Source organism: Bubalus bubalis, chromosome 1 (genome assembly GCF_019923935.1).
Source record: "Bubalus bubalis isolate 160015118507 breed Murrah chromosome 1, NDDB_SH_1, whole genome shotgun sequence".
Taxonomy (NCBI): Eukaryota; Metazoa; Chordata; class Mammalia; order Artiodactyla; family Bovidae; genus Bubalus; species Bubalus bubalis.
The window spans coordinates 142000262-142144440 of record NC_059157.1 but is presented as its reverse complement, the minus strand read 5'-3'; the positions used below and the strand labels follow the sequence as shown (position 1 = coordinate 142144440).

At 42.5% G+C, this 144179-nt stretch overlaps 2 protein-coding genes across 2 annotated transcripts in view; one reads left to right on the top strand and one right to left on the bottom strand.

Moving 5' to 3' along the window:
• The window catches only part of CLDN11 (claudin 11), a 14940-nt gene extending 9035 nt beyond the window's left edge, over nucleotides 1–5905 (top strand). Inside the window, exon 3 of the mRNA XM_006055308.4 lies at nucleotides 4607–5905. Within this exon, the coding sequence (XP_006055370.1) occupies nucleotides 4607–4839 (233 nt within the window). The 3' untranslated portion in view covers nucleotides 4840–5905. The remainder of the gene's footprint in view (nucleotides 1–4606) is intronic.
• Nucleotides 5906–32564: 26659 nt separating this feature from the next.
• SLC7A14 (solute carrier family 7 member 14) lies at nucleotides 32565–143027 on the bottom strand. Its single transcript, XM_006055309.4, has 8 exons — nucleotides 142741–143027; nucleotides 83639–84093; nucleotides 63204–63440; nucleotides 61441–61658; nucleotides 50998–51144; nucleotides 48803–49011; nucleotides 46106–46983; nucleotides 32565–33007 (listed from the first exon to the last, which is right to left on the bottom strand). Exons 2-8 carry the CDS (start codon nucleotides 83940–83942, stop codon nucleotides 32685–32687), a joined length of 2316 nt encoding a protein of 771 aa, XP_006055371.2. The 5' UTR covers nucleotides 83943–84093; nucleotides 142741–143027; the 3' UTR covers nucleotides 32565–32684.
• Nucleotides 143028–144179: the final 1152 nt, after the last annotated feature.

Here is a 144179-nt window from a genome sequence, read left to right as displayed (position 1 = left end):
GTATATTAAATGATTTGAAATTTATCAAAAGAGACAAACTATTTTCTTTTATGAAGAGCAAGGAATTTTGCTTGTGAGAGGACTGAGTCCAGATGAATCTCTATCTACAAAGTGAAGCTTTGTTCTCCCCTTGTCCTTCTTTTGATTTTTAAGATGATGATATCTCTGATTTTCCCTTTCTACTCCCCCTCAAGTGGCAGAATTTTTTCCTCTTGTGCAGTTAGCTATTACATCTTCTGAAGGTAGAAGGGGAGAAACAGAAAAATGTGAGTGTTAAAATTCTCCTGTCTTATTTTTAGAGACTTAAATTCTGATGACATAAAAAGAAATGACAATTCCCTTCCATGTTCTTTACTTTATAGGTAATTGTGGGTTTTTAAGAAAAACATTGTATTTTCCTCAAATATGGAGGGAATCATTACAAGGTCGCATGCACGTGTGTGTGTGTATGTGTCTGCAAGTAGAAATAAGTCTTAGCAGGCCTTCTATGTCTTTAAGAAAGCCAAAAATTACTGCCAGTTCTATTAACACTTCACATCTTTTAGTTGAGTATGATATGACTTGCATTTTTAACTTTACGATTAAAACATATTCTTCTTTCCCTTCAAGCCATGCTCAAATTGAGTAAACTCTCCCTTTTTTAGTTTTTTTTTTAAATTTTATTTTATTTTTAAACTTTACAAAATTGTATTAGTTTTGCCAAATATCAAAATGAATCCGCCACAGGTATACATGTGTTCCCCATCCTGAACCCTCCTCCTTCCTCCCTCCCCATACCATCCCTCTGGGTCGTCCCAGTGCACTAGCCCCAAGCATCCAGAATCCTGCATCGAACCTGGACTGGCAACTCGTTTCATACATGATATTTTACATGTTTCAATGCCATTCTCCCAAATCTTCCCACCCTCTCCCTCTCCCACAGAGTCCATAAGACTGTTTTAAGCGTTCTTCATTGTGAGTTCAACTGCAGGTCACTCTTCCCAGTGAACCTCTCATTCCCTTCATGTTGTGTGGTGGTCTGTCATCTTCTAGCGGTTTTTGATGTGGTTGGTCTCTGAGAGCCACAGGAATTCCACCCAGAGTTCAGTTATCAATGAGGAAATAAAGGGTCTGCTGGAGCTCATTTGCCTTGTTTTGCATGGATTGTAAAAGAAGGAAATCTCTAATAAGGTAAATCATGCGTTTGTAGCTTTGAGTGTGTTAAAGTTACATTAAAGTTTAATAATTTTAGAAGTCAATTTTGGTGTGAATGAAGTGGAGAATAGACTAGAAATGGGTCTACCTCTCATCTATCCATTTGTCCGTCCGTCCACCCACTCACTCATCCAGTCCTGTAAGTCCATATTTAAATCTTTAGACATTTTTCTGATTTTTCCCTTTCCTAGTGAAGTCTATAGGAATAAAGTCTAACAAAATCTAACACTCAAAATCAAGACTGATGGTTACTTTTGGTATGTTGAGCCTGATTATTTCCCTATATGAAAATAACCTAGTTTTATTACTTTGCTTAGTAAAAGAGGAAGAATTCAGTGAAATTAGAGGCAATATTTAAATCTCACTCTGTAAAATCTAAACCAAACCTGGAAGTTAAGTGAGATTAAAATAAATGTGAAGAATGCCCGTGTGTGTATGTGTGTGTGTGTGTATGTGTGATGTGTGTAAATAATTGGAAAATATAAAACTTTACTTGAACCATAACCTGTTTTGAATCCAGTTAATTGTTTATAGGAAAGATCAATTGGATTGAGCCACATAAACTGGGAATCAAATCTGTTTTTTTTTTCCTATGGAATTCAGCTTTTCCCTCTAATCAAGCATGGGTGTTTGGAAGCCCTTGCTAGACTGCTGTTTTTGCCCATCTCAGAACAAATGCCCCCTTTTGGTATTTAAGTGTGTGTAGCTGGATTGTATTTTTGATGTGGAGAATCTAGAGCAATTCCTTCTGGCTCAGACACTCTAGATTATAACGATGACAATAGCCAAGCAGTTCTCCAAGAGTGCCAGATTTGGATTCTGTGGCCAGAGAAAGAGAAAAAAATGCATCATAGATCTTTAAAGCCCTGTGCTGGAAAGGGAAGGTTTGGTCAATCAGATCAGCTGGTCTATTTGAATATACTCTATTCACGGAAGGAAAATACATGTTCTCAATCTCATATAAAAATATTACAGTGGCTGGCATGATGGGGCTTTGCTCTTTAAGTAAAGTGAAGTTATTAACATATGGATAGATTTTAGCATCTTAGATAATCTATATAAACTCCTTAAATATGTGAGCAGTTCACAACTAATGGAGTGAATTTAGGCTGTTAGAAAGCCAGTTGGAGCAATTCAGAGCCTCCAAATTCACTTCTTTACTCTGACTTCCACTTAGGATCTATACATTTTTAGGACATGAATCACGTCTATTTATGTATATCTATACACACCTTGTGGGGATGGGCTTAGTGTGTTGTCAACAAAACCTTATTGTACAAGCTACACAAGTGCAATGAAATAGTCTAAGAGGTCTTTCAAATGGGTAAGACTTAAAAATCTTTTCTTTAGATCGAATGTACAAGGCTGTAAGATTTGAGTGCTATTAAAGAAAAATTACATTTTTTCTCTGTGGGCATAGAGGTCAGTTAGAAAATTACTCAGTATGAGCAGAAATCAGAAAAAGTGTGCTAAGCTGAAGTGACAAGAGTTCCCTGGGTAGCAAACAGTGCAACAACTGCCTTAAATTTATCAAAGTGTTTATGACTAACAATTAGAAACATTTTTATTTTGGTCTGTTAACTTTAATGTGACATCCCAACTTAAAGTTTAAAAAAATATATTTATTTTAATATTTGTTTTAAAAAATGTTTATTTATTTGGCTGCCTCAGGTCTTAGTTGCAGCAGGCAGGTGGGCTTCTCTCTAATTGTGCCAGGCAGGCCTTAGTTCCCCCGCAACATGTGAGATCTTAGTTCCCCAACAAGGGATGGAACTTGAGTTCTTTGCCTTGAGGGGTGGATTCTTAACCACTGGGCCACCAGGGAAGTCCCCCAACTCAAAGCTTTACCTAAAATTTCTGTCTACTTGTAGTCGTGAGAAATCAGATGATACCAAAGTAAGAATGAAGTTACTTTCTAGAGCTTTGTTGCTTAGTACATTAGCCGCTAGCTACGTGTTCACTTAAATTTAATGAAAACTCAGAATTTGGTTTTCAGTCTCACTAGCCTCATAAGATGGAGAAGGCAATGGCACCCCACTCCAGTACTCTTGCCTGGAAAATCCCATGGACGGAGGAGCCTGGTAGGTTGCAGTCCATGGGGTCGCTAGGAGTCGGACATGACTGAGCGACTTCACTTTCAGTTTTCACTTTCATGCACTGGAGAAGGAAATGGCAACCCACTCCAGTGTTCTTGCCTGGAGAATCCCAGGGACGGGGAGCCTGGTGGGCTGCCGTTTATGGGGTCACACAGAGTTGGACACGACTGAAGTGACTTAGCATAGCCTCATAAGAAATGTTCAATAGCCCATGTAGCTTGTTAGCTACCCTATTTGACAGTGCTCATGTAGAGGTTTAAAACCTTCTAAAAAATCTTTATAGGCTCCTGCCTGTCCTGTTTTGTTACTTTGCTTAGGAGGAGGGGAAAAGCTAACTGGTGAAGAGGCTATTTCTTATGATGATGAAATTTGTTGTGATGGGTCACAGTCCTTGAGTGGGTAATTTCTTTTACTCTGGGAACTGTTCATGTGTGTGTGTATGTAGAGGTTTCGTGACTGTGAGCAGCACAATACAAACTCAGACTCCTAGCTGATACTCCACTGATGTCTGGCAGTATTCTCTACAGCAAGAGAATTTGTATAGCTTCTTCAGGTCTTTGTACTGTGAATTGACCAAATAGAAAACAAGAGTGGACATTGAAGTGGCACCATCTTGTCTCTCATTTCTGAATGGCTCAGGTCATCCAGTCATTCACCTGGTATACATTGAGCACACACTCTGTACTCTGTGCTGAGCTAAACACTGACTTTACAAACATAAGACATGGGCCCTGCCTTCAAGGATCTTCAGAACTTGGCATGGGAAATAGAGTTGTAAAGAGATAATTACAATACATTTAAGTAAGTGTAAGAATAGAAATATAAGTATATAGAGTCAAGATATATAAATAAATACAGATGCATATTTTTTGGACTTAAATGATTTATTTCTAGGTTTTTACATTGGACTTTTTTTTTGTTTGTTTCTGGGGAAGATCCTCTGGAGAAGGGCATGGCAATCCACTCCAGTATTCTTACCTGGAGGACTCCATGGACAGGAGCCTGGCAGGCTACAGTCCACAGGGTCTCACAGAGTTGAACACGAATGAAGCAACTTAGCCTGAGCAGCCCTCTTTTGTCTCTGCCACCTGTTGAAAAAATAAGGACCTAGCAGTTTGGCACATGATTTCGATCTGTTTATTCAATAGATGTCAACCGTTAAGTTCAGATTGGAACCTAAAGGGAGCAGAGCTGGGTGTACTGAGTTTTGGAGTTGGTTGGAAGCCAGAGGGGTGCGTGTGTGGACTGAAGGGGAGCCTGGTCTTGTTGGTGTGTGATGGGGCTCCTCATTCACAGCTCTCTCCTTGTCTCCCCAGCTCTCTGCGCCATGGTCGCCACCATCTGGTTCCCCGTGTGCGCCCACCGTGAGACCACCATCGTGAGCTTTGGCTACTCCCTGTACGCGGGCTGGATTGGTGCCGTGCTGTGCCTCGTGGGGGGCTGTGTCATCGTCTGCTGCGCTGGAGATGCCCAGGCGTTCGGGGAAAATCGTTTCTACTACTCTTCAGGCTCCAGTTCCCCTACTCACGCCAAGAGTGCCCATGTATAAGAGAGCTGCCAGCCTGCCCACGGAGGTGCTGTAAATGCCGGGCCCACGGCCCTAGGTTCGCTTGCCACTGTGAGGGGCTGGGAAGCCCACTCCTCTGCCAGGCTCCAAAGCCAAAGTTCTAGAAGAGCATCCTGTCTGGCACTCTGTAGTCTTAACATCTCCTTCTCCTTCTGTTGCCTTAAAAGAAATGTTTAGCTCAGATAATGCCGCACATTTTTCCCCATGGTTTTGCCCACTACTAGCTCTTTTCTTGGGCGTTCTTTTGTCATACATATATATATGTATATATATATGTATATATACACACACACACACATATATATGAAGAAATTTTTCCTCTTTCTTTAAATTTCAAATACCTTGCAAACATTGCCATGTTGGGTGTGGGGAGAGAAAGAAAAGACACTTTCAAGCTGTTACAGATGACAATGGGAGCCTCATAGAGATGCCTCTCTGTTCCCTCTCTCCTCTCAGCTCCAAGGTCACTTAGTTATAACCAATAGAAAAAGATAGAATTGGGAATGCGGGGTGGGGTAGGGAAGGGCATTGTGGACCTTGCCCTCCATGGGGAAGTTTCCCTCTTGTAAGGTGAGGGCAAGGGGTGGGGATATTTTTTAGTTTGTGATATTACATTTATCTGTACATACTTTTTAAGGTTGCTCATTTTTATAACCACGGTTTTCCTGAAATTCTCAATGCATCAGTATGAAGGAAATGAACCAAACAGACCTTAATGTTACCGTAAATAACAGTACAAGTGAGTATAACTAACTGACATGCCACAAAACATTCTTGATTTCCAGGTTTGTAGGATATAGTTTTTAATCCTACACTTTCATATGCTTCAATTTAACATATTTTAAAAACTTTCTCCCTTTTCTATTTTCATTCTGTTAGCTGTCTTGAAGTGATACTGTTTAGCATAAATTGTACTGTTGAATTTGGCTTTACGGGTGCAAACACTGATGGTGTACCGGTATCCAAGACCCTAAACTCTCCAAACTTGATGGTGCATTTTGTTCTTTAAATGAAATCTGTGCAATAAAATAACAGACTGTCTGCAAAACTGGCCTGTAATATTCTGTTGTATCCAGAGGTATCATCCATCAATTTAAACTTTTTCATTGATCTCTACTAGTAATTTACAGGGAATCTGGTCAGGGATTCAAGAGTAAGTCTTTCTGCCTTATGCTGAAAATTTTAAAAAATATTTTATTCACTGTATCGTGATGGTTACATGTGGTCATAAGGGGAACCTAGATGCTCTCTAGGTCTCTTAAGGAGGGACATTATGGCTTCTTTAAGTCATATAAATAGGCAACCATCAGATACCAAGTGCCAAGTATCACACAAACTCCTTTATCTATTCTAGGCATAGTAAAGGAATTGGCTCAGTATAAGGGGAACTATAAAACAATCTCATTTTTATTGGATCTTCAGGTAATAATATCTAAGTGCATTTTGTTTGAACATATATATGTAGATGTTTAGAAATTTTGAACAAAATTGGATATAGCAAATTGATTTTTGTTTGTTTTCTATTCCAGAAAGTCTGTCAAGTTATGAGTCTGCTGTTAGAAAAAACAGATTGTAATCTACTTTGGTAGTATTTTTCCAAAAATACTAATTTCATTAGTTGATAGCATAATGGTTGGCAAACATTTCCTTTTTGGAAATATCCACTTGGACTAATCATTTTTATAGAGATTTGTGTACATTAGGAGATTATAACCTAGTGGAAAGTATTTCCAAATTAACTTGTGGAGAAAAGATAATCTTCATGTTGACCAAAATATTTGCTCAGTTATGGCAGCTTTGTAAGAATGCAAGTTTTGTGATTATATTGCCGGACCCTCTCTACCTCATGAAAACTTGCCAGAGTGTAATGACTGTGAACATGAATGGAGCAAGAGGGCCTCAGGGGGTGTGGACACGGAAGACTGTAGGTCTCACACCCCTTGTCTCCTCTTAGAATCAGAAGTGTCCTCTTATGGCTGTGCTCACTCACACACCTCTTTCCCTGAGGCTGCTGCGTGCTTTCTCACATGAGGGGCTGTGCTGCAGGAGCCCCATTTTCCCCTGCAGCAGGAGAAGAGACACCCTCAATGTCTCCTGGATGATCATTGCTTCATTAGGGAATCCCATTTTGTAGGTCATAACTCCAGTGTTGGGTTATATTATCAGTGTGAAGGAGGAGGGGAGGGGTCACTGTTCCCCCTGAACAGCACTGTCCAGTAGAAATATAACCTGAGCCACATATATAATTTAAAATGTCCTAGGAGCCACATTAAAAAGCTAAATGTAAACAAGTGAAATTAATTTTTAATATATTCTATTTTATTCCAGTGCATTCAAAGTATTATCGTTTCAATATGTAATCAATTACATTTTTACGCTCTTCCTTTTGTGTTAAGTCTTTGGACTCCAGTGTGGATTCTACACTTACAGCATCTCTCCATTAGTCCTGGCCACACTGTAAGTGTTCAGTGGCCACATATGGCTGATGGCTCTTGGACTGGAGAGCACAGCTATAGAATAACAGGTTCCGCCTTAGTGACAAAACCAAGGGACGTTTAAAGGGATGACTCTTGATCTTAGCTGCCCTCATTAGAGCTCCATGAGAACCTGGCACCTACAGTGACAGTAGATTGCCACCCAGGGGAAGACAACAGCCCCCCAGTCACAGGTGAAATGGCAGACCTGAAGTGCTCTGCCTGAGTAATAGGGAAAAGGGAAGACCTGCTCTTGAGACCTGTTTGTTCCAGTGAACTTCGCACACGTAATCCTTCTCACAGTCCCTGTTGTATAGATAAGGAAAAGGAGGTGTAGAGAGTTCAGGTTATTTGTCAAGGTCAGCTTGCCCTTATACAGAACTAAAATAGGATTCAAGTCTAACTCTAAAGCCTTTGTTCTCCAAGATAACAGTCAATATAGAAAGTCAGGTAAGTTTCAGATTCACTTCGGACACCAACTCAGTGGATGTGGGTTGGTACCCAAGAAACTGCACTTCTATTGTGCACCAGTGATTCTGAAGAGGTGACCCCCATGCCACACTTTGATAGAGTGAAGGCAAGAGCCCCTTTCTCATGTCTTTTGGTAGTGCAGCTGATCCCCTCCCTCATCCCTTTTAGATGGTCCTTAGAGACAAGATGACTTTGTTATACCCAGCTTCCATCCAACTCCTCGGTCCATTCTGAAGGGACCACATGCAGAGAGTCTTTAGTTTGAAATGAACCAGTTCTGCTCACACTTTCCAAGAATTTGGTAGAAACCAAATTAGAGAAAGAATATTTCAAGAAATCTCTGCATCTACAGATGCTAGTTACAACAGCAAAAAAAAAAAAAAAGAGAGAGAGAGAAGATTGTAAGATTGTGTACTTTAACAATACAAGTTACATATTTGTGTTGAACTGGTGGTTAGGGATAACAATAGAACAAAGTTTGGTTGTATCTTGTCCTGTGGTTCTCTCTCTCTCTCTTTTTTTTTAATTTCAAATCTGCACGTCAGTGTTTCTCTATACAATGTACACAATGTGAACTGCAACATCTTAAATGTTTGGCAGGACATTCATGCTCATGACATCACATGCTGGGAAGACAGGGAGGCCACTGTAGGGCTGGCCTCGGGCAGAGGCCGCATCAGTGCGGCCATTGAGATGTCCCCACAAAAGAGTGTGTGACAGCCAGCTGTGCAGCCTAAAGGAGACTGAACCAGAATTGTGGGTGGAACTTTGGCACATGCTGCTTATGGCTTGAATAGCAGCTCTTGAGGAATCTATATTATTCTACCTCACGCAGAATCTCAGAGCTCAGGCTTTGTGGCTCCGGGACAGCGGGAGGGAGTGGAGATGGAGGAACTTGTCACTGCTCCATGCCCCATTGTTGAAATGAAAAATGTGGACACCATAAGATTGTAGGGTTGTAGAAGGTAAGAACTGCTTATGCTTTACAACAAAATGACCTTCTAAATGGCAAAGAGCACCTAGTTGTCACAGTCTGGTACTTTCTTTAATTAAAATGTTATTTTGAGTTATATTCGACTTTGCTTTTCAAACTGTAAGGTGCACATGGATCACATGAGGGTCTTATTAAAATGCAGTCTCTGATCCAGCAGGTCTAGGGTGGGGCCTGGGACTCTGTCATCTAACCAGCTCTCAGGGAACGCTGATTCTATTGGTCTAGACTCAAACCCGGAGTCACAGACACTCATTAAAAAAAATCTGAACACTGTAGAAAAAGGCAGTTCACAAACTCTTAGAACTTGGGTTATCCTAAAATGGATTTTAAGAGCAGCTGCTAAAATTTATTTCTTTATTCATTCGTTGATTCATTTGTTAACTAATTAAACAAGCATTTGATGAGCCCTAGTTATGTGCCAGCCATGCGTTAGCCACCAGATATAAAAAAGAATCACAAAGTCAATCCCAGTCCTCAATTAACTTGTAGCCTAGTGATGTAGTTAGGAGCATCATGAATAGTGATGCTGTTAGCTTCTTATCATTGTCATCTTTAATTGACTTTGGAAACTTACACCCTGACTGAGGGGAAAATAAAATACCGACAGAAGCATATTAGTGCACAGATGGAAGATGAGAATTTATAGAATATTTGATATATAAAGGCATGTTGACCAGATCTTCTCCCAACTTGATACATTTTTAAAATGGGAGTCGAAAGTCAGCCAACTCCCAAACTCCTTAAAGGCTATCAATTTGATTATATGCAGAAGAGTGAAGAATGGGCAGAGAAGGTCTTGTCCAGGCTTCTGCCAAGTCTTGCTGAGACCTTCCGCAAAGAAGCTCGCTAATTTTTAGGGCTGGAATTTAGTTGAAGGTGTCAATCTTCTCTGGTTTGAATATTTTACAAACTTCCTCTCCAAGGACTTCCCTGGCTGTCCAGTGGTTAACATTCAATGTTTCCAGTGCAAGGTGTATGGGTTCAATTCCTGGTCTAGGAACTAGGATCCCACATGCTGTGCAGTGTGACCAAATTAAAAAATAATAGTGAAAAGAAACAAAAACTTCCTGTCCTGGTGACAGAGCTCAGTTTTTATTGTGATAAGTACAACAGGGGCAGCAGAATCTGCTGGCACTGATTCGTACTTAAAAGGCTCAACCAGGTACAGTGAGCAAAGTGGAGACCTGAAGCAGAGATCCCCAAGCTGGGCCTTGTAGGTGGTCAGAAGGTGCTGAACTGTTTCGAAGAAAAATATGAAGAATAATATATCTTTTCCTAGTTGACTAAAAACAAACAAAAATAAAAATCTAGCCATTTGTTGAGTGACTAACATAGACATATACTATCACACGAATCATTTCATGAAATCCATTCCACACACTGTAAAAGTTTAGCAATCCACAGTCTTGGCTAACTAGGTGCTTCTTTACAAAGCCCTCAGGGATCCTGGATCCTTCCAACTCACTGCTTCACCAAACCCAGGGGTCCAAGATGGTAACATCTACATTTCAGGTGGAGAAAGGATCAAAGGGAAAGGGCAAAGGTTCATGCCCACCATCTCCTAAGATAGTTCCCTGAAGCTGCTGCAGGAATCTGCTTGCAATAAGTCACATGGCCACATGTTGCTGCAAGAGACACTGGGAAGTTTTTTTTTTTTCTAATCAAGATTGGCTATGTAATTTGTAGAGCCCAGTATAAAATAAAAACAGCTCCTTTTTCAAAAAAACAGGGAAAAAGTGTTGTTACTTAAAACAGCTTTTTCCTTTTTTTGTGGTCTCTCTCTTGACTGTCATGGTGGTTTTTTTTCCCCTATTTAATGTTGTCCTAAGTGAAAAAAAAAATGAAATTTTTCTAAGTAAATTTTTTAAGAAAAACTAAATTACAAGCATGAATTTTACCATTTTTTAAATTGTGCAATCTGTTTTAAGTGCAAATAAAAGACAGTTTCACTTTTTTTGTGGAAACACCAAAATCCCACAATTTGTATTTGGCAGCATGTACACATTTCAGTATTACTCATTAGAATAGTGGAAACATTGCACAAAACTAATTCACTTTTATATTTTTTTTACTCCTTGATATGCACCCATTCTGCCAACACACTCTGCTTCAGCTTAGTGAAGAGTAAGAAGGAATGAAATGAATGGGACCGAAATGAATGGGACCTATCTTTCCCTTTCTATCTATGTCATCATTTTCAGTGTAAAATGGTTGGTGAATACAGGGAATTATTAATACAAGGTTAAGGTCATTCATGTTTCTTAGAACCCACTGTCTTCTTTCTACATTTGAAGAGAGCTGTGGTTTGAATGGGAAGTGTGTCCTCCGGGGACTTCAGTGCACCTCTTTACTCAGTTTTAGTCTGTTCAGGCTGCTATAACAAAATACCACAGGTTGGGAGCTTATAAATGACAGGAATTTATTTCTCACAGTTCTAGGAAGTCCAAGACCAAGGGACCAACATGGTCGCTTTCTGATGAGGACCTTCTTCCTGGTTCGGAGCTGGCGTCTTTCCCTGCGTCCTCATGTGGCAGAAGGAGTGAGGTGGTTCCGTGGGGCCACCTTTATAAAAGCCCTAATCCTGTTATAAGGGCTTCACCCTCATGAGCTAAACACCTTCCAAAGGCCCCACCTCCTAATAGCATCGCTTGTGGTTGGGATTTCAGCATATGGATTCTGGGCAGATACAAACATTCAGACCATGGCACTCAGCCACACGCATAACACACACTCACCTCTGAACTTCTGAGTCCTGCTGGACTTCCACACATGTGGGTCCATGCGAAATCTGTGCTCATGGGGTATCATGGGCACTATGTGCAGATATAGTGGCAAGAAGTGATGGACATGTATACTGCATGTATTTTCTCTCCTCACACACATGCTCCATGGTCTCCTTAGACTTCACTTACAAAACACAAGTTCAATGAAAAAATTATTGAGAATGCCAACAGCACAGAATTAAACCAGGGTTTAATAATCCTTCTGCTTGTGGGGCCTGTGAGGCTACGCAGCTGACCCTGGCCTTTCTTCCATCTGGCCATGTACCTGGTTAAATTTTTTGAGTAAGTCTCTAAAAAGAAAAAGAGTAGATTTTGAGGGAAACTTGTAGCCTGTGTTATACCTTCTGACACTCTTAGGAGGGCATCTGTCTTAGTCAGTTGAGACTGCTACAACAAAATACTATAGACTGGGGGGCTTAAACAATCCACATTTATTTCTCATGGTTCTGGAGGCGGGAAAACACAAGATCAAGGTGTTGGCAGATCTGGTGTCTGCAGAGGACTCTCTTCCTGGCTTGTAGACAGCTGCCTTCTTGCTGTGTCGTCGCTTGGTGGGGAGAGAGGAAGGGGGAAGAAAGAGAGAGAGAGGTTCTAGTCTTTCTTCTTATTACAAGGACCCAAATTCTATCATGGGGGCTCCATCTTCCTGACCTCATCTAAACTTATTACTTCCTAAGGGACCCACCTCCAAATATCACACCAGGGATTAGGGCTTCAGCACATGAATTTTGCAGAGCACACATTCAGTCCACTCAGCAATCAGTATCATCCCTCTTATCTACATGACAAAACTGGAGGTTAAGGAGGTGAAGTAATGAGTCCAGGCCACAGAGCTAGTAAGTATCAAGGTCAGGATTGAACTCATGTCTTCCAATGCTAAGGCCAGTTCTCATACTGCTACAGCATATTTGGAATTTACAAAATGAAACTAAATTATGTTTAATGAAATACAGTAGAATGAAAATGTCAAGAGTATGTGTCTTTCTCATAAGATATTAAAAACAAGAATACATTTCAGTTAAAATAGTAACTAAGTGCACCATACGTATATTGTTCATTCAATTCTTATAACAATTTCATGAATTGAGGGCTATCATATACCTATTTTATAGATGAGAAAGCAGAGACCCAGAGAGGTTAAGTAGATTGCCTAAGGTTCCACAGCCTTGCAAGCCTGATTCTAAAGCCCCAAGTACTGACCACTGCTCCAGCCTTCAAGTGGAATTTGTTCCTTAAGGGAATGAATTACTATAGAAAGCCATTTAATGAAAGGACAGATTCAAAATTAGCTTAGGATTCTTTTTTTCTTTTGGTCATGCTGCTCAGCTTGTAGTATTTTAAATCCTTGACCAGGGATCAAACCCTGGGCCCCCTGTAATGAAAACAGAGTCCTAACCACTGGACCTCCAGAAAATTCCCTTAAGATTTATTAACATAAATATTCTCCCAACTGAGAATGTTAGTTTAGGAGTAAGGTTAAATTCTGGACCTGGTTCTTAGAAATGGTTCCTTTAATCTGTGGTAGCTGGAAAATTGAGGGAATTCAAGCTTCTCTATAGGGAAGCCCCACACACTCAAGCTTCTCTATAGTAAAAGGGCTAGTCAATATTCATATCTTTGGAAAGAGGAAATGTGGACTCAAAGTCTCCACAAACAGATTTTCAGGAAATAAGGGGAATTAGCTACTAAAGGGAGTTTACTCTCTTGTAGCCTTTGAAGTTATAATGAATGACAGAGATGATAATCTGTGCATAAAAAGCAAAGTCACAGGGGAGCACATTTTGCTAGGAACAGACCACTGTGTTCTCTATGTGTTAGCAATTCCAGTGTCAAGGGCGAGGGATGAGGTGGGGGATGATAAACAGAGTTCAAACCATGGGTTTGGTTTGCAAACAAATGCCAAGATGAGTGAGTACACTTTTTTTTTTTTAGCAAAGAAATCACTGGGCTGGAAAACCCTCAAAATATCAATCACTCAATAAGGCCTCCTTAGGAAAACAATGCTGTGATTTTTGTACAGAGACCTTTGAAGTCAACCAGTTTTGGCTTAGAATTTGAAAATAAAATTAAAAAAAGACCACTGTAGGTCAAGAGGTCTTTCTGAACTACTTTCAATTCCAAAAGGCCCCTCAAAGGGAAGTAGGGCCTTGATTTTGTTAAAAAAGTATATTTAGCTTCAGAATGGGAAAGAAAGAGCCAGGATTCTGATTTCTTAGTCACATACTTTCCTCCCTAGCCCAGGGAGGGTTGGCGGGGCCAAGACTTGTTGTTCAGCTCTTGGTTGTGTTCATCTCTTTGCGACCCCTGGACTGCAGCACGCCAGGCTTCCCTGTCCATCACCAGTTCCCGGAGCTTGCTCAAACTCATGTCCCTCAAGACAGTGATGCCATCCAACCATCTCATCCCCTGTCGTCCCCTTCTCCTCCTGCCTTAAGTCTTTCCCAGCATCAGGGTCTTTTCCAATGAGTCCGTTCTTCGCATCAGTATTGGCCAAAGTATTGGGGTTTCAGCTTCAGCATCAGTCCTTCCAATGAATATTCAGGACTGATTTCCTTTACAATTGACTGGTGTGATATCCTTACAGTCTAAAGGACTTTCAAGAGTCTTTTACAACACCACAGTTCAAAAGCATCAATTCTTCAGTGCTCAGCCTTCTTTATGGTCCAACTGTCACATTCATATATGATTATTGGAAAAGCCATAGCTTTGACTAGACAGACCTTTGTTGACAAAGCAATGCCTCTGCTTTTTAATATGCTGTCTAGGTTGGTCATAGCTTTTCTTCCAAGGAGCAAGTGTCTTTTAATTTCATGGCTGCAGTCACCATCTGCAATGATTTTGGAGCCCAAGAGAGTAAAGTCTGTCACTGTTTCCATTGTTGCCCCATCTATTTCCCATAAAATGATGGGACCGGATGCCATGATCTTTGTTTTTTGAATGCTGAGTTTTAAGGCAGCTTTTTCGCTCTCCTCTTTCACCTTCATCTAGAGGCTCTTTAGTTCCTCTGCTTTCTGTCATAAGGGTGGTGTCATCTGCATATCTGAGGTTGTTGATATTTCTCCCAGCAATCTTGATTCCAGCTTGTGCTTCATCCAGCCCTGCATTTCTCATGTTGTACTCTAAGTTAAATAAGAAGGGTGACAGTATATTGCCTTGATGATATACAGCCAAGACCTGGGAGGCTATCAAAGATGCCCTCTGTGTAATAGGATCTGGAATTTATTTCTGATGTCATGGTAAGAACAAAATAACTTTGCTCTGTGTCAGGCTGGAGTGGCTGCGGTGCTTTTAATGGCTAGAAGAGTGGGATTCAGGTTCCCCTTGAGGGCCATTTCCAGGGCATGGAGTTTTCCCCAACACACCTAATTTCCATTTAATAACCCTTTAGAGAGTTTTTCTCTCTGAATATATCTGAACCTTCCGTGAACCCATTTATGCTTCAGTTAGCACTGTCACTCGGATTTAACAAGTTCTGTATGTTTGCCACCCATAGTGAAAGTAGTTTTGCCTTTTATTTGTCCTCAGATTGTCTCTGGTGACTGGTTGCTTTTGTCTCAATAAGAGTTCGTTTGGTTGTCACTTAGTTTGCCCACCTCCTTTCCTAGGTCAGTAAGCTGATCTCAGCAACTGAGCAGCTTTTTTTTTTTCCCCTTTCTCAAGATACTTTATTTATTGGAAAATATTCATGTCAATGATTACCATGGATTTTTAAAACTTGGACTATAGTTGTTTTACAATGTTGTGTTAATTTCTGCTGTACAACAAAGTGAATCAGCTGTATGTATACATATATCCCCTCCCTTTTGAGCCTCCTTCCCAGCTCCCCGCCTCAATTACCGCCCCCCCCCCCCACCCCCGCCCCACCCCCAGCTTGCCCCAGTGCACCCAACCCAGTCCTTGAGCAGCTTTTGAGATGCAAGTGTGCGGAGGAAGATTGGGTAAATATTCTGTAGCAATTAAAGATCTGGGCATAGTAACAAGTGAAGCAGCTTCAAATGCATCCATCTTCTAATTTGTTAAATGGAAACAATAGCTCCACAGAATTTAAGAGAAGAAAACACAAAACATGCTTGAATCCATTTTCAAAGCACTATATTGCTTTATAATGATAAGTGATAAAAACGCCTCATTTCCCTCTGAACATTTTCTGGAAACAGAATTTCATTATATTCATGAATTCAAATCAAGGTCCTCTTAGGAAAGATACTAGAATGTGCCTTTGTTTGGTCAAGTGAATTTATTTAATGATGAGATCTTGAGACTTTGTCAGAAAATGCCAATAAATTTCAATATTTAATTCTTCTCTGAGAGCTGAATGTATGGTTTCACGTTTTTATCTTACACAGTGCTATAATTTACATTCTGATCTTCTATTCAGTGCTATAGTTTAAATCCTAGGACACCAAAACTTTTAGAGAGAGTTTCTCTCCTCTTAATTACTACAGAATAAGCAAACAATAGCCTACCTAAAAGTATTCCCCACCTCCAAGTTTTAAATTTTTTCACATTCTGTGCAGAGGATCCACGGAGGAAATATTTTTATATTTCTGCTATTAAATTTTGTAAGAAGATTTTCATTCTGCAAACTTTTATTAATTATTTCTTCTGTCCCTAGATAAACCTATGTATGTTTATTTTCTTATCTCTATAGATGAACAACTGTATTAACATATTATGTACAGTACAAAATGTACAGAAAGTTGGGAGAATGGGGAAAAATGGCATAATATTTTAATTTTATTTCATATTATTTATATTAATGACACAAGCTATTTTTCTTTTTACTAGTAATAATATTTTAATGAGAGCAATGCTCTTGAACCTACTTCATTATTTAATACTGAGATAAAAACGTTCAGAAGTCTGATTCTTAGTTCAGTTAATTTTACTGCTTGGTTTTAATAGCTGCTTTAACTGAAAAAAGATACTTCGTGTGTATACACAGAACCAGACAGAAGAAGTACATCATTGACAATATTCCTCCATCGTTATACTCTTGTGTCAACCTCCTCCACCAATTTTGCAAAGATTTGTATTAAAATTTGGCAGTTCTCCATATTCCTTGATGCCTTTCAATTGTTTTTTCAAACTAATCAGGTAAGTTGCATGTTTTTATTTCTAAATAAATTATTTGAAAGCCTATAGATACTCTGTAAAATTTCTTAATCAGGCTATAAAATTTTGTACATGTACAGAACTGTTTTCATAGTTGATACATATTATTTTCAGTAAGAAAATCACATACATGTCCAAACATCTTTTTACAAAATGATCTCTCCTTTGCACTAATTTCAAAATGCAACTGCTGTCTCATGAATTATATAAGATCATTGATTAACAAGGATTATTTTGTTTTAAATTCTTGTCAGATAGCAAACTTTTGTACTTGTAGCTTCACTGTTTTTGCTGCTATAAATGGGCTATTTTATGGTTTCTTTGCAGGAATCTTTTTAATTGACTAGCTCTTTTTGTGAGGTTAGTTTGGTAAAAAGAGATAATACAATCTATGTACCTGTGTGCTAAGTCACTTCAGTCATGTCCGACTCTGTGACCCCCTGGACTGTAGCCTTCCAGGCTCCTCTGCCCATGGGATTCTCCAGGCAAGAATACTGAGGGGGTTACCATTTCCTTCTCCAGGGGATCTTCCTGGTCCGGGGATCAAACCCAAGTCTCTTAAGTCTCCTGCACTGGCAGGTCGGCTCCTAACCACTAGTGCCACCTGGGAATGCAATCTATAAATCTACTTAAATGGATATGTGTATTATACAAAATATCATAACTTGAATGAGATAGTAAAGGTGGTGAGGGTGGTGCTGTATACCCCTCCTCACTGAAGACGAACCTCTGGCATCAGGAACTCTTCAAGACCCAGATGACCATTAGACCCTCACAGGGATAGTCTGATGAATATGTGCCTCAATAGGATCCATAATAATAATAATAAATACAAATCAAATTATGCCTTATATTTAACACTGAATATATTATTATAACAATATGTTAATATATGTTATAATCAACATATTATATTGTTACTTTAATATATATTGTAATCAATACACTGTAATGTATTGCTATTATATTATTATACTAATTTAAGGCTTAATTTTGTTCTTAATTTTTAGATGAAAATTATTTTAGAAAAACAGTTCTAATTTTTTTTCATATTCTTTGGAGGCTTATGATCTATAGCAGAAGAGAGACATATAGACAAATACCTGTATTCAACATGTAAAATGCTATATACATGGGAAAAAAATGCTATGGAATCATGTGATCAGGGAAGGACAAGGTAGGACAGACGTTAAATTCCAGAAATTCAGAGAGAAGCTATATTTGAGAGGAACTTGAAGGATGAATGGGAGATTGCTGAGTGGATAAGGGGGTGAAGGACATTCAAGGAGACACAAGAAGACAGGAGAGGATGCCCAGAAAACCTTGAGTAGTCTGCCGGGATCAGAATATAGGATGCCTGGGGGAAGAGTTAGACATGAGACTGGAGAGATGGATGGGATTCAGGCAGTGAAGGGCTTCATTCTATTGGTAAGTGGGAACTACTGGAGATTTTAAATAAAGGAATGACTTTAGTGAAGGATGTATTTCATTTATAAATCATGAACAAAATGCAGGTTTTGAAAATAATTAAATTTTTGGCAGATGTGAGTGAAATTCTGTTCAATCTAATTTAACTAATATTATTGACCATATTCTGTGTGACAGGCAATATCCCCAAGGCAACACAAAGGTATATTGGAGCATATTTTACTTGGTAGAAGAATTAAGCTAAGCATTTACAACTGAATACGCACATATCTGCATTTATTCTTTACCATGGTGATGTCTTTTTGATAACCTCAACATCCGGAACAAATTAACACTGATATTTAATACTTAACAATACACATGTGATCCCAGTGTCCAAGCTTATGAACTCCACTTGAGTTTGGATTTCTTCTCCTGAAGGAATATGAGCCTCCTACAAGTGCCAGTATATAGAGAGAAATCTGCCTATGATATGGCTTTGAAAGGATAGCTTCTGTTGTTTGTGTCATTGCTTTGGGGGAGGCACCAAGGTGTCTTATTGGTTTGCCATTTAGCACAACAAATATTTGAAAAGGCCCTTGTGTTACAGGGAATAAACATTAATTACACTGTATCTTTGAAATGAAAGTGAAATATGCTTTGAAGAAAGTTTGGGAAAAACAGAAAAGCATAAAGAAGAAAATGCAAATCCATCCCCAATCAGACTTCTCAGAGGTAACAGTGGTCTCCCTCATTGAAGGCAGATTCTTTACCAGCTGAGCCACAGGGAAGCCCACAATGGTTAATACTTTATATAATCACCTAAATGTTTTTGAGAAGGCAATGGCACCCCACTCCAGTACTCTTGCCTGGAAAATCCCATGCACGGAGGAGCCTAGTGGGCTGCAGTCCATGGGGTCGCTAAGAGTCGGATATGACTGAGTGACTTCACTTTCACTTTTCACTTTCATGCACTGGAGAAGGAAATGGCAACCCACTCCAGTGTTCTTGCCTGGAGAATCCCAGGGACGGGGGAGCCTGGTGGGCTGCCATCCATGGGGTCCCATAGAGTTGGACACAACTGAAGTGACTCAGCAGCAAATGTTTTTTATGTGCATATGTAAAATACATGTATTTTCAAAACTAAAGACATTATATATAATCTTTTCATCTTATTACCTTAAAAATATAGTGAATATTTTTATGTCATGGGAGGTTCATTGAAGATATTTTTATATGACTGTGCTGTATTGAGTTCTAAAATTACACTATAATTTATTTAAACAACTTTCAGTTTGGGACATTAGATTGATTACAATTTTTTTCCTGTACTTATAGAGATATTCTTTGGCATAAACCTTTGATCACATCTCTGAATATTTAATTTTTTAGGATCAATTTCTAAAAGTGCTCAAAGGATCTGGAATTTGTAGGAGAGGTGATCTGTCGAATATTTAAAGAGAGTGATTGAAATTGTTCTCCACTTTGGCAAAAGCATATGGAGGGCCTTTGTATGACAAGAGAATACTTAACTTTGATTCATCCAGCCCTTCAACAAATATTCTCTGAATGCCTCCTCATCCCAGGCTCTGTTCCTGGGTGCTAAGGTGCAGCAGGAAGCAAGAGAGATGTGTTCACCTCCATCGTGGCAGTAATCCAGAAAGTTAGAAATCATGGGTCAACTTCCTGTTACAGAAAACAGGGCAAGCAGCTTGTCCGGTTTTACACAGCCATCCACGGAGAGCCAGGAATGGAATACAGGTTTCTCTCCTGCAGTTGAAGCCTCTCTGCCCCCAACCAGCCATCTCTCCCCTCAGTGAGACCTTGAGGGCAACAGTTCAGGGCTGGCTTTTGGTGTCTTCTGTACTTAGATCTAACTCTCAGCAAAGTTGTTAAGTGAATGGGGCCAAGCCTGTTGTTGGGGCTTGGGCCTCTCCCTTTTGTGCCATTTCCCCTCCTGGAGTCCCCTAATCCTCTCTCTCAGGCACCCCCACGAACTCGTAATCTTTTCTCGTAACTTGTGAAAACTCCCCTTTCTGGGAAGGAACTGATATCAGTCACTTGTATCTCAATGTGAATGAATTAAGACAGTGTTTCTTCTTCCAAGGGGAGTTAACTGTGAAGGCATTTGAAGATCTCTTTCTTATCGAAGAATGCCAGACTTTGTTTCCAATGGAGGCATTTTGGGCATCAGGGAGTAGGTAGGGCAGGGATGCCCTTCTTTCACAGCACATCTTCCCACACCATTTCTACCATAGTTGGTTAGCCCAATCTCCCCCTTAAATACAAGGTTGACAAGGCTGGGTGGGGAAGTTGAGGACATTGTATCCATAGCCTGAGTTTATTTCCAGTATATTAAAGGGGCTGCTTTAGTTTGGGGAAGAGTGGATACCTGTATATGTAAGGCTGAGTCCCTTCACTGTTAACGTGAAACTATCACAACATTGTTCATCGGTTATTTTGCAATACCAATTAAAACGTTAAAAAAAAAGAGGCTGCTTTGAACCTAGAGCTTCAGAGAACAGGGAACCCCGTTGCTAGGAAACCCCCTTCCCCCTTCCCACCTGCCCTGTGAGGAGTGTCTCCGCTAGGAAGGAAATTCAATTACAGTCTTCCAGTCACCAGAATTGAATTTGGATGGACTATTTCCTCTTTGGATTCTACTCCAAATTGTATTCCTGTTGCTGTGTTTGAAGTTAATTAGAGTCACAAATCATTCATATTTCCCTTCTCTGAAGGCAAGTCTGCCACAGTACTTATCTCATCCAGTTAATTGACTTTCAGAGGGCTCATCCCTTCCTGAAAACACTCTAAATGGCTCTGTAAGCATCAGACTTACACATATATGTAATAAGCACTTGGAGAATTCAAATTTTAGGTCATAAAAATGGATGGGGGCGCGGTGAGGCTTTTCTCTCTGAGCCTCACAGCTTAGAGTTTTTCTTGATTTGATTGAGGCCAATAGGAGAATGGAAAGAACTTCTCGTGGGGTAGAAGCGTGTGGGCTGAGGAGAGGAAGGGAACTTGACACAGAAAGGACTCATTGCCAGTCAGTGAGCTCCTAACAGTTGGAAATAACATGTGGGAAAGCTGTTCATTGAATGTTTGAGATATGTGAATCCTTTACATTTCTAATGGGTATTTAATTTTTAAAAATGGTTTTGAGCTACAGACTAAGGAGAAGATGCCTCTAAAACACCTTCAATACTCTGAATAAACCTTTTAATCTTTTTTCCCAATTTTTAGAATTATGGTAAAATATATATAACATAAAACATACATGTAGCCATTTTTAAGAGTACAGTTCAGTGGTATTAAGCACCTTCATGTTGTCATGCAAATGTCAACACCACCCTCTCCCAGTGAGACGCTCTATATCCACAGTAACTCTGCACTCTTCCCTCCCCCAGCCCCTGGCAACCTCTATTCTTCTTACTGTCTCTATGATTTTGACTACTCTTGGTACCTCATATTAGTTAATATTTGTCTCTTTGCAATTGGCTTATTTAACTTAGCATAATGTCCTCCGTGCTGTAGCGTATGTCAGAACTGTATTCATTTTTAAGGCTGAATAATTTTCTATCCTATGGATAGACCACATTTTCTTTATTCATTTATTCATTGCTGGACATTTGGTTCCCTTCATGTGTTAGCCATGGTGAATAATGCTGCTATGAACAAATACCTTCGAGACTCTACTTTCCTTATTTTTGGATATATGCCTAGAAGTGGAATTGTTGGCTCATATGGTAGTTCTATGTTTAATGCTTTGGGGAATTGCCAAGCTGTTTTCACAGCAGCTGCATCATTTTACATTTTCACTAACAGTGCACAAGGGTTCCATTTTCTCCAAATAGTCATCAGTATTTGTTATTAAATAACCTTTCAACTTTAAGACCTGTGTAATCAGGTTGTATTTTGGAATATCCATCCAATTATTTTTGATCCTGATAATCCCTAGTTCCAGGTTGCCCTATGAGTCTTGGATACTGTTTGTAAACAGGCAAATGGGCATCCTCCCACCAGTAAGACTAAATTACCAGGCTTATTGCCACCCAACCCCCTGCCCCAGAAGAAGGATAATATGTTGGGAAGTCCTTTTCAGACTGAAGGAAGAGGGCTAGTCCAGCTCCTACTGGTCCTGCTGGATGATGGGGAGAGGAAGAGAAATAGAGGTAAGACAGAGAGGGAGAAATACATGTCCAGGCTTTCCCCACTCTATGGGCAGGGTGTGATAGGAGTGAGAATGCCTGAAAACATCCAAAGGGTATGGTACAGTGAGCTGGAAAAGATATAAGCTGCGGTGTGCTTGTTGTTGTTGTTCAGTCACTAAGTTGTGTCTGACCCTCCATGACCCTATGAATGCAGCACACCATCCTTCACAATCTCCTGTGTTTGCTCAGATTCATTCCATTGAGTCAGTGATGCTATCTAACCATCTCATCCTCTGCTGTCCTCTTCTCCTTTTGCCTTCAGTCTTTCCCAGCATCAGAGTCTTTCCCAGCATCAGGGTCTTTCCCAATGAGTCGATTCTTCCCATCAGATGGCCAAAGAATTGGAGCTTTAGCTTCAGCATCAGCCGTTCCAATGAATATTCAGGATTCATTTCCTTTAGGATTGACTGGTTTGATCTCCTTGCAGTCCAAGGGACTCTCAGGAGTCTTCTCCAGAACCACAATTTGAAGGCATCAATTCTTTGGCACTCAGCCTTCTTTATGGTCTAACTCTCACATCCATACATGACTACTGAAAAAACCATAGCTTTGATGATACTGACCTTTGTCAGCAAAGTCTTTGTTTTTTAATACACTGTTTTGGTTTGTAGTGTGCTTATAAAGGTTTAATAGACAGCTCTCTGGGAAAGGAAAAAAAAAAAAAAACAACAACCCTGATCTTGCAGCTTGTGCCAATTTGCATGGCGTAAATAATGCTCACCGTGGCTGATTTCAGGCTATTAGTGTGAATTCACTGAACACAGAGCTGGGAAGAAATGTGTAATAGCACATCATTACATAGTATTTCCTCCATACAGACGTAACAGTTGTAAATAACCTCAAGAGCATAGATCACAGTTACATGTAATAAAACAGTTTTGAGTATTTATCACCTTTACTTTCAATACAACTAATTGTAAGTTTGTAGAAGTTAAGTGTTAATAATGATTGTTTCTGCAACTGAGTCACCAAAGTCCATGGAAAGTTAATCATTCTCATGAGCAGGCTGTCGCACACCACCGGCTATATGCCTCCGTGAGCAGAGCCCAGAAACAATAGTGTATCATTAGTGAGAGGCGTGGCTGCTACTTGAGCCTCAGGTGGTGCTCCTGGTTCTCAGGCCCATTCCGTGGAGGGATGCAGTGAATTCTAATCCAGAAGTGCTGAGGCCTCAACAGACCAGCAAAGGTCTGGAGTCCAGCTGAAGAGGTGTCAATGTTCAGGAACTTTTCCAGAGTTAACTGCCAGGCCTATGAACTTTGGAAGTGAGTGTCATCATGAGACCCACACAGCCCATTGTTCTTCAGTGGTCATCTGTCCAGGGAGCTACCCAGGAAGTCATTCTGCAGGAGCATCCATTAGTGATCCAGAGCACCCTAGTTCTTATCTACACCTGAACTCCCTTCTCTTATAAGATCTCATTGGCTCTGTTCCCAGATGCCATTTTGGACAGAAGCAAGGGAGAAGGGAGGAAATCCAGAATATGGAGAATTTATAACAAAGAGTCTAGATCATCTAAAAAGAGACCAAACTGGAAGGCAAATGTGATTCCATAAATTAATATATTTAAAGTTTGTTTTTCTCTCCCTTGCTACCCAGTGGGGTAGACCTTTGCAAGGGAGATTAAGGAGTTGTAGGTAATAAAGACAAGGCAGGTCTTCACATCTCATGTGGTGTGGACAATATGTGACCCTGATGCTCCTCTCTATCTTTTCTGCAGATGTCAGTATCTATGCCATCAAAAAGTAAAATAAATGAATGCTATCATCATTAACTGGGTTTGAGACTATAGGCAGGTAATGTTCTTGCAATTAGGCCATAAAATGAACGTGGGCAATGACTCTAATGTTCTAAGGGTGGAGGGATGTGTGGCTGTGACTGGATATTGGAACTGGGAAAGCGGTAACTCACAAGACAGAATATTGGAAATAAAAGCAAAAATAAACAAATGGGACCTAATTAACCTTAAAAGCTTCTGCACATCAAAGGAAACTATTAACAAGGTGAAAAGACAGCCTTCAGAATGGGAGAAAATAATATCAAATGAAGCAACTGACAAACAACTAATCTCGAGACTATACAGGCAACTCCTACAGCTCAACTCCAGAAAAATAAATGACCCAATCAAAAAATGGGCCAAAGAACTAAATAGACATTTCTCCAAAGAAGACATACAGATGGCTAACAAACACATGAAAAGATGCTCAGCATCACTCATTATCAGAGAAATGCAAATCAAAACCACTATGAGGTACCATTTCACACCAGTCAGAATGGCTGCAATCCAAAAGTCTACAAGCAATAAATGCTGGAGAGGGTGTGGAGAAAAGGGAACCCTCTTACACTGTTGTTGGGAATGCAAACTAGTACAGCCACTATGGAGAACAGTGTGGAGATTCCTTAAGAAACTGGAAATAGAACTGCCTTATGATCCAGCAATCCCACTGCTGGGCATACACACTGAGGAAACCAGAAGGGAAAGAGACACGTGTACCCCAATGTTCATCGCAGCACTGTTTATAATAGCCAGGACATGGAAGCAACCTAGATGTCCATCAGCAGATGAATGGATAAGAAAGCTGTGGTACATATACACAATGGAGTATTACTCAGCCATTAAAAAGAATACATTTGAATCAGTTCTAATGAGGTGGATGAAACTGGAGCCTATTATACAGAGTGAAGTAAGCCAGAAAGAAAAACACCAATACAGTATACTAACGCATATATATGGAATTTAGAAAGATGGTAACAATAACCCTGTGTACGAGACAGCAAAAGAGACACTGATGTATAGAACAGTCTTATGGACTCTGTGGGAGAGGGAGAGGGTGGGAAGATTTGGGGGAATGGCATTGAAACATGTAAAATATCATGTATGAAACGAGTTGCCAGTCCAGGTTCGATGCACGATACTGGATGCTTGGGGCTGGTGCACTGGGACGACCCAGAGGGATGGAATGGGGAGGGAGGAGGGAGGAGAGTTCAGGATGGGGAACACATGTATACCTGTGGCGGATTCATTTTGATATTTGGCAAAACTAAAACAATTATGTAAAGTTTAAAAATAAAATAAAATTAAAACAAAACAAAACAAAACAAGGCAGTGTAGTGAGCAGGGTCCTGGGTAAAGCCCTGTACCTTGTTGGAGGAAAATGGTGAGAGGGAGATAGAGTCACTTCATGTTCTCCCGAGTCTGCTAAAGTGGAACTTTTAGTTTCTTTACCGAAGTAAAGTGAATTTTAAAAGGTAGGATGGCACTGAGTTTCTTCAAATTTAAATTTTAATAGTCGATTACCTGTAGTTTTTTAAATAGTTTTTTTATTCTGAAAATGAATTTTCCACAATAATGCAATTAGTTCCAAAAAATGAGCTCATTTATCTCGCTTTTCTACAAAGGACAATTGAAACATTTAAGGCAAGATTCACTTATTCATCTCCATTTTAATATGGAAAGAAAGTAGCAGACTTCAGATATTGGTTGAGGTTAACAAAATATGGGAAAGCTCCTTTTCTTTTTTTTCTTTAGGTCGCTTCCTGTATAAGAGCTTTACATTACTATGGATATTTTATAGTAAGACACTTTTGTTTCTGACTTTCTTTATAAGCCCATTTTAAAATTTAAAGGCACACAATAAAGCTTTATCCTTTTATTAAAATATACACATTTTGGTAAATTTAGAATTTTTCCCTTAGTATCTTGATAAATCAATATATTGTCAACATCACAGTCATTTGAAAATAAAACACACTTCATAACACATCTGGATATTATTTCTTTCTTCATAACACCACACACCCCATTGTACAGTGCACCAATGGGAATTAGAAACCACAAAACGAACAAACTTTAACAAACACAGAAGTTCATACCAGGAAAAAAAAGCAGAGAACACCACCAGAAGTTACCATCTGCAGAAAGCAAGTTGTACTTCTTAAGGACCAAACAAAAATGAAACATGTTAGTAAAATTTACAAGCTGTATTTATAACTTTGGATATGAATTAAACAGTAACATTTTTTTCCACAGTGAGAAAAGCTAGAATGTGAGTCCTGGATAGATGGTGTGCCAACATGGAATGAGGACTGTGGCTGCTCTCTAAAAGACTGCAGCCCCTTCTATTAGCCCAGACAGATGAGGTATTTATACACCATCATAGCATTAACCGTGCTTTTGCTTTGGAAAGTAGAGGTTTATGATTTCCAGGGTAGATTCTAGCTTTTGTGAGCATGAGTGAGTGAAGCAAAGTATCTGCAACTGCAAAGACCAATCAGTAGGAGATGTACAAGGAACAGCTTCCTCATCCCAGTTCCAGAATGAACTCAGTCCTTCATAGTCTGCACTTCCTGGGGGACTCACATGACCCACAGTTCCCATTAGCCAATGTCACCAATGCCAATGTCAGAAAAATGGGGGGAAAATCACAAAGTCTATATGAAAAAAATCCACAGGCTGCCCCTGTTTCCTAGTTCTAATACCAAGCCATTTTCGTTCCTTATTGTATCAAAATGCACTACGTGTTCTTATAGAATATGGAATTACAGTTGCCTAGTTTCAGAAGACTTCAAGCCCAAAGCTGTTGTGCATTTTATTAACTCCATTCGGGTAGTATACTGTTTAATGACGTCTAACACTATTTTAGTTGATACTACAGAAAATATGTTCACTTTCGATGACCTTCAAAATGTCCACTAATCCTTTTTGGGCTTTAAGTTCTAAAAAAAGAAAAGAAGGTTTTCTTAGAGAAGGAGTTTTGGCAAAAGGCAAGTGCCTAGGTATTTCAAAAGGATGCGTGAGTTACTCAAGCCAAGCAAAAAGAGGAAAGCTTGTTGGAAACGAACTTGCTCCTGAGCGGGAAGAAAGTTACAACAGCCTCTCTAAAATCTTTGAGACAATGAAAGTAGATACAGGACTATCGTACACGATAGGAGTTTCTTGCTATCCATCATCATTCCAGCTGAGAAATAAAAATGCCTTGGGAAAACAGCATCCGGATTTCCGGTCGCGGCTGAGGCCTGCTGGCTGGGACGCTGTCCTGCGCGCGCGTTGTTCATTTACACATTACTGGCTCTTTCACCGCGGCACCATTGCTGCCTACAGGTTGACGCCCATCTTTCCGAGGGACTCTAGAGGCCCCTGTAGACAAAGGGGTCCTTAGAGTCTGGGGGGTGCATGCATATGGGAGAAACCGAGGCTCCGCGAAAATATGGGATAGAAAAACGCTCCTGAACAAGTTATATTCTAAAACAGCGAGAAAATGGAGTGCACATTCCACGTGGCGCATTTGGAGGGTGGGTTTCCTTTGCTCCGTTCTCTCCACTAGCATAAGATACTAAGGCCAGCTTCAGAGTGCTGACTAACCCGAGGGCTTTAGTCCAAGAGTGGACTGCTGATTGCCTCCTGGACTCGGTGAGTTGACCCCCAGCTGTGGCTTCAGACACGTTTTCCGATTTCTGACATCTCCACCCAACAAGCAGTCTAATTGGAGACGCAAAATCAGTAAACCTGTGGCTGACCCTCAGTGGGCTTTCACTGACATCTCAGCCCTGCTAAAACCTGGTCAGACAGTGGACAGCAATTTCCTCTCGTCTTTTAGGCTGATTCTCAGACTCTTGTAGTTTCTCTTTATGTTGCCGTGAAGAGTTCTAGCCCCTTGTAAAGTTGATTTCCAACAGGTGGGGTGTAAAGGAGTTCAGGTTCATCAACTCTTTTCGGAATGGGAGAAGACATTTCTTTGAAGGAGTTTGTGTTTTATTTTCCCAGTATTACTAGGTTTATATCCTGACCAACCCATAGGTTTTAGAGAAAGAAAGATCATTAAATTCAGTAGTTTTCTCCCCCTGTTTATTAAACAGGCTCATCATAACCATTATGTTGATATTTGATTAGCTGTTAGTTTGTTACTAAGAAGTAGAACTGGATTCTTGACCTAATTCTGTCATTCTTTTCCTTTCACTAGTTCAAAGTGGCTTTGTACTCAGGTTTGAGTAAAATCTTGAGCTGCAGTTTTAACATTTAGGTTAGATAGATATAAAATGTTGTTAGCTTTGTTGTTTAAATGTATTACTGAAAATTTTAATGTGGCTGGAAATAACTGTGTTGTCTGTCTACATGTTAAATGAACAAACTTCTCCTCAGCTAATGATGAAATCAGACAGGATTTCAAAGGAAGTATCATATGTTGTTTTAAGAATGGATATTTTTCTCCTTTAATATGTGAAATCAACTTGGAGTGTGTATGTGATTTATTAGCTCCTTGCCTGGGCAGAGGAAGCCACTGCTCCAGCTTCTTAAAGTCCAGCCTTCACTGATTCATACTTTCATCATTTTCTCAGTGCCTCCCCACCCAAGGAGAGCTGGTGAGCTCAGTTCAACATTCATGTCTATCTGTACATGAGCCCCGACCTGCCTTCTCAGCATTATTTCCTACAGTTCAAAATATAAATCATGTATTCTTGTTAAACTAGCTTCTTGCTTTCCCTTGAAGGAAACACAGTACAAGTTATTAGTCAAGAGATAGTTATCAGCCACAATCTATACCTTTCTCATGCTGATCCTGCACTTGGCAGGCATCGCCTTCGTTTCTGCCTGGCAAAATTTTGCCCATCCCACAATGCTCAACACAAGGGCTGCATTCTCTTTGATCTTTCCATTGGAGGAAGGTCTTTTCCATATTTGAATCTCTACAGCACATAATATGCTCTCCACAAATATTGTTGAATAAATATTTCATTTTCCTTTCTTTCATCTACCCATCCTTCAGATTATCAGGTATTTATTGAACATCCACTATAAGCCAGGCACATGTAGTTGGTAAAATCTAGCCCTGAAGCTTTTCTGTGGGTGTCAGTGGTCTCTGCTATTACAATTCTTCGCCCTCCTGATGAAAGATTTAGTCTTATCATGCTGAAATACTTCTTGCTGTCATTATCAACAATTTCATCATTTCTTAAGTTGCTCCCTCATTGGCAAATTTAGCAATGCATATCAAGGGTCTCCATTTGTGCACTAAATACACTTCTAGCTTTGTCTTATCCTTTCTTTTCTATTTTTATTTGCCTCACATTCCTAATTTCTTTTTTTTTTTTTGGTATTATATGTATTTTAATAACCACTTGAAATCCTCTTGAAATGAAGGAGAGTACTAATAAGTAGCATACATTTAAAAAACCAAATAATTAGCTCCAAGCTATAAATCCATATTATGAAATCTCACCGAAAGAGCTCTTGCTACAGAGGATTCAGTAACATATAGGTCTTCCTAGGATGCTGTTCAAGGGGCTAAGTGTCTGAGGTAATTATAGGGTAATCTTACTTTTAATGTGGTCCCACAAATATAGTCTTAAGAAAATGCATTAGGAGATGCTAATATCATTCTAGTGATTAATGATATTTGAAAACTGCACTGTGAAATCTGAGTCTATTTCACAGAGGCTGGGAACCATGAGAGAAAAACATGTCTATTTATCTTGAAAAACCTTTTATCATATTGACTAATTTTTTAAAAAAACAAAGGTCACTGGTGAAATGACTAACCAATTTAGAGCAATAAAGAGAGCAAAGCTTAACAAAAAATATAGAGATACTATTTGAGAGAAATGACTCCTGGAATGAGGGTGATTTTGAGAAGGTCTTTATGAAATCAGTACCAACAGGGTTTACCAACCCTGGGTCCTCTCTTCTCATGCTACAGACACTCCACACATCTACCAGCAGACGGTCATTACAATAATACTTACACCTTATTAGTAAAGGGAAGCTCTTTCAGGCATGTTAAGATTTTGTTATTTTGCATTCATATTTCTCTTTGAACACTTTTAATAAATACAGCTCCACTCCATCTGTCTGGATATGTCTCAAGTCTAATAGATTATATTTAAACTAGGCAGATTTGTTCAGTCCTAAGACCAGTTCCAAAGTTTGTTTTCACAAGAAGTCCTAATTTAATCTCCAAAGATATATTTCACACACCAGCCACTGTATCTTTATGGTTAATCTTAAGGGAGAGAGAAATGGAATTATCAAGCATTACATTAAGATGAAAAAAATGGCCTCAGGAAAACCAGAGTGCTGAACAATTACTATAGAGGAATGAAAAAAAAAAAAAAGATCTGGAGAACAGTAATTATTTGAATTTAAATGGCATACATTGGCTTCAGGTGGGATATCCAATTTATTAAAGAAAAACTAGTTTCAGTTGGCCTTTTTATAAATATTATTTTTAAAGCCCAGTTCATCAACCAAGAGGACTTGCCATGTTTGGTTGTTTTATCTACATTTATCAGGTTCCGGTGCTGCCCTTTCCCTGGGCTGTGAACCTCCAAGGGCAGATGTTACATTTCTTTTTATTCCTATTGTTTAGGATTTGGTGCAATTTTGATCATTGTTGCTGCTGCTAAGTCGCTTCAGTCTTGTCCGACTCTGTGCGACCCCAGAGACTGCAGCCCACCAGGCTCCCACGTCCCTGGGATTCTTCAGGCAAGAACACTGGAGTGGGTTGCCATTTCCTCCTCCAGTGCATCAAAGTGAAAAGTGAAAGTGAAGTTGCTCAGTCATGTCCGACTTGTAGCGACCCCATGAACTGCAGCCCACCAGGCTCCTCCATCCATGGGATTTTCCAGGCAAGAGTATTGATCATTGTTAGTTTCACATAAAAATGTGATTTTGTGTCCTGTCTATAATCCTGAACCATGCCAAGATGGCACAAATCTCAACCTTTAAAAAAGAACAGACTTAAACATTAGTTGATGTTCTGGAAAACTTTTGGCATAACTCGAGATCCAGGAGACAGAGAGAGCAAAGAATTTACTATTTTGCCCTGCTTTCAGGAAATTCTCACAAAGATTTTAGCTTGATCCAAATTGTGCCTTCACATACATGTATACACATCTCAAGGTACTGTACGAATCCCTATAACCCAAGACTAGAATGCATAGACCATGTGTTTTTTTCTTGTTGCAAATGTCCTCTTCTAGTTTGTTTCTGAGAAAATAATCTTTAAGAGCCCCTCTTAAGTCTCTTCAGTCGTGTCTGACTCTTTGCGACCCCATAGATTGTAGCCCACCAGGCTTCCCTATTCATGAGGATTCTCCAGGCAAGAATACTGGAGTGGGTTGCCTTGCCCTTCTCCAGGGTTTAGACCTTATCAGGTAGATTTTTTCCTCTGGGCTTTAGTGAAACTACTTTGGGAAATAGCAGGAAAAATCCATGTCTGAAAGTGAGCTACTCCAGAGGAGTAGGGTTCAGAATGAAATATGATCTCATGGAATGTGATTACCTAAGTAGCCATGCTTCAGTATTTTTTGTTTTCAGATTAGCACCCACCAATCAAGTGGTTGCATATCTCAAAAAACTTCAGAATTTATAATTTTAGAAATCTGAAATAGAGTTTGCAATGTGATCTCAGTGGCTGGGTCACTTCTCCTTGTAAAGCTTTTTTATCTGATCATAAAACAAATAGCCTACTTCTTCAAGGCATATTAGTGCCATGAAATCATGCTCCCACTTTGCCCTCTTTCATCATATCAGCAGGAGCTTAGAGTCTGGTATAAGAGAAGGCATGACATGACAGAGAGTTAATTTTTGCCAGTGCCCTTCTGGCCTTCACTGCAAGAGATGGTTATTCAGTATTTTTTTTTCCCTCCTGGGCATTTAAGTAGAGTTTTGATGGTGCTTCTTACCTTATTATTGGGTCTGACTGTCTTACGGTGAGTCTGAGATCTCTGGGATCATGGTCTCAGAGTTCCTGACCTTTGCTGCATCCTAAAGTTCTAGTTTGGGGACTGTGAGAACCTTGGTGAAGGAAAAAGAAGTATGCATCACCATGAATTTGTTTTTGTGAGATTTCAGAGCAAAATGTTGCTTTCTGAGAAAGTGCCAAGTGCCACGTGGCCTCGAGGAGTGGCTCTCAGCCTAGCGTTCTGAGAACAGGGCTTTGCCCTTGAGATCTCAGGTGGTTGAAATGCTGCCTTGTGCCCAACCCCTCCTGCTTTGGCACATCTCCAGGGGTTTCACTCCCTGCATCTTGGGGACTTAGTAAGGAGCAAAAAGATTCAACCAGCAAAGCAAAGGCCTGGGAGACACTGCCATCAGCTCTGATGGTTGCACCTGATAGAATTTCTCATAGCTTTTAGTTTAGTTTTTTGTTTGTTTTTGCAAGGGGACTAGTTATGGGACCCGCGTGAAGCCCTTCCACAGAACGGTCATGAAGAGCAGAGGTGGCCAATGACAGGCTATGACTGGGGACTGACTTTGGGGAAGGCTGGAGTTTTGAAATGAGAGCCAAAGAAGTGTCCACCTTCTAGCCCACAGGTGAAGTTACTGAAAAGAAATCACCACCACGTCTGCACATTTCTGGTGTGTGTGCTCCTACTCTGGAGAGTAATCTAACTCATCGTTTGCAATCAGGGCCTCTGAGTTCTGTTTGTGTTTGCTTTTGCTCTTCGCCTTGCTACTCGTCCGGGTGTTGGGCTGCGTATCTGACATCTGCTGGTAATAGAAGCCTTTGTCCTCGGCCGGCCCGCCCCAGTTCTCCTGGCTCTCGCCCTCAGTGGCATAGGAGAAGCCCTCCTCCACTGAGAAGGGGTCGTCCACGTCGTAGCGCTGGTAGGTGCTCTGGTGCAGGGCTTCTTCTCGGGCGCTGATTTCCAGGGTGCTATTCCAGATGCCGTACCCAAAATAAATGAGCATACCTGCAGCGGGGGTGGGGTGAGTGGGGGGAAGCACAGGTGAATAAGCTGTTGTTTGGGGATCCACGCATCAAGCAGGGGGCTTACTCTCAATGATGAGAGCAGACCTGGTGGTGGATGTGTTTTCTTTGGTCTGCACAGTGTTTTGAAAAGATTTGACTTAGATGCCATTTAAAAATGGTAAATCTTTAAGCAACCAATACTTAGAACAGAAGGACTGACAATGCTGTACCCACATTCCTACATGGAGACTTCTGGCTGGAGGTGAGAACTGGCCATCTCTTTAGTTAGGATATGGCGCACTTGAGGTCCCTTCAGTCCCCACTCCCCTGTTGACATCTAGCTCACTATACTCATGTAGGTGCCAGCCAGGAATTTGCCTTTTTTTGTTTAAATAGTTGCGGATCTCCCACAGTGTACTCCCAGCCTTCTCATAGCATTTTACTATCCCAGATTTCCACTTATGGGCTCATTTCTGTAAGAATTTTTAGGAAAAAAAAATATGAAAATAGTTTGAGAAAAGCCCATGGAGGGTCAGGGCCTGGAATGCTGAGAAGCATAGCGTTGGAGGCCAAGGAGCATAATGGTTAAGAACTTGAGGTCTGAGTACAAATCCTGCCTCCATCACTGTGTAACCCTGGACCAGTTACTGGGCCTCATTGTGCCTCAGGTTTCTCTTGTATGAAATCTCGAGAGTACTGTACCAATACAGGGAGCTGCTATGAGGAGGAAACGACGTAAGCAGTGATTCTCAACCCTGGCTGCACCTGGCGGGTCACCTGGGGAGTTCCTGTACAATCCTGATACCTCATCCCTTGGAGATTCTGATTTAATTGGTCTTCATTGTAACTCAGGTGTAGATGTTTTTAGAGCTTCACAGGTGATTCCAGTGGTCAGCCAAAGCTGAGAACCCCTGAGATAAGGAACCTTAAAGCCCCTGAGGCAGGAATTCCCTTGCAGTCCAATAGTCAGGATTTACCATTTCATCGCCCTGGGCCCAGTTCAATCCCTGGTTGGGGAACTAAGATCCCGCCAGCCGCACAGCTTGGCGAAAAAACAACGCTGGGGGTTGGGGCTTCAGCATGAATTTGGGAGGGACACAATTCAGTCCATAATATTAATATAGACTAACAAAGGAGATAAAATGGACTCATAAAATACCACCGCAAGCCTCGTGACGTGGCAAAAACAAAAAACAAAAAACTCCTGATGCGTGTGCTCCACTGCCAACTTTGGCCATTTGGTGGCCTGGCCACTGCTGTCCCCTCAGTTTTGCAACTCCTTCCAGGTACCAACACAGTCTTCTGGGTGGCACTAGTCTCTCTGACTTTCTAACCCTGCGGGCATCTGCTGGGCTGTTTGCTTAGAACCACAAGGTGAAGCCAGCTTTCCGCTCTGGTCCCCGAGGTATTCTGCTTCCTTTTGAATTTGAAGTGTGTCTTTTTAAGCTTGGATTTCTCCCTCCTTGTCTCAAATGACTCTCCCTGCCACCACCACTCCTCCCCTCCCGCCCCACCATTTTCCTGTGAAATCAACTTTCCAGGAGCCAAAGTAAGCAGAGATTTATAGTCCTAATTGGTAATAAATCCTGGAGTTAATCATTGGCAGATGTGGCTGTTCTCAAATAGCAATTTCATTTTTTCTGAGCATGGATCTTACTCTTTCTTGGCTGGGGCTGGGGGTGGGCATGGGGGATAGTTCTTATCGTTGTGGAGAACAAGGCACCAAATCGAGGCCTCTTTTAAAAGGGCTAGTAGTTTGATGCTTAAAGAATACCTCTGTTGGAAGCACATTTGAAATGAGAGAGTAAATTTCAGGAGACTGAGTTTATTGTCAGGCACACGCCTCCTTTTGCCCAGTTTTTATTTCTTGCTATCTTTTCTCCTAGGCATCCAAGTAGGTGGCAAAGCTTGCCTCCTCTGTCTGCTTGGTATCTGTTATGTCAGTTCTTTCCTTTTTGATCCCGTTCTCAGATCCTGTTTGTAAGCGTGTTGTTTCCCTACTAAACTTAATAAAATTTTTTCTTTTCCCCTTGCCCCTGGCTTCTCTTCTCTGTACTACAGAGGTCATCAAGCACTGGTTTGACATCTATTCTGACATACCTTCCCCTAACCCCACCAAGTATTGAGATGTTTTGTCTGATAGACTATGAAATGAAAGTGTGAAAGTGTTAGTCGTTCAGTTGTGTCTGACTCTTTGTGACTCCATAGACTGTAGCCCGCCAGGCTCCTCTGTCCACGGAATTCTCCAGGCAAGAATACTGGAGTGGGTAGCCAGTCCCTTCTCCAGGGGATCTTCCTGACCCAGGGATTGAACTTCTATCTCCTGCATTGGAGGTGGATTCTTTACTGTCTGAACCCCCAGGGAAGCCCATCAGCTAGATTGGTTTATGGTAATTCTCTAAGAACTTTGGTATGATTCCTTATAGAATCATAGAGATTTAGAGCTGGAAAAGAGTCTGTGTCATTTATCTGTTTGAATACCTTCATTTTACAGATGGAGAAATGGAGACTGGGAAAGACTGAGTCACTTGCCTGGGCGTTTGAGGGGCAGCACCAGCAGTCCATGAGAGAGAGAAGGCTCTAGCTTATCCAGCCTTTCACATCCCCTCCCTTGCTGGGTTAGAGACTGCCTAGTGCAGAAATAGTCAGTATGAGCTTAGGTTTTGTTTTGGGAGTGGTTGGCTTGGAAGGAACATGAGTATGTATATGTGTGTGTGTGTATGTGTGTATGTATGTGTCAGTACGCAAATGTGTCAACTATGATTACTTTGGGAAAGCAATCCATGGAAACTTGCCACATAAATATTTATGGGCCTTTTAATGTTTGCTCTGAGCCCCCTACAGTTTCTGAGGCGTGTCACTCTGTCTTCAAAAGTACATTTCATTTTTTTTTATTTAGTTTAGGAAATAGTCTTTTTCCCAGGATGTAACTAAGGTCTGCAGTGATGTGAAAAGCACATTTCATATATGAGGACTGTGAACCCAGAAGCGACTGGGTGCATTGGCCTGACAGCATGAATAGACAGCTTGGGCAAATGTGTTCTCCTAGGGCTTGGTGTTCTGTCTGCCCTTATCTTACTTGCTGGCCCTAGAGTCAGTTCAGGAAAAGTGGTGTGAGGCAGAGAAGGACTGGAGAAAAGGAAGAATGGAGAGGGACAAAGAAACAGAGGGGAGCAAATGAAAGGGGAGCAGAGAGAGAGAGAGAGAGGGCGGGAGGAGAGAAACATGTATTACCATCTGTCACACATAAACAAGGGCTTTGTGTTGGAGGAGTAAACAGAGCTGCTAAAAGCCTCCTGTGTAGAAGCAGGGTGTTTTGTTTCTGCTCCTTTTTCTCAGATGGCCTTGAGAATGAAGCATGAGGTAGTTTCTGAAAAGTCTGTGGGGATTCTGGGAATCCTGAACCATCTGAACAACACTTCACCCAGCGCCCCTGGGTGCTGAGGTCCAACAGTGATGCGGCCTTTCTCCCAAGGAACTAAAAATACTCTGCAAGTGTTATCTTGTTTAGATTCCTCCTGAGAATGGTGTGTGTGTGTGTGTGTGTGTAGGTTATGATTATGGCATTTCACAGAAGACTGGCACAAGACCAAATATAGGATTTTCTACAGCTGCATAGTCAGTGTTTAGACTGTGCAGATGGCAGTTCCTGCCAGGTCCTTCCATGTCCTGATCCTGGCTGCTTGCAATTGTTATTTCTCCCACCTACCAGGGGGTAGTTGGGAGGTATATACTAAATTGGAAATGATTTTGCTGAACTTTACTTTTTATAACATTTATTATTTTATTATTTGTTTATTTGGCTGTGCCGGGTCTTAGTTGTGGCATGCAGGATCTTATAGATGCAGCAAGTGGACTCTAGTTCCCTGACCAGGGATTGAACTGGTCCCTTTGCATGGAGAGCGCAGAGTCTTAGCCACTGGACTGAGAGGGGAGTCCCTGAACTTTACTTTTGAAGAATTTGAAACATACAGAAGTGGAGAGAACAATATAAAAAGGCCCATATAGTCATCACTAGCTCTGTCTCTCCTGACACCCACTCACCTACCCCTTTCTCTTTAGATTACTTTGAAACAAATTCCTTTCATCCTGTTTCCTCTGTAAATGCTCTAGCAGGTATCTATAAAGTAGACTCCTCTAAAAAACTTAGTCCCATTATCACGTCTAAAAACTAATAATTCCTTAAATCATCTGATATCCAGAAGCATCAAAATTTCCCTGAATTATTTGTTTGGATAGACTCTTCACTTTTTAAAGCTATACACTTATTCCAATAATGCTGTCTTTGCTTGAAATAGGTTTTGGGTCCTATTATTCAGGTTGTCAGTGAGATTGGGTTTATTGTTTTGTAAATCCTTGTGGATGGCAAAGTTTTATCTTTTGACAGTGGATTAGCTTTTAGCATAAGCCAGAAGTCATTTGGAATAAAGTCTCAAAAATAAGGTGGCTAATTGATAAGTAATATTATTTATTCTATTTGTGGATTTAATTCTCCAGTTCCATAAAAACGTAGATCCACTGCTTTGTAGTTACCTATCTGATATCTGAATAAATGAAAGGCAGGTAAAAAATCAGAAGGCAGCCAGCTTTTGTGCTGCAGAGGGTCTTGGAGGCTCCCCTGGTAGGCTGGAGTTATTTTTTTATGTGATGGATTGTAGATGGGGCATTCAAGGCAGCAACTAGTTAGCAGAAGGCACAGAAGTGTTCCAATATTTTCACAGCAAACATGGCTGTACTGGGCACCCAGTAATGGCAGTGAGTCCCGTGGGAAGCTGTTTATATGGAAGGTAAATATTCAAATGGAGGCTCTGGCTTCTTTTCCAGACAGTTCTGTGCCTGTGAGAGGTTTGGGCTGGACAAGGTGAAGGATCATGCCTTCAGCCATTGAATGGGCTTTCTTTTTTTTTTTTTTTTTTTTTTTAAATTTTATTTTATTTTTAAACTTTACATAACTGTATTAGATTTGCCAAATATCAAAATGAATCCGCCACAGGTATACATGTGTTCCCCATCATGAACCCTCTTCCCTCCTCCCTCCCCATACCCTCCCCTCTGGGTCGTCTTTCTTTATGTAACAGGACATCTTGTGATTGGAGAGCCCTTTATACAAACCTACTTTCTCGCACATCACCCCAGAGGAGTTAAGACCTGCGCAATATGCAGGGATTGAAATGGCATCAGAACTCACATCTCTTGAGTCTGCATGGAGGGCTGCCTACTGGGGGCCTACAGGGAGGTTTGGGACACCACGTTGCTTTTACAAGCCTGGGACACCTCAGTATCAGCTGGCAAAACACCTATTTATTCCACTTGTCTTGGCCCTGTGCAAAGCCCTGTGTCATTCTGTGCAAACTAAACAAATGACCTCAAACGTACAAATGAGAGGGGTAGGGGTTCCTCTGGATCATGTGGGAGAAATCCTAGGACAAAAACTCAAAAAAATGGGCCAAAGAACTAAATAGACATTTCTCCAAAGAAGACATACAGATGGCTAACAAACACATGAAAAGATGCTCAACATCACTCATTATCAGAGAAATGCAAATCAAAACCACTATGAGGTACCATTTCACACCAGTCAGAATGGCTGTGATCCAAAAGTCTACAAGCAATAAATGCTGGAGAGGGTGTGGAGAAAAGGGAACCCTCTTCCACTTTTGGTGGGAATGCAAACTAGTACAGCCACTATGGAGAACAGTGTGGAGATTCCTTAAGAAACTGGAAATAGAACTGCCTTATGATCCAGCAATCCCACTGCTGGGCATACACACCGAGGAAACCAGAAGGGAAAGAGACACGTGTACCCCAATGTTCATTGCAGCACTGTTTATAATAGCCAGGACATGGAAGCAACCTAGATGTCCATCATCAGATGAATGGATAAGAAGGCTGTGGTATATATACACAATGGAGTATTACTCAGCCATTAAAAAGAATACATTTGAATCAGTTCTAATGAGGTGGATGAAACTGGAGCCTATTATACAGAGTGAAGTAAGCCAGAAAGAAAAACACCAATACAGTATACTAACGCATATATATGGAATTTAGAAAGAGAGACAGCAAAAGAGACACTGATGTATAGAACAGTCTTATGGACTCTGTTGGAGAGGGAGAGGGTGGGATGATTTGGGAGAATGGCATTGAAACATGTATAATATCATGTATGAAACGAGTTGCCAGTCCAGGTTCGATGCACGATACTGGATGCTTGGGGCTGGTGCACTGGGATGACCCAGAGGGACGGTATGGGGAGGGAGGAGGGAGGAGGGTTCAGGATGGGGAACACATGTATACCTGTGGCGGATTCATTTCGATATTTGGCAAAACTAATACATTATTGTAAAGTTTAAAAATAAAATTAAAAAAAAAAGAAGGAAGACTGGCAATTTAAATAAAAAGTGATATTTAAATAAAACAAAAACAAAAACAAAAACAAAAAACCTCAGCTCTGAAAAGAGGCTAGGTGACCTGGAGCTAGACAGATTCCCAACCTCTCAGGTTCTAGCTCAGGTCACGAAGCAGGTTCCTGCTGTCTAGAGTCCCCCAGGAGCTTCCTGTGCCCTGCACGTGGCTCCACACTCAGTGCCAGAGCGGGTGGGCCACCTGACCGCAGGCTGGGTGGAGCTGTCTCTTTCTGGGGCGCCCGTTCAGGCAGGAAGCCCTGCCTGCTGCAGATAACTGAGGCACTTTGTTATGCCCAGAGGCTTTTTTATTTTTTCTAGTCTGGGATCAACTTTCCAAAACAGACACTTGCTGGTGCAGAAATGAAGATAGTAATGAGAAGGTGCCCTCCCATCCAGCACAGTCCCCACCAGCTCCCACTTTGCTGGTTATTTTTTAAATACCCGCAAGCCCTGTTGATTGTAACAACAGTTAGGTTTGTTTAATATGGTGTGGCCAGGAAGAGCAAGGCTCAGGATGAAGTGGGGACCAGAGGAGCTTCTCTTCTAGGCCCGCAGTTGATCTAACATAATGTCAGGTTCTTTATGCTTCAGTTTCCCAGCTGCAGAATGGAGCTGGGGGCCCTTATTTTATTTGAGGAGTATAATGGCTATGAGACCAAAGGCAGCCTTCTTAAAGAACATGAAAAACTCCAGGAGTTCCACCTCTAACTCAGCAGAAACCCAACCAAAACACAAACCCTGTGTGTCCATCGAAATCATGTATAAGAATGTTCGTAGCAGCTGCCATGCTGAATGCCCATGGATACAAGAATGGATAAATACATTGTGGATATCAACACTGTGGGATGCTAGACAGCAAGGAGAACGAACAAACTAAAACCGCAAGCACAAGGTTGGGATGACCTCACACCTGTACTGCTGACGGAAAGGAGCCCATCACTCACAGCACTGCCTGTTCCAGGGCCTTCCACTGTGTGGTCTCCTGGCCCTTCAGTCTCAGCTGTCCCCTCCTCCCCAGGAGTCTCCCTAGCCAGCCCAGCGCCTCCACCAGCAGGCAGCCTCAGGGTTTACCTGCCCTCTCCTTCCCTCTTGGAATCAGCTTGGCTTTGTTGCCATCCTCATCCTGGCCTCTGTGATTTTTCTTGCTCTTCTGAGCATAATTTTGATGTTGAAGCTGCCAATTGTTTTCTCACTTCCTACAAGGAGAATTTCAAACTGATTTATGGGACATATCATCAGGAATTTGCTTATCTTGGTGCCCTCTCAGGTCGAATTCATGGCCTTCTCTCCCTTCTCTTCCCTTCATCACAATGGCTGCTTTGAGTCAGTTTCCAGTAGGATTTCAGATGAGAGCTCAGGCGAAAACCGTGAAGTGTGTCTTCTCTTTGGGATGTTGATGGTTTAGTCCAGGATTTATGAGGTCCGTTGCCCAAATCACATGTCCCGTCTGTTCTCTAAAGCTGTGTGTGTGCTAAGTTGCTTCAGTTGTGGCCAAGTCTCTGCAACCCTATGGACTGTAGCCTGCCAGGATCCTCTGTGGGATTCTCTAGGCAAGAATACTGGAGGGTTGCTGGGCCTCCCCTGGAGCAGGCTCCAGGGGAGCTTCCCAACCCGGGGATGCAACCTGCATTTCTTGAGTCTCCTGTATTGGCCAGCGGGTTCTTTACTACTAGAGCCACCTGGTTTTCCTCAGAGGGACTGAAAAAATTCCAAATGAAATCTTGACAACACCTAGAGTAAGGTTTATGGTCCATGGGGTCACAAAGAGTCAGACACGACTGGAGCAACTTGGCATGCAGGGTAAGGGTACCTGTGAGCTGGTCTAACGGATGATTAATTTACAATAAAGGCCCACAGGGACAAGTTGACCTGACACATGCCTGGAGAATACCATCATACAGTGTTCTTACTGGTCCCTGCTGGTTTCTGGGACTCTGCCCAACTCCTTGAGGTATTCTTTTACAAAACTGCATCATTTAAGAGAAAGGGTAAATGAAGGCTGGCTTTGTGTTCATTTTGTTGGGGATTATGAAACTTTTGCTATGTGTGTTATTTCTCTTGTCAGAAGGAAAAGAAACAAGTGCTGGGTATCTATTAAGAACGGCTTCGTTTCTCGCTATGAGTTGGGCTCTTCCGAAGGACAAAAGCTTAGCTAAACATTGTTACAAAAATGCTGTAATTAAGATTCATTTAGAGAAATTTGGGTAAAAAATGTGTTTGAAAAGATTATCAAGTTATGACTCAGCCCAACCATGTAAATCTTTTTAAAGAGTAGTGGATGTTTCATAATAAGCTCCATTTAGAAATCTCTCTACTGTTCTCCTTGGGAAACTTATATGAATAGAGAGATGAAGAAGAAAAATCTGACATTTTGGAGACTCAGATGTTTAGAGATGGGAAATTTATTCTATAAGATCATTAAAGATTTTATAAGCCAATTTGTGGTTGTGGGATGGATATATTTTATATAGCAAAAAACAGGGAGTTTTGTAATTAAATTATCTGCCTACCTGCTAATTATTGTCTTATTCTTCTCTCTAGATCAGTGGATCTCATATTTGAGCACACATCAGAATTACCTGGTGGACTTGTTAAAATCTATATTGCCCTCAGAGATTCTGATTCTATCTGTAGGTCTGGGCTGGGGTCTGAAATTGCATTTTTCACTAGTTTCCACGTAATACTGATGTGGCAGGTCTGGGATCTTACTTTGAGAACCACTGTTCTAGATCATTGTAAACCTGGTTATACAACAGAATCACTCAGGGAAGCTTTAAGAATACCATGGTTGGCTGTACCAGATCAATTGAATCAGAACACCTCTGTGGGGGGATTCTGGACATAGAATGTTTCAGAAGCAACTCACATGATTCTGTTGTGTAGTCTGAGTTGAGAATCTTTGTTCTGGGTGAAACTTACTTATCTATGAGCCTTCAGAGATACTGATACCAAAGCAGTTAGTAGCCAGCAGCTGGGTGCTTCTTAAACCTACAGGCTCCAGTGCCCTCTGTCTGGCCCACTCAGGCTACAGGGTGGCACCCTCCCATGCCAGGGAGTATCAGTTTCTGGAACCAGCTTGAAGTTTGTGTTATCAGCAAGATTACAAAAGGTTCTCTGGGAACTTTCTTCTGCCTGATAATTGGGAAGGCAGCCTGAGTCAGAACAGGTTCACGTTGTACTTTTGCATGTGACAGCTAGTCTGGGAGACAATGAATCATTTCAGCTTTTTAAAAGAAAGGCAGGAAAGAAATAGTTCTTACTGCTTTCCCTGCTGTTTTCTTGTTTAAGCCTCAAACTGCAACTAGATCAAGTCTAGTAGAATTATCTGCATTTTTACAGATGAGTAAACTGAGGCCCAAAGGAATTAAATGAATTCCCCAAGGTCACAAGGAAATGGCAGAGTTTTGATTTGAACTTGGGGTTGTCTGACTCCAAAGGCAATAGGCCATTGCATCATTTTTGCAAAATTCCTCTGGTGTTCCAGAAACATAGATATTATGCAGGACTGACTACATAATTTATAGGTCCCAGTGCAAAATGAAACCATGGAGCCTCTTGTTAAAACATTGTTAAGAATTCAAGAAGACAGCACCAGAGCATTAAGCCAAGCACGAGGCCCTGTGTGACTGCACAGATCATCCACCCATGAAGCCAGCCCTCTGTTAATCTGCACAGACTACATGTCAAACATTCTGGGCAGATACGAAGGTCTGCTCAGAAGCACTGTGGTGGGGAGGTAGGAGGCCCCCATTGAACATGGAGATTCGGGATTGTGGTAATAGCTCTGTGAATAATTTCCTGTTATTCTTGCTGATCTTGAGCATGTTATTGAACCTTTTGGAGGTTCAATTTACTTATCTGTATAGTTGAGATAGGGAGAAATGGGGAGTGTTTCAATGTTTCTCAAAATTTATTTACATTTTATTTATATACTACATTTTTAATGTAGTGACTATGATTGTGGACTCTGGAATTATACCACCTGAGTTCTAATTTGGCTTTGGTATATCCCTGGTGGCTCAGAGGTTAAAGCGTCTGCCTGCAATGTGGGAGACCTAGGTTTGATCCGTGGGTCGGGATCCAGGGAAGATCCTGGAAGACCTGGGGAAGATCCCCTGGAGAAGGAAATGGCAACCCACTCCAGTATTCTTGCCTGGAGAATCCCATGGACGGAGGAGCCTGGTGGGCTACAGTCCATGGGGTCGCAAAGAGTCGGATGCAACTGAGCAACTTCACTTTATCACTTTATATTCTGTGTGACCTCAGTCAAGTGCCTTAGTTTCCTCATCTGTAAAATGGATCTGGTTGTGTGGATTAAATATGTTAATAGAAGTGAAGCCTTTGGAATGATGACTGATATGTGGTAAGTGCCATATAAGTGTTATTTATCACTTTGAATCATATGGCACATGTACTAATGTTTTTTCTTCTGTTTAACTCATTTTGAAATTTAAAAATAATTGGGCTTTCCTGGTGGTACCATGGATGAGAGTCTGCCTGCCAGTGCAGGGGACACGGGTTTCATCCCTGGTCTGGGAAGATCCTACATGCCTTGGAGCAACCAGGCCTGTGTGCCACATCTACTGAGTCCTCGTGCTGCAAGTACTGAACCCTTGTGCCACAACTGCTGAAGCCTGTGCGCCTGGAGGCTGTGCTCCACAACAAAAGACACCATCGCAATGAGAAGCCCAAGCACTGAAATGAGAGCGTAGCTTCTGCTCGCAGCACCTAGAGAAAGCCTGAGAAAGCTTGAGTGCAGCAATGAAGACCCAGCACCGTCAAAATTAAAATAAATAAATTATTAAAAAAGCAATGATTTGAATATGGCTGTTTTTGTAGTGTTTGTGAAAGTAACAACCATACGATATTTTGAAAAGTTCATATACTCTCTAAAATCAGTCCAAATATCTATAGTGGAATGGTTACCACACTGTGGGTAACTAGATTGCACTAGATATTGAAGGCTATATCTAGCTTGGATAGTCCAGGAAAAGATGAATAAATTCTCGGGTATTTGTGTCTGTGCCTTTATTCATTTGATGAATACAGACTCTAATATTTCTACACACTTCAGTCATTTCTACCTATAGTATCATCTTTCCATTGGTTTGCTTCTTGTTCCAGTGGCAAAATGTTTAAACAGAAGCGAGAGATTGTGAATAAATCATGTAAGTGCTTAGAACTTTGACAAGTCAGTGGGGTCCTTTCAAGAGATCCCTTAAAGTCTAACAAGGGATGAGGCTTAGATAGTGGAAAATTGGTACAAAATGCTTACAGGGAGGTGCAGGATGGCCTTCAGAGGTGAGGAATCTTCTGGGAGATATATGCTCTTGCCTTTGATTACTGTGTTCCCCCCCGCCAACTTCCCTCTCTCTAAAACCTATCTTGTCGTCCAGTTCAAATTCTGCCTCCTTAAAGTCCTTCCCAACTATTCTGACTGAAAGTTTCCTTTTTCTTATCTGAAGAGTGCTTTATAATCACAGATAAGTATTTATTAAGCATGAACAACAATATGGTTTGGGAACAGAGGTCACCACGTTGAACATGCATATTCCTCATCTCAAGGAGTGGTTGGGCTACAACTCCATGAGTCTTTTTGTTGCCTTGCCCAGGCTGATTGATTCACATGTATTTATTTTGCCTCCCTTATTCTTTCCTTTCCTATTCCTCAAAGCACGTAAGGACCCTCCTTAGCTAAGTATTTGTTGCCAGAGACCCCAGGGTTGCCAAATTATATAGGAAATATAAAAATAATAAATAAGGAACCTTAAAATAAGCATTCACTTAAACATCTCTCTTAAGTTATCATGAGCACCTATCCCAAGCCATTTCATCAGGAACGGTCAAATATGTTAAACAGGTAATGTGAATATAATATAAACTGATTCCAAAGGAAAATTAGAAATCTTGGGGAAGATACAGGATTGTCAGAGGCAGTGAAAGTGAGTTTAGAGAGAGCAATAGTAATTCACTTAATGCTGTGGATGTTGAGAACCTGACAGAGCCTAATCAACAGAAGAGAAAATCAACAAGGATGATGATGTGATAGGTATTTTCCAAGAAAATGATTGGAATATCAATGGATGAGGAAAGATCTTGGGAAAAAATGAAATGCTCAAATATTTTGTGAAAGTTGATAAAAAATGAGGACTATTAAATGGTGCCAGGATGTAATTTTTGTCAAAAAATTACGCCAAGAATGCATACTTAATTCATACTTTGTTTAAAAATATGGCATGATTGCTATTTTAATTCTGTCCAACATAAGGTAAATAAAATTCTTCATAATTTTTAGTTTTTAAGAATTGCAATCAACCTTTCCCACCCTCAATTTATATGTTATTTTTGTCCTTTTTAAAAAATGTGGATTTATTTTAAAATGTGGATCCACTTAAAATGAAATAAGTATCACTTTCTATAATACTAATTATCCACAAGAAGAATATCCAGTAAGCTATTCAGTGAAGTGATGGATTGATCAGTATCATTCTTCAGAATGAACAACCAAGATCATAACAGGCAGAAAGGTCACACGTGGCTTTTTTGACTCTATAGCAGAAAGCAAGGATCCACAGAACCAGTCAGAATTCTCTTGGCAAGGGGATGCCCAGTCGGGCTAGGAGGTAATTTTGGGATAAGCCTGGTCAAGGCCTTAGAAGGGAACTCTCAAGGCTCCAAAGGAAGTTGCTTACCCACAAAGCACCAGACTGCAAACCGGATCCACGTGATGGTGGAGAGCTTTAGCATGAGATAGATGTTCACCAGCATGGCAAAGGCAGGCACAAAGGGGAGGCAGGGAGCCATGTAGGGCAGCTTCTTGGGGTTCTCTGGTTGCTGCAGGATCACAAACACCAGGGCGCCGATCAGCAGCACCATCAGAACGACTAGAAGGATGGCCCACCAGCTCTGCTCTGAGATGTAGTCAGAACCAAAGATGATGAAGGAGCAGAAGACGAACATGAGGATGAAGAGCAGGAGCACGCAGATGGTCACTGTGTGCCCTGTAGCGGCTGTGGGCCGGTCCATTTTGCCCGGGAGGCCCAGCTGGATCCTCATGGTGTAGTAACGGGGCCCAATCAGCTTCTTCAACTTGATGAGATAAATGCTTTCAGATTCATCAGCTTCTATGCCTGTGGTCATGTCCACAGTGCCGTAGTTTGGGTGGTTGACGTTGTAGGTTGACTTGTCTGATTTCCCTATGAGCATCTCATTGTCTCCCAAGGATGGCAGGTTCTTGGCCCCACATGTGTTGGTGGCTGGGCCGGAGAACTCTTCCCCTTCACTCACAGGAGAGCAGACTTCCTTCTCGCAGTCAGCCAGAATGCCCTCCTTCTTCTTCGTGTGCTCCTCAGACAGGAATTTGACAAAGCCATCAATGTCACTCTCGGGCTGGTATCGAAGGAGCAAGACACAGACGGAGACCAAGGTGTAGGCGAGGAGGGTGCCGATGGACATCATCTCAATCAGGTCTCTCAAGCTGACTAATAGGGAGAGGAGAGCTGCCAGGAACCCCGAAACAATGCAGGCCACCACGGGGGTCTCTGTGTAGGAGCTCACATGAGCCAGGAATCTGGAGGAGGGGCAAGCAGAGGGTTAATGGTGATTGATTCAACATGGTTTAACACCTCCTGGTCCTGCTCCTCCAGTTTACTTCTGGATTCACTGCTTTAAATACTGTTGCTGTTCCTACTCCAGGATCTAGTTTCTGAAATATAATTTAAACAGAATCTATTTTAATTTCTTGGGTATGAGGCAAACTGCTCTATTAAAGTGCCTACTTCATTATGTGATGTGGTGGGTTGATTGAATCTAGGAGGTTCTCAGGAATCTAAATTGAAGCCCAGACTTTGCTATGAAGAGGGGCTAGTTGAAGTCACATACCTGCCTGGTGGTCCTCTCCACCTGTGTTACCCAAAGTATGGTCCATGGATCAACAGCATTAGCAACACCTTGGAACTTGTTCGAAATATGTATTTTCAGGTTTCACCTACTATGTCAGACTCTCTGGGAGTGGGGCCCAACAAACTATACACTTTAAAAAACCTCTAGAGGATTCTGATTTATGCCAAAGCCTGAGAAGCTTGCTTCACAATGAAAGTACAGGATTTGGTTGCAAAATAGCACAGTCATTAAGAACATGTGCTCGTGGATGAGAGCTAAATCTGGCCAGTTACTCACTGGAGAAGATAGAGAAGACCATGAAGGGTGATTGAATGACAGGGGCTTGTTTAGCAGTTCCGTAGACTTAGGTAGGCTCCCACCTTCCACTTTCCTCTCCTCCTGGCCCTCATTCTTGCTGCTCTTCCAGTCCTCTCTTATTTCTGTGATTCACACAAGACTATAAACTGCTCAGAGGCCTAGCATCTCTCGGTTTTCTTTGACAGCAGAAAGACCTTTTGGATGTGTGAAGTTGTCACATCTCCACCACGATCAGTCTCCAGCTCCCCCACGGTCTCAGCTCTGACCCAGTGGTGACCTCAGAGGGTGTGCACAGGAACTGTTGCAGAAGGTGACAGCTAATGGCAGAGGTAAAGTTTCTGAGCTGGGTCCCTCTGAACTCCTGAGACCTCCTTGGAAGTTTGCTCCTTGTTCGGTGCACTTGAAGAATGCTTTACCTGTAAGTTCCTCACACAGGGGGCACGAGGCACCAAGAGATGGGGCCACATCCCCTGTGTACCGTGGGCAGATAGGCTACTTCCTGGCCAGATTAGGGGACTGGAAGTATCAGTGTCTTGATGTAGTTAAAAATCTGGTCATTCTGGTCAAACAGTCCTGGGTTCAAATCCTGACCACCCTCCCCCCGGCCCCCAACCTAGCAACTGGGGGATTCAGGGCAAGTTTTTGTTTTTTTACCTCTCTGAGTTTTCATCTAGTACACTGATCTGTTAAATAGAGTTATTGTGATGACTAATGGGATACCATATACCTGGGATACACAGATGGTCAATAAATGGTGGTAGTCATTGCTACTATTACTAGGTTCTGCTCAAAGGGTCTTATCCTCTCTTTGATTGTAACTTTGAACTTTTTTCAACTTCAGAGGGGCAGTTGTCAGGGCTCAATGTGAGGGCAAGCCTAAGATGCCCCTGGAATGGGTCCTTCCTTCCAGAGGCCACCCATGTAGCATTTTGGCACCCACCATCTTTACGAAGGAGCAGACAGTGTCAAATAAAAGGGGAGGGGCAGTTGGGGGAACAAACCAGTTTGTGGCTAGATTGAGGGACCCAGAGTCAAACTGAGGGGCTGTTTTAGGACCTAAATTATTTTCACTCAAACTCTTTGCCAAGATATATGACAAGTTCCATGGTCCATGTGACAGGGAAGATGGGTGACAGTCTCCCTGGACAGGCATGGAAGAGTAAAATAAATGCCACGAGCATAGCCCTTACCTGAAGAGGAGCCCATCGCCGGCCATGGCATAGATGACCCTCGGCATTGGGAAGAGGGAGCCCAGTAAGCTGACCGTCAGTCCTGCAACCGACCCGATGGCCACGACGAACTTTGCCGCATAGAACCCACGAGCCACAAACATCTCCATGAGTGGGGACTCCGTGTCAATGGCGTCATATGGCACCATCAGAGTTAGGATCATGCTCACCTGTTAAAACAAGATGAAACGTGGTTGGAGGTAGAGGGATCAGTCTGATGCATGGGTGGGTGTCCCATAGCAGAGGAAAGAGACCTGGTCCTGCATGGGAGCCTGCATCTGCCACTTCCTGGCGTGTGCCTTTACTTTACACCAGTCATCTGGCCTCTGGAGCTCTTGGTCTCAGGATTTCCTCTGAAAATCTCTCTCTGGTCCTTTTGTATCTGAGGAATAAGTCTGCTGGTATTTCAGCTCCTGAAAGTGGAGCTCCCTGGATAGTTCAATGAAGAGCAGGTATTATCTGATGGCAGGAGCTATAGCCAGAGGCCCTGGAGCCAGGGCCTGGCACTGACCATGAGCACTGTGCCCTCATGGACAAGACTCATTTCTTTTGTACTTAAGACCACTATGGCTTTGCTTAACCAGGACCTGTTTCTCCTCACATGTCATAGATCTACCAAGACATCCCTCCCCTATAATTGGCCCCAGGCAACGGAGGCGCCAGTCATAAGGCCAGGAGACCCCTGGGCTGTGAAGGCCAATCCTGGCATCATTAAAGGAGTTCAGAGCCTGAAAAGGAGAGAGTGGTTCATTTCTAGATCACTTTTTCACCTATGTCTCAGGAGCCAAGATTCCCCCAGTGAAACAAAGTGGCCACCGGGGAGGCTGGCAAAATGTGTGACCACAGCCCAGCAGTGTGGCTCTTCTCCTGGCGGTAGAGTGCGCCTGGTGACCAACACAAGACCAAACAACTCTTGAGGTGTGGTTAGGGCCCACACATTCTAAAAGGGAATCTGTCCCAGTAACATCATCACTTGCAACATCCTCTTTGGGGATGTGGTGGGGTAGACTGGAGGAGAGTGGGGTGGATTCTTACAGCAATTCTCGGTGGGTCTCCTGCCCATGTTCGATTAGGGCAATATGTGGTAGACTTACTCTGTAGCCTATAAAGCACTATCCTAAGGAAGGAACTGTGATTAACTTTATTGTGTGTGCTACAAGGGTTGACTCCTGGAGGAGGAGAAGGTATGAGGTGGTACAGGAGGGGGAATACACAACAGAGTGTCTCTGTTGCTCCCCCTGCTGCCCCTCCCCCACACTGTTCCTGAACATTCTGTCTACAGGGATAATCAGGGCTGGATAAGATAAGTTGCACAACGTGTTGCATAAGCTTTGTGCTCAGTTGTGTCTGACTCTTTGTGACCCCATGGACTGTAGCCCTTCAGGCTCCTCTGTCTGTGGGATTTTCCCTGCAAGAATACTGGAGTGCATTGACATGCCCTTCTCCAGGGAATCTTCTGCATCCAGGGATCCAACCCGTGTCTCCTGTATTGGCAGGTGGGTTCTTTACCACTAACACCGCCTGAGAAGCCATGTGCATAGGGGAAATGATAATTGACTATCCATGAAGAGAAACGTTTTGGTGGGCAAACCATATCCAGTGCTGCTCTCATGTTTTCCTTTGGCTTCCAGGACGATCCTGTTTTCTCCTTCCCCACTCTAGGGGAGCCTTGCCTCTTTGCTGCTGGGAAGCTCCCAGAAGACAGAAGAGCATTGAGGAGGGTGCACAGAGGCCTACAATGCCTCTGCTTGCTCGCACACCCACCCGTTACTGCCAGCCTATGATCTGAACTCCTTGGACGGCAGCCCACTCCCTGCATGCTCCCCCCACCACCCCCACTCCCGGCACCGGATGCCGGGATGCCGAGAGCCTGTGCATGGGGCGGAGCAGGGATGTGAGCCACGGCCCAAGTGAGGGCCTGGGGCTTCTCCTTCGTCCAGCTTGGAACCCTGATTTTCTCCCTGTCATCAGTGGGTGGGGTGAGCTTGAGCCCATGTTAAAAGAGGGAGCATCATGAACATATGCGTACAAACACCATGAATGCACAAGTGAAGGATTACTTCCTGACAGAAGGAAACCCAGTCTCAGAGCCACGTTTTAAGGTCAAATATGAAAAGTCCATGTGAAAGGTGCCATAATAAGCCTTTGTTACTTACGGATACATATGCTGTCAGGCAGATGACTAGGGAGGCGGTGATAGCATAAGGGATGGATGTGTTGGGATTCTTGGCTTCCTCTCCAGTGGTGGCGATGATGTCAAAGCCAATGAAAGCATAGAAACATGTGGCTGCCCCTTGCAGCACCTATAGAGATGAAGACATTTGAGATATTTAGAGTGTCCGTGGATCACCAGCGCCTGACACGTGGTCCCCTTAATTGCCCGATGGTCAGCAGATTACTGACTATGGGGTTGCTCAGAGTCGGACACGATTGAAGTGACTTAGCAGCAGCAGCAGAGGGGGTAACATGGTGGAACTTGTGCTAAAGGCTTGAGTTCTGACTTCTACTAGCTGTGTGACACTGGGAAATTTCTTCATGTATAAAATGAAGATAAGAAGAATTATGCCCAGATAAAAATTAGGTTCATTCAACACATTGAAATCATTTTTGGAACTAAGTGGGCTTATAAGTAAATCAGTAAGTTGGCTGCCCCTATGTCTTGGGGGAACTCATTAATTTCTTTGTGCTTTATTTTCATTTAGTGGTTCTCAACCATAACCAGGGGCTGTGTGATAACCGCTAGGAAATGTTTGGAAATGTGGGGAGGTACTTGTGACTGACACAGAGACACAGAGTGCGCGCTTCTGGCATTTAGTAGGGGTCTCAGATGCGGTTGCACAAATTCTCCTGCTCAAATTACTACTGGTGACCCTGGTAGATAATTTTCAGGGTATCTTCCAGATGTTAAATGATATAAAGGATTTTTAGATTTTTCAGGTAGACTCTTGTCTTCCATGGAAAGAAAGGGAGAGCTGATTTTGGGGGTTTGAGCAGCCTAGTTGGGCTACATGGCCGGGGAAGGGATGAAGAGTGAGGCAGAGTGAAGCTGGGGAGGTGGTATCCAGTGACATCTGCTGGATGTCTGTCTGACAGGAGCCTATGTGATTCCAAAGATGGCTGTAATTTAATGGGTCAAGATGTCAGTGAAAATCCTCCACTGAGGAGCATGTAACTTTCTTCCAAAGAATTTTTCAAAGTTTAAATTCTGTTTTACCACCTTAGCATTCTCATTACCAGCTGAAAGTAAGAAATGCTTGGGGATATCCTTTCAGAGGAAGATGAAAGAGATTTTTCTGGATTTTCTGTGTTTGGGGGCGAAGGCATTTGACACCATGCAAACTCTAGCTAGGAGTCCAGGAGTGTGGCTCATTGTAGACTGGGCCAGTTTTTTCTTTTTGTCCATATTTGGTTTATAAAGGATGAAATTCTAAAAATGTGCCAAGCAGATACCTGTCCCTAAATTTTCACTCTTACCTTTCTGACTGACTTCTCAATAAGTAAAAGGCATAATATGAAGAACTAGAACCTATAAAGTACATCACAAAATGGAAGATCATCTCAAACTTTCAAAAGCAACATTTGCTCATCTGTAAAATGAGTTAGTCTCTTCTCTAGTCTCTCCCATTAGGGCTCTAATGCTTCAGTTCTCTAACTGGGGGCTCTTATTCTGGGGTCCATGCAATTCAGGAGAGTCTGAGAATTTTGATGAGAAAAATAAATCTTTATTTTCCTTACCCTTCTATTGAATGTTATCATTTCTTTTGATTATGAGCATAGATGACTAACAGTATTGTGATATTTGTCACCAATCAGATATTTTCCCAATCATATTAGTTGTTGCAGAGATCTTGAAATACCATTTGTGCTCATTGCTACTTCCAATTTATGTTAGTTATTAGACAGATATTAATATTTAAAACACTAGTAAAGAAGCCCACAGTTATATCACAATTTAAAAATATTTTTGTAACTGTATTTCAATTTACAGTTGACTCTTGAACAATGTGGGGGTTAGGGATGCTGACCCCAGCACAGTTGAAAATTCGAGTATAACTTACACTGGCCCTCTGTGTCCATGGTTCCTTGTGTACTTGAGTCCTCCATATCTGTGGCTCCATGTCCACGGATTCAGCTAACCACTCACTGATGTAGTACCATAGTATTTACTTTTGAAAAAAAAGCGTAACAGCCTGATTCAAACTGCTGCTGTTCGTAGGTTAACTGTAATTGGTTTCTTTCGAACTTCTATGTAATTAGGTTATTCATTTATAAACACAGTTTATATACAATATAAATACAATCCCAAAGGAATTCATCTGCTTCACCAGACTGCCAAGGACTCTACTGCACACACAGAAGTCTAAGAACTCCTGATCTATTCTAGTAGAAAGAACTTCCATACAAGCACCAGGGGGCTACTATCTGGGAGAGGAGAGAACTCCCACTTTCACTCCAGCAGAGTCCTGCATTTCAGGGTGTGGAAGGTGTCTTGCCTCCAGACAAGGAGATCAAAGAGATCTCACCTCATGGTACATGGAGGTTCACAGGTTTGGAAAGGTACTTGTTTTCACTTGTCTAAAAAATGTTTCTGGTGTTCAAGGATGGATGGATGCTGGAATTTCAGGCTCACCAAGCTGCCCCAATCCAGGAAGGCCTTGCTTTAAGACAGCTTCCAGAAAAACAGGTCCTGATTTCTCTTTCTTTAACATTTTTCTTTCCATACACACACACACACACACACACACACACACACACACCTCTTATAAATCATACAGTGACATTTTATGACAATCAGTCTGATGATACAATCAATCCCAATTAGGACGTCCCAGGGCTACAGTGCCATACTACTTGGAGTGATCAGTGCTGGATGGTCTTAGATACTGGAAGAGCTCCCTGCTGAGGACAGGAGGGTGGGAAGGTCCTAAGTAAGAATTCAGGGCCAAGCTACCCTGGAAAAAGGTAAAAGAGACATGTGTACCCCAATGTTCATTGCAGCACTGTTTACAATAGCTAGGACATGGAAGCAACCTAGATGTCCATTGGCAGATGAATGGATAAGAAAGCTATTGTGTACATATACACAATAGAATATTACTCAGCTATTAAAAAGAATGCATTTGAATCAGTTCTAATGAGGTGGATGAAAATACAGAGTGAAGTAAGTCAGAAAGAAAAATACCAATACAGTATAATAACGCATACATGTAGAATTTAGAAAGATGGTAACGATGGCCCTATATGCGAGACAGCAAAAGAGACACAGATGTAAAGAACAGACTTTTGGACTCTGTGGGAGAAGGCGAGGGTGGGATGATTTGAGAGACTAGCATTGAAACATGTATATTACCATATGTGAAAGAGATCACCAGTCCAGGTTTGATGCATGAGACAGGGTGCTCAGGGCCGGTGCACTGGGACAACCCTGAGGGATGGGAGGGGGAGGGAGGTGGGAGGGGAGTTCAGGATGGGGGACACATGTACACCCATGGCCGATTCTTGTGAATGTATGGCAAAAACCACTACGATATTGTAAAGTAATTAGCCTCCAATTAAAATAAATAAATTTACCCCCCCCTGAAAAAAATAAGGTGAGAGGTCTAAACCATGCCTTAAGAAGATTAACTGAGGACACAGGGAGGGCCAACTGGAAGAGAAGGCTCAGTGGGACATGCCTCTAAGACACAGGTATCTTGGAGCAACACCTTCCAATTTTGAAGTATGACTCATAGTTGCTGGAGGAGAGGTGCACTGTAGGCTCCAGGGGGAATCTCAGAGCCTTGCGTATGGGTGGATAGGACTTGGTTAGGAGTGCAGATTCTATAGCCTGTCAGACCTTGATTGGTTCTGCCAAGAACTAGCTTGGTGACATAGAACAAGTTCCTAACCCCATGGGACTTCATTTTCTTTATCACTTAAATGGAAATAAAAATAGTATTTAGCTCATTGGATTGTTACAGGGATTAAATGAGATAGTTCACCATGGTTGTAGAATATATGCTCAATTACTCAGTCATGTCTGACTCTCTGTGTGGCCTCATGGAGTGTAGTCTGCCAGGCTCCTCTGTCCATGAGATTCTACAGGCAAGAATGCTGGAGTGGGTTGCCATTTCCTTCTCCAGGGGATCTTCCCAACCCAGGGATCAAACCCGAGTCTTTTGTATTTCGTGCTTTGGCAGGTGGATTCTTTACCACTAGCACGATCTGGGTAGGTGCTTAATAAATATTGCTCTTATCAGTAGTTTTTTTTTATTACTATTGTAAGTTTTTCTAGAACAGATGAAACCAAGGACACAAACAAATTCCTCCTCTTCTTCCTCCTTATTTTTCTTTTAGAACTTGATGCATATTTTATTAACTGCTCCCATGAACCAGGAACTGTGCTTGGTGATATGGATACAGTCATGTGCAAAAAGTACTCTGAGCATGACCTCCTGGGGTTAGGACCCTAGAGGACACTGCAAGACCAGAAATGCTACCTTGATTGTGATGACAAATTGATCAAGATTAGCAAATACCTACATTATTACAAAACAGAGACATCATTTTATCAACAAGGGTCCATATAGTCAAAGCTATGGTTTTTCCAGTAGTCATGTATGGATGTGAGAGTTGGACTATAAAGAAAGCTGAGTATTGAAGAATTGATGCTTTTGAACTGTGGTGTTGGAGATGACTCTTGAGAGTCCCTTGGACAGCAAGGAGATCCAACCAGTCTATCCTAAAGGAAAGCAGTCCTGAATATTCACTGGAAGGACTGATGCTGAAGCTGAAGCTCCAATACTTTGGCCACCTGATGTGAAGAACTGACTCATTGGAAAAGACCCCAGTGCTGGGAAAGATTGAAGGCAGGAGAAGAAGGGGATGAACAGAGGATGAAATGGAGTTTGAGAAAGCTCCAGGAGTTGGTACGGACAGGGAAGCCTGGTGTGCTGCAGTCCATGGGGTCACTGAGTTGGACACAACTGAGCAACTGAACTGAACATTATTTGTAAAACACAGATGCTATTTCCCAAATGAGTGAAAGCATGAATGGCAATTATTGATAATGATTAGATACCAGAAAATTAACTATGGGAACTAGGTTAGTTGGGAAGAGAGAGAATAAATTTGCAAAGAGAATGTCTGTTAGCCACAATTTGCATAGGTAGAACTAGAAAGCAGTTATGATTGAAGAAAGACTAAACAGATCAAAAGTAGGCAATCTGGAGGTTCTACTGTGATGGGAAGGCCACGAAATTTAACTCAGATGGTTCAAATGGAATGATTTTGATGAAGGGACTCTAGGGCTCAAGGCTGAGAGGAAGTGAGGAAGAAGTACCCTGGCCTGTTCTCTTCTCCCTTTCTGATCTCCTGATTGATATCTCCCATTGGCTAACCCTAACAGGAAGCCACCAGCAGGGGGTCTTCTGGAGCAAAGAACAGAGCAGGAGGAGTAGAGAGGTGATCTGGGGGAGTGCGGGCAAATGGAGGAAAAGCAGCAGACCTGCCAGGATTGAACAGACTCTGGCCTAGAAGATAGAGATTAAATAAACAGATTATTTAAGAAAAGATAATACATTAACAAATAGGGTCACCTTTTTACATGAGTTAATTTGAATGAGGTTTTTTTTTTTTTTTTTTTTTGTGCGTGTGTCCTTCTAGCAAATAATCCCTGGTTAGTAAATACAACAAAGCCATGAAATGAAATTGTATGGGTGTGTCTCTACCCCAAAATTGCTAAAACTGCTTTCTACTTCACTCTACCCAGATTTCAGATCGAGCCTCTGGTATTTACAATTAGGATATACTTCCATGCTTGAACAGAGAAGGCAATGGCAAGCCACTCCATGCAGTCCATGGGGTCGCTACTAGTCAGACAAGACTGAGCGACTTCACTTTCACTTTTCACTTTCACGCATTGGAGAAGGAAATGGCAACCCACTCCAGTGTTCTTGCCTGGAGAATCCTAGGGACGGCGGAGCCTGGTGGGCTGCCGTCTATGGGGTCGCAGAGTCGGACACGACTGAAACGATTTAGCAGCAGCAGCAACCATGCTTGAAAGAATGTGTTTAGTATCCAGGGGTGAGCATCTGTGAATTAAATTAGTGGGTGAAGCATGTGTGTGTGTGTGTGTGTGTGTGTGTGTGTGTGTGTGTGTGTATACACGTTTCTGCCCTCATCAGCACTTTATCCTAACTTTGCTTTAATGCCTTACATAAATAAAAACCAGTATTGACTTTTCACTTTGATGATGTCACTGGAAATTATTTTCCAAGGTCAACCTGGTAAAGCTGCTCAGCCAGAAGACGCAGGTCAGTCTTTCCCTCTACAGAGCTTTGTGGGGCAGCAGTACCTGCCTCAGTTGCTGGAGGACTGTTGCTTAATTCGTTAACAAAAGTATGTCGTTGCCAGCCTGCTACTCAACTTCAGGGATCCCTGAAAGCTGGGATCCCTGTACCTTGCTGATATTTGAGAGGCGTTAGGATGAGGCGGCTCTCCATATTCTACCTTAGATATGCCCACAAGATAATTAGGACCTTTGTGTAATTCACTCTCAAGGTAACAAGACAAAACTCCAACTTCAGCAGCATTTCCTACCACCCTCTTGCTCCAGATCTGTTAGTGGCCTGTCCACAGCGACAGTGGAATGTGCTAATAGGTTCCAGCAAGTGGATTCAAATGTGGAGACATGGAAAACAGCTTTTCCTCTTTTTGGAGACTGTCAGCATTCCCCACAAATACTTGCTCTGAACCATTTTCCTGGGAGCTATTTGTGCTGGTAGAATGTTTTATTTGGTCAAAGAGAAACCATAAGATAGCATCGAGAACAAATAACATACAGTGAATACGCATCCAACAATGTTCAGGGCTGAGGAATTGCAGATGGAAGTGGGGTTCAGCTGAGGGCCAGCAGTTACTTGATATAGGGAAAAAATGTTTGTTGTTCTTAAGCTCTTCAAGACCAAAGAAGCATTTGACCCAGAACCTGTAAGTGAGTAAACCATTCCTTATGCTATTTTCTTTGGAAGGAAGTGTTTGGAACAGGAAAGACTAGGCTTCTGAGGGGTCCGTGGCCAGAGGATTGCTCTCATTAACCCTTTAGAAGTCCTTGAGAGTTGTGTTTTAAGTCACGTAACAGTATCCATATAAACCATTTCCCTCCATAATGGTGTCCTCCATCCCATCTTAGCTATTGGGATTGAACAAGAAAGTGGGTTGGTACTCTGAACTTGTCAGTCCCCTTGTCAGAGGTGGGCTTCCCTTGTGGCTCAGATGGTAAAGAATCTGCCTGCTGTGCAGGAGACTCAGGTTCAATCCCTGGGATGGGAAGATCCCCTGGAGAAGGAAATGGCAACCCATTCCAGTAAACTTGCCTGGAAAATTCCATAGACAGAGGACCCTGGCCAGGCTACAGTCCATGGGGTTGCAAAGAGTTGGATATGCCTGAGTGACTAACAAATTTCATCAGATTTTTTTTTTTTTGGTCAGGGGTGGGGGTCAGATTTTCCCTACGGAGTGAGGAAGTTCATGCAGCTGGCAAGTAGGCAACTTAATTTTGCTGACAGTTGTTAGAGAACAGAGTAGGGAGTGTGTTTATTCACTTGGTGGATGACATGCTCATGAGAAGGTGTCAGATCTCAAAAAATACCATGTATATTCAGAGTGGCCTTGCTGGACTGGAAAAGTGACCTAAAACCAAAGTCAAGAAAGAACAGGTCCAGGCAGCAGGCTGGGGAGGAGATGTGCAATGCAGAAATCCGAGGCCAGGCAGAGAGGATGAGTCAGCACCATCTTCACGCTGGGCTGTCCTTTGTGCTCAGATGATGTTTTTAGGGACAGCCACTAGGACACAGATTTGAATTTCCTGCAGGGAAAGAGGACTCACAGCAAAAAATCCAAAATCCCAGCCAGGTTTTTTGGTACCAACGGCCAGCCTACTCCAGGTAGTAGGTTTGGGTTGGAGTGAGGTCAGTGGCCAAAGGTGGTACTTTTGCCATGCGTGAGGTCCTGGGAGCAGTGGAGTGAATAAGGACTTTGACTCCTCCAGGACCGGAGTTGAATTTCATTCTATTATGGTCTAGACCTGTGATCTTAACTTTTCTTGTGCTCAGTTGCTCAGTCAGGTCTGACTCTTTGTGACCCCACAGACTGTAGCCTGCCAGGTTCCTCTGTCCATGGGATTCTCCAGACAAGAATACTGGAGTGGGTTACATGCCCCTCTTCAGGGGATCTTCCTGACCCAGGGATCGAACCCGTGTCTCTTATGTCTCCTGCACTGGCAGGAGGGTTCTTTACCACTAGCACCACCTGGGAAGCCCAGGCTTAACTATCCTCCCATCTTAATGCTCCTCCCAGCTCCAAGACTCCCAGTCTTTGTGAAGCTTGAAGGAAGTGTTGCTGCTAAGTCGCTTCAGTCGTGTCCGACTCTGAGCGACCCCATAGATGGCAGCCTACCAGGCTCCTCTGCCCATGGGATTTTCCAGGCAAGAGTACTGGAGTGGGGTGCCATTGCCTTCCCCAAAAGGAAGTGTTAAGAAGACTCAGAAGGCAGGGGTCATCATACACAAGGTACTCAAGATAGTGGAAGGGGCTTTGGAGCCATACACCTGAGCGGGGATTTCAGTCCTGGCACTGACTAGCTAAGTGACTTCCGGCAAGTTATCCAGCTTCTCCGAGCCTTGAGTTCTCCATCTGTAAGTTGCGGATAGCGGCACCTACTTCCAAGTTTTGTTGTAAGAGTGAGATAATATCCATAGAGCATGTGCCCACCCAGAAGGTAGTGGGTAAATTCTAGCTCCTTCCTCCATCATGATCATTGTTACTAATTATACAATATGGACTTAAAAATGTCTAAGGTTTTATTATCTTTTTGGAAACATTTGGTGCAATTAGTTTTACCACCTGATAGATGAGAAAACTGGAAAGCAGAGAAGTTAATTCTTGGCCAAAGCCTTACAGTAAGTCCCTGACCCAGTAATTTCTTACATTGTTAAGAAAACGGTGAGAACATTTTCATGTGCTATGATGAAAATGCAGTGGAGTTCTGGGAAAACATTCTTTCTTTGTCACTATTATCATTTGTTGTTTTCTTATATGATAGGAAGGGAACAATTTGTATCATAAGAAAATATAGACTTGGGGATCCAGAATGGGGTCAACAGTGTTTCTTTGTCTCTTCTTCTGGTTTTAACCAGTTTGAGGATTTATTCACCTCAAGGAGGAGGGATGAACTCTGCCGTTCTGCAGAATTCTTACTGATAAGCAGAAGACTAGAAACATTGGCTTAAACTGTTTCTTGCTTATTTCTCTTCACTGAACAGCATGGCATGGTTTAGAATACACAGAAGTTATTTTGAGTGTTCTCCAAGAGCAATTTCTGGTCCCTGGAAAGCCAGTGTAAGCAAAGACTGCAAAAGCAAATCTGGTGGAATCCTGGCCTTCTGTCACTGATGCTGGGTGGGCTGGTCTTCTGGCCTCAGTTTCTTTATCTGTTAAATGAGGGGGTAGGACCAGGGGGCCTCTAAGATCCCTTCTAGCTCGAACTTCTCTGATTTCTGTTCTACAGTTTGAAAAAAAGAAGAATGGGCGAGCGAATTTTACCAGTAAATCCGTAAAGGTGGCATTTTTAGTCATATAGAGGAAGAATTCAGGTGTGACTAGCACTTGTCAGTATAAAGAATTTGCTGCTCGGACCTTTCCACTTTTCTTTAGCATAAACCACACCATCAGATCACCGGGATGAGATCTGAAGATTTTGGTCCAGCCCACTCTTTTGTCAATCCCCAGACCACACCAGTGGGCTTCTCTGCTCTCAGACCCCAGCAGGACTTTCTGCCTTGGATCAAACATTGAGTTTAGTTTTGAGAACTGTTCCTTTCTTAGTTCCATACTGAAGGCATGCTCACCCCTTCCTTGCCTGCTCACTGTTCAGGCCCCTTTTACTGCTTGTCTATTTACCAACTGTCTGAACTGAGCAGTCCTACAGAGAGATTCTATAGGACTGAGCTGTTCATGTGCAGGCTTTGGAATCACAGTCCTGTCTTTGGTCCTAACTTGGGCACTTAAGCTATGTGCTTAGTAGCAAGTCATTTGACCTCTCTGAGTGTTGAGATTTTCATCTGTGAGACTAGAATGTAAATATCCTCCTTGCAAGGTTATTGAGTGAATGTTAGTCTCTTAGTTATGTCTGACTCTTTGTGACCCCATAGACTGTTGCCAGGCTCCTCTGTCCATGGAATTCTCCAGGAAAAAATACTGGAGTGGGTAACCATTTCCGTCTCCAGGGAATCTTCCCGACCCAGGGATAGAATCCCAGTCTCCTGAATTGCAGGAAGATTAAATGAGATATTATATGCAGAATTAGGCATAATTGCAAGTGACCAAAACTTTAAATCTATTATCATTTTCCATATAACATAGAGCTCAAGAAATGTTTGTGAAACAGCTAAATAAAAAAGAACCATTTCTTCAGAACATTCTGATGAAATTCAGGTAAAAGGTGAGGAAGAGAGTGCCATGAAGGTTATGGGACAAGCAGCATTTCCTTTAACTCATGTCTCAAACAGGTCATAGGGTAGTAGGCAGGTACACCCACAGGGATTTAGGAATGAACTTACCCCTGACCAGCCATAGGGCAAGAATTGGCCCTCAGCCCAGTATTTCCCATTGATGAAGAAGAAGCCTGCAATCATGATGAACACCCACACGGCCAGGTTCAGCACATTGAGTACATTGTTGAAGCCCACAGAATTCTTCACCCCCAGCGCGACGATTATGGTGACGATGATTGCGATCACCAAAGCCAGAAGGTCCGGGTATGATTGTTCTCCTTTCCCTAGAGGGATAAGATGTGAATTAATAATATTGTCCAGGCCCACCCAGTGCATCTGCACTCAGCTTAGAGAAGGGTGGTCAGTGTGTTGTGGAAGGAGAAGGAACTGTGTGTGTGTGGTCCGCAGGTGTCTAGTTACAAATGAGAAGGTTTTGGTATATAGGTGAGATGACCTGATATCCCGGACCAAAAATTGGGATTCATAATATGAGAACTACAGCAGTTCCTCTGGAGCCATGGCATGGAACATCCGAAGGCAGGACTATCCAAGGACAGTCAAATGTATACACGGATCTACCACGTTATTTGAGCGATTTTATCTTCATTGTCGTTTACTTTATAGCCCATAAATATTCCATTTCATTCCAGCAATCTCTTTATTAGGAAATTTTAAAATGTGTGTCTTTGACGATTACTGGAAGAAGGGTGTACTTTCCATTTGTGTGATTGCAAAGAAGATGGCTGGGGAACTCTCTCCGCCTGTTTGGTCTTGTCTGTTGGCCAGTGGACTCCTGCCCTCTATAGAGGGAAAGTGGCACTGCTTCCGCAGTCAGGCTCCTGGATTTCAGCTCAACTCTGACCTGTAACCAGCTGTGTGGTCATGGGCAAATGTCTCCTTTCTCTGAACCTCATCTGTAAAGTGAAAAATTTGGGCTACCTGATTTTGGAGGACCCTTTCGGGCCTAAAATTTATGAAATCAGTATCCTGAGAAGATGTTTTCTTCATATTTTTAAATTTTCTCATGGTATCTAGGTGCTCAGCATTTTGGTCAGCTCTTCTGAGACAGGGGCACCAATGACTTGTATGCAGCCACTGAGTTAGTCCCTGGATGTTTTGGGGCAAGACTTCCAAAGTCTCCTCCACTACAGTTTAGCTTCCCTTGATTGTGAAGGGATAGTCAGATGACAGAATGGAAGGTGGGGCTCAGAAGCTGAAGTCTCAAGGTATTTGTTACATGAGCTTCTGGTTATTTAGTATTCACTCATTTTGTTATACCCATTCATTTTGTTTCTTTTAAATATATTCCCTTATTTAAAAATTAATGCATGCTGATTTAGGATAAGTTTTTAAAAATCTAAAGAACCCATCAGAGAAGTTCCTCATAGTTTTCTATTTCTTTTTCCAAATTACTTGTATTTTTATATAGTTATTAACGTGATACATATACAATTTGTGTCCTTTGTCATACAGCATTACATTAAAAACATTCCACGCTCTTACAACAGACTTCCTGGTCATCCTTTCAATTGCTAGCTATGTTATACACTGCCATAGTTTACTTAATCAGTTGTTCTAATGTAGAATACTTAAACAGTTTCTAATTTTTTTGTTATTATAAACAAGGCTGTGATGAACATTTTTTCATATAAAACTTTTATGGAGGTTAGAATAGTTTCCTTAGGACAGATTCATTCATCCATTACTTGGCAAAAAAAAGACATATTAAGGCCCTTGGTACTTGTCGCCAAATTGCATCCTGAAAGAGGAGCCCCTTTATTTGGCTTAGTGAGTTTGCATGTTGGAGTTAGAGGCTGTGGCAGTCTCACCCAGGCCATTGAGGGTTCCCACGCTGTCCACCATCCAGCGGCTGATGGTGTGGTTGGCCAGTGAGTCAAACATGCTGCTCAGAGCACTGGCGCCCGCCGCGGTGCCTATCAAGTACTCCAGGATCAGGTTCCAGCCAATGAAAAATGCCACAAACTCCCCAACAGTGACGTAGCTATAGGTGTAGGCTGACCCTGTGGTCTTGGGGACGCGGACTCCAAACTCTGCATAGCAGACACCTGCATGGGACACACACATGAAAGGTGGATTTCAGGAGATGAGCTAACCTTTTGGTGGCTAACCATCTGGGATAGATAATCCTGGACATCTCTGGGGTCTTAGAACAAGTTCGCAAAGTTTTATGTAAATGAATCAATTCAAAGCCAGTTCTGATGTCTTCCAACTTTACTTCTGTAAAAAGTCTAAATCCGAATGCCAGACCAAATTCTAAGGAATGATTAGAAACTGATCTTATTGGAAAAACTCCCATTTATTGTACGTGTCTCAGTTGTTGTTCTTTAAGTGTCAGATATCCTGAGTGAACTTGGGTCTAATTCAGTATGACTATACAACTGATGTCACCTAGGTTAGATTATGTTAGCATTCTTCTCTTTTCATTTTTATTTGTTACAAAATGTGTTCCTCATTTAAGGGTGATACCTGGAGTAATCTTTGAAAATCCTGTACTATATGGGATGGGGGGTTAATTAAAAATGCAAATATAAATAAATGACTAGTTATTAACTAGGAAATTTGCACATGCAAAAGATAATCTAATGAACACCTTTAGAGTATCTCCTATGTGCTTGGCAAGATACCAAATGCTGGGAATAGAAAAAAGACAAATGAGGCAGGGCCTTGCCTTCAAGTGGAACTATGCCGGGAAATCCCCACACTTTGTAGGCTGTAGGAGCTCAGTAATGCAGAAACGTACAGGAACACAGAGAGCAGAGATGAGACGTGTGCATCGGCTGGTTTTGAGGTATATGGAGAAATTAATTGGACCCAGAAGGTGGACTATGAGGCAAAGGCATGGTGGGGAGAGACTGTATGAAGTTTTGGGTGGAAGGGAATGTGCATTGGGGGACTGGGAGGAGACGAGGCTGGAGAGGCAGGCAGAAGTCACATGTTTTCCAAAGTGGGTCTGGTGGGACACTTCTACCAGAGTCATCTATTACACTTGATCTTAGCCAGAAGGCCAAGAAGTGATCAGAGTCATCTATTGAGTTGTGATTTCAGGAGATGGGGACCAAGAATATGCATTTTAATAAGCTTGCCACTTATATTTGAGAAACACTGGTGTATAGCCTCATTTTTTGTTTTATAGAATAAGAAATTAAATTAGAAAGGGGCTGGGAGTATATCAAACTTCTGGAAGTTGGGAGAATATTCTACATTGTACTAGAAACTCTAGATTTGGGGCCAGTGGGTGGGGTACTGAGTGGGAGGACAGAGCAACAGCTTGGAGGAGACACACCAGGATGGGAGAAAGAGGTAGAGGGGAACGCAAAGTAAACATTACTGTCCGTCCCAGTTTTGTTCAGGGCCAGCGCTGCGGTTCTCATCACAAATCAGGGAAATATCGTTCATTCTTTTGTGACTGAAGAGAGCAAGTTTCTTCTCCTTTGGAAGAGAGTAAAATCAATGCACGGATGCAAAAGCAGAGATGTCAGAAGCAGCGACACGATGCGTGACTACAGGTGATGCGGCCTCTCTTCCTTCCCCTCGGGCGTCAGTGTCGGCGCCTCCATATGGAAGGAGCCCTGGACAGCCGGGTTGCCCTCTTGTCTCAACTCTGCCTCGAACCTGTGCATTGCTTTACATGTTTCCTTCCTTGTAAGGTTGGAGAAGGAAATGGCAACCCACTCCAGTACTCTTGCCTGGAAAATCCCGTGGACGGCGGAGCCTGGTAGGCTACAGTCCATGGGGTCGCAAAGAGTCGGACATGACTGAGTGACTTCACTTTCACTTTCACTTTCCTTGTAAGGTAAAGGAATTAGGCCGGGATGCTCTCTTTAGGATCTTCCTACTCTTTCAACCTGGGATTCTATTGTTCTATGGAATTCTGCTGCAAAATATATTAAGCATCGTTTCCTTTCACATTAGTTACTATATTGTTCTGTATTATGGAGGTGCTCTCAAGGCCAGCAAAGCTGTTCGTCCCTACCTTGAATGGCCTAAGCTGTTATTATTTTGAGTTTCTGTGTCAGCCTCCTTCCCTCCACTTTGTAAAATAGTTTTCCATCTCCTTGGAGATCAGACTGTCAGTCATTTCTTCTTGTTACTGTTGTGGGGCTTACCTGGAGCGGTCTGACCTCTTCTTGTTCTAAATTGCTGCTTCTAACACCTGATGTTTAAATTGTTGGAGTGAGTCTAAAATTAAGAGGAAGTGGTCTCGGAAGGAAAGCCTGAGGAACTCTAGGAGGCAAGTATAGAGTGTGAGAGCCTGATGATATTTCCTTGGTTGCTGGGGGAACTGGTATAACTTATGTGTTCTCATCTCCTGAAGGGAATTGACTTTGCACATTGAGTGGGTGTCTCTTTAAGTGCAGTGTAAGGATATGGGAGGTAAATGATTTATTCTCTTTAGTGCAGTATGCACAACTTTATCCAGTCATTCCTATACTCTGTGAGCTTCTTTTCTTCATCCTTCTTCACCACCTGATAATGTACAAGGCTTATAAATAAGATTTTTTCCAAGTGGCACTTTTGAAATGGGCATCAGTTTGATTGCAGATTTAACTTGGAGAGCCAATATTGTGCAGTTTGACCAATCAAACATTTTCTCCTTAATATTTGATCTGCCAAATTAAGTTAGAAAACACTCAAGTCACTGGCCAAGGGTGATTAGCAAAGAGTCAAGTCAAGTCTTCCTTAGGTCTTGTGAAGGGACCTGCCCGTCCCTTGCTCTCTGGGTCAGAGGAATAGGCCCTGTGCTATGTGTGGTGTAGGAGCATATAGAATCTTACTTATTTCCCCTAAACATGCTTGGATCTTGATGACTGGGGTTTGGGGAGAACAGTGGGAAAATCAATTAGCCACTAATCACGTGGGATAGTTTCTGCTCGCGGAAATCATTCTTTGGGACACACTCTCATTTTGAACATGTTGTAAAGGATTTTATTTTTGAAACCTTCTGATTTATTTGCATGCAGGAATCCAAGTTTTTAGTGGGTGCTAGAGGGCTTTACTGGTGGCTCAGTGGTAAAGAACCTACCTACCAATGCAAGAGATGTGGATTCTATCCCTGGGTCAGGAAGTTTCCCCTGGAGGAGGGCATGGAAACCCACTCTAGTATTCTTGCCTGGAGAATCCCATGGACAGAGGAGCCTGGTGGGCTATAGTCCATAGGGTCGCAGAGTCAGACATGACTGAGCACACATTGTATATAGAGTGTATCCAGGGAAACTCAGTGATGAGGAGTGAATGATTTCAACTCCAGTATCCTGGGAAAAAAACTGGAAAATGTTGTCAATCATTCTACTACCTCCACACCCCCGCCCCAACTATCTCATGTGTAAGAGACACATTCAAGGATGTCTTTCTAATTTCAATAAGAAATAAAAACCATGAAAAAGGATGCCATTTCTTAAAAAAATTTTTTTATCCTAGATTAGGTGGTCACTGAGTATTTAAAGGCAAGTTACTTATCTCACGTGGGTAAAACTAAAGGGCCAGTTAGAGGAGCTAGTACTTTCGTTCTTTGGTTTTAGACCTAGAATCAACTCTTAATCATTTGTGTTAATGGGGGAAGCCCTGTAGGAGATACTGCAAGCCAGTAGTCTTACAAGTTTGTACTGCCTCCTAGGGGGAGTTTTGGTATTCTATGAGGGTGTCTATGGTGCGCATGATTATTGTGGGCCCTCGTGGCATTAAATGGGCAAAAGCCTGGGCTGTTAGACCGTTTGTAGTGTGTGGGACCATCCCACAGGATGATGCATTGTTCTCTTACTTGATTCCAAAAGTCTCAGTGGACATTCATGTAAGACAAAACGTGTTTGTAATTTCTGAGCTTAAATCTATCTTCATTGCACAAAGCGTTTTTTGTTTGCATGGTTTTACATACTCTGAATTATTCAGGGATGTAACAATTGGGTAAATTAAGGGACAGTTGTAATTTGTTTTGTTTGAAATTTACCAGGAGCTGGTTGTCATTTGGGAAAGCCGCATCAGCAGCAGCTCGAGACTCATGGTCTTTGAGCGCCAGACGGCACATGTATGTGAGTGTGCGTTTGCAGCAGCTGCATTCACAGTGGTTATGCCCCAGCATCCATATGCTGAAATATTATTTTTATGAGAAATTACTTTTCTTTCCTTTGTCTTCCATACAGAGGTGATTTTTTTTTTTAAGTTAGTGCGTAGGAAGTTAACATTATCTCTAGTTTGCATTGCAGAATAGTAGAAAAAGAATTGCAGAATATTTATCACCTAAAATTGATTTGGTGAACCAAGATGCAGACTCACTATTCTAAATGAGAGATAAGTTTATAAATAATCTCTACTCAATTTAGCAACTCATTTCGAAAATTTATTGCCCCAGAGTTACCCTCCTAATCATATTTGCCTTATGCTGTTATCAAAGTGACTTTGCATTCCTCGGCTATTCATCAAGCGGCTGGAGAGGGAGAGGCATATTGATTCCGAAAGTATAACCGTGTAGCTGGAGAAAATCAATATGGAGTACAATGTCAGGGTGCAGATGGCCATCGAGTGAGTGTGTGCTGCAGACATGCTGGAAGTGTTCCCTTCAGAGCTGTTCAGAGAGGCAAGTCCTTGAGCAATACAGTGGCTTCATTTCAGTGGGACTAAAGAGAAGAGGAGTGATTCATTCCTTACATCCTGCACCTCTGATACCCTTTTTGGTTATCTGCCTTTTAAGTATATTGTAAACATTCGTTGTTGTCATTTAGTTTCTTAGTTGTATCCGACTCTTTGCGACCGCATGGACTGTAGCCCGCTAGGCTCCTCTGTCTATGGGATTTTCCAGGCAAGAATACTGGAGTGGGTTGCCATTTCCTTCTCCAGGAGAACTTCCTGACCCAGGGATAGAACCTGTGTCTCCTGCATTGCAGGCAGATTCTTTACCACTACGCCTCCTGGGAAGCCCCTCCTCCTGTTCTTATTTTGTAGTATCCCTAGTGTTCTGATTTATTTCTATATCTAGAACTATTTTTGGTTAAATTGACTAACTACCAGCCTGAAACCCAGGGAAAATTAGGACTTACACATTGAAAAGAGGCTTGGGACAAGATACCAGAAGCTTTCATCTTTGAAACATTCACTGTCAATCCTTTTGTGTATACCTCAAGTCATATGTGATTTGAGGTTCAGAAAAATTTGGTTCCTTTCAATGTGAATTTCTTTTGAGCTCTTGCCTGGAAAATCCCATGGGCGGAGGAGCCTGGTAGCTGCAGTCCATGGGGTCATGAAGAGTCAGACACGACTGAGCGACTTCACTTTCACTTTTCACTTTCATGCATTGGAGAAGGAAATGGCAACCCACTCCAGTGTTCTTGCCTAGAGAATCCCAGGGACGGGGGAGCCTAATGGGCTGCCGTCTATGGGGTTGCACAGAGTCGGACACGACTGAAGCGACTTAGCAGCAGACTTAGCAGCATGACATATATAGGTGTAACAGACCAACCTTCAATTAGATGCTCCCAGAGAGTCTACAAACAATATTGAACTTTCTAAACTTGTGCCGAAGACAGCACTACCCAAGACAATCACTACATGTTCCTCCCCATATAATGTCATCCTGTCACTTAAAACCTGTACTGGTTCTCTAGTTCCAGGAGGCATAGAACCAGGAGGCAAAGATTCTCCACCCTAGGAGGGTGTAAAGGAGAGAGATCCAACTGACAGTAGGTAAAAGTTAGAGAACACTTTCTCCACTCAAGAAATATGTTTCCCTCTTCCTTCCACCAAAGAGAGCCATCAGACAAATAAGTCCTTTTTAAAAGTGTACTTGCTCCTAGAAAGATTAAATCTAGTGATTATTTACACTTGAATGCCAATTGCTCTACTCAGATAAACAGAGGTTTTCCCATTACTGTGTAGTTGAATTTATCGACTAATTCACTAACCTACTTATCAGTGAACTTACTAATTTCCTGAATAACTTCAGACTTCCTAATTTCCTTCCTTTAGTGCCTACTAAATCAGACACTGTGGTGATATCATATCAGAGACTTAAACGGTAAGTAAGGCAGCTCTCCTGACCTTGAAGTGTCTATATTCTAGTCAGGAAAGGGTTTAATAAACAGATGATTCCACACAGCTGGTGTTTAATGCTGTAGAGTATATATGAGGTGCTCTGGGAGCTCAGTGGGGGGAGTGTGGTTCTTGGGGAGCATGGTTCTTTGGTGGCTGGGGAAGTGGAGACAAAGTGAGGAGGCTTTTGAACTGCATCTTGAAGGGTGAACTGGGCTTTCTCAGGCAGAAGAAAATGGGAAAGGATGGTCTCAGGCAGATGAAAGGGCACAGCTGGGATGATCTATGGGATACTCTGGGGACTGAGGGTGATGAGTCTGCAGAGGGGGACTGGGACCAAGTGTTGAGGGAAAGAACCTGGTTATTAGGTTGGGGGAATCTAGCAGAAAAGGGCTGTACCATTATCTACTATAGTTGTAAAGTTTTGTCTTGGTTGTAAAACCCACTCTGCACACAAAGTCTTATTTGAGAGCCAATTCATAAGTAAGTGAAAGCAGGATGGCTCTGTCTGAGGAGGGAGTGGGAGGCCTGCTCAGGACCTCCCTCATCCCACGCCTCCCCAAAGCCTGTGAGTATACTCTGTGGACCCACAGGCTGTAATGAACATGGCATGGGGAGGGGTATTGGCTTCTCATCGGGGTGGTTTTCTTACTTGACAGACGATGCAGCTGAACCCCAGACATGAAGCTGAGTATTCAGTTAATGACAGAGCTGGGATCCAAACGGAAGTTCCCAGATACCAAGTTCTAGGCACTTTCCAATTCATTCTTTCATCATCTGAAATATTTATACGGCACCATCTTGATGCATCTATGTGAGATTTTAGGAACTTAAAGGTGAATAGGAAGAATACAGTTCTTCTTTTTGTGGGTCTGACAGTCTAGTGGAGAATACAGACCAGAAAAGCAACAAGTTTAAGAAAACAAGAAAGGAGATATTAGTTGCAGGGGCTGGGGGAACACATGGGCTGATTTAAAGAGATACAACATTGAGTTCTGAAGTGAGGTCTTCAGAGAGCCAGAAGGACTACCCATAGGGAAAGAGGGTGTCAGGAGGTATGAGAAGGAGTGGAGAGAAGTGTTCATGGAAACGGTTAACCAACCCTGCAGTTTCACTCAGGTCTCTGGGATCGGTCCCGGCCTGCGTGTTGATCAGAGCCTCTGCCTGGGGTAACTGGCCACAGGTTGCAGATACCCAGCCTGGTTGGTTGTTTTGAACATGTTTTATCTGTCACCAGTCCTCCTGAGTGCCACTTATCCTCTGTCTTCCACACTCAGGGAGGAATCAGTTGTTGGGCAACACCATAGCAACTCACCACTTAAACCCAAACATGTCTTTAAGGACATCCTCACCAAAGATGGCATTTTGCTGAGATAATTGTTATCCATTTCCTTCTCATTTTCTTAGTCTTCTTAAAATGTCTCTGTTCCATTTATAAATTCACAGCAAGGCTATAGATGTTGTATATACAGTGCGTCCCCTACATATGAACCTTCAGGTTGCAAACTTTCAAAGATGTAAACATGCATTCACATGTCCAATCACATAAGTTAGTGCCTGTGTCCAGCGTACATTGTCACATGCGTAAACCCTCTACGAGTGGTTGTGCTTTTGTGTACTTTACTGTACATTACCGTGTAGAGTACAGTATCTTTATTTCAAGCCCAGGATGTCTAGAAGCAGCATAAAAGCAGCAGTGATGTAGCTGGTACTACTGTGCTTTTCAAGGTACTGAACTGTAAGATTAAAAATGTTTTCTTTATTTTTTGTGTTTGTTTTTTATGTATTATTTGTGTGAAAAGTATTATAAACTTATTACAGTACAGGACTGTATAGCCGAATGTGTTAGGTACCTAGGCTAACTCTGTTGGATTTTCGAATGAATTGGACTTGCAGGCTCTTGGAATGGAACTTACTCGTATGTAGGGGACTTCCTGTTTTACTGTGGTTGCTAGTACTGCTTACATGTGGCTTTGGAGTGGGGTATAAGGAGAAATTACAGGACCCTAGAGAGAAATAATGTGTGAATTCTCTGGGAAACATTTGTTTTCTCAGCAGCACTGAATTCCAGGAGGTGGTACTGAAGTATCCCCATCATTTGGTCCCTTGAGAAGCATATTGTTGGGATCTAAGAAACATCTATTCAGCCCCCTGTCAAGTGTGGTGAACCCCTATGACCCTGCCCCAACGTCCTGTTCCTATGCTCTTCGTCAGCCAAGAAACTGTGGGGTTTCTTTTTCAGGGGGTAATCCATCAGGCACTCTCTCCTTCTCACCTCAGCTGTCTCTTCTACCTGCGTAACCTTGGTTACTTCATCACTTGTCAGTGAAGCTTGGGCCAATTTTTACAAATGTGTCTGGAAGAAAAATAATTTGTCTTGGAACTCCTGTTTCTTTGTGTCTGAGAAGAGACTTATAACTTTTCTGCCAAAGTGGGCCTCAGGTGGACAATAAGAGCTTGTGTTTAGGGGATGGGCAGCGTCTTCAATCGGGGGTGCGACACTATTACTTACGGAACCTGACAGGGCTCCAGTTACAGTTGGGAGGAAACAGAACTGGAAAGTTCCCAGCCCACAGCACCAGCACATCAACATACAGACAGGAAGGAAAGAAGCTGACCTCAAGGTCAGAGAAGTGACCCCCAAAATAGGTCAAGGAAGTTTAATAATTTACTGATTAAGTGTGATCGGACTGTTTACTCTCTTGCCTTGATCTCCTCTTTGAAAATATTTTAAAGGTTATTAGAGGTATGGTTTTCATAATATGATGAATTCCAGTAATATTATTCCATAATATGATGAATTATACAGTCTAGTCACGCTGTTGTTAATATCATCATTAGTGTACATTGGTTAATTTTTAGTACATTATCAAGGTATGAGGATGGTAATAAAAATAATGATCATGTGGCTGCTTTCAACTAAAGAATCCACAGGGTTAGTTGTTTCTGAGTCTGTCTTCTGGCCCAGATTGATCCCTTTTCATTGCTAAGGTGGCAGGTGGTCTCAAACTGCCCTTTTTTCTGCTCCTAACAATTTCATGTTGATGACCTTGGGTAAACATCAAAGGCAGCCTCAGAGGGCAAAAGATGTTACAAAAGGGAAAGACATGTTTGGGGGCATCTACCTCTGTTAGGCCCATTGTATGCAGTTACCCATCAGGTATGCAGTACCCATACAGGTGAGCTGTGAGGTAATGCTAGAGTCTCCATCAAAGGCCCCTCTTTGCTTTAGGAGAAGCTGTGTGGTATCATAGGAGTCACACAGCCTCTGGAGGGAGACAGAGAGTACTTATGACAGTTAAATAAGATAATATACACAGATCACGTTGCCTAGTGTCTAGCACACTATAAGTGCTTGATAAATGGCAACTAGAAATTTTGCTAACTGTGGCCTTGAATAAGTCACCCAATTCACTGAGCCTTAGTTCCTCCATCTGGAAATGGCAATGATGATGCCTACCAGGCAAGCTGTCATGGGTCTTGGCATTTAGCAGGCACCCCTCCAGTGGCATCTATGGCTGTAATTATAGTTGAGGAAAAGGAATCTGAGAAGTTTACTTAGAAGTAGCTTCTGGAGTGTTTATGTGGGAGCCTTGGCCTCGTAGGTGGAATAAAAGAGATTAGAAGCGAGTATTGTTGGCTGATGGTGTTAGAGAGTCAGCATTGGCAGAGGTATCAGAAGTAATGTAGCATTCAGATCAAGCCCTGTGTGTGCTTGGTTCACTTCTAAATCTGAACCTGGAAAAATTTCTTTCTGGTTCTTAATCTTTAGTATAGTAATAACTGTTCTGTTCCACAAATTCAGTTAGAAATTGTGAGGATGAAAAGAGAGTTCCCATTTTCTCGTTCAGCCTTTCTTTATGTGGAGAAGGCAATGGCAACCCACTCCAGTACTCTTGCCTGGAAAATCCCATGGATGGAGGAGCCTGGTAGGCTGCAGTCCATGGGGTCACGCTGCCCCTCGTCCAGATGACTCTTGGGACTCTGATGACTGGACCAAAATGGCTTTGTGCAGAAAGGCAAGGAGAGCAGGCATGGAAGTAACAGCTTGTTGAAGATTTTCCAGCTCATTTCTCTCCAAAATTGGGCAATCCCCCTATTCCTGAAGCATAGGAATGTGGCACCGACAGAGAAGACAGTTCTAAGAAGTGAGGGGACCAGACCACCACCCCCTTGTCCTGAGAATTTAATGGGCAGGATTAAAAGTGAGTGCTAAGAGAACACACTTGAGGACTTGTGTGGCCTTCTCAGCCCACCTGATGAGCAGGTAGGACCAGGTTCTGCTGGGACAGGCTGTGTTCTCGGCAGATGCCTGGGTGGGTGAGACCCAGAGAGTCTTTCGCGGGCCTGGGTCTGCTCTCAGTGGAGGATATTCCCGGAGAAACCCCTTGAAGAGACAGGCGCCATCTTGACTTTTTTTCCAAAGTGGCCACATGCAGGGAGGGCAAAGCAGGGCCAGAGAGAGGCTCAGGATTTGGGAGGCAGTTAGAGAGAACTTTCTGGGTGTGGGGACCTGGTGGCAGCTCCTGCTTCTCTAATTGTCCTCCCTCCCAGGATATGAACGCCTACCACGTTCACCTCCCTTCCTTTCCAGCCCTGTTTCTGCTCTCTAGCTCACAAACTCTAGAAGAGTTTGGTCTTCCATAGGGCATAAGTCTGAAGTTTGTATTTTAGGAGTGAGTGTTGCTGCCTACTGGTCCATGAGGTAGGAAGGATAGTGTGTGTATCAAATAGTACTGGGCACAGCTGACCAGGATCCAGGGGTTACTGCTCTTGCCAGATTCTCATCTAAGTGGTCCTGATGTGTTTTTTCCAACTAGACAGCCCCTACTGAATGCAGTAGGAGTGGTGGGATTTTAGCTGACTCTTCTGTAAGACCACTCCAGTGAATGGAGCAGTGAATCCCTTGGATATGTTGGTGGCTTCTTGACAGAGGCATTCCCTCCAAGGGGAACGTGGAGTGCTTTTGGCCTGATGTATCATGTCGAGTGCTCTCATAATTAAAACATGCTTAGATGTGTTTGCAAAGGAGCAGGCATTTGTATCCATGTTTTATACATAAAAGAAACTTACTGCATTGTTTATTTTCCTTAAAAAGTCTAGGAAATTATAAACTGGGGTATTTATAAATAAAATCTCAAGATAAATAGCCAAGGAGTGGGAGGCAGGTTCAAGAGGGAGGTGATATATGCTTACTTATGGCTGATTCACGTTGTTGTATGGCAGAAACCAACACAACATTGTAAGACAATTATTCTCTGATTAAAAAAAAAGATGAATAGCAAAGGACTATTATTTTTTTTAAGCTTTTTATTTTGTATTGGGGTAGAGCCAATTAACAATGTTGTGGTAGTTTCAAGTGAACAGTGAAGCGATTCAGCCATACATATACAAGTATCCTTTCTCCTCCAAACCCCCTCCCATCCAGCCAGGCTGGCATAGAACACTGAGCAGTGTTCCCTGTACTACACAGTAGGTTGCAAAGGGCTATTATTGAATTCATTCCAGAATAGGAAATTCCTGGAGCACTGATAGGATATAAAGATATATTTATGTGTGTATGTGTATACATACATAATTACGTAAATGTATATTTCTATATACATTTTTCTATAGACAAAATATTTCTATATTTTCAACTACTTTGCATGGAATTTTGGGACCCAAGTCTATGTCTAGTAGTCACGTATGGATGTGAGAGTTGGACTATAAAGAAAGCTGAGCACCGAAGAATTGATGCTTTTGAACTGTGGTGTTGGAGAAGACTCTTGAGAGTCCCTTGGACTGCAAGGAGATCAAACCAGTCCATCCTAAAGGAGATCAGTCCTGGGTGTTCACTGGAAGGACTGATGTTGAAGCTGAAACTCCAATACTTTGGCCACCTGATGTGAAGAACTGACTCATTTGAAAAGACTCTGATGCTGAGAGGGATTGGGGGCAGAAGGAGAAGGGGACGACAGAGGATGAGATGGCTGGATGGCATCACTGACTCAATGGACATGAGTTTGAGTGAACTCTGGGAGTTGGTGATGGACATGGAGGCCTGGCATGCTGTGGTCCATGGAGTCTCAAAGAGTCGGACACGACTGAGTGACTGAACTGAACTGAAGTCTCTGTCAATGGCCATGGTGAAATAGAGCATGAAACATGTGTGATGCTTGCTTTTCACACACATACAGTCACCCACGGACACGCAGTAAAGCCCAGGCCCAGGCTGTGTCCAGGATGATGCATTCCCTGGGTTGTTAAATCAAAGGTTCACTTTATTGCTTGCTGTTCTTTTTTTCATGCCACCTCTACCCTTTGTCTTACAGTGTCTGTCTAAGGGCCCAGAAGTGGCCCGCTCCAGTGTGTAGGCAGTCCACTGGAAAGGCCATTCACAGTGTCCCTGTGGCTTGGGATGTCAGCACTTATGCATTCTTCACTTCCTTGTGTAAGAATCTATTCTTCCTTCAGTTTCATTCCTATTCCTCTGCCTACATTTTTCTTTCTCCACTGTTGCTTCCTATTTCTCCATCTCCATCTGACTGTGGCCATTTAACAAAGTCTTGCCCTTAGTTCTTTTCTCTTCATACTCCCTCTGCTTTGGTGACCTCACCTCTTTGCCAGGGCTTGGGGAGTTTTCAGGGCCCTCCCTGATTCACTTGGGTGGCCCTGGCCCCTTAACCCAGCCTCTGTGACCAGGCAGCATGAAGAGGGACACTAGAGTGGGACAGGATGTTTAGAGCAGATGGTTGGCACAAGCAGTCCCTGAGCTATTGTGGTCGGCCACAGTGTCTGCCTTTACCAGGCCTCCAAGGGCGAGAGCTGGTGCCTGGCACAACTGCTCTTCATGGTTTCCATCTGCACTCCTGCATCAGGTGGTTATCCTTGGTTGTTGTGCCTGACTCATCTCTAGCCCCTATTTCAGTGCACAGAATGGAGGCTGCTTAAATACCATTTGTTCCGAGAGAGAGAGTACTTTGCCATGATACCCTGTTTAATTTCCAAGGAGCATTTACTACAGTTTGGAATTTTTTGGAATTTTTCTATATATTTATTTACTTGTCTTCTGAGGAACAGTCTTCTTGTATGTTTTGAAGCACAGCTGGTTTGAAGGGACTGTCCCTGTGAGATAGAGTTCCTCTTTGGCAAATACCTTCAGAAGCAAAAGCAAGCTCTTCGCCCAAGGTTTATCTGGAGAAAGGGTGGGTAAGAGGTGGGTCTTCTGCTAGGTGTGTGTGGAGGGACTTCCGAATCTGAACCACAGATGGCTCATTTGCACTAGGAATGAGCCTAGCCTTGTTAGGTTGGAGATCTGGTCAGCAGTAGTGATAGTCATAAAAATAATAGCGAACATTACTAAACATTGACTACATGCACCAGCTCTGCTTAGCGCTTTCCATACATGATCTGAATCTCACAAGGTCATAATGGTGCTGAGACTGTCATTATTCCATTTACAGAAATTGAGGTCAAGATCTAGATAGGTTCTCCGGACTCCCTGATCTTTTCCACTTGACAGAATACACCTAGACAGTGACGCTTATGGTCATTGTGGTCAGGAGGTCCTGTGTAAAGGGATGAGGCTGTTCACAGGTACAAGTGACAAGCCTGGCCACCTCCTGTGGCCCTGAGGGCTAAGGGAGCAATACCTTGGCACATCTGTCATTTTTGGCAACCTGCTTGGGGAGCCCTAGGTAAGGGAATTTTTTAAGTCTCACAAGTAGTAAATGGCTGGGCAGGGCTTGAAGTGAGGTATGTCAGCTCTGGGACTGATCCCTCCCATGCTATGTGGCACTGGGCTATGTGTAGGGGGCGGAATTGAGGCGCTGGACCTTTCTTTACAAATCGTTCCCCTCCCTGGGTTCTTTTTTCACCCTAACTCATATGGGCAAGCCTCCCTGGTAGCTCAGATGGTAAAGAATCCACCTGTAATGCAGGAGACCCAGGTTTGATCCCTGGGTCCAGAAGATCCCCTGGAGAAAGGAAAGGCAACCCACTCTAGTATTCTTGCTTGGCAAATTCCATGGACAGAGGAGCGTGGTTGGGATACAGTCCATGGGGTCACAAAGAGTTGGATGTGACCGAAGCGACTAACACTTTCGCTTTCAATCTAAACTCTTCATTTTGCAGAAGAGGAAACTGAGGGCACAAGATGTAAATGACTTGTTCCAGGGTCCCAAGCTGCTGGGGGACAGGGCTGGACCAGATCCCGGGTGTCCCAGGCCCTTTGTCTCCTGCAGTGGCCACGACTATTTCATGTGTGCCTGTCTTGTTTCTTTGCATCCATGCCAAGACCCTTGTCTCGGAGTTCTTTCCTGTCTTCTGCAACATCTCTGCTTTGCCAAGCTGGCGGCCAGTCCCTCCCACAGCCACGCTGGGTGCTCTCAGTATGCCCTGTCCACCCCAGCCAGTGCTGGAGAAGATGTAAAAGAAGCCCAGCCTCTCCTGGGTTTGCTGGAGGAAGCTCATTTTCACATTAAGTGATCTGAGAAACTTGCATATTTCTATTAGATTGTGCTCACCTTTCCTGAACTGGTAACTGACAGCCTTCCTACAGGGCTGTCAATCCAGCCCCCTGTGGAAGAGCTGCCTGCACTTCAGAGTACCCTTCTCACTGCCGACAGGTGACGGAAAGGCACTGAACTTTGAAGTCAGTTTCATGACCCAGGTTACAGAAGTTTTGATCTAGAAAAGTACTCATTTAATCAATAGAACAGAGTGAGCTGCAGGCTCTTTTAAAATCCCAATAAGAATGAAGCTTTAGTTAAAAAAAAAAAGAATGAGGTTTCCTTGATTCACTCAGTTTTCTCTGGTGAGTTTTTAAATTATGGGGGTGTGTGTCTGCATGAAGCAATATGGGGGTAACAGCCTCTGGAGAAGGCAGAATCAAATGTAGACTTGCCTTTTTTGCCTCTGACTACTTTGTTGTCCTGGACAAGTCACCCAACCTCCCTGAGCCTCAGTTTTGTCATCTGCAAGGTGAATCTGACAGTGGTACTTATTTTGTAGGATTTGTTGGGAGGATTGTGCAGCTGGTGTTCAGCTGGTGCCAGGCGTGTTATCAGTGCCCAGTGGTTTAGCTATTATGGTGAGCTATACAACAGGAAAAGTATTCTCGCCTAGCAGGGAGGCTGAGAGGATTAAATGAAGTAGTATATGCGTGGTGCCTAAAGCACAGTATTCGCTTAAGAATAATAATAACAACAGTAATAACAGTAGTGGCTAACATTTATCAAGTGTTTACTAACTGATGTCTTACAGACTTTACAAACATCAGGGGCAGCCGCTATCATTATTAAGATTTCCAACTTACAGCTGTGTATTTGGACAATATGTTGGAGAGCTAGTCTTCAAGAAGCTTGAAGGCTGCACCGCATCTGTTCATCTTTGCATTTCTTCTCTACCCTCTCAATGTTTCTGCCTCTCCCACTCCCCCTAGTGATTAAGAGCAGTTCTCAAGTATGTTTGGAGGAACTAGTAAATACAAGTTTGTGGAATGAATGAGCGATCTAGGCCACTGAAAACAGGTTGCAGAAGGGCCAACCCTTCTGGTGGTCACCTCTCACCTCTGCTTTTGAGGAGGGGAAGCTCACCAAACTATCTAAATAGACCCTAAGTCTTTAGAGATCTCTTTGGCCATGAAAATCAACCGGAGATGAACACCAGAACGAGGAAGCCCAGCTTAAACTTTGTGAAGATCTATAGAACCGGCACAGGAAGGAGATTGGGAGCCTCATCTGTGGGAAAGAGTTCTGCTCCCCTTACCACCTCCCCGGGGATTCAGTTACCAGGGCTCACCTGATGATGGATGAGAAGATGCGAAAGAGTGAGTGAGAGTCTTTCACATGATCAACACAAATGATCAACCCTAGTGCTGAACCGTAAACTGAGTGCCAAGTGGTCACTGGAGTCAGACTGTTCATGCTGTTCCTTGTTCTGTCACCTCTTAAGCAAGAACCTTAAACCAATTGCCAAACTGTTCAGAAGCCTCCTTTTTTTCTCATCTGTAATATGAGGACAATAACACCACTTACCACATAGGGTTGTTGTGAAGACTGAGTACAATAGTGTGTAAATCACTTAGAACTCTTTTGGTTCTCAGGAAGTGCTCAAATCAGCTGCTTCTGCTGCCACTGTTATTATCAGTACTATTATTGCTGTAATTACTTATCAGGTTTAGTGTTTATCTCCAACAGTGGAGATGAACCCAATAAGTGATTGGTCCTTGAGGGTAGAGACAATTTCTTATTTATTTCCGCTATTGTCCTGAGACTGGCATATAGTGGGTACCCAATACAGCTTTCTCAAACTGTATCTTATTAGATTTTTGCTACTGTTTTTCATGAGCAGATAAAAATTATCAGTATTGTGTACCAGCCAGGGGACTGAGGTTGTGAATGCTTACTGTCATTTAATCCTTACAACGCCCCCCCACCCCGAGATGTGGGCTCAAAGAGTTACTGTAGACAGTGTATAATCTTAGGAGTCATTCAGACCTATACTCTGTTTGAGGTTCAATTTTATTAATACTAAAAGAACTGAAAATAAACAAGTTTGATTTCCCCACTCACGTCCACAGGAGCCTCTCGGGGCAGGTTGCATTGAATGGCTAGTTGTCGCTGGCATGGAGACCTTGCTTTGTGTTTCATCCCAAGCCAGCTGAACTAGAGAAACTCTGAAAACTATCCTGCTTTCATCCCTCATCTCTTCATAAAGCTGTCAGTGGCAACCAGAGAGAAAACTACTTCCCCTATCTGGTTTATACAATCTGGTATACACAAAGGGTTTCTAAGGTTTGGCACAGGCATGGGGTCTGGATGTGCACTGCTGAGCTATTCGAGAGTAGATAAGACCTTTTGGATGAAGGGTAAAGGTTACAGCCCAAGCTGCTTCCTCTGATTAATTTTCTCCTACCTGTGATAGGCTGTGGGCAGCTGTGGTGTTGGGGCAGGAACGGAAGGAGGAGCCTGGGAAGTTATTGTAGCTTTGAATCTTGTCCAATTATAGAGAAAGTGGCTCCCTCTCTTAGTTGAATTTGTTCCGTATCATAAACTGGTTTGCATGGCATGGAGGATGATGCCACAGGGGCAAAATTCTCTTAAGAATCTGCTGGCCAAATAGTTTCTATCCTAGCATATGTTTCCTTTTCTTGTAGGTCATGGCTATTCCATAGGTAAGTCCCGTTTCCTATAATGGAGTAGTTCTTAACCTGGGCTGCACATTAGAATTCCCCAGGGAATTAAAAAAAAAAGCCATTGATCCTTGGGCTGTACCCCGATCCAACTGAATTGGATTAGAATCTCTAGGGGGTACAGCCTGGGCATCAGTATCTTAAAAAAGAAAACAAAATCAAAAGAAAATTTAAAAATGAGCCACAAGCTGAGAGAAAATGTTTGTAAAACCACACATCTAATAAAAGCCTTGTATACAAACTATATAAAGGAGTTTAAAAAGTTGATTAAAAAAAACCCTGAAGACTCCAATTAAATAATGGGAAAAAGATTTGAACAAATACTTTACCAAAGAGTATATATGCATGGCAAATAAATGCAAAAAGATGTTCAAATATTCATAATTAGGGAAATGCGAATTAAAACCATTCTGCTTAAGGCCAGAGTAGAAAGGGACCATGTATTAAAAAGCCTGAGGGTAGACAGGAGCTTGATTCCTGTGATATGGAGAAGTGGTGGGGAACTGGGTCCAGCGGGAGGCACTTCTGAGGTCACGATGTGGGAGTGGAAGGAACACAGTGGAGGGGCGCTTTCCTTGGTTTAGTGACCAAGGATCATAGAGTGAGAGGCCTGGATGAAGAAACCTAATGTAAAACTGCCAACTTTGGCACAGTTATTTTGGTCCTGGCCCTGGCTGGGAACTCAGGGAAGGTTCTGGTTGGCCTCAGTGAGGAGGTGTCTGTTACGAAGGGTAGAGCAGGATTATGGCTGAGACCAGGTGCAGAGAGGAGTGTCCCTAATGGGGGAGAAGCAGGACTTTCTTTTGGTGCCTGGTGAAGTTACTGGATAGTACTGGGGCCTTCTGAGAAGCTAGGCCAGTGATGTGCTGGTTAATGTATAACAACTCACTCTCTGAAAACAACAAACAAACAAATGCTGATTTGTAGTGTTTGCCAATATCTGTGGTGTCAATACTCCCTCCAGAGCCCTGGGCTAGGTTACACATGAGAATGATGAGAAGGGGAGAGGCTCCCAGAATGTGACTGGGCCTGGTTCTAATTTCTAAATGCAAGCTAGCACCATGAAGGATAAGCTGTGGGGATTCACTTGTGGGAACTATTATGGGTTTGGGGGACTGGGGCACAATAGAATGGGACATAGAGGAGACTGTAGGGCTTCCCCGATGGCTCAGCAGGTAAAGAATCTACCTGCCAACGCAGGGGATGTGGGTTTGATCCCTAGGTTGGGAAGATCCATTGGAGAAGGAAATGGTAACTCACTCCAGCATTCTTGCCTGAAAAATTCCATGGAGAGAGGGGCTGGAGGGTTACAGTCCATAGGGCCACAAAGAGTTGGACACAAGTGAGCGACTGAGCAGAGAGCAAGTGGTCTGCATTGACCAGGCAGGACCTTAGCCATCTGCCCTATGCCCTCTGTAGGACCTGTGGTTACATGCCTGCCTTTTGTCTTACCATTGCTATTCTGTTCTGTATGCTGACATTTTCAGATTTATAAATTTATGGTGAGTAAGAATCTGGCATCTCCCCCAGATAATTTCTTTGCCAAACAAGTTTGAAAATGATTGCAATCAGGTTAATAGAATTTCAAGCATCCACAGGATTCATTCATGTGAATAAAATTTATTTTCATCTATAAGGAAAAAAATCCTCTTTTCTGCAGGAATCTCAGTTATTAGGATATTCATGCATATTAGAGAATGACTTAAGGAAAAGATAGTGGTAAAACCAACAAGGATATAAGCCATGGCAGGAGATAAATTTTCAAATCAGTCTGGAATTACTTTTCTCATCACATTAAAAAGATGACAAATGTAAACCAGTGTATTTTGTGGTTGCATGTCCCTGGTCTGTGCATCCCATATGTGTGCATGTGTGGATGTATGCTCAGTTGTGTCTGTTTGTGACCCCATGGACTGTGTAGCCCATCAGGCTCTTCTGTCCATGAAATTTTCCAGGCAAGATTACTGGAGTGGGTTGCCATTTCCTACTCCAAGGGAACCTTCCCAACCTAGTGGGAAGACGTTTCTTGCTTCTTCTGCATTGGCAGGTGGGTTCTTTACCACTAATGCCACCCGGGAAGCCTGTGCATCCCATAAAGATGAAGACTATTTAGCCTGGATGTGTGATACTAGTGTGGAACTCTCCTTGTGGTCGTATGCATTAGTACACAGAACCTTCAGTATAAGTCAGCACCTTTACTGCTCCAGAAACAGTTGAAGAGGCCACAGCATTCATTGCCAAGACATGAGTTGACCCACGTGATTTGCCACCCTCAAGTCCACCTTGAGCTTTTGCAGTATAAGCGTTAAGAGCAAGACGTTTCCCTTCTTTTTCAGGGTTTCCACTGACCCATCCCTGGCATTCTGGGAAAATACTGTGGACCCCAACTCAAGAGGAAGAAAGAGGAAAAAGAAATAGCACAGTTTCATAAACTATCAGTATGTAAGCCCCGGTGCCTTATTTAAAAAAACAAACAAATGAGCTTTACGATTTTTTCTCAAGGAGAGAGAAGGTGCTTGCTGGGCTACCACTGCAGAATATCAAGCTGTTGAGACGCTTGCAGCAGGTGGTGCTTTGTGGTTCTCACAATGGCTTTATATTTCCAGCTTGGTTTCCTCCTCCTTGGTGATCACAATGCCAGTTTGAGGCTCGTCAAGTCCCAATCACATCAGGTTTACTGATGTGTCATTTTGCTACTCTGCCTATCCATTATTTATTATTTATATCTTGGCTATATCCTGCCCCACCCCCACCACACACACAAAGGGAACTGACCTACCTTCCCATGAAAGGAGACTTAGAATAAAAATAGAGCCACTGGGAGTGACAGGGAATGAGACATTGGGCAGTAGCTAGGCACCAGGGTATTTGGATGGAGAAACCAGAGGAAAAGGAAGCTACTCCAATGAGCCAAACCTAGTGAACTCCCTGTTAGTCAAAGCAAAAAGGTCTACCATTTCACTCCTCTCACTACTGAATACTCCAGAAGAGCGGGAGGAATGGAAACAGGCCTGCGAGCGCGGCCTTCGCCTTCATCGAGATGCTTACCTGACAGTATGGACGCGACGGCTGCAATGATGAAGGACACAATGACACCGGGTCCTGCCATCTCCTTGGCCACCAGCCCAGACACCACGTACATCCCTGTGCCCACGCAGCTGCCGACGCCGAGCGAGATGAGGTCCATGGTGGTGAGCACTTGGGCTAGCTTGGTGCCATGTGCCGTGGTGGCCCCAGTTCCCTCCAGCATGGACTCCACCGGTTTGGTGCGCAGGATCCGAGAGTGCATGGCATACCAGGCGGCCCCCCACTGTACCCGCCGGGGGTCGAGGGAGGTGAGGAAGCCACTCATCCTGAGAGACAGGCAGTGGTGAAGGTCAGCTGACAGAGGTGGGCTGCAGAAACCTCAGTGGATGCTTCTGGAACTCATCTAGTGAATGGGGATCTCCCTTTCAGGAAAGGTCCAGAGGGACCTGCAGCAGCCTTCTCCTGGGCATGAATGTCTGCAGGAAACACACAAGAAGGAGGAAGGTGAGACCAAGGGGGGAACAAACCATGACTTGGAGACATAGGTAGAGGTCAGTGCACTGAACTGGGGGAACTGATCTGTTGGGTGTATTCATAATGCAGAGGGTTGCTTTTCCCGCTTTGTGTCCCTTCCAGTCCTAAATGAGTAGTTTGCCCTATGTTGCATGGTCATTCTGAAGAGGGTGGTCTGAGTTAGGGCTCTGCCACTGGACCTGCAGTAAGTTATGTCATGTCTTTGTATTTCAGTTTCAACTGTACCATGGGGATGGTCAAGCCTCCTGCCTTGTGTTGATGTGAGAATTAAATAAGTGTTTGTCTAAAAAGATCTTAGGGGTTTCCCTGGTAGCTCAGATGGTAAAGAATCTGCCTGTAATACAGGAGACCCAGGTTTTATCCCTAGGTCAGGAAGATCCCCTGGAGAAGGAAATGGCAACCCACTTAAGTATTCTTGCCTGGAGAATTCCATGGACAGAGATGCCTGGCAGGCTACAGTCCATGGGTTCGCAAAGAGTTGGATACACATACACAGAAAGATCTTAAGACAATGCCTGGCAGGTGGAAGGTGCTCTTCTGTCAATCCGCAAGTGCTTCTTACCTGGCTCTGCTAAGGCTTGGTCTGTGATTCTTGAGCATATTCTTTGGGGACACAAATCCTCATTTTTTAATATAAAGATGTAAAGTTAGATCTCAAGAGGGGCAGAGCCACCCCATGGGATTGTCTTGGAATTTTGTTCTCTAATGAAATGGAAAGTTTTGAGAATTTTTTGCTCTCAGAGATTGGGGTAGGGGCAGTGCCCATGGCATTTGGTGGGGCCCAGAGATGCTAAATGTGTTGGGTGGTGTCATACTATCTTCAGATGTCTCATTGGATATTCTTGTAGGTGAAGAATCTGGTTATGATTCTTCACCTACAAGAACTGAAACCTATCCCTGTTTAACATATAAGCACATGAGACTATTTTGGATGTTTTTAGTAGACCAGTCTCTTGGCTTTTCCAGGAAGGCAATTATAGAATGTATTGAAGGAAGATTGTAAATTCTTTAATTTGGAACTTGAAAGGAGTTCATCACCATTTTGGAAAACCAAGACCCCCTTTCACTGCAACCCATGGTACTGCATCGCCCATTCAATACACCTATAACAGTCTGCAAAGGTGCCATTTGAAACTGGCATGTTGACAGTGATTTTTCATACAATGCCATCATCTTAGGACAATATTTGTACTTGCCTGAGTGTTTATATACTGAAATATGTTATATACAGGCAGGTTACTCATGAATTTTGCTTTAGGACATTAAAGAAGGGTGTGTCAAAACATTTATTATAAAAAAGAGATGCTTGGTCTGATAGATTTGAGAATTGTTGTAATAGATGATTTATAAAATTTGGTCAAGTAGTTACAGAAAATGCAAAGATTTTATGAAGCTACTTTCTTTGGAAGTCAGTGTTTAAGTGTCAGTCACTAAGTCATGTCCGACTCTTTGTGACTCCATGGACTGTAGCCCACCTGGCTCCTCTGTCCATGGAATTCTCCAGGCAAGAATACTGGAGTGGGTTGCCATTCCCTTCTCCAGGGGCTCTTCCTGACCCAGGGATTCAACCCGGGTCTCCTGCCTTGCAGGCTGATTCTTTACCATCTGAGTTACCAGGGAAGACTTGGAAGTCAGAGGCTTTATAAAATTCTATGAAGAATTTTTAAAGTACAGCTAGAACATTGATCCCAGGTACTATACTGATAGGCTTAGAACATTTACATTTACAGCAAGTACCAACTGGTGTAATCTACCAATATTATTAATTAATACTACTTAGCACTTGATGTAACACTTGTCTGCTTCTAAAGACATTGCAAACACAACCTAATTAGAAGAATTAGGTAAAACGTCGCAGTTTAGTTCACAGGGATTGGGTGATGGACCTACTGGTTTAATTTCCTCCTAGATTTGACAGCATTGCTTCATGCTGTGTGTTAATTCTTGACAACATCTAAGATATCAGAATAGTTGAATCATGCCACTGTATATGGCAGCATCATTCAAAAGCTTAGAGTGCTAACATTATTAAGATTTCCAGATTTTTGAGAAAAGGTATATCTGGAAGGCTGCAAGAACAGTGCTCTACTTGAGCTCTTGAGCTCCTGTGGGGAAATCAATGTACATATCTGTTTAATCCAACCCAGCCAGTATGTACTGAGCATCTGTTATGAGCAGGCATGGTGTTAAGCTCAGGGATGCAAAGACACTGTCCCTGTTCTCATGGAGTTTCCAGTCTAGAACTGGAGATGATAGTCACCCAAATCACAGTACAAGGGAGAAGGTTCATTTTTGTTTTTTTTTTTCTGAAAGGCTTATATTTTATTATTTTTTTGTGTGTGACAAGGGCATAGCATGGCCATTGCAGAACAATCAGGCAATATAAGCAATGACATTCAGTGAGGAGAGACAAGATAATTCAATACACAGATAGAAAAATAAAACCTGATCATTCTAGAGAGGGATGAAGGTATGTTATGGGTTGAACAGCATCCCCTCCCCCCAAATTTATATGTTGAAGCCTTAACCCTCAGTGCCTGAGAAAGTGACCTCAATTGGAAACACAGTTTCTGCAGCGGTAACTAAGATGAAGCCATACTGGAGTAGGATGGGACCCTAATCCAACATGACTGGTGTTTTTATAAAAAGAGGCAATTTAGACACAGAGCCACACACACAGGGAGCATGGGATGTGAAGATGTAGGCAGACGTCATGGTGATGCATCTACCATCCAGAGGACATCAGGGGCTGCCAGCCAGCCACCAGAACCTAGGAGAGAGCCCTGCAACAGAGTTTTACTCAAAGCCCTCAGAAGAAACCCACACTTCTGAACCTTGATCTCAGACTTGCAGCCTCCAGAACTGTGAGACAATGCATTTCTGTTGTTTAAGTCATGCGGTTTGTGATACTTTGTTATAGCAGCCCTGGTGAATGAATACAGGCTATAAAGAAAATAAAACAGGGCAGTGAAGGGGTGAGAGGGTCTCTGTAGTCATAGCATTGGCTCCCGAGTGGTGGGAAGTTATGCCAGGTGTCAGGGAGAGTGTCCTGCAGAGCCGGGTCAGAGGGGAGACTAGTGCTTTGACTGCTTTGGGGACTGAGTGACACTGGGTCAGGGTGATGAGGAGGAGTCAGGTGCCATGTTAGAGTGTTATGCGTGTCAACTAATCGAATCCTAGGCAAACCTGCATTGACACATGAGGCAGAGAAGGCTGGGGGTCCAGTAACTCCTCTGAAGTCATGAAGCACATCAGGGCAGAGCTGGCCCTTGGCCCTGCTTTCAGAGTGTTAGTCTCAGCTCTCCTGCCTGAGGGTTTTCCTGGTGACTCAGTCTGTAAAGAATCCACTTGCAATGAGGAAGAACCGGGTTCCATCCCTGGGTCGGAAAGATCCCCTGCAGAAGGAAATGGCAACCACTCCAGTATTCTTGCCTGGGAAATTCCTGGACATTCCTTGAAATTCCTTGCCTGGACAGAGGAGCTGGGTGGGCTGCAGTCCAGTTCAGTTCAGTTGCTCAGTTGTGACCCCATGGACTGCGGCATGTCAGACTTCCCTGTCCATCATCAACTCCCAGAGCTTGCTCAAACTCATGTCCATTGAATCAGTGATGCCATCCAACCATCTCATCCTCTGTTGTCCCCTTCTCCTCCTGCCTTCAATCTTTCCCAGCAACAGGGTCTTTTCCAGTGAGTCAGTTCTTCACATCAGGAGGCCAAAGTATTGGAGTTTCAGCTTCAGCATCAGTCCTTCCAATGAATATTCAGGACTGATTTCCTTTAGGATGGAGTGGTTTGATCTCCTTGCAGTCCAAGGGACTCTCAAGAGTCTTCTCCAATACCACAATTCAAAAGCATCATTTCTTTGGCGCTCAGCTTTCTTTATGGTCCAACTCTCACATCCATACACGACTACTGGAAAAACCATAGCTTAGACTAGGACTTTTGTTGGCAAAGTAATGTCTCTGCTTTTCAATATGCTATCTAAGTTAGTCATAGCTTTTCTTCCAAGGAGCAAGTGTCTTTTAATTTCATGGCTGCAGCCACCATTTGCAGTGATTTTTCAGCCAAAAAAAATAAAGTCTCTTACTATTTCCATTGTTTGCCCCATCTATTTGCCATGAAGTGATGGGACCGGATGCCATAATCTTCTTTTTTTGAATGTTGAGTTTTAAGCCAACTTTTTCACTCTCCTCTTTCACTTTCATCATGAGACTCTTTCATTCCTCTTCACTTTCTGCCATAAGGGTGGTGTCATTTGCATATCTGAGGTTATTGATATTTCTCCCTGCAATCTTGATTCCAGCTTGTGCTTCGTCCTCTGGAGAAGGGAATGGCAAGCCACTTCAGTATTCTTGCCTTGAAAACCCCATAAACGGTATGAAAAGGGCTACAGCCCATGGGGTGGCAAAGAGTCAGACATGACTGAGCAACTAACACTTTTCCCTTCTCCCGCCTGAGGTGTGCAAGCTCGTACTGCCGAGCGTCTCTCAAGCCAAGATGAGGGGCTTGCATTGACTCTAAGAGCCTTGAGAAGCCACGGGAGGATTTTATTAAGGTGAGCAACACAATGTGATTTACATTATTAAAAAGATCATTGTTGGTGCAGCGAGGTTCACTGAAGGCTCGTGCTGTCTGATGTGTCAATCCCAGGACCAGCATACAAAGGGGAGTGAGGTGTGGGCCTGCTGCTGATGGCCGCCCTGGGTCTCCAGCTTGGCTACACTGGGGAATTACCTGGGGATCTTTCAGGAACACTGGTGCTTGGCCTCAAGCCCAGGGACCCCAGTTTAATTGGTCTGAGCTGTGGCATCAGCATAGAGATCCCTTCGAGCTCCCTTGCTCATCCTTGCACTGCAGGGTGGGGGTCCACTGCCCTGTTAATAATGACTGCAGTGCTGGTGTGGAAAACCAGATGCTGCCTGGGGTGCTTAATTGTTTGTGTCAAGCTGACTGGTAAACTATTAGTACTTCTGGATATGTCTGTGAGGGTGTTTCTGGAAGAGATTAGGACGAAACAGCATAGGTGGACATCGTCTGATCCACTGACGGCCTGATAGAACAAAAAGGCAGAAGAGGGGTGAATTCACTGATTCTGCTTGAGCCAAGACATTCATCTTCTCCTTGTCTTGTACATTGGTGATCTTGGTTCTTTTAAAAAGTAACTTATTTATTGGCTGCTCCATGTAACATGTGGGATCTTAGTTTCCTGACCAGGGACTGATCCTGTGCCCCTGGCATTGGAAACACAGAGTCTTAATCATTGGACCACTAGGGAAGTCTTGTGGTTCCTGAGCTTTCAGACTTAGACCAAGACTCACACCACTGGCCCCTCCCAAATTTTCAGGCCTTTGGTATCAGACTGACTGGCGCCATCAGCTTTCTTGGTTCTCCAGCCTGCAGATAGCTGATCATGGGACTTCTTAGCCTCTATAATATGTGAGCCAATTCCTGTAAGGACCCCTCCTCATATACATCAGATCAGATCAGATCAGATCAGTCAGTCAGTTGTGTCCGACTCTTTGTGACCCCATGAATCGCAGCACACCAGGCCTCCCTGTCCATCACCAACTCCCAGAGTTCACCCAGACTCACGTCCATCGAGTCAGTGATGCCATCCAGCCATCTCATCCTCTGTCATCCCCTTCTCCTCTTGCCCCCAATCCCTTCCAGCATCAGAGTCTTTTCCAATGAGTCAGCTCTTTGCATGAGGTGGCCAAAGTACTGGAGTTTCAGCTTTAGCATCATTCCTTCCAAAGAAATCCCAGGGCTGATCTCCTTCAGGATGGACTGGTTGGATCTCCTTGCAGTCCAAGGGACTCTCAAGAGTCTTCTCCAACACCACAGTTCAAAAGCAGCAATTCTTCAGCGCTCAGCCTTCTTCACAGTCCAACTCTCACATCCATACATGACCACTGGAAAAACCGTAGCCTTGACTAGATGAACCTTTGTTGGCAAAGTAATGTCTCTGCTTTTGAATATGTTATCTAGGTTGGTCATAACTTTCCTTCCAAGGAGCACGCGTCTTTTAATTTCATGGCTGCAGTCACCATCTGCAGTGATTTTGGAGCCCAGAAAAATAAAGTCTGACACTGTTTCCACTGTTTCCCCATCTATTTCCCATGAAGTGATGTCCTCATATACATAGTCTCTCTATAAATACTCTTGGTTCTCTTTCTCTGGAGAAACCCTGACTGACGTCACATTGCCATTTTCCACATGAGGTCCCAAGGCCCACAGGTACTTCCTCTTTCTCTTCCTAGGCAGGTACCTGTGCCTCTCAGCAGCTGTCTTTTTCAGGCAGTGACTATGGATGCTGTGCTATCTGGAGATACCATTTGGGATATTTGTTCTGATCAGCCCTTCATCAGAAACTGTCATAAGGACACTGAGAAAAGAACCAGATGGGTTAGAGGAACTGAGAATTTCTATTTGATAATCAGAAATCATGGTGAAAACACTGAAAATCAACTAGAAGAAAGGTTGAAGGTGGTGAGAGTTCCTTCCTGGCTCTGTTCTCCCCATGTAATTCTTCTGAGTGCTAGCTTTATTGATGCAGGCAGGGACTTGGGGCATTTCCTTCCTTGGTTGGAAATTTACTGGAGAGAACAAAATGTGCAAAAGAAAACATGCTTCTAAGTGACTATTGACAATATCCATATTCATTACCCCCAGATTATGCTAATCAAAGAGAGTTTTGGAAGCTTATGGCTGTTGTCTTTCCAAGATGAGCAATAAATGTGTGTTTTGCTTTCTCTAGCACTTTAATTCAGGTTTCTCAAAATACTTCACAGCTATAACTAAGGAAGGCTTGCGGGGCCCTTGGGAGGAGGGAGGCATCCTTGTGGTGTTGGCCTGCATGCTTGAGGGTTCATGGGTTCCAAGGATAATGATAGTAAGAGCAGGTTTGTGTGAGGATGAGAATAATTATGGCTTGGAAGTTTACCGGCTAGGTAGGATTATCGAATTAGGTTGGAGCCTGCCTTTGGAGGTGAGGAGAGGGAGTAAATGAAGGCAAACAAAACAGTAACCAGCTTCAAATCTTTCCTGGCTGATTTTGCAAATACACGAAGGGATTACAGAAATCCCTTCCTGACTCTCCCCAGGAGCAGGCCTTTGTTGGAACATCTGGAGCAGCAGGAAGCGGTGGCTGACGGGAGCTGCCCCTCATGTGGCTGGACAGTTAGGATTGCAGCAAAATCCTTCTCATCTTTTTTTTTTTTCATTCTGTACCTTGCTTGCATGCAGGCCTGCTCAGTTGCGTCCTACTCTTTATGACCCCACAGACTGTAGCCCTCCAGGCTTCTCTGTCCATGGGATTTTTCAGGCAAGAATACTGGAGTGAGTTGCCATTTCCTTCTCCAGGGGACCTCCCCGACCCAGGGATTGAACCTGCGTCTCCTGTGTCTCCTGTATTGCAGGCGGATTCTTTACCCAGGCAAATGGAAGTTGCAGTTGAAGGTGCCAGGTTTGAAGAGCCCCTCCTTGCAACCGCAGGATGTGAAGAAGCCATCAGAGACCCCTCCCTACTCCTGTACCCAGGTCATGTGCTAGCCCCTCCACTCTTGCCCCCAGCTTCACTGCTTATCCTCTGCCCTGAGCTCCTGGCTTCTGGTTCAGGACCTAATTCAGAAGCCATATTTCCTGGGTTCAAAGTCTGACTCTGCCTTTCCTAGCTATGAGCCTCTCTCTGCCTGGCTGGTGCTGTCTATAAAATGGGATAAGAAGGGCACTAACTAGCTCACGAAAAAGCAAGAGAGTTCCAGAAAAACACCTATTTCTGCTTTATTGACTATGCCAAAGCCTTTGACTGTGTGGAGCACAACAAACTGTGGGAAATTCTGAAAGAGATGGGAATACCAGATCACCTGACCTGCCTCTTGAGAAACCTGTATGCAGGTCAGGAAGCAAAAGTTAGAACTGGACATGGAACAACAGACTGGTTCCAAATAGGAAAAGGAGTACATCAAGGCTGTATATTGTCACCTTGCTTATTTAACTTACATGCAGAGTACATCATGAGAAACGCTGGGCTGGAAGAAGCACAAGCTGGAATCAAGATTGCTGGGAGAAATATCAATAACCTCAGATATGCAGATGACACCACCCTTATGGCAGAATGTGAAGAGGAACTAAAAAGCCCCTTGATGAAAGTGAAAGTGGAGAGTGAAAAAGTTGGCTTAAAGTTCAACATTCAGAAAACTAAGATCATGGCATCTGGTCCCATCACTTCATGGGAAATAGATGGGGAAACAATGGAAACAGTGTCAGACTTTATTTTTGGGGGCTTCAAAATCACTGCAGATGGTGACTGCAGCCATGAAATTAAAAGGCGCTTAATCCTTGGAAGACAAGTTATGACCAACCTAGACAGCATATTAAAAAGCAGAGACATCACTTTGCCAACAAAGGTCCATCTAGTCAAGGCTATGGTTTTTCCAGTGGTCATGTATGGATCTGAGAGTTGGACTATAAAGAAAGCTGAGTGCCGAAGAATTGCTGCTTTTGAACTGTGGTGTTGGAGAAGACTCTTGAGAGTCCCTTGGACTGCAAGGAGATCCAACCAGTCCATTCTAAAGGAGATCAGTCCTGGGTGTTCATTGGAAGGACTGATGCTGAAGCTGAAACTCCAATACTTTGGCCACCTCATGCAAAGAGTTGACTCATTGGAAAAGACCCTGATGCTGGGAGGGATTGGGTGCAGGAGAGGAAGGGAGCAACAGAGGATGAGATGGCTGGATGGCATCACCAACTCAACGGACCTGAGTTTGGGTAAACTCTGGGAGTTGGTGATGGACAGGGAGGCCTGGCGTGCTGCGATTCATGGGGTCGCAAAGAGTTGGCCACGACTGAGCAACTGAACTGAACTGAACCAGCTTACAGGGCTGTGGGGAGAATCAGAGTTAACGTGTATGGAGCTTTTAGCACAGGGCCTGGCGTGCACGGAAGCCAGGGAACAGCTGCCTGCTAGCATCACCCAGCTCTGGTGGATGACCAGGTCTTTCTGCCCCCTACTGCTGACATGCCCTCCCACCCCAACTAGGCAGCTCTCAGAGGGCCCTTGGCCTGCTGCCCAGCCCTCACCCACAACTCTTTTCTACTGAAACCTCCTGGATCCTCTGGCTGCAGACTGTACACCTTGGTATTGCAATCCTACGTGCTCATGTTTGCCTTTCTCAAGGTTTTAGAGAAAGGCTTTCTCTTCCTGTCTTTTATTATCTAAAGAGAGTCCTTGGCAGATTTGCCTGGAGCTTTGAATGTTACATCTGCTCTCATACTCTTATACCCTTGACTTTTCTGCCCCAGACGCATACACATGCTGGTGGTTAGGGCATGGTGGGTTCATCTATAGTCACCACCCTATCTCTGAAAGCCTGACCTCCTTCTGACCTTCATGCCTGCATGCGTGCTAAGTCATTTCAGTCTTGTCCAACTCTTTGTGACCCTATGGACTGCAGTCCTCCAGGCTCCTCTGTCCATGGGATTTTTCAGGCAAGAATACTGGAGTGGGTTGCCATGCCCTCCTTCAGGGGATCTTCCAGACCCAGGGATTGAACCCATGTCTCTTATGTCTCCTGATTGGCAGGAGAATTCTTTACCATTAGCATCATCTGGGAAGCCCTGGACCATCATATGTGTGGCTTACTGTGGCTTACTTGGCCAGAGTCTTTGGTGGCAGATTCTCTGCTGAGGTCCTGGCTTCTGTTGCTCTTCTGTTTCTTCCAAGCTTGTCAATTACAGCTCTGTGTTTGTATCTCAACTGTGGAGTCACTTGTCTGTCAGTCACTGTGGTTTTACAGGGGTGGCCAGATACAAGTCAGATATATGTGAATCCCAGGGTCTGTGCCATCTGAACAGAACACCTAGTAAATTGAATTGAGATGGATGTCCTGGTAGATTTCTCTTGTTGTCCCCTGTTTTGCTGTCTCTATCTGTTCAGATTAGGGCTAATCTGTTTATGGGAACATCTTCAAGCCTTTGAAGGCAGCTAACATGTCTCTTGGAGTCTTATCTTCCCTAGACTAAACATCTTCAGTTTCTTCAGTGATCAGCAATGTCTCATGTGGTACAGCTTCCAGATCTTTCACTTTCTGATTTGTACTTCCTGGGCAGGCTGCAGTTTATCATGGTGACAGTTTTGGACCAGAGTGTTAGGGGAGGTGTTTTTGATCTGTCTGGCTGTGTTTGTGTATACATGTATCTCCTAAATCATGCAATACTAGTGCCTGACAGACTCACTCAGATGTACAATTGGCTTTAAAACCAGGGTTCCTGATTTTCAGATTGCTAGTCTTCCCAACAATGTCTTTGCTAAGGGTTTGATTGATCAAGCCTACCTCTGTTATTTCTTGATCACCTACCATGTTACTTACCAATGTGCTAGCCCATTTATGTTGTATGTGAGATCTCAGACACAGCTGACTTTGTTTTGCTTGGAAGATTTTTAGAGAGTTTGAATCTATGACATCTGAATAGCTATGCAAAAGAGGTGGTATCATTTCAGCTTCCTTTACAAAGTGTGCTATTTCTTTTTCTGTTTCTAAAAAGTTATTGACTCCATTATAAGCTTTTGCTGCAGTAACAAGCAATATGTTAAATTTCAATATGTTAAAACAATCACATCTATCTTTTTTCTTTTTTCTGATAAATTTTTTTAAAAATACTCATTTTTATTGACTTATAATGTGTTAGTTTCGGTGTACAGCAAAGTGATTCAGTTACACACACACATATTTGTTGTTTTAGTTGCTCAGTCGTGTCTGACTCTTTGGAGACCCCATGGACTGTAATCCACCAGGCTCCTCTGTCCATGAGGTTCTTCAGGCAAGGATACTGGATCGGGTTGCCATTTCCTGGGATTTCTGACCCAGGGGTTGAACCCGTACCTCCTGCAGGGAAGCCCTTTCTCCTCCAGTACCAGGTCAGGGAGGATATCCCCACCTGACATCATCTTCCTCTCCTTCCTCCCCCTCCCCTCTTCCTACCGCTCCATATTTAAGACGGTGGACAGAGCTGCCTAAATTTTTTCTGTATGAAATTATTGTCGTGCCAGGCTTGGGATGATCCCTGCCTAGGTGGTAATGTTCCTTTAGAGGAGCTGAGGATGTTTAATGTTCCTCAGGAGTTTTCCTAGTGACTCGGCCTCAGTGGGAATTTCTTCATCTAATTTGGAGAAGCACGAGTCTTTCAGGGATTTAATAAATGCTTTTCATTATTAACCGGCTGGTTTCCTCAGCACTGCTCAGGAGAATCCTTCAGTGGATACATCTGTGCAGCTTCTCTCCCTGGAAATGCTGAACAGAACTGCCGATGTGGGAAGCTCCCTCACGCACTCGTGACTGCAGCTAGTATGGTGTCGTGCCTTGGGTTTGGAGCTTATGTCTGAAACTTGTTTTGTGTTCCCTCATCACTGTGTCAACACATACCCAGACCCCTTTGTCCTTTGATCCAGTTATTCTGGATATTCCTGGCTCTGTGTTTCCTTCCAAGGCCCCCAAAGGAAATTTCTACTCTTCTAAAGAGTCTATATTTTAAGTCAGATAATTTCAAGCAGGTCCTTCACATTTTGAAAATGGCCATTTCTATGTGATACAATAATCAACAGACAAGTGGATGGAATATAAATTTGACGGATGTAGGTTATTATACATGCTTCATGAACTTTCAGTTCTCAACAAAGCCTGATGCCACATTCCCCTCCCCTCTCGCCTCTGGGTGTGTACTGTTTTCAGTGCACACCATCTGCTTTAATGGGTTCAGAGCATCGTGTGTGCAAGATGCAGAAACAGAAAGAAGAAGATGGCTTCCTTGCTCTCGGAGCCCCCACACTGGTGGGGAAGACAGGCATGATGATGATGTGACAGAGCAGGTCTCCCTGATGATTACAGTGATGTTACTTTTTAGCTGTTCTTCTTGCTATTTTCCCCCACCTTTGCCTCCCCAAAGCTATCCACATTTTCATGTTCTTTTGGCACATAGCTCATAGCCCACCTGTCATTAAGTGTGTGCTAATGACTTGGGCCACTTCTTCTCTGATTCCCCCCAACTCAGCATATATTAATTTGTGCCTTGACACAGATTGATATACAACTGAAGGCTTGTATCTCCTTAAAACCCTGCAAATGTTTGTATTTTGGAAAGAGTAAAATCCAAGTTCCTTATAATGGTCTGGGTGTGTGCTCAGTCGCGTTAGTCACGTCCAACTCTTTGCAACGCTATGGACTGTAGCCCACCAGGCTCCTCTGTCCATGGGGTTCTCCAGGCAAGAATACTGGAGTGGGTTGCCATGGCCTTCTCCAGGGGATCTTCCTGACCTAGGGATTGAAGCCGCATCTCTTATGTCTCCCGCACAGATGGATTCTTGACCACAAGCACCACCTGAGAAGCCCTTTACAATGGCCTGAAGAGCACTAAGTGGCCTGGTATCTGCTTCATCTCAGAGGTCATTGCCTGCCACCCTCCCTTTTGGTCCAGCCACACTGATCTCTTTGTTCTTGGAACACACACTCTTTAGACTATAAACTCCCTGAAGGTATGGATTTGTCTGTCTCATTTTTTGCTGAATCTTCAGGGACCACATTAGGGACTGGCAAGCCATAGGTAATCAACAAATGTTTGTAGAATGAAGGTTTTTCCACAGTGCTAAAAAGAATATTCTGCATAAATATTTCTTTATGAAAGATGTCTTTGACAATAGCAGTTTGTAATAATCCCTGTTCTCTGTTACAACATAGGAGGAGTTCCTTTGTTGAGTACCCTGTGTGCATAAAATCAAAGAACACAAAACCTCAGAAATCATTTAATCCAAGTCTCAGATTTTATAAATGATTAAACTCTATTTTCCTTGGCTGCCTTCACAAATCCCTTTGGGAAACCAAATTACCTATATTATGTAGTTATAAATAAATGATCTTTCTATGTTTTTGATCCTTTAATATTCAGTCAAGGGAAGACAGTTAAAAATTCACAATATTATAATATTAAAAATATTTAACATTAAAATATTAACATCCAGTTAGGGTTAGAGTTGTATTTTTTGAAGTTGATGATTCATGTAGCTCCTTGGAGACCTCAAAAAGTATTTCACCTCATCGGAGCAGTAAACGTCTCATAAATCATAGAGTATCCACCATAGCAGAGAGGGTTTAAGTTTTAGTTTGCGTCATTTTTTTTTTTTTTTCAATCTGTGCAGAATATAGTTGAGAACTTTGACAACCTGGAATTCAATATTTTTTTTGAAAAATGGAGATCACTTTGCCCTGTGGATACATGTTCATTTCCACCTTCTGGGCTTCCTTGGAAGATAGCACCCACTCAGGATTCATGGGTCTGAGGCCCTTGGGGTGCACTCTGGATACATAGCCAGGAACCTGGAGGCAGGTTCCTTTCTTGACAATCAGCATGTCTTTTCATTAGGAAATCGGAAAATTCAGAGAGTGTATTTCAATGTCAATGGTGAGAAATGCCAGATTTCATTTGGGGACTTTTAAATGAACTTCCAGACAAGCTATTTGACTGAAAAGTGCTTGCTTCCATGCTGTTGAGTTAATATTTTTGCAAACTGCAAGTTCTTGAGTTTGAATGTATTCCTCATAGAGCCCTTTAAGGAGCAATTGTTAATGCAAACAAATATTAAATAATATGGATCAAAGAAATGATACTTTCATACTTTGATGGTGGGAGAGTGGGCTGACATAAGTGTGTTTGGAATATAAATCTATCACGTGAAAATAATCAGGTACAAAAAAGGTTTTTTTCCCCCAATGGTTGTTGCAATATCATTTATAGTGGTGAAAATTGGGGACAATCTGAATGTCCAAAAATAAGGGCGGAGTTAAATGGATTTAAGGGATTCAAAATATAAAAATTTAAGCAACCAACAAAATATTGTTCAGAAATAATATTTAATAACATAGTAACAAATTATTCAGAATATATTAAATTTAAAAACTAACAATAAAAGATATAAACTGTATAGCATATGATCTGATTGCATTCTCTTCTGGAAGCAGAGGGCTAAAATGTTAAAGGGGCTTCCCTGGTGCCTCAGATGGTTAAGAATCTGCCTGAAATGCTGGAGACCTGGGCTCAGTCCCTAGGTCGGGAAGATCCCCTGGAGAAGAGAATGGCAACCCACTCCAGTAATCTTGGCTGGAGAATTTCATAGACAGAGGAGACTGGTGGGCTACAGTCCATGGAGTTGCAAAGAGCAGACACGACAAGCAACTAACACAAAAAATGTTAAAAGGAGGGATCAATGGGTGATTGACTTAGAAATTATTTCTGTTTTCTTCTTTTCTGTGGTCGGCATGTATTTTTTAAAAATCAGGGAAAAATATTTAGTTGAAAATCAGAAAAAAACATAGAAGATCCCAGAATAATGAGCCTGTTCCTGTTCCTGGTCATGAAGATTTATCCCTGGGTTTTGTAGTTATGCTTCTATACATCTCTGTTACAGGGAACTGTTTTAGCATCTGTTTCCCCCATGGAATTAGATTAGCCAATATTATCACTGTCACTCTCTTCACTTTGGAGATAGAATTTTCAGGGAATTTCCAGGGAATGCTCTGACTTGGTTAAAGAATCAGCCTTACACAGCAGATAGGAGTTACCTGGAACCCGGAGGCAGGATTCTCCCAGATGCTACACAAAGCTCAGACCAACATAGGAAGATAGAATCTGCCCCTGAAGCAAGTATCTAGTCCTGTGACCTTGGCTTCTCTTAATGTTTAATTTATTTATTTGGCTGCACCTGGTCTTAGTTGTGGCATGTGGGATCTAGCCTTCTAACCAGGGATCGAACCCAGGCCCCCAGCATTTGGAGTGCAGAGTCCCAGCCACTGGACCACCAGGGAAGTCCCCTTGGCTTCTCTTAGATTGGCTTTCTTGCATTCCACATTGATTATCCTCCATCCCCCAAAGGCAACTAATTCTGATGATTTCTTGGACTTTTCTAAGAATTTGAATTATTCTTAACAGGTTTATTTTACAAGGCTTTCCCTGGTGGCTCAGACGGTAAAGTGTCTGTTTGTAATGCAGGAGACCTGGGTTCGACCCCTGGGTTGGGAAGATCCCCTGGAGAAGGAAATGGCAGCCCATTCCAGTATTCTTGCCTGGAAAATCCCATGGACCTCGGAGCCTGGTAGGTTACCATCCATGGGGTTGCAAAGAGTCGGACGCGACTGAGCGACTTCACTTTCACTTTATTTTACAAAACAAACAATTAAAAACAGCCCCCCTCCCCCAAACTGCCATGCCCTCTTTAGGTATTGCCACACTTTAGCTATTGTCATCCTGGCTGTCTCCACTTCTTCGTATATTGTCAGTCATTGGCCTTCTTTATTCTGCCTTCTGTATTTTCCTTGCCACCAAAACTGCATTACTGAAGTTATCAGTGACTTCTGTGTTGCTAAATCCAATGGACATATCTTAGTTCTCATCTCCCTCCCTTCACCTGTCAGAGGCATTCAACTTAGCTGTTCACACCCTCCTTCTCAGACACTCTTAATTTCATCTGACAGCAGTGAGAGCTAGAAGTTGTGTGTATGTAATGCACAAGCTTGACAGTGACCTCCTATTAGGAATAAGCTATTGTGATTTTCTTCCTCAGTGTAATGCAATTTTGAAAGGAAGAATGCATCCTCTAGAAGATCCTCACTCCTGGTACATTTTTAGTCCTTGATATGGTGTCTACTATTAAATGGAATCATAGGATGATATTTACAAGTAACCAGTATTAGTCAGTGTGAGTCAACATCAAGAAACCGTCATGCCAAGATACTGGAATGTCTGCCAAATGATCTGGAAGGGGAAAGGACACCCTTTCATTCAACATGAAAAAGAAATGGAAGAACTTACTTACACAATTAAAGCTAGAATAAAAGTATTCCTTGAGGTAAAGAATTAGATGGTTTACAAACTTTCAAGTCCATCTGGACTGTGGGGTCACCTGTGCACATTGACGCATACTTGGAGCTGACCTTTCTGAGGCTGTTGCCGTCTCTGAGATCTGAAGCTTGGTAGAAAGTGTAAAGTCCCTTTGCCAGGCTAGGCTGGTGGACCTGCTGCCCTGGAGCCTTTGACCTCTTCTTTCTCCCCAGAAGACACCAGCCCAGATGTGACCTAGTCTTCTCTGTCTCCCCTAGAAGAGAAGGCTGGGGTGTCTGGTACTTAGAACCAGCGCCAGAAGACTCATTTCACTATGTTCTGCATCAATGGGATACATAAGAAGTATAATCTCTAGTACCAAGAGGGCTGGGCTGGGAAAAGTGAAGTGAAGTTGCTCGGTCATGTCCAACTCTGTGACCCCATGGATGGATGCTCCTCTATCCATCAGATTTTCCAGGCAAGAGTACTGGAATGGGTTGCCATGAAAAGGGTGGGTCAAACTGTGTCATATTTTTGACAGCTGATGAGTATCCCAACAAGTGAGCATCTGTGTTCAGAACCTGGCATTGAGAACACTTAATTGGCTCCACCTGTCATAGGCAGATGCTGAGAGTGTAATTCTTTCCTGTCTGTGGTTTGGGTGTGACTAGGACCCCAATTCGGAGAAGGCAATGGCAACCCACTCCAGTACTCTTGCCTGGAAAATCCCATGGGTAGAGGAGCCTGGTAGGCTGCAGTCCACGGGATTGCTAGGAGTCAGACACGACTGAGCGACTTCACTTTCTCTTTTCACTTTCATGCATTGGAGAAGGAAATGGCAACCCACTCCAGTGTTCTTGCCTGGAGAATCCCAGGGACGGGAAGCCTGGTTGGCTGCCGTCTATGGGGTCGGACACAACTGAAGCGACTTAGCAGCAGCAGCAGCAGGACCCCGATTCCACTTAGTGAACATCCCTAAGTGTATAAAGGGGTGTGCACCCCTTGGGACAAATAAAAGGATTAAAACTGCCCCCTTCTTATTTTGAACTCTGGGTCTCATTCTGTTGCAAGTGGATAAGGATAAAATAGACAAAAAAGAGAGTCCCTTATTGTGAGGCTAAAAAAATGGGGAGGTTACATGGTTATATATCTAAAATGTAAGTCATAGTGCTTAAAAAAAGGTCCTCCCTCTCTGTGTTTTTGTCCACGCACCTCGGGTAGAAATATTCGCTCATCTCATTCTATGTGCCAGATGCGGCCTTGTCCTCTCCTGGGTAACCTTCGCTTCTAGAATAGCTTATAACCACTTATATGAGGCTTACTATGTATCAGGCACAACTTTAACTGATTTATATATATATATATATATATATAAATAAATAAATAAATATATATATATATAATTCTTTTGGAGAAGGGAATGGCAACCCACTCCAGTATTCTTGTCTAGGAAATCCCATGGACAAAGTCTGAGCTTGGTGGGTGACAGTCCATGGGGTCGCAACGAGTCAGACATGACTTAGCAACTGAGCATATATTGTTCTTACAACAGCCCTATGAGGGAGATTTATTTTTAACCATCTCCAAACTGAGGTACAGAAGAGTTAAGGCATTTTTTCAAAGTGACATAGCTATGAAGTGGCAGAGCTGGGATTTGAACCTAGGAAGTGAATCTCCAGAGCAGTGGCCCATCTAGAGCAGCAGTGTCCAGCTGAGTCCTGTGATGATGAAGTGTTCTTTGTGAAGTCTGTTATGGTAGCCATAACCATAGGTGGCTATTGGGCACTTGAAATGTGGCTAGTGTAGCTGAAAAACTGGATTTAAAATTTTATTTAATTTTAAATGGCCACATGTGGTTAGTCGCTATGATACTGGACCACATAGCTGTAGAGTCTAATAACTTTCAAAATAGCATCAGAAAGGTGGTGATATCCTTTAGAGAAGAGGACAGTGAGTGTCAGTGAAACTGGGGGGATTTATTCAAGGTTCTGAAGCTGGAATGTGGAAGAGCCAGGATGCCACATGCTGAAATCACAAGCTCTGGTCACCAGAGAAGCACCCCCCAGCCCCCATCCACTCTCCTGGCTCTTCATCTCTTTCCAAACAGGATCGGAAAGCATCTTTCTTCCTTCACCCTTATCAGAGTCTCTTTTTCCCCTCCTCCATTATTAACACTGTAACAGTAGAACAGCGCTTTGTGGCAGGACATCACGCTGCATGTTTGGGGGATGTGGCATGGTCCTGTATTGTTAATTGAGTAGATTGGAACAGCTTAACTTGGTAGTGAGTAGTGTGCTCACTCTTAACATTCTTAAGGGCTTATCTCAAACATTATTCTATTGTCTCTTTCTTCTTGGTTATTCTTCCTTCCAATCCACTCCAATTCTTTTACCATTGGTAACAAAATGTATGGGCTTCCCAAGTGGCTCAGTGGTAAAGAATCCACCTGCCAATGCAGGAGACATGGATTTGATCCTTGGGTCAGAAAGATCCAGTGGAGAAGGAAATGGCAACCCACTCCAGTATTCTTGCCTGGAGAATCCCATGGACAGAGGAGCCCGGTGGGCTGCAGTTCACGGGGTAGTGGAAGAGTTGGACACATGTTGGCGACTAAACAACAACAAAACAATAACAAAATATATGCTCCCAAATCATAACCCTGTGTACGAGACAGCAAAAGAGACACTGATGTATAGAACAGTCTTATGGACTCTGTGGGAGAGGGAGAGGGTGGGAAGATTTGGGAGAATGGCATTGAAACATGTAAAATATCATGTATGAAATGAGTTGCCAGTCCAGGTTCGATGCACGATACTGGATGCTTGGGGCTGGTGCACTGGGACGACCCAGAGGGATGGAATGGGGAGGGAGGAGGGAGGAGGGTTCAGGATGGGGAACACATGTATACCTGTGGCGGATTCATTTTGATATTTGGCAAATCTAATACAGTTATGTAAAGTTTAAAAATAAAATAAAATTAAAAAAAAAAAAAAGAAAAAAAAATAAATTAAAAAAAAAAAACAAAAACAAAAACAAAAACAAAATATATGCTCCCAAATCAAAACAGCCTTTAGTTAAAAGTACTAAATTTATGTCTACCTCAAGCTTTGTTCTTTAATTTGAACCCACCTCCCACCAAAACACCCAGAAACCAACAAAACAAAACCTTTTGTTCAATTAGGTTTCCCTTAGCTAGTAGTATTATTAAACAAAAGATACACAATCAGGTATGGTTTGGGAGACCGTCACTTTTCTTAAGCATAGTTTTGAATAAGTCAACCTCATGTTACCCACTGTGAACCACGCTCAGTATCTTGTACCCAGTAACCTCTTAACAACTATTAATATTAACATTTCATTGATTTGCCTGCCTCTACATCCCTTTAGAGACTTAGGACTTATGTGAATAGGAAACCCTACTTTAACTCTTGGGCATGGACAGAGAAAACAGAACTCTATTAAGCAAAGAAAGCCCCAATTCTTACTGGTGTACCCAGGCTTTGGGTACTGGGTACTGCTGCCTGGGAGGCCAGTCCTTTCTGGCATCACAAGAAAAGAAATGCTGTGACTTCTTCAGGTAGCAGTTCTGCCCATCTGATCACCAAACGCAATTGCTGTCTTGTCTGGAGACAAGACTCATCCAACTCACAGTCAGGAGGGAGAATCTAATGTTTCCTGTTGAGGAGGAGCACGCCAGTATTTCCAGTGACCTGGAAAGTAGTTCATTGGAAAGCAGCTTGAGAGACTGACGAGGACTCTTCTAGGCCATTGAATGGTGGGGAGGAAAGGCATCTGTGTTTGAATCTCCTTGATGCTTCCAATTCCCCTGTGACAAACCCTGGACTTAGCGGCTCTCAAATGATGACTGAGTTATGCAACTACAGCCAACCTGATGGTACTTAAAAATTCAGAGCACTGATGTAGATTAGTGTTCTCATTTCCACTGACTCATTTAGAGGGAACAAATTCACGTGGTAGTACAAATAGAGAAGGAGAAAGGGGTAAAAAGGCACTTTATAATTTCTCAAGGGATGAAGTCTAGCATTGTACTTTTAAACAGAAGCTCTTTCTATTCCCAGTCAGGCCCCAAGCCACCTCCTGGAGCAATTCTACTGTTTCCTGATGTGCCCACCAATAAAGCAGTTGGGTGGACCCTCACACTGATGCTCAGCTGATCTAGAAGGTGATTTTGTTCAGCCTTTCACTTGTCAAATCCTTTTTCTGTCCCTGAAAACTGGACTTGAACTAGTGTCATTGGTGAAAGTTGTAGCACCATGAATATTGGATGAGACATAGATGTCCTTGGTCTTTCATATTAGATCCCCAGGGATTCTCAGCCTTTGAACTTTTTTAGAACAATTTGAGTCATTTGGGGAGCTTCTAAAAGTAACAGGGACCAGTCCCACTCCCAAAAGACTTATATGTAATTGGTCTGAGTTGGGAACCTGGCATCAGTGATGTGTGGGAACCCCAGGTGATTCCAGTGCAGTGAGACCCTGGATGGAGCAACTAGCAACCTCAGGACATCAGAACCTCGTCCTGCTCCTCCTCCTCCCCTTCCTCCTCCCTGTCTCCTGCAGCAACTCAAAAAGCCAAATAGAGTCTGTTCTACTTTCTGAAGTATGGGGTTTTCTTTTCTTTTATGAGCATGACAATGTTTTCCATTGCCTGTAAACAAAACAATATATGAGCTGTGCTGTGCGTGCTGTGCTAAGTTGCTTCAATCGTGTCTGATTCTTTGCGACCTTACAGTCTATAGTCTCCCAGGCTCCTCTGTCCATGGCATTCTCTAAGCAAGAATACTGGAATGTGTTGCTATACTCTTCTCCAGGGGATCTTCCTGACCCAAGGATTGAACCTGTGTCTCTAAATTCTCCTGCGTTGGCAGATAGTTCTTTACCACTAGCGCCACCTAGGAAGCCTAAAACAATATATACCTCTTGTAAATAATTTCAGACGATTTAGAGGTATCTAAAACAAAATGTTAAACTACTACTATTTCTTTTTAACCACACACACATATGCACACACACACACATACATATATTTACAGAATTGAAACACTATTTTATGATCTTCTTTCACTTACTGTATCAGAGATATTAAGACCATACACATGGATGTACATCATTTTAAAGAGTTACAATATTTGGTCTTTTTATGTATATAGACATTCCCCAACTTACAGTGGCTTGACTTATGATGGTGTGAAAGCAATCCATATTCAGTAGAAACTGTATTTCAAATTTTGATCTTTTTTCAGGTTAGCGATATTGTCTTGTGATGCTGGGCAATCAGCTGCTGTGTAAATGACTGTACAATTACAACCATTCTGAACCCACACAACTATTTTATTTTTCACTTTTGAAGAAGGGAGTGACAGAGGATGAGATGGTTGATTGTATCACTGATTCAATGGACATGAGTTTAAGCAAACTCTGGGAGATAGTGAAGGACAGGGAAGCCTGGCATGCTGCAGTCCATGGGGTCACAAAGAGTTTGACATGACTGAACAATAACAATGAGATTCAATAAATTACATGATATATTCAACACTTTATTACAAAAGAGGCTTTGTGTTAGATGATTTTTGCCAACTGTAGGCTAATGTAAATGTTCTGAGCACATTTAAGGTACCCTAGGCTGAGCTGTGGTTTTTGGTAGGTTAGTGTATTGAATGCACTTTTGACTTCTGATGGGTTTCTTGGGATGTAATTCCATCACAAGTAGACGAAGATCAGTATACAACAATTAATCTTCTTTTAATGGAAATTGAAGCTCTTCTCATTATTTTCCTCTCATAAACAATGCCATGGTGGACGTATTTTTTGCAGACATTTCCATATCTTACCCCAGGTTCCTAGAAGTGGAGCTCCCAAGTGAATCGGTTTACACCTTTCATGTTTAGGTGCCTTTGCCAGATTGGCCTTTCAAAAGATTGTGCCACTTTACACACTCCTCAGTAGAATGTGCCTGTATCCATTTCCTGTCAGTCTCAACAGCTTCTGAAATGGACAGTTCCCATAAAATAAAAATTTTCACCTGTAAAACTTGATTCAGGCTGCATTTACAGAGTGCCTGATATGTGTTGGGTGCTAAAAATATCAAGACATATAAGCCAGAGTTCTTGCCTTTTTCTACCCAGTGCTCCTGGGTGCTTTCATATACATACATATATCCTGGGCATTTTATTAAAATGTAGTTTCTGCTATAAAACTCTAGAGGAGAACATAGTCAAAACATTCTCTGACATACATCACAGCAGGATCCTCTATGACCCACCTCCCAGAATATTGGAAATAAAAGCAAAAATAAACCAATGGGACCTAATTAACCTTAAAAGCTTCTGCACATCAAAGGAAACTATAAGAAAGGTGAAAAGACAGACTTCAGAATGGGAGAAAATAATAGCAAATGAAACAACTGACAAACAACTAATCTCAAAAATATACAAGCAACACCTGCAGCTCAATTCCAGAAAAATAAATGACCCAATCAAAAAATGGGCCAAAGAACTAAATAGACATTTCTCCAAAGAAGACATACAGATGGCTAAGAAACACATGAAAAGAGGCTCAGCATCACTCATTATCAGAGAAACGCACATCAAAACTACTATGAGGTACCATTTCACGCTAGTCAGAATGGCTGCGATCCAAAAGTCTACAAGTAATAAATGCTGGAGAGGGTGTGGAGAAAAGGGAACCCTCTTCCACTGTTGGTGGGAATGCAAACTAGTACAGCCACTATGGAGAACAGTGTGGAGATTCCTTAAAAAACTGGAAATAGGACTGCCTTATGATCCAGCAATCCCACTGCTGGGCATACACACCGAGGAAACCAGAATTGAAAGAGACATGTGTACCCCAATGTTCATCGCAGCACTATTTATAATAGCCAGGACATGGAAGCAACCTAGATGACCATCATCAGATGAATGGATAAGAAAGCTGTGGTACATATACACAGTGGAGTATTACTCAGCCATTAAAAAGAATGCATTTGAATCAGTTCTAATGAGGCGGATGAAACTGGAGCCTATTATACAGAGTGAAGTAAGCCAGAAAGAAAAACACCAATACAGTATACTAACGCATATATATGGAATTTAGAAAGATGGTAACAATAACCCTGTATATGAGACAGCAAAAGAGACACTGATGTATAGAACAGTCTTTTGGACTCTGTGGGAGAGGGAGAGGGTGGGATGATTTGGGAGAATGGCATCGCAACATGTATAATATCATGTATGAAACGAGTCGCCAGTCCAGGTTCGATGCACGATACTGGATGCTTGGGGCTGGTGCACTGGGACGACCCAGAGGGAGGGTATGGGGAGGGAGGAGGGAGGAGGGTTCAGGATGGGGAACACATGTATACCTGTGGCGGATTCATTTTGATATATGGCAAAACCAATACAATATTGTAAAGTTAAAAAATTAAATTAAATTAAATTAATATTGACAAAAAAATAAAAGCAAACTAGAAAATGTAAAAAAAAAAAAATGTAGTTTCTGTCTCGGCGAGTCTGAGATGGGACCTCAGATTCTGCATTTCTAAGAACCTTCGAGAAGATGCAGTGCCTGTGCAGTTGTTCTGCATCTGGCAGCAAAACTCAGTCCCACCTCTGGGCCTTCACAGTGGCTTGCTCTCTTTAACCTGCTTAATCTTCCCTACTCTTAGCTCAGGTCAGTTGTTCCCACATCTGGCTGCACATGAGATATCACCCAGGAAACTCAAAAAACCAAAAGCACAAACTCAGCTCCTCAGGCTTTTCCACATCTCTGGGAGTGAGGTATAAGAATCTGTGTTTTAAACAAAATCACAGATTAGACTCTTGGAATTGCTGGTTAGGTTGCTCTTAGCAACCCCAGGGTTTACCAGAGCATCATTTCTGATCTATGAACGAGTTTGGCCCTATCCTGCCTCTATAAGCTGTTATAGCACCCCATACTTCTCCTTTGGAGCCCTCCGTGGAATCAATGAACTAATTGTGTCATTATTGATTAGAGTCTGTGTCCCTTTTAATCCCTGAATTCCCATGAAGGCAGAGCTGTGTGTCTCTTGGGCATTGTAGTGTCTCCAGCACCAAGCCAGTGCCTTCTGGCAGGAAGGTGACACTCAGAACATAGGAATGAATAAATGAGTCTATACCTTATAAATGGAGAAGGCAATGGCACCCCACTCCAGTACTCTTGCCTGGAAAATCCCATGGACGGAGGAGCCTGGTAGGCTGCAGTCCACGGGGTTACTAAGATTTGGACACGACTGAATGACTTCACTTTCACTTTTCACTTTCATGCATTGGAGAAGGAAATGGCAACCCACTCCAGTGTTCTTGCCTGGAGAATCCCAGGGACGGGGGAGCCTGGTGGGCTGCCGTCTACGGGATCGCACAGAGTCGGACATGACTGAAGCGACTTAGCAGCAGTGGCAGCAGCAGCATACCTTATAAAACACCTTGTAAATATTTTCACATTAAATTGTCATAAGTCTGTAAGGCAGGAAGCATAGGCATTAATATCCATAACCTACAAATGAAGAAGAGAAGTTTGGAGACAGAAAGTGACTCATTAATGATGACACAGCTTAGGTCTAGACTTGGACATTGAATTTCTGTCCCTTCTCTGCCTCTCCTGGCAGTTCCTCTATATCTTTTTATACTCAGCCAGAGATGAGGAAATTTGTTTAAATGTCCTCAATGTGACACTTTGTTATGATCTCAGAAATTAAGAATGCTAACAGTTATCCCCACCTGACATCCTACAGAGAGGCACTTGGCTTGAACACTGACATGAAGATTGCATCCTTTGAGAATAAATAATGGTTCCTGTAGTCCCTTCCACATTATACTTTAAAACATAGCAGGGGAGAAAACATACATAGATCAATCAGCAAAATTGCCTTGCCCCCAAACCATGGAGATGTGGGGAGTCTGAACATTCCCAAAGACAGAAAAGCAATTTAAGCTTTTTACAGGAAATCTTTGTAATTGCAGAGGCAGAGACCTAATTTGTGCAGGCTTCAGTGTAAGGAAATACTGAAGCTGGGCTGCTATGGTTTCACCTGTCTGAGGTTTTACATGCAGAAAAGAAACGAGGAAGATCTTGGGCTATAATTAAATGATGTGATTTGGCACGTGTGTAATGAGGGGTTGATTTGAAAATAGATCAAGAGCCCTCAATTCTATTAGCCTCAGTGCCAGCTTTTTTATAGCACATAATACATTATTAATGTGATGGGGAATCACACTCATTCCTAAACTGACATGAAATTCATAGATAATATACTTAACCCACAGACATTATTTAAGAAAAATCAATACAGTGCACTCATAGTATGAAGAACTAGAAGGCAATTAATTTGTAATAAAAATACTTTCAAACTGTAAATGCTCAAGCACAGTATAATGAAGTATTCAAACTTGCATCTTTGCCCAGAGTGATTTCAACAGCCACAAGTAATAAAGTTGTGGGGTGTTGGTAATGCAAATACTGCTGATGAGGGCTTGTAGGTGAAGTGATTTTCCAGAAACTTTCAAATTAAACCTAATACCACTTTTCCTTGATTTATATGTTAGTTGCCTTCCTGAAAATTAAGTACATGTTAATTTTAAAAATTGAAGCATAACTCATCTGCCATAAAATTCGTTTCTTAAATGCATGATTCAATTGTTTTTAATTGCATATCCATCACAGTTACCCAATTTCAGAACATTTTATGACCCCCAAAGAAACCCATACCCATGAGCAGCCCCTCCCCTAAACTTCTGGAAACCGCTAATCTACCTTCTGTCTCCATGGATTTGCCTTTTTCAAGTATTTCATATAAATGTAATAGTATTTGTGGCCTTTCGTGTCTGGCTTCTTGCATTTATAATGTTTTCAAAGTTGGCCCATGTTGTTTCACATATCAGAGCTTCATTTCTTTTTATAGTTGAATAATATTCTGTGGTGTGGATATAGCACATTTTGTTTATCCTTTCATTGGTTGATGTCATTTTGGTTGTTTACACTATTTGGCTATTATGAATAATGTTGCTGTGAACATTTGTGCACAAATTTTTGTCTGGACGTATGCTTTCAAGTCTATTGTGTATATATGAGGGGTGAAATTGCTGTATATGTCAACTCTATGTTTAACATTTTAAGGAAATGCTAGGCTGTGTTCCAAGGCAGCAGCAGTATTTCACTTTCCCACCAGCACATGTAAAGTCACCAATTTCTCCACATCTTCATCAACACTTTTTACTGTCCATTTTTTTTTTTTTACTATCACTGTCCTAGTGAGTATCGTTTGGTATCTCATTGTGGTTTTGATTTGAATTTCTTGAATAACTAATGAACATCTTTTCATGTGTTCATTATCCATTTGTATATCTCCTTGAGAGAAATGTCTATTGAAATCCCTTGTGTGTGTGTTAGTTGCTCAGTCGTGTCCGACTCTTTGTGACCCTGGGACTGTAGCCTACCAGGCTCCTCTGTCCATGGGATTTCCCAGGCAAGAATACTGGAGTGGGTTGCTGTTCCCTTCTCCAGGGGATCTTCCCTACCCAGGGATTGAACCCGGGTCTCCTGCATTGCAGGCAGATTCTTTACCATCTGAGCCACCAGGGAAGCCCTTGAAATCCTTTGCCATCTTTAAATTGAATATTCATCTTTTTATAATTGACCCCTAAGAGTTCTTTATATATTCTGGATACTAGATCTTTATCAGATATATAATTTGCAAACACTTTCTCCCATCCTGTGGACTTTTTACTTTCTTGATGGAGTCATTTGCATGCAAATGTTTTTGGTTTTGATCTAGTCTAATTTATGTTTTCTTTTATTGCTTGCTTTTGGTGTCGTATCTAAGAAACTTGCTTACTCCAAGATCATGAAGACTTATGCTTATGTTTTCTTTTAAGACTTTCATGGTTTTAACTCATACACTTAGGTCTTTGATCACTGTGAGTTAATTTTTGTGTATGGTTTGAGATAAGAGTCTTTCGTGTATGGATATCCAGCTGCCCCGGCACCATTTGTTGAAAAGACTGTACTTTGCTCATTGAATTATCTTGATACCCTTGTCAAAATCAATTGCCCGTAAGTGTAAGGATTTTATTTGGAGCTCTCAATTCTATTTCATTGATCTATATGCCTGTCTTTATGGCATATATAAAATGTATGCACACTATTTACATATAAGATGGAATTATGTTCTGGGCTCAGACAATTGTCAACAGGTTTTTCACCTGCGTAACTGTCTAGTGGGACATTTGAACATCATGTGAGCGGCAAGGCCATTCTTCCTCCTGTGAGACTATGCTACCCATTGCAGTATATCTAGCATCATTAGCCCCTGCCAATTAAATGCCAGTGTGCCCTCCAGTCACTGTGACAGTTAAGATGTCTCATAAATCTTTAGAATATCCCTCAGGAAGCAGTATTCCCATTAAGAGCCACTTCCGTAAAGGTACCTTCTGCACCCTTCAACTTACTTCCTTCTCTGCCTTTCCAGTACATCTCTCATGGCTAAACTATGAGTCTTTCCAGGTTATTCCTTTTGCTGAAAGGCTTGTAATAGTTCCCTATGCTGCGTGAAATGAAGGACAAGCTTTCCTACATTGCCCATCATCTTGATCACCCTTCAAATCGAGGGTACCCTGCACACCACCTGGCCTAGGAACTGGCCTTGTTGCCCCTCCATCGGGTACACTGACAGCTGTCTGGAAATCACATTCGTTTTTCAGAACCAGGTCCATCAGCCCCCCTGGAAGCCTTGGGGGTCTCCTCTCCAACTGGTGATGCCCTTCCTTTAGTTCCCAGTGTGCTGGGACTTTGTTCATCTTGTCATCTGTAGTTTCACCTCAGGCCCAAACACACTGTCTGGCACTGTTAGGATCAATGAATTTTGTTGAAAGGATGAATCCTCAGGACTCCTTTAAGTTCTTATTCCTTCAGGAAACTAATTACTCTCTTTCTCCTGATGCTGATTTACCTTGCACCTCATAAAGATTTATTATCACTTATTTATATAACACATATATATTTATTTAAGAAGATAGACAAGGGACTGTATGTTTAATTCCAGAGAGTAAGGAAAGGACGCTTCCAGGTCAAAACATCAACTTTGATATTTGGCAGAAAAACAACAAAATCCTGTAAAGCGATTATCCTTCAACTAAAAAATAAATTAATTAAACCCATCAACTTCATCATCATCAACATCATCGAGAACAATGATAGAAAGTCTTCCAAATGTTAGAAGTTCTCTGATGGGACAAAGCCTTTTTGTTCCATGAGGAAAGAGGTGATTTAAAACCCAAATGCCGCATGTGAGATATTCAAGGAAAGTGGAAATGTCTAGTGGAAAATAAGCAGAGGTTATGGAGAGATTCGGAGAAGGCAATGGCACCCCACTCCAGTACTCTTGCTTGGAAAATCCCATGGACGGAGGAGCCTGATAGGCTGCAGTCCATGGGGTCGCTAAGAGTTGGACACGACTGAGCGACTTCACTTTCACTTTTCACTTTCATGCATTGGAGAAGGAAATGGCAACCTACTCCAGTGTTCTTGCCTGGAGAATCCCAGGGACAGGGGAGCCTGGTGGGCTGCCATCTATGGGGTCGCACAGAGTCGGACACGATTGAAGCAACTTAGCAGCAGTAGCAGCAGCATGGAGAGATTAGGGAGCCTGAGGGACCTAAAAGCAGCAAGAATATAGGGAACAGTTGGAAGAATACATTTGTCTGAGGTGGCAGGTGCTGTGTTTAAATTACTTGTTTGCAAACACTGACACTGGAGTCGACCTTGGACACCAGTCCTTCTGCTAGGACTCTGATGTCCAAGCCATTGTTAAAATTTTTTATTTTCATGATTTGACATTTTTATATGACTTTTTTCATTCCAAAATTACTACATGTTAGTTAGAAAAATATGAAGAAATATGATTAAATAAAAAGAGACGACATCCATCGCCATGAATTCCACTGCCTACAGATGGCACTGTGAATATTCTGGTGCACATGTTTCCAGTCAGTTTCTCTCCATATTTTTAACCCCTCCTCAGTTTGTTTTTGATAGTTAGTCATTGGGTAAAACTGCCAGTTTCAGGGTTACAAAAGAAAAAATGGGACAAGAGCAAAAAGAGGGTAAACAAGAAGTGGTGAGGAGTTTGCTGGCTCTTCTCCTCTGTCCAAGGACTGTGCTGGGCATGGCTCTGAGTGATTAGGGTATTGATTCTATTATATCTTGCACTGCACAGCTGTGACGTCAGTAACACAATTCAGAATGACCAGAATGAAATTAACCATGAGTCAGATGGCAGCTCCTGGCTTTTTAAGCCAAGGAAGAATGATTTTGGTCAGGGTTTTTTGATTCAATATTTTCTCTCCTATGGCTTTTGTTTCATTTTTTGTGTTTCCTTTTGGACTTCACGTCAAGTCCAAAGGGTGATGTTGAAACTGCATTCTAACTGATGTTCAGCATTTTCTTCTCCACAAACGGCCAACACTAAGCCTAGGCAGTGTCTCTGGCAAGGCTCCCCTCCTTCTTCCCACAGTCCGCATGCACTTCATCCTTCATGAACTAGGATTGCCCTGACTGCTTCTGACAGCCCATCAGATTCTGCTTTCAATTCCTTCCTCCTCATCCTCTGCCCCACAGCGGACGCAGCTCCTAAAGCCCAGCCGTAGTTATTACCGTTTTGCTCAGAAACCTTTAACAGGTCCTGATGTAAAAGGAATTAAGTCCAGCCCTTAGCAGGTTGCTTGCCCCAGTCTGCCTCTCCTGTCTACTATTCTGTGATTCTCAAATGGCTCCAGTGGAAAGGAATCTTGGAAGAGACTGCCAAGCAATTTGAAAAATATTTGCTTGTTTAGCTAATTATGAAAGTTACACACGTCCATCGTAGACAATTTTGAAAACACAGAGAATGTAAAGAAGAAATTAATAATCGCTCATATCCCACTGCCTAGAGTTAGCCACTGTTAATATTTTGGGCCCAAATGTTTCAAATTACACTCAAACTATACATAAAATACTGTATTCTGATGTTTTCAGTTCTTATTATGTTATGGACGTTTGCTCAGATCATGAAATATTCTCATAAAATGTGATTTGGGTGGTTGCTCAATGTTTCATGACATAGTTGGGCCATAATTAGTGTAATTATTCAACTATTGTTGGTACTGTTAGACATTTAGGTCTCTTTTTCCTTTTTTTGGCCATGTCATGCTGCATGCAGAATCTCAGTTCCCCGACCAGGGATGGAAGCAGTGTCCCTTGAAGTGGGAGTGTGTCCTTAACCACTGGACCTCAGGGAATGCCCCAGACATTTAGGGTTCTATCAGGCTTTTACTATTATAAATAATGCAAAATGAACTTGCTTGCATATACATTTTTACAACATTTTTTATATTTGCTTAGAAGAGATTTCTAGAGGATGGCACTTTATAATACTTCTGCCTACTATATTTTAATAAATGGTATATTTGTTTTATTTCCATTACTAAGCAAGTAACGTACACTGTGTACACTGAACTGGCAGAAGGTTTTGCCCGAAGTAGGTGTACTCTAGCTGTTGGTTGAATTAGAAGACAATTCACCTCCCCAGATCTCAGATTCTTTCTTTGTAAAACGGAAGCATTGAATTATAATACCTTTTAAGCCATGACATTTCAAATTTTTTGTACCTTCAGACTTTAGCTAATACTGTATATTTCAGATACGATGTTCATAAATAGTTGGAATCACAGCCCATTTCTCATATAGATAGCTGATGTCCGTGAGGCTCAGGATGGCCTGCAGCCTGTGTAAGGACTGGCGGTAGATGCTGGGAGGTGGGATGGCAAGTTGGGCAGTCCACAGGATTGCATTCCCTTAGCCCTGGCTTCCATTTCCCCTCTTTGTGACCTTGGACAAAGCACCTTTGCCTCTCTGGATTTCAGATCTTTTGTAAACACTATCAATCATGCCTACTTTAATGGGAGGACTACAAGAAATAATCTATGTAGGGCTCCTTGTAAGGGTGGGTTTTAATTGTCATGCTATTTTTGTAATGCACATTTTAGTCAATCACTTAGGCATCCTGTGCCCTGAATGATGACACACGTTTGATATAACAGGGTTGCTCTTCAAGGAAGGCATTAATCCTCTTTTTCAACATCAGCACATTAAATGGTGAGTCACCACATAAGCCTATTTTCTGTATAGGCCTTTAATATTTTTAATATTGTGTTTTTAATAGCAGAATCTAGACACAGGGGCTGTTTAAACATTCCTCATGAAATCTAGAGAAACTAGGTATTGATTTTGCCCTACCATAGGCATACACAGACCCAGAAAATGAAATCAATTCATTGATTTTTCAGGTAAATTATTAAATATTTCGAGATCAGCATTTCATGTGTGCGTGCTAAGTCACTTCAGTTGTGTCCGACTCTTTGTGACCCTACGGACTGTAGCCTGCCAGGCTCCTGTGTCCATGGGATTCTCGACGCAAGAATACTGGAGTGGGTTGCCATGCCCTCCTCCTGGGAGTCTTCCCTACCCAGGGGTCGAACCCATGTCTCTTACATTTCCTACACTGGCAGGCAGTTTCTTTACCACTAGCGTCAAGGTCTACATTATCCTTGCTAAAATATAGCCTACCAGGCTCTCCCCCACTCCCATCACAACCTTGTAACAAAAGTAATATTAAGACCACTAAGGTACTAAGGCCGGAAAACAAGAGGAGGGTCCTAGAAGAGGCCAGAGGAATAAATAAATTTTTTAAAAAAGTGATAAAAACAAAATTAAAAAAACAGTGTTTATGAGGCCTTTCTGGTGCCTCAAGGAATTCCTCTTTTTTCACCTGTCTCTCAGTCCTGATGAGAGAGGTAGATCAGGCTTCAAGTGCATTCTCACCCCCTGCTTTTCCAGTGGTTTCCAGGTGGGTTATGGAACACAGTTCTCCTGTTTAGTGTATTTCTGTGCTAGCTTCTGCCTTTAGGGAATGAACTGGTTGGTCTCCTTACTGGGTGAAGGCTGTCTAGGACTTTATCATGAGATGTGCTGTGGGGGTTCACTGGAAGCTCATCCTTTGGAATTTGGAGCCCACTTTCGCAGAAGCCACATAATGATGGGTGGTTCTATTGCCCAGTTGAGCCTGAATCCACAGAGTGGGGAGATGTAGACACCTCATCAGCAGAGAGAGACTAGTTGAATTGGGTCCTGTAAGGGAAAGAGGTGTGGCTAAGGAGGGATGGGCAGGTTATAAACAAGATAAGTGCTTGCTGCCTGGGCATTGCCCAGATCCTTGCTGTCTGTATCTCAGAGAAAGGGGCAGAACTCTGTTCTCTAGAGGGTGATTGGCCTGGCCTCCCTGCTGAGTTGGCACTGCCCTCCTGCCTTTCTCCTTCTAGCTGCTGGGGCCCAAGAATATTCTGTACAGCTGAAGTGGGTGGTGGGGGTGGGGAGTCTTCAACATGAATATTTATGTTAACAAGCTGATGAAAAGATTTTGGGGAAAATAGTATAAATGGCTGGGTTAACACTTATTTCATATTTATAGTAGAAAAGTGCAGAGTTTGGAATGAAACATTTCTGTATGAAAAGTCTGTCTCCACCCCGTACTAGTGCATGGTCTTGGGCAAGCTACTCCACCAGTGTAAACTGGGGATAATCACAGACATATGTTACAGGGTTTCTGCGAGCAGTTCTGTACAATGATGTATGTGAAGTGCTTAGTACAGTCTAGGCACATTGGAAGTGCTAAGGAAACAAACCCAACAAACCCTCAAGCCAAACCTTTTATGATTTAAAATGCCTTGGCTTCAGGCCAGGAAGCTTTCAATCAGCCTTAGTTTGTCACTATCCTTGAGTTATGTAATTCAATATGGATTTTAAGAACATATTTTATGATTTTAAGAACATCTGGAGTTGCCTATATGTGTTACATGGAGAAGTTCAATCCCTTTTATCAAACTGTTACTAAGTGACCAGTCTGTGTCAGACACTGCTGGGTGCTAAGGCCAGAGATGAAGGAATGGGACCCCTTTGAGCCTGTGTAGTGGAAATGGCACTGGAGTGGCAGACAGATGGGAAGGAAGAAGGAAGACATAGTGGGGGAGAGTGGAGGTCTGGCATCCGACTACCTCTTTCAAATCCCAGCTCTATCCGTGACGGCCTTGTGACCTTGTAACTTGAGCTCTCCACATCTCAGTTTTTCCTTTGGTAAAGTGAAAGTGTTAGTTGCTCAGTTGTGTCCAACTCTTTGAGACCCCATGGACTGTAGCCCGCCAGGCTCCTCTGTCCTTGGGATTCTCCAGGCAAGAATACTGGAGTCGGGTGCCATTCCCTTCTCCTGGGGATCTTCCCGACACAGGACTTTGAACCCATGTCTCATGCATTGCAGGCTTACCATCTGAGCCACCAGTGAAGCCCTTCCTTTTGTAAAATGGGGGTAATAATAGCATATTTCCTAAAAGTGCTATTGCAGGGATTTTTTTTTCTAATTTTAACCACATTAAAAACATTTTTTCAATTGGAGTATACTTGCTTTACAATGTTGTGTTAGTTTCTGCTGTACAGCAAAGTGAATCAGCTATGCATATACATATATCTCCTCTTTAGATTCCCTTACCGTTTAGGTCACCACAGATCACTGAATAGAGTTCTCTGTTCTATACAGTAGGTTCTCATTAGTTATCTGTTTTAAACATAATAGTATATACGTCAATGCCAATCTCCCAATTCACCACTCCCCGACTCCCACCTTCTCCCCTTGGTAGCCATAAGTTTGTTCTTTACCTCTGTGACTCTATTTCTGCTCTGCTAATAAGTTCATCTGTACCAGTTTTCTAGGTTCCACATATAAGCAATATTATGCAGTATTTGTTTTTCTTATTGTAGGGATTAAATGAGATGCTCCATGCATATTGCTTAAGAAAATGCAGGGCTGAAGGTAAGCACCAGTAAATGTTGTTTAATTACTATCTTGTGAGAACAAGAGTGAATTCTAAATTCTAGTCTTCTCTTTCTCACTGAATAGTTTTGTAATCTTGGGCAAAGCTCATGTCTCTGAATCAAAAAGGAAGGAAGGAAGGGGGTTACTGTGTCGGCTGGGCCAATTGGTTCTGACTGTCAAGGAAGACTCAGACGGTAAAGCGTCTGTCTACAATGCGGGAGACCTGGGTTTGATCCCTGGGTCGGGAAGATCGCCTGGAGAAGGAAATGGCAATCCACTCCAGTACTGTTGCCTGGAAAATCCCATGGACTGAGGAGCCTGGTAGGCTACAGTCCATGGAATCGCAAAGAGTGGGACACGACTGAGTGACTTCACTTTCCTTTCCTTACACAGTGGGGGCAGGCTTCCCAGGTGGCTCAGTGGATAAAGAATCTGCCTGCAATGCAGGAAATGTGGGTTTGATGCCTGGGTCAGGAAGATCCCCAGGAGGAGGGCATAGCAACCCACTCCAATATTCTTGTCTGGAGAATTTCATGGACAGAGGAGCCTTGTGGGCTACAGTCCATAGTGTCTCAAGGAATCAGGCACAGACTGAAGAGGCTGAGCACACATGCACACACTGGGGGCAAGAAGGATTAGTCTGGAATATAGCATCTTATACTCCTTGTCCTGTGTTCAAGTCACTGGGAGACTGCACCAAGCCAGTTCAGACAAGACTGCTTGGAGGCTTGGTATTCTCAATTTAGAAAATAAAAAGGCAGGGTTGGGGGAATTAACTACTTACATTACCTTTCAGATTTATAATTCTCAAGTTCTAAATCCCCATTCTACTTCTAACTTGCTGTGTTTTGTACACTGAGGTATCTGGGCAAATAGCCAGTTTTATTTTCAGATCACAGTGGTAGATGTGAGTAGCTCAGTAATAAGACTGTGGCTGAAATTCAAATAGGAAACACACCCACGTGGTATGAAAAATGTCAAATGACAGAGTTAAACACGATGTTTTCCCTACAGTGTCATTCTCAATGGAGAATTACAAAGTTGGATTTCAATGACTGGCCTTTTTCACTGGCTATAAATACAAGGTTATAGGATAAGAATGGCTTGTTTAAGTTTCTCCTTACACCTAAGCAGAAGTGGTGGCAATTCCTTCCTGTTATAACAGTGCTTAGCCTGGTATAAATAGTTCTCCCTGAGTGTGACCCTGTTCAGATAAAGGATGTGACCTGCTGATTTTCATGCTAGTAACTGTCTGGCTGAATGACTGTCCTGGGAGGTTTATATAGGAGTCCAATTCCATGAAAGTCTATTTCGTAAAACCCACAAATGGCATACAGTGCTTTCAAAACCTGGACCTCACAAAATTACTAATTAATGTGTTCCTGCCAGTTGCTAGTATTAATGCTGATAAAGGGCCTATTCAAATAGAACATTAGTGATTTCAAAGGGTTGTTTCAATTTTTAAGTTTGTTCAGGGGGAGAAGATAGAATATAGTTCTTTTCTCTTTTAGAAAGGTGGAATATCATTAATTAAAACTTATTTCTTAATCAACTGTAAGATTCTCTTCTAGGTACCAGAAAAGATCTATTTCTCTCAATCAGTAGAACTAATTGATTTCAGAAATACAGTGTTACTCCTTTTTCTTAAAAATTTTGTTACTATAAAAAAGTGATAACTAACTTATAAAAATTTTAGGCAGGAGGAGGAAGACTATAGTCTGTCACTTAAACATGCCTACTGTTATATCAGTTTAAAAATTATTTTCATGTAAGAGATGTAGCATTCAGAGCATATTTTTTGTTCCTTTCTTTTTTTCTAGAAAAAATTTTTTCACCCATGAACACTCATTAGTTTGCTTGATTCAAGAATGGGATATTGATTAAGTCCTGTTTTAAGTGAATGCCATAGATTTTTAAAAAAACTACTAATTGTAATACCTAGGTTATAAAACAAGCAAATAGATTCAACTGATAACATGCAGAGTTCCTCTCCACCCACCCCTCTTTCGAATTTGGGAGGCCACACTATGGTTGGCTTTATTAGGTGGGACTCCGGTCTCGCACAGTGTATAATTAGCAACCAAATCAAACTGGCATTGCAGAGGTGAGAAGCACCAGCTCAGTCTTTGCCAACCCTCTGGCCAGGTTGAATCGTCCACTGGGACTAGGAGCTTCCTTCCAAGACAAAGCGCCTGTGGCTGTAGCTGCTGGGGTCTCCTGTCTGAATAAATAAGCCCTGATCCAACTGGGCTGGTAGGGGTGTGTGAGAGCCCTGCCTGGTATACCTTATGGTCTCATTCCTCGTCTCTCTCCGCGGGACCATGACCTCTAAATTCTACTCTCTCTCAGTAATGGTTAGGAAAACTGTTCTCAGTCCCTGCCAACCTCACTGAGGCCATCTTGCTCTCTGATATAGGGCTAGGCACGGTGCGTCAGCTTTTAAATAAAACATCAAAAAAATTTGCATTATGAAATATTTCAGACATAGGCAAAAGTGTAGAGAGCAGAGGCTTCCCTAGTGGCTCTGTGGTAAAGAATCAGCCTGCCAATGATCCCTAATCTGGGAAGGTCCCACATGTCAGTGGAGCAACTAAGCCCCATGTGCCACAAGTGTTGAGCCTGTGCTCTAGAGCCCAGGAGCCACAAGAAAAGCCACCACAATGGGAAGCCCATGCACCGCAATTAGAGAGTAGCCCCCACTCGCCACAGCTACAGAAAAGCCCGTGCAGCAATGAAGAACCAGCACAGCCAGAAATAAATAAATAAAACTATTTTTAAAAAAAAGTTTAGAAAGCAAAATGATAACTGCTCCTATTTAACAGATTTTTACCAATTTTGCTATAGATCTTTGTTTCTGGAAATAAATAAAAGGTACCAGTCAATAGCTAAGACTCTTCTATTGCCTTGCTTCCTTCTTTCTCTGTAGAGGTAACTACTATCCTGGAGATGATATTCATCATCCCCACAGATGTTTTAAACATTTTTTAAATCACATAAGTTGTATCCTTATAGATTGTTTTGTATGTGTTCAAAATGTTTAAAAATAGTATCAACTAACGTTTTCACTCAGAGTTTTAATTTTGAAGTTAATCTGTCTCTAGGTCTAGGTAATCTATTATAATTCAGGTGTAATCTCTTACTGAATTGTTGCTGTTCAACTGCTAAGCTGTGTCCAACTTTGTGACCCCATGTACTACAGCACACCAGGCTTTCCTGTCCTTCACCATCTCCCAGAATTTGCTCAAACTCATGTCCATTGAGTCAGTGATCTATCCAACCATCTCATCCTCTGTCACTCCCTTCTTCTCTGGCTCTCAATCTTTCCCAGCATCAGAGTCTTTTCCAATGAGTCTGCTCTTTGCACCAGGTGGCCAAAGTATTGGAGGTTCAGCTTCAGCATCAAGTCCTTCCAGTGGGTATTCAGGGTTTATTTCCTTTAGGATCTCCTTGCAGTCCAAGGGACTCTTAAGGGTCTTCTCTAGCACCACAGTTTGAAAGTGTCAATTCTTTGGCACTCAGCCTTCTTTTTAGTACAACTCTCACATCCATACACGACCACTGGAAAAACCATAGCTTTCACTATATGGACCTTTGTTGGCAAAGTACGTCTCCTTACACATGTGTGCTTAGAGTTACTGGGGTGTAAAGTAACTTTAACTTACAAGATATTGCCAAATTTCTTTCTGAAGTGGTTGCAGAAATTTGTTCTTCCATCAGACATATGTAAGACTTGTTGTTTCTGCACATCATCATCAACACCTAGTGTTATGAGACTTTAAAATTGTTGCTTAAATGATAGGTTTAGAAAGACTTCAGTGGGTTTAATTTGTTAAGTATTTCTCTGATTATTCAATTTGTTAAGTAGGGCTTTTTTTCTTTACCTTTTCTGTGAATTGCTTGTTTCTAATCTTTGCCCATTTTCTATTGTGTTGTTTCTTTTTTTTATTCATCTGTAGGAATTTTAAAATACATGTGATTTATACTAATCCTTTGTTAGTTAGATACAGTGAATGTATCTTTTCTAGATCTGTGGCTTTTCTTTCTTTTCTTTTTTAAAGTTCATTTTATCATGGTGTCATGGAGACTTACAGCTATTGAACTTATTTGGCCAACAGAATCTTCAAAATAAAGAGGGATGGTTTTCAGAACCTGAAATGGAAAACACTAAAATTTCATGGCAAATGTAGACCTCCCATGCTGTTTCTCTCTACTTCTGATAGCTAATGTAAAATTTGCTTCAAAAGAGAATTTAATTGGAGTAATGCTCAGGTTTTTGGGATAATCTCCAGTTCTTTGTGTTACCCATTCTGACTCGTTGGAGAATATTTCTTTATATGTTTTTAAAATTTTGGTTGTGAGCAAACTTCAGTGGAGTTTATTTTGTCTGGGATATCCCATCTGGCCTGTGTGGTCAAAGTATCCTTTCAGAGTTTTTTGCATTTTTCTTCTGCAAGGTTCTCGTTGTTTACTTGCTCAGTTGTGCCTGACTCTTTGTGACCCCATGGACTGTAGCCCACCAGAGTCCTCTGTCCATGGGATTCTCCAGACAAGAATACTGGAGTGGGTTGACATTTCCTCCTCTAAGAGATCTTCCTGACCCAAGGGTCAAATCCATGTCTCCTTTGTCTCCAGCATTGGCAAGCAGATTCTTTACCACTGGGCCACCTGGGAAGCCTTTGTGAAAAGTGCCTTATGGGTATTTGTGGCCCAGTTTTTATGTTAAATTCTTAGCCTTGGAATTCTCATACTGAGTGAGTAGTGTGAATCTAGACTCCACCCTTTTGTGGAAAGGCTAAGGTTTTGGTTTCTCATGCAAGCCTTTTTTGTTTTGTATTCAGAACTCTGGGCAGAGACCAGCTCCCTTGATGATCACTGATGTGGTGAGTAGGATTTTTCTTTTGTTTCCTTTCACTGATGATGAGGTCCTTTGAAAGTCCTAGATCTGTGTAGGTATCTCAGTTCCAACTCCCCTCTTCCAGTGGGCCTAAATCTACAGTCCCTCCTGTGTGGGCCTTCAAGTCCTTAAGCATTAGTGCCCTGTCCTGGGTACTAACCCTTCTTCCCCTCATTCTCCCATTTTCCCTTCTGATTCACCTCTTCATTCTCTGAGGCTTAACTGATGCTAATACTACTTTTGATAATACATCTTGTGGTTTCAAGTCCCTTCACAGTCTAGGCCTCACAGCTATCAGCTCCCTGAGGACATGGCCCATCTTTTAGTCTTTTTCAGGGTTAATATATGATCGAGCAGACTTCTTGCAACAAATATTTGTTTACTGATTCACAAACTTCCCAGTGTAGGAAATTGCTGTGTCTGTATCTTCACACAAAACATATGAGCTGCCTTCCACGTAAGCCTATGAAAGAGAGTACTCCAAGCCTCAGATCCTATTGGGGTATTGTGGAGAGAGCATTGGACTAAGAGTCAGAAGTCCTGGGTTTTAGATTAACCTGTTACAGAAAAAGTGTATATCTTTAAACAAATCTGTCTACCTTTCTGAACCTGTTTCTTTGTCTTCAAAACAAAGATAATATATTGGCTCTGCTTACCCTGAAGAGTTGTGAAGAGGATTAAATAAGAAATACCACATGAAAAGGGGGTATAGACCTTAAAAGGCGATCCACAGTGTGTTGTTGGTAATGTTTTGTTGTTTGTGGGTCAGGACATGGTAAACCACAAAGGCAGTAATAAGATTTCCGGATTCCTCCTGGGAGACGGTGTTTATGCTAGCATTGTCTTATTGCCGGCCTTGCTACAAGAAATATTGCTTTTGTTTGTTAAACTCTCTTTAATGGTTAACATACTGACCGAAGAAGCCCTGTTGATATTCTAGATGGCTTAGACAAAGGTTCATTTTTGATTGTTTAACTCGAAGAATTGCACCATATATCATCCTCTTTTCTAGCAACATCCATTTTTTTTAAAGTCAATACAATTTTTACTGCCATGATGCATTTCTAAGCAGAAATGAGGCTCCCTCACATCTCACCTCCACCTCTCTTTCTCCCTCCCTCACCTGTGTGCATCCAGCCCTTCTATGTAGATTTGTACCTAGAGGGCTCCTGCCATACCAAAGGGACACTCACATCCGTTCAGCAAACACTGGTTCCTGACACTTATGTGTAAAGCAAACCTTTGTAAACAGGATATCTTATTTTCAATTTAAATAACGCATGTTCTCACTTTGGTTTTGATCTGTATTCAGTCACCGTTGGTTTAGTGTCTATCTCTCCATCAAGTTCAGTCTCTGCAGACTATAAACATACACTATTTAGGAATCCTGGTGATTCCTTTTATTAAATGAAGACTCCTTGCTGGTAAATAACCCCAGCCCTCCCTGCCATTGACATATTCTTGTAATGGGTTCTCACATAAGAGGTATGTGTGGGTTGTAATATTGATTTTTTTACTCTGTTTCATTTTTGAGTCACTATCTGCTTTAAACACATGTATTTAAAAAACTGAGCACAGCTCCTGTCTCCAGTGTTGTCAGAGTGCCGTGGAATGGAATGCTGAATGTTACCTAGGCCCTGACCGGTGGGATAATCACAGTCGTATAAATTATAGGTTCTCTTTGGAGAACAGAATGATTTTCTGAGTCATTTCCAGAGCCTTTGAAGTGGCACTTCCTGTTGTTAGAGATCTGTGGTGCTGAGCTAAGATTTTAGCTGTTGGCTCCTGTGGCAGAGACATGCAGGGACTATAAAGCTCACTCCCTGGTGTTGGGTTGGAAGAAATGATTGGATCCCAAACTTGTATTTCATAGACAAGAAAGTGTGACCTAAAGGATGTGCCCAGGGTCACACTGCTGTTCCCTGGACCCAAAAGGTCTGCCTCCAGTACACTGGCTTTGGTTTTATTTTACCAAGTTTAAGTTTCAGCAGTTTATTTTTGCAGAAGTAATCATCTCTAGTCTCTGAAGTTAGACAGATCTGTGTTAGAGTTATGGTCTTTCTGAGCCTGGTTTCTTTATCTAAAGTATTAGTCTGCTCAGTTTTGTCTGATTCTCTGGGAACCTTCATGGACTATATCCCTCCAGGCTTCTCTGTCAGTGGGATTCACCAGGCAAGAATACTGGAATTCGTTGTCATTCCCTTCTCCAGGGGATCTTCCTGACTGAGGGATCAAACCCAGGTCTCCTGCATTGCAGGCAGATTCTTTACCATCTGAGCCACCAAGGAAGAGCTTTTCTTTAAAAAAAAAAATGAGCATAAAAATGCCCACCTTATTAGGATTGTTGTGCTAATTCATGTTAATGTATATGAAATGCGTGGTATGTACTAGATTAAAATACAGATATTATTGTTATTGCTCTAGGAGATGGGGCTGGATCAACTGCTCCCTCTAATTTTAATAATAATTTACATTTTCTATAATACTTTTTTGGTAACTAAAGTCTTTCCTCATCTCTCCAGCTTTGGGCTCCATGTACAACCACATAGGCCTCTCTTGGGTATAGAGTGTTTTATTTTTGAAGTATTTCTAGCTACCCAATAACCTGGTTCTCATCGCAGAATCCTGGATTGTTAGGAGGAAATCTCTAGCCTCCTTAGGCTGTGAGCACTGGAAGAAATAGATTCTCACTTCCTCTGCTGGCCTGTTTCTCTTTCTTTAGAAGTGACAAAGTTGTGCTTAGAATATTAACCAGGCTGGTGTAGGAAGTGAGATATTGAGTCAGGGGTTGAAAACCTTGGGCTGGGGTTGGGGGTGGGGTGGGGCAGTAAAATAGGGCAGATCCTAGCTGAGCTCAGCTTCAACTGAGATGAGCAAGACAAGTATTTGATAGTTCTCAAATGGAATAGTAGCTCAGGGGACTAAAAGACTGGTGACTAATTCAGGGTTCAGTCGTTTCCTTGGGAGTGAGGCCTCCGTGGCCCTGCTCTGGTTAGAGTTGAGTGGGCCAAGGTTAAACAGATGCAGTTGCATTCAAGAGGCTGGGCTGTGTGTGTACATATGCACATGCGTATTAATTATTGTCAAGTTAAACTACAGCAAGACAGTATAAACAGCCTCCTTCTTTATTAGTTTTCCTAGGGAAAAGTGGGTAACAGCAATCATCTTGCTTGACCTGTAGGCAGTGAGGGAGAGTTGCCTAGAACATCTGGAAGCCTGCAGCTTGGTAGAGAAAGCAGTGATTAAAAAACAAAAGTCAGAAGGGAGGTTAAGTTCAACTTCCTCTTCCTGCTGGTACAGGACTACGGGACATCAGCAGAATGATGTGAGAAAGAGCTGGCCGGCTAGTCCCTTGTCCTGTCAATAAACAGATGATTCCAGTGTCTTGTCTTATGGAAACAGCCCCCTCCCTGCTACCACCAGAAAATGGAAAAAAAAAAAAAAAAAAAGAACAGGGGAAAACTACTGTATCTGAAAAATAATGGAAAAATACAAGAAATGGAGTGGTGGGGAATAAAAGGAGGAAATTAAACCCTTTGGCATTTTGCACAGTGTCCACCCTGGAATTGAACTGAATTGAATGTGGTCCATGAAATGCATCTTTAAATTAATAACACACTGCTGATTTTATAAATTCTCAAGCTGGAAAGAACCATGGCAATCATCCACAGTAGCCTTTCTGTTTGAAGGATGGGGCATCTCAGGCCCAGAAAAGCAAAGAAACCTGTGCGAGGTGAGGCACACGCTGCTAGAGAGGCTGGCCTGAAACCAGCACCCCTGCTTCGCTTCCCCGTGGGGCCTTCTTGGCACTGTCTTGGTTCCAGGCAGGCAAAGCTCCTCTGGTTTACCTCTGTCTGCACTCCAGCCCATCCCCACCAACCCTTTCACCATAAGTGGAGAGGGGTTCCAGTCAGCTGACAGAAAGGAGGGGGAGGGCGTGGGTCAGGTGTAAAGTCAAGGAGAAGGTGCTCTTGAGCCCTAGTCCTGGGACCTGTGCTCATCTCCAGATCCAGGCGACATGATTTAACACCAGCCAAGAAATAACAATGGCCCCTGATTCTGCGGCTATGAAATGCTCTTTCTTTTGAATGTTTTTGACAATCTCCTGACTTGACTTTTCTGTTTCCCTCCTCTCTCTGTCTCCCTCAGCTATCCCACTCACTGTTGCCAGAACCTTCTGTCACTCTTCTGGTCACAACTTTCACCATACTAAAACCTTTGGTGGCTCCCACTGCTTGTGGCTTAAAGCTTAATCCCCTTAGCTCAGCATTCAAGGTCCAGGAGAGATGAGTTTTACTAATCTTATAGCCATCGAGCTTGTAATGAAACACTTCTCCAAAAAACTGCAAGCAGCTGAGCAGCAAATAAATTCCAGTAAGGACCTCCTTATAGTTCATTAAAAAACAAACAAAAAAAAGCCAACATGAGAACTTTGCTTTGATATTTAAAGTTAAGTTAAAATGGATCACCTTGAGTGATATGACACAGTCCAGTCATAAATCACATTTTAACATTCCGTTTACAACTCCTATTATCCTACTTTTTGACTGGAAACTGGCCTTGCAAACAAGCTAAGCTACGAGATTAGGCTGGCAAATTTCCTTCATTTTCTAATGCCAGTGCTTCCCCCTTGATTTTTTGAGTCTGTGTTTGTTTTGTTTTTATGCCAAGAAAGGCTGGATGTCCCTTTTCTTAACAGGAGAAAATTACTTTAAAAGTCCAAGTAGTTTCCTGTGTATAAATTAGGCTTCTAGGCTTGGTGAATTTGCAATCATTAGTTGATGGCTTCATGATGATGCCTTTTGCCAAGTGACTTCTGAAAACTGGGGACAAATTGGATGATTCAGAACTGAAGAAAGAGCCATCTGCTTATTTATGTGTGCGATGTCTCTTACTCTCAAGCCTGGGACACGGTAAAGTCTTTGATTGAGGGGAAGGAAACACATCTCACTTCTCACCGCCCAGCAAACGCCTCTGCACTTCCCACTTCAACTCTTCCTTTCTAGGGAAAGTGCTTTAGGAAGAATGCCATCTCTTCCCCCTCCTTTTTGTGGGTTGACTTCAGCTGAAGCTCCAGTACTTGGACCACCTGATGTGAAGAGTCATCAGAAAAGACCCTGATGCTGGGAAGGATAGAGGGCAGGAGGAGAAAAGGGGCAGCAGAGGATGAGATGGTTGGATGGCATCACTGACTCAATGGGTATGAGTTTGAGCAAACTCCGGGAGATAGTGAAGGACAGGGAAGCCTGAAGCGCTACAATCAATGGGGTCACAAATAGTCAGACACGACTTAGCAACTGAACAGCAAGTTTTCTTTTTTACTCTCTCATTCAGTGTTTTCTTAACATTCTCTAGTTCATCAGCAAGATTAAACTTAAGAATTTTCTTAAACTGAACAAAATGGCCTTTCAAAATGGCCTTACTTCCCTTCATTTCAAATTGCCCATTCTGTTTGCTTAATAAATATCTCTTTTGCCATCAGTTCTCCCATCATAGATTATTAGTCTTCCTGTACTGTGTTCTTGCTTTGGGTAATCACATAATCTCAGCCTTCACTGAAAGAAATGAGTTCCTTAGGCAAATGAAAAGGCACTTTGAAGTTCTGTAATAATTTAAGTCTAAAGATGTATTGTTCATCGCTTAGGACAAATTTGTCTTCAGAAACCATTCACAGGAACCTTGAGGATCCAGGCTATTGTTTTTCATAAGTAACAACTTGCATTATGTTGGTCAGTTGGGCCTGTAGTTTTATTTGACAGATACATGAGAAGATTTCAAACTGCTTTGCTGATTAAGAAACTAACCCATAACGATCTTGAATGCAGTCTTCCACATACCCTAGGCCATTGGCACTTAGTATTATCTTTATTTTAGCAACAATAACCTGAACAGGGGTTCCTATTTTTATTAACAACTCTTAACCTGTGTTTTTTTCCACTGTCACTTCAGTTTTTAGAATATTTGTTGAATGAGTGAATAACTAAAGAGCCACTATTATTTATCTTTCTTAGATGGAGTGACTGAGGCCTAGAAAAAGTACAACTTTTTCACGGTTCCACGTGAAACCTTTGGACCTCTGGGTCTAACTCCTCGGATAAGGCCACGAAGGTTAGCGCGCTTGCAGAGCCATTCTCGTCATCCGTGTGCTCAGGTAAGATATATCAGGGTCAGTCTGTCTCAGAGAGACTTTTAAAATTGTGGATAAGTTACACAAAAATAAACTGAAAATGGATTAAAGATCTAAATGTGAGACCAGAAACTATTAAACTCTGAGAGGAAAACAGAGGCAGAACACTCTCTGACATAAATCACAGCAAGATCCTCTATGACCCACCTCCCAGAGTAATGGAAAAAAAATCAAAACACAAAAATAAACAAATGGGATCTAATTAAACTTAAAAACTTTTGCACAATGAAGGAAACTATTAGCAAAGTGAAAAGACAGCCTTCAGAATGGTAGAGAATAGCAAACAAAACAACTGACAAAGAATTAATCTCCAAAATATATAAGCAGCTCATGCAGCTCAATACCAGAAAAATAAATGACCCAATCAAAAAGTGGGCCAAAGAACTAAACAGACATTTCTCCAAAGAAGACATTCAGATGGCTAACAAATACATGAAATGTTGCTCAACATCACTCATTATCAATGAGGTTTCATCTCACACTGGTCAGAATGGCTGCCATCAAAAAGTCTACAAACCGTAAATGCTGGAGAGGGTGTGGAGAAAGGGGAACACTTTTATACTGCTGGAGGGAATGCAGACTGGTGTAGCCACTATGGAGAACAGTGTGGAGATTCCTTAAAAAACTGGAAATAGAACTGCCATATGATTCAGCAATTCCACTGCTGGGCATACACACCAAAGAAAGCAGAATTGAAAGAGACACATGTACCCCAATGTTCACTGTAGCACTGTTTACAATAGCTAGGACATAGAAGCAACCTAGATGTCTATCAGTACATGAATGGATAAGGAAGTTTTGGTACATATACACAATGGAATACTACTTAGCTATAAAAAAGAACACATTTGATTCAGTTCTGAATAGGTAGATGAAACTGGAGCCTATTATAAAGAGTGAAGTAAGTCAGAATGGGAAATACCAATACAGTATATTAATGTATATATATGGAATTTAGAAAGACAATAACAATGACCCTATATGCAAGACAGCAAAAGAGATGCAAATATAAAGAACAGACTTTTGGACTATGTGGGAGAAGACGAGGGTGGGATGATTTGAGAGAATAGCATTGAAACATGTATGTTACCATATTTAAAATAGATGACCAGTGTAGGTTCAATGTGTGAACCAGGGTACTCAACGTCGGTGTTCTGGGAGAACCCAGAGGGATGGGGTGGGGAGTGGGGTGGGAGGAGGGTTCAGGACTGGGGGACACATGTGCACCTGTGGCTAATTCATGTTGATGTGTGGCAAAACCCATCACAATATTGTAAAGTAATTATCCTCCAATTAAAATAAATAAACTAATTAAGAAAATTGTGGGTGAATAGTATGAATGGGGAGGATTTTGGTGTCAGGTAGCACAGATTTGAATCTGGCTCTGAGACCTTGGGCATGTCATTTAAAATTGATAATTCTCATATGAAGAATTGGGATAAATATACCTACTCCTCGGATTAAATGAGTACATGTGAAAATCACTGCAGATGGTGACTGCAGCCATGAAATTAAAAGATGCTTACTCCTTGGAAGGAAAGTTATGACCAACCTAGATAACATATTCAAAAGCAGAGACGTTACTTTGCCAACAAAGGTCCGTCTAGTTAAGGCTATGATTTTTCCAGTGGTCATGTATGGATGTGAGAGTTGGACTGTGAAGAAAGCTGAGTGCTGAAGAATTGCTGCTTTTGAACTGTGGTGTTGGAGAAGACTCTTGAGAGTCCCTTGGACTGCAAGGAGATCCAACCAGTCCATCCTGAAGGAGATCAGCCCTGGGATTTCTTTGGAAGGAATGATGCTAAAGCTGAAACTCCAGTCCTTTGGCCACCTCATGTGAAGAGTTGACTCATTGGAAAAGACTCTGATGCTGGGAGGGATTGGGGGCAGGAGGAGAAGGGGACGACAGAGGATGAGATGGCTCGATGGCATCACCAACTCAATGGACGTGAGTCTGGGTGAACTCCGGGAGTTGGTGATGGACAGGGAGGCTTGGTGTGCTGTGATTCATGGGGTCGCAAAGATTCGGACACGACTGAGTGACTGAAGTGAACTGAACTGAACTGAGCTGTTGTGACTATTGTCAGAAGTATTATGATGTAGCTATGTAATTATCCCTGACTTCAGTAACTTGCCATATTGGAATCACGTGTGTAAAGAGACGACATCACAAAGCTCAACTGAAGTTTCTCCCCAGATACCTAGTATTACTGTGTTGACACCATAATATTTATTTACAACTGGTTTGGAATAGACTTGGGGGCAGAAAAGAAGAACACAGGCTAGTCACTAAGACAGTACTGAAATGGAGAAGTCTTGTTTCTGTTTTGACAGTTAAGTTCTATGGTGGCATGTTTTAGTTGTCTATATTAGGAACTTATTTCTGGCACAACAGTCTATACTCATTCAGATATTTTCTTCCTCTATGTTCTGATGCTGGAATAGAAAGTGTGTCAAAAGTCTGTGTGACTAGGAAAGAACTTAAGATGAATCCCAGACCGTCTGTTGCAGTTTATGCCTGCTTGGAACTAGGATAACTAGCCTGCTCAAGGGGAGAATAAAAATAGTTAAATGATTGTTTGACCTCTGTCAGAGGTAACAATGGTGTCTGATTTTTTAAAAAAAAAAAAAAACCTTTTGAGAGTTGATTCCTTTGGCATTTTTGTGGATGAGTCATAGTCACCCCATGAATGTCTTCTGTGTTGAGAGTGACTAATGAATACAGTTTCAAATGTCAGGGTCCACACATGAAGATTACTGACAAGGATACACCAGACCCAGTGCTCTCAGAGCGAGGTCAGATCACAGCACCCTCTGAGAAGCGGAATAAATAGAATATGCACAAAATACAAGAGATTTGCCCCTTAGAGAAATAACCCAACCACTAGGGTGACTTATTCATGACTGGTGGTTAAACTGGGGCATCTACCAAAACTCCCTAAAGGAGACTAGAATGTAACTAAATATTAGACAAGCTATGAAAAAAAAAAAAAAAAAAGACAAGCTATGAGTTAAGAAGTTATAACATGTATGAAATAATATCCTAACAGAAGATGAGGGATGCACAGAAGCTAAAGTCTACCTTCTACTGAAATAATTTTCCAAAGTTTCTCTAACACTAGAGAAAGGGGAAACAAGATCCTCCACTTGGAGGGCCCAATATTCCAGAAATCTGAAAGGTGTTCTTGGTGGAATTTGGAAGAATTCTCTAGTCCCTGTTTCAGGGTGGATGGTAGATTTCCTGAGACTGCTTCTCCAACTCCACTGATCCTGATCTTGTGCTCTCAAGTCATCTTCTATGACTTGTTCGGTTTTCTTACTATCCTAATACCAGGATGGGAATGAGCTGGGCAGTACTCGAAAGCATCCTACATTAGAAGTGACTGTATTGGCATCTAGTTATCAGGTCAGTCTCTTGGGATTTGGGGAGCATGGCTTGACTCTGCAGAGCTAGAAGACTTTTGATAGAACTGATAAAATCAGGTTTCTAAACCTAATAAGCCTGGTCAGACGATGAGACAATCACGACCGTATGAAGCCCTGCCTGAGAAGCTGGTTCTTAGACTTCTTCACCAATTCTCTTTTCAGTGCAATTTTTACTGAAACACCACCTGTTTTTGTTTTTAAATGATTCTTCAGAATGAATTTAAATAGAAAATGTTTCATTGATTTTCTAAAAAAAAGAAAAACCCTATTATTGTAAGCCTTGTGTACATTAAATTAAATGTATCATGCTAATCAATTCCCTGGAGAAGGAAATGGCAACCCACTCCAGTATTCTTGCCTGGAGAATCCCATGGACAGCAGCCTGGTGGGCTACAGTACATTGGGTCGCAAAGAGTTGGACACGACTAAAGCAACTTAGCACGAACACATGCTGATCAATTCAGGAAAAACACCTTGCTCCTAAAGCAGACATGGTTTAGGAGTTGTCTTTTTTAACTTTCTTACTCTTTTAAGCCTACACATTTACCCAGTTATCTGCTTTCTGGGATTATGAATCCAATGACCTGCCATTTACAGTGAATGCAGGATGAACTTTGCTCCATTATCAAGTGATGGGAGCCATGGATCATGCCCTCTTTTTTCTCGAGCACAGTTTTCTCTGGTGATCTCTGCCTTGATGATATTGATTATATATACCCTCTGGACTAGAAAGTGTCCTCTATAACCAGCTTCTTAATATGATAGATGGATCAATACAAAGTGAGCGATACTAAGTTGTGGATATTCTAAATAAGGTCCTGGAATAAGCATCAGAGCACAGTGCAGTTAGTCATTTCCATCCATCCTTATGGGGTTGGTCAATGAATGGGAGGTGTGTGGGGAGTGGGAAGATGCTCTTTTACCTACCCTTGGAAAGTCGCAGCTTGGTGTGGAGGGAAAAGCATGGGGGTGGGAGTCAGAGAATCTAACCTTGAACTGGCAGCTTTGCCTCTCTGGCTTTCAGAGATAGAGTTTCATCTCTTGTAAATTGAGTGGATTGGTTTAGATGATCTCTATTGGATGTATATTGGATGAGAGGTGGAAGAAAGGTGGCCAGAGAATGAAAAGTAGGAAATAAGCAATTTCAGAATCTAAATATGCACAAACTAACTTGACTGTGAGGTGAAATTTAAGACCATAAGCCTGGATAAATAATTAGGAATGTGCAGATGGGTGAAAAATTTAACCCTGCTACAAAGAGAGCTGGTGCTTGGAATCTGAAAATCCTCTTTCTGACATGCTTTGTGTGCAGGCAACTTCCATCTTTCTGAAGTTTCCCTCATCTGGAAAGTAGAGAGGCTGTGATCGTTTATATGCAAGCATGAACAGCATATTATTTACAGAATCACCGGAGATTAAGATGCCTTCTGTTCAGGCTGTGCCTCTATAATCTCTGGCAGTTTGAAACGAGGAGGCAGGGGAGGGTGTGTGAGGCGGGGGAAGAATGCTGTGCCCATGTGTTGGGTATGCTGCTTATCTGTATTTCTAAGAAGAATGCTCTTGTATAGAAGTAGCCCAGGATCTGATCTCTTACCTGGTTGTTATGAAGGAACCATATCTCAATAGTGAGCAGTGGAAAACTTGGAGCTTCATAAATACTTAATAATCACACTGTGTGTTACACTGGATTGTGCTCCAAGGATGAATAAAATTCCTGAAGGCAGTACAGAGCAGGGCAAAATGCTATGAACAAAGAGGATGGACTGGGCTCTAGTCTTGGTCCTGTCACTAATTTGCTGGCTGACCTTAGGCAAGTCACTTAACATTTCTGGGTTTCAATTACTTCATCTTTAAAACATAGGGAAGGGAGAAGGCTATTTGGGGTGATTTCTGAGGTTTCTTGTAGCTGTGACAATAGACTTCATGATTCAGGGCATGAACCAGCCCTGAATTCAATAAAATTATTGAAATCCCAGTAATGCTTCTGAGCTGCTGTAGACTTCACATTGGTTGCGTTTCATCTGGGGAAGGATACCAAAGTAAATTCTCTGTATCAGTTGGGTAATTAGGAAGCTGGAATAGCATCTCACTTTGAGCATGATTTCTCAATGCAGGGGGACTGCTATTGACATTTCAGGTGGGATTTTTTTTTTTTTTTAATTGTGCAGGGTTGTCCTGCTGATGCAGGATATTTAGCATCCCTGATCCCAGGCTGCCAAAGCCAGTGATAATACCTCCCCCTACACCCAGTGTTTGTAAGAATTAAAAATAAAATACCCTTTAGTGAGATAGCCGGAGAAGGCAATGGCACCCCACTCCAGTACTCTTGCCTGGAAAATCCCATGGACAGAGGAGCCTGGTGGGCTGCAGTCCATGGGGTTGTGAAGAGTTGGACATAACTGAGCACTTCACTTTCACTTTTCACTTTTATGCACTGGAGAAGGAAATGGCAACCCACTCCAGTGTTCTTGCCTGGAGAATCCCAGGGACGGGCTGCTGTCTATGGGGTTGCACAGAGTCGGACACGACTGAAGTGACTTAGCAGCAGTAGTGAGATAGCACCTGAGTTTGAGAACTATTGATTTTAGAAGGAACCAGGAAGCATCCCTTATTGTTAATAACCATTTTCTAGACATGCAAGCTTAGGTCTAAGATCTTAACCCTAAAGACTTTGATTTAGCTGTAAAGTCAGGTTCAGGACTGGATGTTGGCAACCTGAGAGCTATTTTTGAAAAGAACAGAAAGGACGGAAAATCCATCCTTTCCTTTGTAAAGACTTTATGGTTCACAAGGAGTATCTTATCGGCCCTTTTTGTGATATGAGGAGCAGATTTACTATATGTTAAAATCCACAGTGAGGTAGATAGATACTGTGATGTATTCTATTTGACTAATTTGGTATTAAGGTAGGGTTAATGAGAAGAAAATGAATTCTACACATGATTTTGAAAATTTTGGTCTTATTTTTGATAGGAGCCCATCACTAGGAAATGACACGCTGGAAGCTCTCCTTCTCTGCCTTAAAAGCTGTCTAGATTGTCACTCTGAGTAAAAAACCTGGAGGTAAAACCAGAAAACTCTACTGTACAGTGAAGATGTGGTAGGCTGACATTTGTAGCGTTAAAAGGTGATGGATCCTGCACCAGCATTCATTCATTTCTGGCAGTACAGGCAGTTCATGTATTCTGGGAAAAGCAGCATGGTGCAAAGCAACAACATTCAGTACTGAACTACTGAAACAATTGATCAATGGCGTAACTTACAAAAGGACAAGAGCCATCTTGCAGAAAGACAATACAGATCCCTATGTAACTTCATCAGAACCAGAAACCTGAAATTCTATTCACCTTGTGATTGCTCTTCTAGCCAGAAAATGTAGGTAAAGTGAAAATTCCCCAGAGAAGGGGCTTGTATGTTGTGGCCTAAAAATGATTCACATCAGTTATCTGAGAGACTAATGGTTTTCAAAGAGGAAGTGTCAGACTTCCCTGGTGGCCCAGTGGTTAAGAATCCACCTGCCAACACAGGGGACACGGGTTCTATCCCTGGTCTGGGAAGATTCCACATGCCACAAGGCCACTAAGTCCATGCACCACAATTACTGAAGCCTGCACGCCCTAGAACCCATGCTCCACACCAAGAGAAGCCACTGCAATGAGAAGTCTGAGTATTGCAACTAGAGAGCAGCCCCCAGTCTCCACAACTAGAGAAAGCCCATGTGTAGCAGTGAAGATCCAGCATAGCCATGAAGAAATAAGAATTGGGGCAGGTTATTTAAGTACTCTAGGATCCAGTTCTTCATCTGTAAAAAAAGGATAATAACATTACCAACATTTAGGGTCAGAGTAAGGGTATCTGCTATCATGATCATGATCATTATTATTATTGCTGTTACTAGGTGAAATACTAGCATGACATGTCATGACATGTCAGAGCTTCCAATAAATAATGATGTAAAAATAGGAATCCTTCATTTATTTTTCATTCTTTGGGCTCAGTGAGACAGCATATTCAAGTCTTTAGCCTCATTTCATAGAACCATAGAATATTACAGCTTGTGGGACCTGAAACACTATTTAATCCAAATTTCTTGGGTAATGAAGGTGAGAGAAGTAAAATCCTTGTTCAAATTCTTGGCAACAAAGATTCTGAAGTTTTGAATGCTTTTCTTCTGCCTTATAATACCAGCCATGAAATTTCTACCTGTTGACTATCCTTGACTAGTAGTTCACACCAGCGTACAAGGGAAATAATCTGAAATCCAGATACATTCATTTTCCTACTCTTAGCATCTCTGGTAAAGTTTTGGTGGCTAAAGTCATTGATAAAAATTTTAATGACTAATGAAAAGATGCATGATGTTAAAAGATGCAAGGAGCAGTGAATTGTGAAAGAAGACTCAAGTCTTGCTTCTGCCTCTGTTATTAACTTGAGTGACCACTCTCAGCCTCAGTTTTTCTGTTTGCAAAGTAAGAGAGTTAGGTTATGCAACTGTTACAAAATATTGGCACAATAATATATTGTATAAAGATTTTCTCTAATGAACAATTAAATCTTTACAATTATGAGAAACATTTTGTCATCAAAATGTTCAAACACCTGGATGCAATTGTTTTTTTAAATTTGCTGATTATTTTTAAAACAAACAAAGGAAAACAATTTTTCAAATGAACAGATGATGGAGATCAGCTTGCTCATTTGTAGGACAGTTTATTGGGTTGGAATATTTTGCCTTTGGCAAGTGAGAATCAGCTAATTCCAGGCATTTGCTTAATGACTTGCTAGAATAGAAAGATGTTTTTCTTTCATTTTTGTCAGTAATCACCAGTTAAAACTTTTAAAGGAAAGCCCAATTATTCCTGGAAAAGGATAATATTATATGACCAATCAAACTGTGATGTCGTCAGCTCTCCTCTAATTATTATATGTGTTTTCATTTTAAGCTAAGCCCCTTCTGAACTTAGGACTAATAGTAGTTGCCTGCAACAATCATGAAGGCCAATCATTTATTTCTTAAGGAGATAAATGTCTCTTTAAGGTAAAAGTGAAAAGTATCATACAATTCCATTTAAGTATTGTTTGTGAAATTGCCTCATCATAAAGAAATGAAACACTCTTGGACTGATGTGTCCCTTGTTCCCTGGAGGAAAACAGCAAGACACAGTTCTCAGTGGCGGTCTGTCTTGGCCATCACTATCTATGCCCCCAGAGGGGTTAGGAGGGTGGTTATCAGGGTAAGATTTGATGTTCTGTGTCTGTCTCCTGTTTTATTTGATAAGGGAAAATGCCACGGGGAGTACTCATTTCTTGGCTAGATGAGTTTGTGGCATGAAGTGACCTGGAACAATGGTATGAATTCAGCAAATATCTTTTGAGCACCCATGTGCTAGGCTATAGGCGTTCCAAACACCTGTGACCACAGCCTTTCTGTGCAAATATATGACACTCCTCAACTACTTTATTGATTAAGTGAATGATTGTATGCTACCAGCATGAGTTTCAAAGCTACACGGTCAGTTCTATTTATTTCTTGAGATACAAAATCAGTTAAATCCCTCAAGCTGAAGACAGTGAAAATTAAACTCTTTTCAGCTCCAAGGTAATGTATTTCTCTCTTCCAAAATCCAGGCCTCTCTAAGAGATAAAGAGTTCCCATGAAATGAATAAACCATGATTCCCCCCAAAGTGGTATGTATTATTAAAGCCAGCATGATCTGCCGGAGACCGGAGTAGGCAGTTTCTCTAAGCTCTCCTTTAGTAATAAGATTCCATATGCGACAATTGCCTGAGAATGGCATGCTTGACCAACAACAGGCTGAGAGTATATCTCAGCTCTTTTTCTGAAAGAGTATCTTTCAAGTTACCATCCATTCTTTTGTTAAGATCTATTTATCTATCTTAAGATAAATATATATATATAAGATACTTATATAAAGTATATATAAATTTGAAATCTGAATAAGAACAGCTATGTTATTTCTAAGTTGGAACTCAGGAAGCCAGTAAGACAGTAAAATAGAGCATTTGACTTTATGGTAAAAAGGAATCTATGTGAAATTAAACTCCAGAGGGCTTCAGCTCCTTCAGTGAGATACATGTTTTTCTTTCCTAGCCTTATTGTCTTGAGCATCTTTGGGCTTTGGGGGATGTTCTCAGCACAGGTGGATTTTTCTCTTCTCTTGGAAAAAGTTTCAAAGCAGAGTCCCAAGTCCTTATTCCCAATTTCATATTCTCAGTTGCTGTGATGTTTTTAGGACTTCCTATAGAAATGTTGTCCAATAGAACTTTCTGCAATGCTGGAAATTTTCTATATCTGCATTGTCCAATAAGGCAGTCAGTGCCCACATATGGTTTTATTAAGCAGCTGAAATATGGCTAGTGTAATTAAGGAGCTGAATTTTTAACATTTAAACTTTAGTTAATTAAAATGGTAAATAACTACATATGGCTAGTGACTACCATATTGGATAGAGTGGTTCTAGACAGTATAAGATTATGGTACCTGGGACTGAGTAACCCAGCAACACTATCCTTGCAGAATCACCCAGTGATGATATAATAGAAGTTATGTATCTAATTATGAGTTATGCCTTAATTGCTTCTGGAGCAGGTTTGAAGCAGAATGTCAGTAATAGCATTAGGAAGGCATAAGGGGATCTTTAAGTAAAGAATAATAAATGGGAGGAATATGTTATGGTAAATATTAAGAGATGAAACAGCAGAATAGTGCCATTTGAACTGAATTTGAATTCCTAAATTCTACATTTTGGAGCAGGATAGAACTGTCCAATTTAATATAAAAATTTCATCTTGCCAAGTGTGATTACTAGGGCTACAAAAATCTAATTAATGAAAGTGAGATTTTACTATGGGCTAGAAGAGAAACAAGCAAAAATGAATAGAGTATCAGGTCTGTTGTATGTTAGAGTGGACTAGAACTCTAGGACCATGTCTAATGAAATTATCCATTTGACAGAATTGTGAAAATTCAATGACTTATGAAAGGACTTAGCATACTGCCTAGCATTGATAAATATCAGGACTTAGGATGATCACTTATTTCTGCCTAAATCTTTTTGAGGCCTCTTCCAAGTACCTGTGAGAACATAGGAAGATGCTAAGGGTAATTGATTTTGGAAAAATTATTTTGTTGAGAATAGATCATAGAAGAGGAAATATAGACAGCATAAAGGCAAGTAAAGAAATGCCATACCACCATCCTGATTTGCAAATTGTTGGTATAGGGAAAACAGTTATTGAGGAATGTGAGTCAGGTATCTCAGTTATATTTGGTCAGCCAACACTGGAACAGTGAGACCAGAGAGGGAAGAACAGGAAGAAAAATTAGGTAGGAGGACTACTTGTATTTTGAGTGTTTGTGCCTCTCAGGTGGCTCAGTGATAAAAGAATCTGCCTGCCAAGGAGGCGATGCAGGCTCAACCCATGAATTGGGAGGATCCTCTGGAGAAGTAGATGGCAACCCACTCCAGTATTCTTGCCTGGAGAATTCCATGGACAGAGAGCCTGGTGAACTACTGTTCATAGGGTGGCAAAGAGTCGGACACAACTTAGCAACTAAATGACAACAACAAAAACAACAAATTACTGAATATAGTTCAGTCCTGCTGATGTTCTTGTCAAAGATAATCAGAGAAGGCATGGAAGAATATTTGAGGCACCATGGGAGTAGTGGGAAGGGCATTGGCCTTGGAGTCATGTCAACTGGATTCCAGTCCTAACTTTTCAGTCATGTGCGTTAGACTAATAAGCATCTTTTGGTTCCCAAATTCTCTTTTTTGTAAAACAATGATGCTTAATGATCTTGAAGGTTTTTCAAGCCCTATAACTCAAGGGTAATTCTAAATATGAAAGCATGAGTGGGATCTAGTTCTCCAGACTCCCAGAAGCCTTGCTGTTCTTCAGGAAAGCCTGCCGTTTATTCCTCTGTCATGTTTCTGTTATCCTGAAGCTCAAGTGTGTGAACAGTGGTATCTCAAGCAGCATGCACAAAAGCAGTTGGTATGGTGGGAGTTAGTGACAGTGGGTGGGTGAACAGATTAAAGAGGAAAGGGTTGGAAGAGAGAGTAGTGTCTGTGAAAAGCAAAGCTGGTCCTCTACCTTTGACAGATTCTTGCTATAGTCTCCAGTAACCACTGCCCAAAGTCAATGCCAAAATAAGGGCATGGAAATAGCTTGGACTTCAGAATTAAGCAGACTTGAATTTGAATCCAAGCTCTGGATTTGAGATACATAACTTCAGTTTTCTAAACTTTGTGATACATTTGGTTAGCAGCTATTGTGAAGCTTAAATGAGATGATATGGCCCAGCAAATAGTAGGGTTTTGTTTTTTTTTTTTAAAGTAAACAGTCTCTTAACTCGGCCTCCTGAAATTGGCTTAGTTCATTCCTCATCTAGCCCATAATGTAAAAGACTCTCAAAGAAACATACAAGACTGCTTAGAGATCTATATCTAGAGGATGCAAAATTTACATTGTAGATAACGCATGGTGGAGAGAGAAGGGTACTGAAGAGAGAAAAAACCTCAGCCAGGAATAGAAAGCCTAGTTAGTCTCTCCGTTAATGAAGCCTCTTCCTTTGTGCAGCCTCACAGTTCTCTGGTTCTTGAAAGCCACAGTAGCGTTTATCAGAACAACACCCTGTGTTTCCAACACTTCACCAACAGGAAGATTCACAGCGCAGGCAGAGAAAACAGAATGAGGCACCACGTTCGTTCCCATTCGAGTAAGCAAAGCTGGATCCTAGAGTGACACCCGCTCCTTGCTCCTCAACCCAGCATTGGGGAAAACCTGCTTCCAAGTGGAATCCAGGGGTGGGGGAGGGGGAGGGGAAGGGGAAGGCAGAGAAACGGGGAATGCATAGCACCTTTACCCCTCTCTTTAGGTCACTTGATCCACTTGACTTCCTTTACGAGGGTTCTAACACAGTTTCTGCTTTGGAGAAAAATGTTGGCAAGCAGTGAGCCTCCAGTCCCTTGGCGGTGTTATCTCGCCGCCTTGGAGAACTTTCAGCACCGCGGACAGCTCCCGCCGTCCTCTCTGTGGCCCACTCTCCGGACTGGGATTCTCCCGAACCCCTTCCTGGAGGGGGCTCCGGTCGGAGTGGGGTTGGGAGAGGGGAGGTGGGTTATCATTCTGTGTTTCTCGGTCAACTTTGGCCAGTGACCGGCCCTGCCACTACGGTGAGAATACCTCCCAAGAGCCGGTTCCTTTTCTCCTCTCGGTTGAAGAGCTCCAAGAACCGAAGTCAGCATAGGTGGTGGGGTGGAGTGCTAAAATATAGCCCGGTGAGGGCTCTATTTTTCCAGCATTCCTGCACCTTTTCTCCACCTTTCACTTTACTTCTAGCCATTCGGCGACTTCTGTCTTACTTTTCAATCACAATACAAAATACATGTGTGTGTGTGTGGGGGGGGGGGGGCTGCGGAGAGGGGGGTGCTGACTCAAGAGCTAGAAGGAGGTTGTGGCTGCGTCCGGCGAGGCTACACTGCCCTACTCTGGCCCTTTGGATTCTTAGGACACTGATGTGCTTTGGGATGGGGAAGAGGGGCGGGCTCTGACTTAGGTGTAAGTGTGAGAGTCCTCTCCCCGGGGTTGCCCCCTCTGTTCAGGGAGCTTCCCTGACACCTCACCCATCACGTCCTCCTCGTAGCCCCCGGTGTGTCACCGGTCTCTGGGGACAGATGCTCCTGCGAGCGCATGGCCTTGTCAGGTCACCTGGCTCAGATAGAGTCCCTTTGAAGAGTTTGCTCTAATGTAAAAGGGCAGACATTGTTCCCGCCCGTCCTTCGGGCTTCGGCTGGAAAAGCATCTCTCTCTCTCTCGTTGGACTCTTTCAGACGCCGAGAAAACCGAGCGGCGCGAGCCAAGGTGCGTGCCAAGGCACTGGGGGGACAGGACGGGCCCGGCGTCTGTGGAGACCTGGGCGGCCCGAACGCTGCTCGCGGCTCCCTCCTCCGCCTCTAGCTCCCGCGGGCCGGACCTGCCTGGCAGCCCCGCAGTTGGAGCCCGGCGTCCCCACACCCTGGATGCTATCCAGGCCCCATTCCGGGCCAGAGCCGGAGAGACCCCGACCCGGCTCCATCCTTCCTTCTAGGAGACCCCTTCCCGGAGGGCGCCCTCAGCCTCCGCGCCATGTTCCTGCTTACCCGCTCCGGGAGGCTCCGGCTCCCTGGTTCATTCAACAAGAGGTGATCATCCCATTTTCCAGCTGGGATGCAGGGGCCACGGAGGGGGACAGACTACAGCGACAGGGGGACGTTCACTCACCGGAGGGCTGGAGGTGATGAACTGGCTACCGGGGCTGATGGCTGGCGGTCCTCACTTACAGCTCGGGGTTTGTCTCTTCTCCCGTGATGCGGGGTGCTGGCGGCAAAGGAAAGCAGGAGGCAGCCGCCGCTGCCGAACGGCTCCTCAATTATTCAGATTGCCCCTCTATCTGCACCCTCCCCGCGGCCTCTCAGCCCTCCCTCCAGCTAACCTGTCTCCGCCTTCCTGGAGTCACGTGGGCTGCCCAACCCCTTACATTACCGAGCAGAAGCCTCTCACCAGACGTCCCCCCCCCACCCCCCGCCCCCAGTACACACACACACACACACACACACACTGCTATCTGCCGCTCTCAACTCCTCCCCGGCCTATTAAGCCTCCAGGTGCTGCTTCCAGTACCTCATGGTACGTGAGGCTGAGGGGAAGAGATGTGGGCAGCTCTCCGCCCTGGGAGAGTACCAGGCAGGACTCTGCAGTGTTGATGTGTTGCGAATGCACAGCCTCTGCGAGAAGGTCCACCTCTGCTGGACTTGACATTGGACAAAGCTGGCTACCCAGACCTGGTTCCTGCCCTCTGGAAGCTTCCCCCTTCTTCACCGAGCTCTTGCTGCTCTTAAATTTCTTCCACCTCCCTCAGCATTACTGAAAGGAAACGATGGGGGAGATTGATTTCCCCTCCCCTCCTAAAAAAGACAAGATCTTCCTCTTTCTCCAATAGACCAAGTTTATCTTTGGATAAACATCTTATGAGTAGAAAAGATTGAGGCTTTGAGATTTGAAGATTGAGGAGGAATTTTGGTCCATACTAAAAATAGATACCCTTGGGAGTATTTAACTTCTGTTAGCCTTTCTTCTCTCATCTGTGAAATGACCCCTTCACAGAACTATTATGAGAATTAAAAATGGTAATATTCTTAAAATTGCCTAACATATTTAGAACTCAATAAATGGGAATCCTTCCCCCATCTCTGTTAAAATAAATCTCAGAAACAAGGAGATTGTGATTTGCACCAGTAGAATGGAAGTATTTTTTGTAAACTTAGAAAGGGGTATCTGTGCATTCAGGCTTGACAGATAATATATGAAAGGAGAAAAGCAATTTACTGGGCTTATATTTTTTCATTGGTTTTGTTGAGAACTATGTTATGTCTCAAAAGGATGAGGACTATGTAGTACAAACTGAGGCATGTTTGGCCTCATCAGAGAACGAATTATTTAATATTCATTGAAAAGACTGCTTTAGATGGACAGTACCTACATAATCTTGTATCTTTGGTCCAGGCCTTCAAAATATATGGGAGCTAATGAGATGTAACTCCCCATCCTTGGAAACACATTCACTGGACTTCTGATTGAGAAGAATGTTGGCTGTCTGACACTTCTTTCCTAGCATGGAGCAGTCAAATGTACCTTTAGATTGTGGATTCTAGCTAGAGGAC

Coding starts and splice junctions, on each gene's coding strand:
- SLC7A14 (XM_006055309.4), bottom strand. CDS start 83,942: ATGAGTGGCTTCCTCACCTCCCTCGACCCCCGGCGGGTACAGTGGGGG. Junction 63,441..83,638: donor CGTCGCGTCCATACTGTCAG/GTAAGCATCTCG, acceptor TGTCCCATGCAG/GTGTCTGCTATGCAGAGTTT. Junction 46,984..48,802: donor GGCGATGGGCTCCTCTTCAG/GTAAGGGCTATG, acceptor CCCCTCCTCCAG/ATTCCTGGCTCATGTGAGCT.